The 144,179-nt window shown below is 42.7% G+C and overlaps 2 protein-coding genes across 2 annotated transcripts in view; one reads left to right on the forward strand and one right to left on the reverse strand.

Moving 5' to 3' along the window:
• Positions 1–2,649: 2,649 nt before the first annotated feature.
• Positions 2,650–70,935, forward strand: VPS35 (VPS35 retromer complex component). Its single transcript, XM_069968573.1, has 17 exons — positions 2,650–2,758; positions 19,849–19,947; positions 31,061–31,157; positions 31,926–32,049; positions 32,366–32,548; positions 34,003–34,216; positions 34,314–34,397; positions 39,927–40,036; positions 44,578–44,674; positions 46,457–46,605; positions 50,368–50,575; positions 50,664–50,819; positions 58,932–59,054; positions 59,657–59,836; positions 63,306–63,545; positions 67,798–67,941; positions 69,870–70,935. Exons 1-17 carry the CDS (start codon positions 2,756–2,758, stop codon positions 70,047–70,049), a joined length of 2,391 nt encoding a protein of 796 aa, XP_069824674.1. The 5' UTR covers positions 2,650–2,755; the 3' UTR covers positions 70,050–70,935.
• A 46,648-nt stretch (positions 70,936–117,583) lies between these two features.
• Positions 117,584–144,179, reverse strand: part of LOC138789297 (histamine H3 receptor-like) — a 60,455-nt gene continuing 33,859 nt past the window's right edge. The window contains exons 6-9 of the mRNA XM_069967901.1: positions 134,532–134,795; positions 133,910–134,076; positions 118,162–118,471; positions 117,584–118,104 (exon numbers count right to left, since the gene is read on the reverse strand). Coding sequence (XP_069824002.1) covers positions 117,584–118,104; positions 118,162–118,471; positions 133,910–134,076; positions 134,532–134,795 — 1,262 coding nt within the window. The remainder of the gene's footprint in view (positions 118,105–118,161; positions 118,472–133,909; positions 134,077–134,531; positions 134,796–144,179) is intronic.

Consider the following 144,179-nt stretch of genomic DNA (forward strand, 5'->3'; position numbering starts at 1 on the left):
ATGGTTGTGTTCGGACTGACCTATAGAATAATAGTATCATGTCGCTTTTACCATATAGTGCATTACGTAGACACAGGAACCCCCCAAACGTTACCATATTGAATTCTTTTTTACGATTTCACCTATTTATATCTTCATAAATAATATATTTGGAATTCCGTCATACATGTTATGGTAAAATGAATGACGCCATTACAAAGTACAACTATTCCTGTAACAAATAAGCACTTACATGGCTTGTAGATAGAAAACTGAGAGTGCTAGAGCTCTTAGAAGGGGAGGAGGGAAAAACGAAAACACTAAGATCAAAATTTGCGCGGTCCACTGGGTCATTTTTGGCCTGGTCCTCAAAGGGTTAAACTGTATACATTACCTGTCCAGGCTGCAGGGCTCCTCTTGCGGTCTTCTCGGGTCTCGCACGCTCCATCTTCAGAGCGGCCTGTCTCAGCTGACAGGCCGCTCAGCCAATCACTGGCCATGGTGGTCCCGGACAGTGATTGGCTGAGCGGCCAGTCATGTAATGTAAATCATTAGTCACTGGCTGCGCACTGCTATTCCACATAGCGGTGCGCGGTCAGCGCCCGACAATTATAGGTTCAAACCTATATCAACGATCAGCCGATGATTGTTGTCATTGGCTGATCGTTGTATTTATCGGGCCAGTTATAGCTCTGTGGAATAGGCCCCTGAGGGACACAGAGCATCCCCCTGCCGTCATCCTCTCCAACAACCACAGCCCACACAGCTCTGAGAGTCGGCTTGTAACATGTCAGTTCTTTCAATGGACCATGGAATGGTCCCGGCCATAGAATGGTGTCTATAGCACAGGCGGAGATGCGTTCCGCCACGAGCGATGGAATCCATCGGAACTTATCCGCATGTCAGTTCTTTTGGCGGAATGCAGAATCAGCCGGCCCATAGAATGATGTCTAAGGAGCTGGCGGAATGGCGCGCGTCCATGAGCGCACACAGCCGGCGGAATTCCGCTGAGTTTATCCGTGAGAATTCCTCAATGTGAACCCACCTTTAGTGTGCAGGACACATGGATCATCCATACTCTGAATGCACCTCCTGCGGTTACCCCTGTCTGAGGGTTGCTGGTCCGTGGCCTCCCTCTGAGGGTTGCTGGTCCGTGGCCTCCCTCTGAGGGTTGCTGGTCTGTCCATTGCCTCCCTGAGGGTTGCTGGTCCGTGGCCTCCCTCTGAGGGTTGCTGGTCCGTGGCCTCCCTCTGAGGGTTGCTGGTCCGTGGCCTCCCTCTGAGAGTTGCTGGTCCGTCCGGTCTCTGGTCCGTGGCCTCCCTCTGAGGGTTGCTGGTCCGTGGCCTCCCTCTGAGGGTTGCTGGTCCGTGGCCTCCCTCTGAGGGTTGCTGGTCAGTCCGGTCTCTGGTCTGTGGCCTCCCTCTGAGGGTTGCTGGTCTGTCCATTGCCTCCCTGAGGGTCGCTGGTCCGTGGCCTCCCTCTGAGGGTTGCTGGTCCGTGGCCTCCCTCTGAGGGTTGCTGGTCCGTAGCCTCCCTCTGAGGGTTGCTGGTCCGTGGCCTCCCTCTGAGGGTCGCTGGTCCGTGGCCTCCCTCTGAGGGTTGCTGGTCCGTAGCCTCCCTCTGAGGGTTGCTGGTCCGTGGCCTCCCTCTGAGGGTTGCTGGTCCGTGGCCTCCCTCTGAGGGTTGCTGGTCCGTGGCCTCCCTCTGAGGGTTGCTGGTCTGTCCATTGCCTCCCTGAGGGTCGCTGGTCCGTGGCCTCCCTCTGAGGGTTGCTGGCCCGTGGCCTCCCTCTGAGGGTCGCTGGTCCGTGGCCTCCCTCTGAGGGTTGCTGGCCCGTGGCCTCCCTCTGAGGGTTGCTGGTCTGTCCATTGCCTCCCTGAGGGTTGCTGGTCCGTGGCCTCCCTCTGAGGGTTGCTGGTCCGTGGCCTCCCTCTGAGGGTTGCTGGTCTGTCCATTGCCTCCCTGAGGGTTGCTGGTCCGTGGCCTCCCTCTGAGGGTTGCTCGGCTGAGGCCAGTTATAGGGGGTCAGTGGTATAGGAGAGCTCCCTCCCATGTCCTGGCCCTGTCTCCTCTCCCCCTAAGATCAGGCCTCTGAACCCCCCTCACACCCTCCAGGATCTCAGCCTATAAGAGGAGGACAAAGCACCATGCCACATGTAGTCCCAGGCAGCTCCCAGGTACATGACACTCCCTGATTCCATGGTTATCATGGGTCCCAGATGGCAGCAGAGCCCCCACCAGGGAGGAAGGAGCCGGCATGACAGGACCTACAGCAGCCACCCTGTCCTTGTGGCCTAATATCACTGCAGAATGACTATACGGTGAATGGGATCTATGTAACAGCAGGTGCAATGCTCTGCTAGAGACAGTGGCCATTCAGTGTATGTCCCACAGCTGAGGGTTTGTTACAGCTGCACCCAGTGCTGACAGGCTCCTTCAGCAGCACAAGCCTCTATATCTGTTACACTGTGTGACGAGCTGATGCTCAGTATCTGCCGCATAGTCTTCATTCATAGGCGTCACATAGTGTCCTCCACCTCACACTACACAGCGAAGTACACGACCCGTCACTCTGCTGACAGGACGGCGCCACACTGAAGGGTCAGTCCGAGCTGCTGTTGTGATTGGTTATTCCCTCTGCTAATCAATTACGCCACATCCAATCAACGTAGAGCACTGATCGTTTCGGGACTTGACCAATGGTGAACGCAGTGTCTTAGAGAAGGGCGGGACCGTGTCTGCAGGTCACATGACTGGAAGGAGAAGCTGAGACATCATGGTGAGTTTTGGGGTCTGTGCTCCCCGATGTGAGCAGGCTTCTGGTTGGGGGGGGGGTCACTATAGTAACTGCAGGGCGCTGTGCTCCGGGCTGGAGGGGCTCTTGGTGCAGTTGTAGTGCAGGGAATAGGCTGCAGGGCGGTGCTGGGCCCACGCTGCTCTCTAGGTGGCCTGTGGTGTAATGTATGATCTATGTGTATAACCCCGATACAGGGCAGCAGGGGGTGTAATGTATAACCCTGATACAGGGCAGCAGGGGGTGTAATGTATAACCCTGATACAGGGCAGCAGGGGGTGTAATGTATGATCTATGTGTATAACCCCGATACAGGGCAGCAGGGGGTGTAATGTATAACCCTGATACAGGGCAGCAGGGGGTGTAATGTATAACCCTGATACAGGGCAGCAGGGGGTGTAATGTATGATCTATGTGTATAACCCCGATACAGGGCAGCAGGGGGTGTAATGTATAACCCTGATACAGGGCAGCAGGGGGTGTAATGTATGATCTATGTGTATAACCCCGATACAGGGCAGCAGGGGGTGTAATGTATAACCCTGATACAGGGCAGCAGGGGGTGTAATGTATAACCCTGATACAGGGCAGCAGGGGGTGTAATGTATGATCTATGTGTATAACCCCGATACAGGGCAGCAGGGGGTGTAATGTATAACCCTGATACAGGGCAGCAGGGGGTGTAATGTATGATCTATGTGTATAACCCTGATACGGGGCAGCAGGGGGTGTAATGTATGATCTATGTGTATAACCCCAATACAGGGCAGCAGGGGGTGTAATGTATGATCTATGTGTATAACCCTGATACGGGGCAGCAGGGGGTGTAATGTATAACCCTGATACAGGGCAGCAGGGGGTGTAATGTATGATCTATGTGTATAACCCTGATACGGGGCAGCAGGGGGTGTAATGTATGATCTATGTGTATAACCCCAATACAGGGCAGCAGGGGGTGTAATGTATGATCTATGTGTATAACCCTGATACGGGGCAGCAGGGGGTGTAATGTATAACCCTGATACAGGGCAGCAGGGGGTGTAATGTATAACTCTGATACAGGGCAGCAGGGGGTGTAATGTATGATCTATGTGTATAACCCCAATACAGGGCAGCAGGTGGTGTAATGTATAACCCTGATACAGGGCAGCAGGTGGTGTAATGTATAACCCTGATACAGGGCAGCAGGGGGTGTAATGTATAACCCTGATACAGGGCAGCAGGGGGTGTAATGTATGATCTATGTGTATAACCCTGATACAGGGCAGCAGGGGGTGTAATGTATGATCTATGTGTATAACCCTGATACAGGGCAGCAGGGGGTGTAATGTATGATCTATGTGTATAACCCTGATACAGGGCAGCAGGGGGTGTAATGTATGATCTATGTGTATAACCCTGATACAGGGCAGCAGGGATCCTGTGCATACTGCCTTGCTGGTGTATGTGCAGATATATTGTGTATACACCATACTGTAGGAGGAATGCCCTCCGGTCAGTCACACGCTGCTGTGGGATGTCACTACTATGTTATTGTGTATACATATCGGGGTATCTGTACTCATATGCTGCTGCTACCATAGTCCTCTCCCACAGAGGCTATGAATGTGCCGCCCTGGTGTTGAGCATTGGTTGGGAAACCTGCTGCTTGTTAGTAGACTCCTTGCTGGTTGATCACACATAGCGTTAGAGCGGCCCCATCGCACGTAGCGTTAGTGTTAGACTATGCCATCGCACTTAGCGTTAGACCATGCTTTTGAGTCCTGCACAAAAGCAGTGTACGTCCGGAAAATGAGCAGAATGTAGTCACATAATGACTCCATCCTGCTCATTTAAAGGGGTTATCCAGCGCTACAAAAACATGACCACTTTCCCCCTACTGTTGTCTCCAGTTTGGGTAGGGTTATGAAACTCTGTTCCATTGAAGTAAATGTAGCTTAACTGCAAACTGCACCTGAACTGGAAACAACAATAGGGGGAAAAGTGGCCATGTTTTTGTAGTGCTGGATAACCCCTTTAAGTCAATGTGGCAGTTGTTGCACGCCGGGTTGCATGTCAGCACCCCTTTTTCACTGATTCCTGACGTGTAGTCCGACGTGCGGGCAAAAACGAGATATGAACATACCCTTAGACAAGTTTTATACAGGTATTTATCATATGTGCAGTATCTAAGCTTATGGATGGTGCGGAGAACAGCACATGGTGGGGGGGTTTACAGTATCACTTTAACCTTTAGGGGACACAGCCAGCTTTCATTTTTGTGCTTTCCTTTTTTCCTTTCTCGTAAATATAAGGCCATAGCATGTGCATTTTTCCACCTAGAGACCCAGATGAGCCCTTATTTTTTGCGTCACTAATTGTATTTTGCAATGGCAGAAGTAATTTGTGCCTAAAATATGCTGTGAAAACAGAAAAAAATTATGTGTGGTGAAATTGAAGAGAAAAACAACAACAATTTTTTTATTTGGAAGGGTTTTGTTTTTATACCGTTCGCCCTAGGGTAAAACTGACTTGTTATATATGTTCCTCAAGTCAGTACGATTACGAATATATGTAACTTGTATAACTTTTATTTTATTTGATGGCTTTTAAAAAAATCCCTGGGGGACTTCTAGTATAGCCACATTGATCTCTCATTGAAATCTATGGAGTATATATACTGCATAGATCCATGAGATCAGTGTTCTATTGCTCTCTGCTGCAGCAGCCGAAAGCAATAGAATGCCGAGCCGGGATCAGCATCATTACGGCGCAGACCCCAGCCCGGTACAGATCCCCCCCCCCCCACTAGACAACCAATGATGGGGGACAGCAAAAATTTTGGTGCAGCTGTCAACTTTGACAGCTGCATCTAAATTCCTAATTAGCAGGCACGGCGATCGTACCGTGCCCGATAATAGCCACAGTCCCGAGCTGCATATAGCACCCGGGATTGTGGTGGTTCAGTGCGGGGTCGCCGTGCCACACCCCCTCTGAACTCCCTTAGCGACGCCAGGACGTACAGTAACGTCTGGGTGCGTCTAGGGATTAAAGTTGTACAAGCAAAAACACATGGTCAAATACTACACTGATGAACCATGGCAATTAGCGGTCAAATGCATGTCATTCTACCCACGTGGTACATTAGCTTTACATCTAATACACATGGAAGATTGTCAGCAGAAAGAGTCTGCTCTTATTTTTACTTTAGGATAGATATATGTTTATCTTGGACAGGTTTACTTTTAGTTACTTTGGATTTACTAACCTGCTGAAAGTTTGTTCCAAGCATCTACTACTCTGGTTACTGCTCATCTTTCCCCTAAATACCTCAATTTGTGCCCCCTTTGTTTTTAGATTCCTAATAAAGATGTAAAAATCCAGGGTGGGAACATAATAAAGTTGTTACACTTACCTGTCCACGTTCCCTAATGCAACGCTCTGGTTTTCTCCCAGTTCTTTAGTCATCACGACCCAGCAGGAACTACCCATCAGCCAGTCAGTGACTGCAGAGGTGTCCTGTCTCAGTCACTTCTGAGGAGGGTCATGACGTCACAGGACCAGGAACTAAAGAACACCAGTTAGGCACGGGACTTCTTTATTATGTTTCCACCCTTGCCTGACCTGGATTTTTACGTTTAGCTGAAGTTCTCCTTTAAAAACACTTCCCTCTTTCCTGATATGTTTTATGCCAGTTTCCATGTCATACAGGCAGTCTATGGGAGGGCATGCGCGCCTCTCCGCTCAAAAAACTGACATTGACAAAAGTATGGGAAGACTTGAGATTTAAAAAAAAAAAAAAAGTAAATTACAAATCTATATATCTGAAACCAGTTGATTTGAAAGAAAAAGATTTTCGCTGGATAACCCTGGTCCACTTCACTTTTTGTGATCTTTCAGTTGACTTTTAGTAATTTTACAAATAAGTTGCTTTACTGATTTTTAGTTCTTCTGTGTTTTTTCCACTCATTCAGTGCTGCTTTCTGCTTGTTGTCCTTGGAGACCGACAGCAGTTTAGCTCCGTCCAGCTGTCACACATATGACCACAGCTTTGCCCTGTCTGCCATCTGAGCTCCCACAATCCACTGCCTTCTAATAATAGGAGTTAGGCAAAACTTTAATCAATGAAGTAGAATACATGATGAGATTTTTTGAGCATAGTCAATTTAAAGTGACTGTACCACCAGGCCCAGGCTGAAGCACAGGAGGCGGGCCGACCCACCCTTAGTGGGAAGAAACTCCAGCCCCTCCATGACGTGACTCCATTAGAATCAATAGAACCCTATTATAGAGGGGCTAGGGTTTCCTCCCACTAAGGGGGGATCGGCCCGTCTCCAGTGCTTCAGTCTGGGCCTGGTGGTACAGTCACTTTAAAGTGTGACTGTCATTATAACTTTCAAAATCTAAATCATCACTAGATGTGAAATAAAGCAAGTTTGTCTCATACATTCATTATTTTTTTTTGTTATGCTGTAAAACAAATCTGAACTTACCAGAAATCCAGGTCCAGTCTCCGGGAGGCAGATTTTCGGACTTGTACTGGTTAAAAAAAACACTGTACTGGCTGGAATTCCTGTGTTTAGAGAGTCACGGCTCAATGTTTCCATCAATCACATGACTGCCTTCTCTCTGTGAGCACTTAGATGGCCTGGCATACACAGGACTTCCTGTTTTCTGACTGTTTTGAAAAAAAAAAGTCAGAAAACAGGACGTTCTGTGTTTTTCATAACTAAAAAAAAATAAATTTAAATTGCAAACTTGCTTTATATCACATCTCATGCTGATTTAAATTTTGAAAGTTATAACGACAAGTAAATTAATTGAACCTCAAAAATGTGAAAACAATATTTTATATGGTATTTTTTTTTTTATTGATGACCTATGCTTCATTTAAAGGGGGCAAAATGTGTTTTTAAATATGTTATTACATAAAGAAAGTTATACAAATCCCTAACATACACTAATTATGGTAAATGCACATATTCTGCTATTTCCCTCACTTTAGTAGGTCAGGCAAGCTTACTTCCTCAAAAAAAATGTGACGTCACGTCTCAAGTGTATGCAGCAGCAGGGTTAACCCACAAAGAGACAAAGAGCTGCAAGTCTACGGTCTACCCACACAATCAATAAAGGGTATCAGACCTACGGGGGGTAGCAAACAAATAATATTGTCAACATGACCCAAAAATAAATCAAAGATATCGGCAAAGCAACAAACCAAAATGCCAAACCATAAAAGATATATAGATGTATGGGGCTAAGAAATTTTGTAAAATATATGTCACCCAGCGCTACACAGGCAGAAAATGTATATATTTGGGTTCTTTGCCGGGGGTAGCAGCTCCATGACCCTGTATCCATCCAGGCACCGAAATATATACATTTTCTGCCTGTGTAGCGCTGGGTGACATATATTTTACAAAATTTCTTAGCCCCATACATCTATATATCTTTTATGGTTTGGCATTTTGGTTTGTTGCTTTGCCGATATCTTTGATTTATTTTTGGGTCATGTTGACAATATTATTTGTTTGCTACCCCCCGTAGGTCTGATACCCTTTATTGATTGTGTGGGTAGACCGTAGACTTGCATGTTCCTTATTGGAATTTTTAAATGTTTTTAAGTGTATTGTGTAGTGGTGTTTTTTGTGAGTGTTTTATATGAGTACTTTCAACTAATAAAAATTACATATATATTTTTCTGGACATATATCTTTATGTACTTATTATATGGTGGAGTGCACTTAATATTTGTCTAGCTCTTTGTCTCTTTGTGGGTTAACATTATTGTTATCTAGACATTGAGTGGCACCCCCGTTATTTCACACAGTATTTGGTTGAGCCACCTGTTGTTTCTTATGCTTATATGCAGCAGCAGGGGGCGCATGTAGAAGTATAGAAAGGGAATAGACGTCTATTCTCCATCCGTCCCACCCACCCCTGCCCGGTCCTATTATACTTGCTGCAGTGGCTCACCCCAACTAGCTGCCCCCTCTGAGCCCATCTCTCCCCTGGCCGGTCCCCTGCAGGAGCACTCACCTGCCTCCCCGTTCCGGCGGGGTGAGAGCTCCTGCCCCTCATCTGAGCGCTGTGCCCGGTCCCTAGCACGAGCGCTTACCCGACCGCCCTTCGGGGTGAGCGCTCATGCACCTCCTTCTCAGAGTCTGCTCCCCTCCATCACAGCCCGCCCCGTGGCTCAGAAGCAGTTCACAAAATTTTTTTTATTGCCCCCCTGGTAGCCGCTGGCATGTATGCTCACCACAGCTGATCAGTGCCCCTCGGCGCGGCTTCGTTCCGGTCCTACGGTCCCGTTCAAATCCGGCACACGCTTACCAGCTTCTGTAGTGACTCCTCTTCTCTGCTTTGTAATTGAACGCCGGAAGTCCTGCGCTTCCATAGAGAATACATGGAAGTGTGTGAGATCCGGCGTATCACAGGACAGAGAAGAGGACTCACAGCAGAGGTGATTGTGAGCACGTGCCGGATTTGAACGGCGCCACGAGACACCAATCAGCTGTGGTGAGTATACGTGCCAGCGGCTACCGGGGGGGGGGGGCAGAGGGGAGGAGCAATAACTTTTTTTGTGAGCTTCTTAAACTAATTATAAACATGCTATTATTATTATTGTATGAATAAATAAATAAATAAGACTTTTGTTGTGTGTCCTGTAACACTGATTATTGGATAAAGGGTGAAATCAGGATTTACACTTCTCCATTTTACATATGTACACTGACTCACTGTTTATATTGTCTCCGCCGGAGGCTGTCAGAGAGCTTTATATGGTAGCTCCATCGGGGAGTGACTGGTTCCCTGAAAGAAGTTTCAGCTCTAAAGCCTACAGAATGGTAAATACCCATTTAGAGTATATGCAACTGTATACAGTAGCCCAGATTTTCTATTGCAGATGGGCCAAAACTACTCTTTAATTTGTGCCATAATCTGTAAGGGTACATTCACGTGTACAGTTTTCAGCTCCTTTTGTTATGAATTTAAAGCAAAAGCAAAAAAAACTAAAGACTGCCACAAAAATCTGTGTGTGTCAGATGCAATCCACATTCTAAACTGCAGACACTGTTAGATAGGTGGTAGGTCAAGGAGAGAAATTGTACCTCTCTCTCTTATCCAACTGTTGTTCCAGAATGTAGAAAAATGCTTTTATTCTCCCCCACATACCTTATACCGATAGCTGAACCTGCAGTGGGTGCAGCTGACAGAAGTTTAAGGTGTATGGGGCCCTTTATAGCCCTCAGAAGACCAGGAGCTTGGGCATTTTTCTAGGTTCAGGAAGCACGCATAGATATATGAAAGGTACCATGTGTCTTCTCAACCTCAACAGTTGTCTTAATAGTGTCAGAGGTTTTGTAATGTAAATTGCATAAGAGATTCACTTAAAGGGTGCCTTCACACGTACCGCATCTGCAGCGGATTTCACGCTGCAGGTTTATTCCATATTTTCATTCCACTGCGGATATGCAACCCGGCCCCTTTAACCCCCTGCTTGCTGCGGGGCCTCCTGGCATCTCCCGGTGGTCAGCCAGCCAGTGCGCTGCCCTGCTCTAGCGCACTGATTGGCTGACAGCCGGGAGATGCCAGGAGGTTTCAAAGCAAGCAGGAGACTGGAGCAGGTGATGTATGCTCCAGGGCTGCCCCCGACACAGAGCATACATTACCTGCTCGTCGCCGCAGCTGTGTGCGAGGCTCCCAGGCTGCCGTGCACTGATTGGCTGATGGGGAGCGAGGGCAGCAGGGAGCCTCACACACAGCCGTGGAGCTGAGCAGGTATTGTATGCTGCGGGATGCGGGGCCGGGTCACATACAGGCAGCGGAATGGAAATTCCATTGTGTGTATGTGACCCATTCAGCTTCACACTACCAGGACCCGCAGCTGCAAACTCGCAGCGTGAAATCCGCTGCGGATCTAGTACGTGTGAAGCTACCCTTAGGCTATGTTCCCACTACGTACTGATATGTGCTAACAGCAGAACTAATTATTGTGAACATTACATTCCAGCTGTTAGCGCTTGTCACTATGTAGTAGAAACAGCCTCAGCGTAACTTCAAATATACAATATTGCAGCGGATTACATCCTCTGAGCTTCATAGTGAAATCCGCTGTGATACTCTGTACTGCTATGTCCTATGACTCTGCATTCTCGCAGCAGATTTTAATAGCAGATTTTCATTCTACAGTGAGAATGTAGGTGCTGCCTACCTAACCCCCCACATGCCAGGCTTTAGACAAGTTACTACATTACCTGCTGTGCTCCCCCCGCTTCTCCAGCTCCAGGGTTAATGACATCCCGCTTGGCCAATGAGGCCAGCACAGGGTACAGGGCACTGATTGGCTGAGCAGGATGTCAGTGACCCTGGAGCCAGGGAAGCAGGTGGGACCGTGACAGGTAATGTATTAGCTTGTTTAAAGCTTGGCATCTGAGAGGGTAAAGTGTCACTGTCGTGAAAATCTTTTTTGCAGAAATCAATAGTCCAGGCGATTTTAATAAACTTTGTCATTTGCTTTTATTAGCCTAAAAATGCATTTTTATAATGAAAAAGCAGTTTGAAGCTCTCCCCCCTATCTTCATTGTTCTCCTATGGAGAGAGCTAAATAAAATACCAAAACAGGACAACAAAGAGTTAAACTACAAATACCTCACCCTCTATCTCCTTTGACAGTCACCACTGACCTCTCTGACCTCTGATTACAGCTGTCACCCAGCTCTGTGCCTGTAATCCTCTGTTATCTGCTTTCTGCTGTCGGCTAACTCCCTCCTTCCTCCTCCCCCCTCCCCTCTCTATAGACCAGACTGGGTACGTCTGATGCAAAAAGTCACAATTTTCCGATTTTTTTTTTTTTTTTGCAGTGGATGGAAAAGAGGAGGGAGAGGGGGACATTAAGTGCAGATAATGGCATATTTGGCTAATAAACCCAATTACAAAGTTTCTTAAATTCGCCTGGACTAATGATTTCTGCCAAAAAAAAAAAAAAAAAATTACAGTGACTCTTTAACCCTTAGGCAACCCTGGACGTACCCGTACGTCCAGGGCCGGCTCACCGCGTTCAGAGCGGGGCCGTGCTCTGAACCACCGCGGTCCCGGTGCCGCTTGTAGCCCGGGACCGCAGGTATTAGCGGGCACGGTCCGATCGCCGTGCCCGCTAATACAATAATCGGATGCAGCTGTCAAAGTTGACAGCTGCATCCGATTACCGAATGCAGCCATTCCCGTTCCCATAATGGTGCTGATCCCGGCTCGGCACTCGATTGCTTCCGGCTGCAGCAGCCGGAAGCAATCAATGTACCTATCTCGTGGATCTGTGCTGCATATCTATGCAGCACAGATCTCAATGAGAGATCAGTGCACTTATACTAGAAGTCCCCCAAATCCAGAAAAATTGTAATAAAAAGCGATCAAAAAGTCGCATATGCGCAATCAAGGTACCGATAGAAAGAACATATCATGGTGCAAAAAATGACACCTCACACACTTTGAATTTTTTTCTGGTTTTGCAGTGTACTTTATGAAAAAATTTAGCCTGTCATTGCAAAGTACAATTAGTGACACAAAAAATAAGGGCTCATGTGGGTTTCTAGGTGGAAAAATGCAAGTGCTATGACCTTTTAAGCACGAGGAGGAAAAAATGAAAACGCAAAAATAGAAATTGGCCCGGTCCTCTAAGGGTTAAGTAGGCATTAGCTGTGATGCAGTACGTGTAAAACTAGCCATAGCCTATGTTCCAACAATATCGGCCCTTCCTTGCTGCATTGGCCCTGCCCCCTCGGCGGACATTGTACTGAGCTATCAGTAATTCCTTTATATGTTAATTTTAATCTATTGGTGTACATATGTAAATATTTAGATACATTCTGACCTATATTTGATTGTGATGGGTCACAACCCATACCAGTTCATGGCCACATATTTGCTAGCACACTGCATACTTATACATAACAAGTCCATGTGTACTTATACTTTATTACTTTATTACTTTATTATTTTTACTTTGTGTATATTTCCCCAGCTGATCTGTATACTTACTGCTGTATTTTTTTTCTCCATAGTATGGCTACATTGGCTTGAGGAAGGTCGGATGCTCGACCGAAACGTAGCCTGTAGCATTGCCTTCTTGCATATTTTTCTTGTACTTTGATCTGGTCGGATTGTGACACTTTATTTTTCATTTGAATAAAAAATTCTTTCAAGAGCAGAATTTTTTTTGGAAGTGCCGTGTTTCTGTCTACATATATTACGGGATTGAGGAATCCTTCCACACTGGCACCCAATACTACTTATTAAAAAAAGGGAGTGCAGTCTGTTGTTGTTGTACAATTGTATGGACCGACCTAGAGGGGGTGGGGCCTAGACCTTTAGGCCAGCTCATCGCTGGGAAAAGCTGGATCCAGTGCTGGGAAACTGGGAGACGTTTTCCAGGACTGGTTTCAGCTTTTCCCAGCACCTGGGGAAGATTTTTATGGAGCGGCAGTGAGTTATGGTGCGTTTACACAGGCAGATTTATCTTACAGATTTTTGAAGCCAAAGCCAGGAACAGACTATAAACAGGGAACGGGTCATAAAGGAAAGACTGAGATTTCTCCTTTTTTCAAATCCATTCCTGGTTTTGGCTTCCAAAATCTGTCAGATAAATCTGCCTGTGTAAACGCACCATTAAAAAGTAGCAGGCTGATGAGTGGATTGCAGAGATAAGGAAGTGATTTGCTTTGTTATTACTGCAGCAAATTCGCTCAGCTCTAATTACCACTTATAGGTCCCTGTTTTATAAGTAAGTACCCATCCAGCCAATGACTGGCTGCAGCAGGGATGGGGCACCATTGGAACAGTAGCAGTATGGGATCAGGTAGGTAGGTACAGCTTTTTGCTCTTTCTATCCCAGTCTGGCTACTTCTTAAAACAGAATTTGAATCGTACAATTGTGTTGGTATTTATATTTGGGGAGTCTTTTGACTTCTAAATTTTTTTATTTAAAAACTAGTGGCGAATATTTTTAGTTTTTTGACTGAAGAACTGAAACAATATTTTGTATTGTTCGGGATTGTACTAATGTACTGGAGAATTACTGTTTATGCAACTCCCTCATAAACTGGTAAAGGTTTATCATGAAATCCCTGCTCCCCCTATTCCTTTCCACTCCCTTCTATTCCATAGCTCCTGGCACTCCACTAGCTCTCAGCATGGATTTCAGCCTTTGCTGTTGGCCTCTGCACCATTTGTTTAGTTTAATTATTTTTGTGAAATTTCTTTTTTGCTTTTATTCTCACATCTGGTTTGTCACATGGGTCTGAGGAGCTGTAAAATAATCCTGCAGCAATTTTGCTGTCACAGATGACAAGCTGTGTGATTACCATTACTTCCGTAATGAATAAAGATTCGCAATTACCCAAAACTCTGAAATATTTGGTTGTTTTGCATATTTCTAACATAACAATTTGTTTTTCTTTGAAAGTGTGGTGATCAGCGCCGTGCAGCAGGGTTGGCTATCGGCTGATATAATGATTATTATTCAGCCTGCAAACCTCCCACACTAAAACCCAAATCTATATATAGCGCCATACGCACATCTCAAAGTTTTGAAACTTGTCCTTCTTGCTTTGAACTGGTTGATTGTTGGGCAGAGTGGAGACCTTTACCCAACAGCTGTCATCAGAAGTGTGGACCGATCATATTAAAGGGGACAAGATGAGGATAAAAATATTTGGTCGTGGGGGTCTGACTGCTGGGGACCCAGTTATCCACAGGATATACAGACACTACACTGCCACAGTATACACAGACTTTGTATCTACTGTAGTAGTGCAGTGTCTGTATATATTGTGGTAGTCTCCTCCATTTGGACTTTGCCAGCACCAGGGCGGTGCTGTGTGTGGCCCTGCTGGTCTCTTGTCCCGATGACCGGTTCCCCCGGCCTTCCTGGCCCCGGTGACACCTTTCAGGCCTTTGCTTTTGCTCTGCAGAAGGAACAATTTGGCCAGCAGCACCTCCTCCGGGTTCACACATCCTAAATGGTGGGGAGCAGTCCCTCACCCTGGCCCAGTGCACTCCTCTAAGCCGGTGGGGTTGGGGTCAGGCCTGTGGAGCAGACTCTCTGCTGCTCCTGGCTGTGTGGTCCAAAGCTCAGGCCCCTGATAGCTGTCTCCCCCTGAAGGACAGTATGTAAATGTATTTATTTTTTTGGAAAATCGAATTGGAGATTTTCAAAATAAATCATATTATGAGAACCCTCAATGCCCAATGGTGAATCAAATTAATTTGATTAATAGATTAATCCCCCAGCCCTATGGTGTATTTACACAGAGAGGTTTATCTAACAGACTTTTTTTTTTTTATATCTGGTCAGATTGTTAATAGTCTGTTCCTGGCTTTGTCTTCAAAGATCTGTCAGATAAATCTCTGTGTAAACGCACTATTATGCCCCTATTCCACTGGTCGTCAGAGGAGCAAACGAGCGCTCTCAGCGCTCGTTTGCTCCTCGTTCCCCGCTCGCTGCCGCCGCTATTTATCGCGGCTTCGGCGAGCGGGTGAGTGCGAGAGGGGGCGGTGGGGAGCTGCGGGGGGGGCTGCCCGGGGGATCGCTAGATTGTCCGGGCAGCCCATAGGATATAGCAGCATCTGCTGCTGACGCTCCTATTCAACGGAGCGACGGCAGCAGATCGCTGCTATATCAGTCGCTTGTTTTTAACATGTTGAAAAACAAGCGACTGCAACGATCAGCCGACATGAACGATGTCGGCTGATCGTTGCACTCTATTCCACGGGACGATTATCGTCCGTAGCGGCCGATATCGGCCGAATACGAACGATAATCGTGCCGTGGAATAGGGCCTTTAGTCTATAGAGGCTGCTAAAGATAGCCAAGTATAGTGTCAGTCTGTCTCTACGGTTTCCATAGGGTTCCTGTTCTTGAGATTGGAGAAGACCCTAGTGGTCATACCCATCGCTGTGGGATAGTTATCCTCATTCCACAGGACAGGATAACTTTGCCAGTTGGGAAAACCCCTTAAAAGGGATCGTGTCAGAACATTTTTGCCCGACAAATTGATGTCCGAACCTGTTGTACTCCAGTGGATTCCAAAGGTGTCCACAGCTGCCCAAAGAGGTGTTCCATTGTAATAAAAAAAAAATCTATTCCCTTCTGCTGTATGCTAGTTAAGTAAATGGTCATGGAGGGGGAGACGCTGCCTGTGACAGTCAGTCTGTCTACTCCCATATCCTCCCAGCCAGGCTTGATTGACTTCCCTGTGGCACAGGCTTGTGATGAGATAACCTGTCCTCAGAAATGTCAGTCAAGCCTGGCAGGGCCACTAATAGAGAGCAGAATACAAGGCCCCATCAATTGGGACAAGTCTTCCAGAAACAAAGCAGCCCCAAAACATGACACTAGGACTCTCTTGGTATAATGTTATTAGTGACTAAAGGGGTTGCTTGGACTTTACACAGATATTTGCTAAGGGTGGGGCAAATAAAGAAACAAACCCAACTGATGTTATACAGCTCTAGTTCTCACTTCCGGGTCAAGGGATGTGACGTCACAGAATCGGTCATCCAATCAGTGGCTACAGCAGTGTCGCAACCCTAAACCCCAAAGTACTGCTCAATGGGGACTGGAGCTGCATAATATGAGCACGAGTGAGGAAGTTTTTGTTTTTTTTACTGCAAATATCTAAAAAGTGTGAAGTCCGAGCAACCCCTTTAATGCTGTGTTATGCCCCTTTTACACATTCCAATTATCGGCAAGGAGCATGGGTAGAAACACTTCTTTGGCCAATAATCAGCCCGTGTGTCGGTGATCAGTGGTCAATGTCTGTTTGCATCTTTTGTGCCGGTTGTAAAATGTGTCACTATGGGCTGCATATCTCCCTGTGTAAACAGGAGGTGCCCAGCCAATAGCAGTATATTTCAATGGCCCGGCTCATGCCTTGTAAAGGCACTGCAAACCAGCGCTGATCTCGCAAATTTTTGATGAGCAGCAGTTTACACTATGCAACCTTCCCATGGATGCCATTTTAGGTTTGGCCTGCATGGAGACTTAGGGTATGTTCACACTACAGCGCAGAATTTCAAGTGGAGTTTGTGCTGGGCACTCCGCTTGAAGTTTCGCCTGTCCCATTGACTCAATGATATTTCTCAAGTACAATCCGCGATCCGCACAAAGAATTGACATCCGCAGCACGAACTCTGCTTGAAATTCTGTGCTTAATTCCGTAGTGTGAATATTTTCTAAGGGTGCACAGCATGAAGACTGCAATGCTGCATTGTGATATTGGATCTAATGATAGTTGGTAGGTCCCCATACACATTAGACAGCCGGTCTATACCTCCAAGTTGGCAGGTTTGGCAGACTTTTGAATAATGTGTATGGGGACCTTAAAATGCATTTAGCTGTCACAGGACCCATGTTGCTGTGTAGCCCTAGCCTTAGGGGGCATTCACACGACTGCAATTTTGCGGACGTTATGGACAGGGCCAGGGTGATTCAAAGAGTTTCCCCGCTGCCGGCATGATGTTGACACATCATGCCGAGTGGGGAACAAATCCATTACTCACCTTCCCCCTCCATAACGTCCGCAAAAACGAGTGAATACAGACATGTGAATGCCCCCTTATTGTTAAATTGTGTACATTGACCTGTGTACATTGGTAAAGTAGAAAGCCAGCGGGGGAGTAAAATAAAAAAAGAAGTTAGTCACCTGTTCTGGTGTCTGTGCAGAGCTGTGTCCCGCTCCTGGTCCCCGCTGGCTATCTTCTTCTCCTCGTCTCCCTGTGGCCATGTCATGACCTGGCTTACTGATGCCCTGCACAGCCAGTCAATGACTGGGGCGGGACACTGCTGAAGTCACTGATTGGGTGAGCGGGCTAAATCCCACCTGTCTGTGACGTAGAACTCAGGTCGGGATGTAGATGGGGAGAAGATGACAGCCGGCTGGGTCCAGAAGATCCGTGATGCAGCGTAGAGTGGGCACTGGGAGCGGTAAGCATATCCCCCCCCCCCCCCAGGGTGGGTAAGGTTAGTGAAACTAAACCCAATTGTTACATTTGGTTGTCCCCCCTAATACATAACTCGTTAAAGGTGCTCTTATATATAGTAATACTTTCCTCTGCTGCCCCATGCATTGCAGGTGGTGGGACCTGAACTTGCAGCATTAAACGGTGGCAAGTCCTGAAGCTGCCAGTAGTTATGGTGGATAGCTACTAGTGCTTGTGGTTCACAGATAATTGTGGGTGGCACTTTGTAAGGGTGCGTTAACATGTAACGGATCCGCAGCGGATTTCTCGCTGCGAGATCTGCTGCGGATCCCTGCCCTGTACACTATGGGCAGACAAACTCGCAGCAGGATGCACATCCCGCTGTGAGTTTGTCAGCAGCCCGCCCCGTCAACCTCCTGCCCCTGGAGCGTATACTTCACCTGTCCCCGCTCCGGTGCACGCAGAGACCGCGCCCCCCTGCGTGCTGCCGCACCCCCCGTAACGCCCCCCCTTCCTCCCCACTGGCGAAGGTGGCGTAGATCGGCCCAATGCAAATAAAATATTTGCAAAAAGACCTTTTGCGAATATTTTTCCGCTGATCGGCTCGATCTGTGCTGAAAAAAGGCATTTTCGCCTTTTAATACATGTCCCCCCATGTGTGACAACTGGCTTAAGGCCATGCTCTCAAATACGCAGAAGCACATGCTCATATATTTGTGAAAGTTCGGGGTATGGCCTTCGCCGCAAGTGTTTCTAGGTGTGTGAGAACTTGGCTTAATGTGTCACTGTCGTTATAAATTTCAAATTCTAAATCAACAATAGATGTGATATAAAGCAAGTTTGCAATATACACTCATTTATTTTTTGTTGTTATTATGCTGTAAAACAAAGCTGAACTTAGCAGAAATCCAGGTCCAATCTCCTGAAGGCAGATCTTTAGACTTGTGCTGGTTGAAAAAAAAAAAAAGACTAAACACATGAATTCCGGCCAGTACAGAGAGTCACGGCTCAATGTGTCAATCAGTCACATGACTGCCTTCTCTCTGTGAGAGCTCAGATGGCCTGGGATACACAGGACTTACTGTTTTCTGACTTTCCTGTTTTTTGAGAAAAAAAACTGTCAGAACACAGGAAGTGCCGTGTTCTCCATGATAACTTAAAAAAAAAAATTAGTGTAAATTGCAAACTTGCGTTATATCACATCTACTGTTGATTTAGATTTTGAAAGTTATAACGACAGTGACACTTTAAGGAATCAAACACAGGTGTAGTTTATAATTAGAATAAAAAAGACTTACTCATCTTCCGTTTTTTTTTTTTTATTCATGCCACTCCTGGTTTTTACTTTAAAGCTGGGTTCACACTATGTATATTTGAGGCTGTATTTGGTCCTCATGTCAGGTCCTCATAGCAACCAAAACCAGGAGTGGATTGAAAACACAGAAAGGATCTGTTCACACAATGTTGAAATTGAGTGGATGGCCGCCATATAACAGTAAATAACGGCCATTATTTCAATACCACAGCCGTTGTTTTAAAATAACAGCAAATATTTGCCATTAAATGATGGCCATCCACTCAATTACAACATTATGTGAACAGAGCCTTTCTGTGTTTTCAATCCACTCCTGGTTTTGGTTGCTATACAGCCTCACAAATACAGCCTCAAATATACATAGTGTGAACCCAGCGTTAAACTGTATCTCAAAACCTGAACGTGACAAAGAACCCAAAGTTTTAATTTGAAGAGTTGACGCGCCCTTGTGAAGGTGTTGGATGTGAATGGTACATGACTCTGCATACTTTACCATTGTTGGGATCTAGAAGATAGTATTATGTATGGCATTTTACAGCTCAGGATAAGGAGTCTTCTATGCATTGATAACATAAAAAAATTGCAATGTACAGTTTACTTTGTTCTGTACGTTGGTGCCTTCCTGATAGGACATTTACTTTTTCATACAGCTGATACTAAATTATCTGAGACAGTGACAATTATGCAAAAAAAAAAAAAAGACCTCTCAAAGAGGGCAAATATGTTTTTACAGCACTATGGCTATTGCTAGACCTGTACTATTTCATTTATTCACTTTTATTTTATTTCTTTTTATTTATAGCCGACCACACAGCAGTCCCCTCAGGATGAACAGGAAAAACTTCTGGATGAGGCCGTACAAGCAGTGAAGGTGCAGTCGTTTCAGATGAAGAGATGTCTGGTGAGTAGTGTTGTCATGATACCAGAATTTTGAGTTCGATACCAATACCAACTTTTTTTTTCAATGCTCGATACTAATTCGATACTTAATAAATTAAAGTGTCACTGTCGTGAATTTTTTTTTTGCAGAAATCAATAGTCCAGGCGATTTTAAGAAACTTTGTAATTGGGTTTATTATCCGAAAAATGCATTTTTATCATGAAAAAGCAGTTTGAAGCTCTCCCCCCTGTCTTCATTGTTCTCCTATGGAGAGAGCTAAAGAAAAGACCAAAACAGGACAACAAAGAGTTAATCTACAAATCCCTCGGGATATCTCCTGTGACAGTCACCAGTGACCTGTCTGAGCTCAGATTACAGCTGTCACCCAGCTCCGTGCCTGTAATCCTCTGTTATCTGCTTTCTGCTGCCGGCTAACTCCCTCCTTCCTCCTCCCCCCTCCCTAGAGCAGACAGGGGACGTCTCCTGCAACAAGTCACAATTTTCAGATTTTTCAGAGTGGATGAAAAAGAGGAAGGAGGGGGGGGGGCCTGGGAAAAGGCTTTTTACATGCAGATAATGGCAGATTTGGCTAATAAACCCAATTACAAAGTTTCTTAAAATCGCCTGGACTATTGATTTCTGCAAAAAAAAAAAAAACGACAGTGACTCTTTAAATAAAAATCAAACAAAACAAAAAAATAGAATAGAAATGCAGTAGTCATGTAACACACCAGCTATCAGGGGGGATGATGGGGGCTGTAGTCATGTAACACACCAGCTATCAGGGGGGATGATGGGGGCTGTAGTCATGTAACACACCAGCTATCAGGGGGGATGATGGGGGCTGTAGTCATGTAACACACCAGCTATCGGGGGATGATGGGGGCTGTAGTCATGTAACACACCAGCTATCAGGGGGGATGATGGGGGCTGTAGTCATGTAACACACCAGCTATCAGGGGGGATGATGGGGGCTGTAGTCATGTAACACACCAGCTATCAGGGGGGATGATGGGGGGCTGTAGTCATGTAACACACCAGCTATCAGGGGGGATGATGGGGGCTGTAGTCATGTAACACACCAGCTATCAGGGGGGATGATGGGGGCTGTAGTCATGTAACACACCAGCTATCAGGGGGGATGATGGGGGCTGTAGTCATGTAACACACCAGCTATCAGGGGGGATGATGGGGGCTGTAGTCATGTAACACACACCAGCTATCAGGGGGGATGATGGGGGCTTTAGTCATGTAACACACACCAGCTATCAGGGGGGATGATGGGGGCTGTAGTCATGTAACACACACCAGCTTTCAGGGGGGATGATGGGGGCTGTAGTCATGTAACACACACCAGCTATCAGGGGGGATGATGGGGGCTATTCCTGCTGTCAGGGAATGCAGACCGCTGACCCAGCAGGGTGACCTGGATTTGGGCGGCAGGGTAATCTGCTGGCTACAACCCCCCCTTCCCTGTCAGAATCAGGCCGACTGTTCACCCTCCTGCCCCCACCTCACAGTCCCGTCCAGATCTAGTGGACGCATGTCCTCCTGCCTCCCCCACCTCCAGCCTTCTCCTCCTGCCTCCCCCACCTCCAGCCTTCTCCTCCGGTCTCTCCCACCTCCAGCCTTCTCCTCCGGTCTCCCCCACCTCCAGCCTTCTCCTCCGGTCTCCCCCACCTCCAGCCTTCTCCTCCGGTCTCCCCCACCTCCAGCCTTCTCCTCCGGTCTCCCCCCACCTCCAGCCTCGTACTCCGATCTCATCTCCCGGACTGCAAGCTGCTCTCTTCCCTCTCTGCAGCCGCCGACCCTGCTCTGACCCCTGAGCTATGCAAGGCTATATATTATTGCTATAGCATTGCATAGCATCAGTAAAATCAGGGCTCTGCTAGTAGAATGTGGCTGAGCCAGACTCTATTAGCAGAGACACTGGGAGGGTGAGTGTGGACCTCAGGCTGTGAGGTGACCCATCAGCCCCCCGCACTCACATTGCGGGGGTGCCGATCGGACACTTCACAGCCACCTCAAGGGTTAAATGACTGCCGCCCGCAGTATCTCGGGCCGCAGTCATTAGCAGCCGGGGTCTGCTACACACAGTAGCCGACCCTGCTGCATATGAAGGGGGTTAGGAGAGGGTTAAATGCGGCTGTCAGTTGTGACAGCAGCATCTATACAGTTACATAGCCGGCACAAGCGATCGCTGTGTGCCGGCTATTTGAACTTGGCGCCGCTGAAGCGAAGAGAGGGAGGGCGGGCTGAGGAGAATAACAGTACAGGGGACGCGCAGAAGACATGACAGGCACTCGGCTCGCTGCCCGCCATGTCTCCTGCTGTGTACTCTATGATAAGCCGTGCGGCTTATTATAAAGTATCGAATACCAGGAAATCCTGGTATCGAACCGAAAATATGCCCCTAAAATCGATAGCAGAATCGATTTTTCGGTGCATCGTGCATCCCTACTGGTGAGTAATGTGTGTACACAAAGTTGGTGTCGCCTGTAATGAAGTCTGCTCTTATTTCTTTGCACTGGGCCAAACTGGTTCTATAGATATACATGCTACAGTTTTTTTTTTTTTTAATTTTGTAAAGCATAACACATTAGACATACAGACTGGACAGGGCAGAAAAACAGAATCAACCTAACACACTGAGTGCAACAAAGAGTTGCAGAGCCTAATGTGTGTAGGATAGGCCCTTAGATGGCATTTATTTTGTGAAAAGGATGAAGGAGTTGATCGACTCCTTCCAATCTTCCCATATTGCAGTGCCCTACCGCTATGTAAAAGAAATAAATGAATCAATAAATCCAGAGGGGGGCATGGGTGTAGGTATTTAGCTAAGACCGTTGAATAGATACACTAATCGTGATAAATCTTCCCCATATCTCTATACATCTACATTACAGCAATATATACACCAACCAGACCACCAAAAATATTTAACTGGACAAGCCCTACAAGTTTACTCATGTTGAGAGAAAACCATGTCAGTGCACACAGTGGAGCGAGCGGCTCCGGCTGCTTGCTCCATTGTGTGCTTTGGGGAATTCTGATGCGGGCAGACGCGCACGGATGCGCCCGCATCAGAACTCTGCAGCGCTAAAGATCATCCAGCCAGTACTGCAGTATGTGGTCAACCACGCTTTTGTGTACACTAAAGAGCAAAACAGATCCGCTTTGATCTGTTATTTATTTATTTTTTTTCTTAATAAAGGAAGTTATTGGAAAAAACGGATCCAAACAGATGCACACAAATGCATCCATTTTTTCATCCGTTTTTTTTCCATTAGACAGGCTGCAAAAATGCAGTGTGAACCCAGGCTTAGCTGGTCACATAAGTTAAAGGGGTTGTTCACCAACATTTTTTTTTTTCTTTCATATCAACTGGTGCCAGAGATTTGTAATTTACTTCTATTAAAAATCTCAAGTCTTCCAGTACTTATCAGCAGTTTTTTTCCAGTCTGGAGATTAGGAGGTTTTGTATGGGGATTTGCTACTGCTCTGGACAGTTCCTGACATGGACAGAGGTGGCAGCAGAGATCACTGTGTCAGACTGGAGAGAATACATCACTTCCTGTAGGATATACAGCAGCTAAGTACTGGAAGACTCAAAATTTTTAATAGAAGTAAATACAAATTTCTGGCACCAGTTGATTTGAAAGAAAAAAAAATTAGGTGAACCCTTTAATAACTGATGGATAAACGATTGTCCAGCTGTCAGTTATGTAGTTCCTGCGTTTTCTATGGGGAGGGGTTAGCCGCGGCAAGAGCGCTCTCGCTGAGACCTATCTCTGACTGAATTAAGGGGCTGGCTATGACTTTCCCTCATGGGCGACCCCTGTCACCACCAATATTATCTCTTGGTTGTGTTTCTAGATGGTCTTATACATCCTATATTAACGTCCGTATCCACAGCGACTTTATCAAAGTGTAAAGTGTTCATCATGGCAAAACCCGCTGATCATATCTGTATGGGGGTGTTGTGCAAGTATATAAATGCTGATCAGTGGGATTGGTGCTCGTTTGCATTGCTTTTACAATTTGCAATTAATCGTACAGCTGGGCTGCACAACCAATAGCTTTATTGTTTGTGCGGCCATTTAAATGCATTGTTAACTGCTGTACATCTCCTGTGACAGAGAGATGTGCGGCCAATGATAATGATTTTTTGTCTGCACAAAAGACAGAATCAGCTGATGAGCGGCCAATTGTCTGCTCGTCAGCTGATCACTACTTCTCTTATGGATTTATCTGACAAATTTTTAAAGCCAAAACCAGGAATGGATCTTTTCCTGGCTTTGGCTTCAATAATCTGTCAGATAAATCTCTCTGTGTAAACGTACCATTACACGGTCTGATTATCAGATAAATGAGTGTACCTATGAATGCTTATTGGGATTTATTGGTCTTTGTAAAAAAGCCTTTAAATTTAAGCACGTCTAATGCCTTTCCCTTATTCCCATGGGAGAAAAGCTGCTGTCAGAGCTGTCTGGCAGTGAGTTTCATACTCACTGTTAAGAATGTATATATGCTTAGCTGCACAAATCTTGCTTGTGTATAGGGCACTGACAACTGTCTGTAATGATTTTCCAGCGTTTTAGCCATGCAATGTCAATAGCTGTAAACAGAACATTCACATTTATTCCTGTGGGGTGGGAAGGGGTAATCCACCACCAGACTGCATTGCTGTGGCTTTATCCTTCTGAGAACAATAAGGTCCAGCACTAAAAATCCATTTCACCCCACTCTCCTTTTCACCTAACTCAGTGGAGAACTGGAGGCAGCTAAACACCCTAAGGCTGGGTTCTCACACAGTATTTTTCAGGCAGTATTTGATCCTCATGTCAGGTCCTCATAGCAACCAAAACCAGGAGTGGATTGTAAGCACAGAAAGGCTCTGTTCACATAATGTTGTAATTGAGTGGATGGCCGTCATTTAATGGCAAATATTTGCTGTTATCTTAAAACAACGGCTGTTATATTGAAATAATGGCAGTTATTTACTGTTATATGGCGGCCATCCACTCAATTTCAACATTATGTGGACAGAGCCTTTCTGTATTTTTAATCCACTCCTGGTTTTGGTTGCTATGAGGACCAAATACTGCCTGAAATATACACTCACCGGCCACTTTATTAGGTACACCATGCTAGTAACGGGTTGGACCCCCTTTTGCCTTCAGAACTGCCTCAATTCTTGGTGGCATAGATTCAACAAGGTGCTGGAAGCATTCCTCAGAGATTTTGGTCCATATTGACATGATGGCATCACACAGTTGCCGCAGATTTGTCGGCTGCACATCGATGATGCGAATCTCCCTTTCCACCACATCCCAAAGATGCTCTATTGGATTGAGATCTGGTGACTGTGGAGGCCATTTGAGTACAGTGAACTCATTGTCATGTTCAAGAAACCTGTCTGAGATGATTCCAGCTTTATGACATGGCGCATTGTCCTGCTGAAAGTAGCCATCAGATGTTGGGTACATTGTGGTCATAAAGGGATGGACATGGTCAGCAACAATACTCAGGTAGGCTGTGGCGTTGCAACGATGCTCAATTGGTACCAAGGGGCCCAAAGAGTGCCAAGAAAATATTCCCCACACCATGACACCACCACCACCAGCCTGAACCGTTGATACAAGGCAGGATGGATCCATGCTTTCATGTTGTTGATGCCAAATTCTGACCCTACCATCCGAATGTCGCAGCAGAAATCGAGACTCCTCAGACCAGGCAACGTTTTTCCAATCTTCTACTGTCCAATTTCGATGAGCTTGTGCTAATTGTAGCCTCAGTTTCCTGTTCTTAGCTGAAAGGAGTGGCACCTGGTGTGGTCTTCTGCTGCTGTAGCCCATCTGCCTCAAAGTTGGCCGTACTGTGCGTTCAGAGATGCTCTTCTGCCTACCTTGGTTGTAAAGGTTGGCTATTTGAGTCACTGTTGCTTTTCTATCAGCTCGAACCAGTCTGCCCATTCTCCTCTGACCTCTGGCATCAACAAGGCATTTCCGCCCACAGAACTGCCGCTCACTGGATGTTTTTTCTTTTTCGGACCATTCTGTGTAAACCCTAGAGATGGTTGTGCGTGAAAATCCCAGTAGATCAGCAGTTTCTGAAATACTCAGACCAGCCCTTCTGGCACCAACAACCATGCCACGTTCAAAGCCCCTCAAATCACCTTTCTTCCCCATACTGATGCTCGGTTTGAACTGCAGGAGATTGTCTTGACCATGTCTACATGCCTAAATACACTGAGTTGCCGCCATGTGATTGGCTGATTAGAAATTAAGTGGTAACGTGCAGTTGGACAGGTGTACCTAATAAAGTGGCCGGTGAGTGTACGTAGTGTGAACCCAGCCTCACACAGTTAGTGATGGGTTTGGCTGACGTTAGTGTAGGGTGTATGGACACCATTACAGTCCAGAGCTGTGCTTGCTATTTTGCTCGATGTCATTCTAGACAGTATGCAAGCTTCTCAAAAGACATGTATTGGGACTGTTCTGTTTTGTTCTACATCAGATTACAGTGTCTGGTGTTGAGATGGCGCTTCCTGTAATGCAGATCATTAGAAGATACTGTGCTGATAGCTAGCACATAAAAAACATCTGTTCACCTTGTTTATGGGGTTTCCAGCCCATGGGTATAATATTGGTAGTACCATCTATTCATCTGCCTTATTATACTCGGAGAACTCAGAAAATCCAATATTTCACTCCCGTCTCATCTGAGTTTTCCTGTGCCTGTGACAGAATTGAGGTCTTACCGGTGAACTGTGAGGGAGACCATTTGTTGCAATCTTGCTCTGCCATTATTTTTGATGGTTTTCTGGATGGTTTTTGACCTTTGGGACACTGTGCCTGTCTAGTAAATCTACAAAGGGTTGTTTGTCCAGTCTCAGAAGAGTTACATGTACATGAAATTATCAGAAGTAAATATGCTGCTGATCTTTACTTCCTGTATGAATAGGGATCTGACGAAAGTGAAATAACCTACCTGTTAGTCTTGAAGAGATTGCTCACCACGCCCCCTTTAGTCCGCCAGTCTTATAGCGCTTGTAGAAAACTGTATCTCCCTCTGTAAATTGTCTGGACCTTTTGTAACATGGAGTAAAACACAGTCAAGCCTATTTATTTTAATAGAGCACAATGAATTAAACCACAAAACATGCTGAAATTCATACCTGTCTTATCAATCCTCATCTGCCTAATTTCCCATGGGACAGTGCCACAAATTGCTCTCCTAATCAATGTAAATCACTGTTCGAGAGTCTGGGCTGGAAGGCTCAAATTAACCACGATGAGATGCAGTCGGAGAACAGCCTGCCTGTCACATCCCACTGCCCTATAGTTCCTGATTATTCCAGTACTGCATATTTGTTATCATGTAGTTAAAGGGCAACCACAGTTCTGTATGATACTAAGAATGAAGCAGTAAACATACATACTAAAACATACCTACAATAATAATGCTCCATGTGCACAAGAATATAATTTCTGTAATATTGCTCCTCATGGATAAGCATATAACCACTATACCTAGCTATGTACACAAACATACCTACCATAATACTGCTCGCTATGTACACAAACATACCTACCATAATCTATGGAGGGAGAGACAGATGGCTGGCACTACACCATTAGTATACGGGTCAGGGGATCGGACTGCGGTAAGCTAAATCCCGGTTGCATACAAATCAAAGGTGTGTGGAGGTGCTGCACGCTAAAGTAATCAGTCCAATATAGGCAACAGTAGGAACAATAGAAGCGGGCACTCACCACTGCATCACCGTAGAATGCTTTATTGATCCGGGTGGACACACAGCAGGGAAGGGGAAAGATGGAGGAGCGGGTGCAAGCCAACAAACGTTTTCACGCAGTTACGCGCTTTGCCAGGTAAGGCATACGTCACACCGGTGGAGGTGTGCTTATAACAATTGTGCAATTAATGTGAAAGTGAAGATACACGGGAGTACAAGAGAATATAGAGAGCACATTAAAATCAAACAGTAGCAATACTTAATATAGAAGGGCATTTAAATCATTTCTTTCATTCAGGCCCGATACACCTGTGGCATCGAGCCGAATGATCCATTTGGTTTCACATTTGAGTAAAAGTTTTAACCAATCACTGCCGCTAGAGGGAGGATTAACTCTTTCTAGACTTATGACATTCAGGCATTTTGGGTCATTACCATGGGTATTCCGTACATGATTTATAAGGCGGGGAACTCCCTTCCCTGAACGCAATGAGTAAAGATGTTCTTTAAATCTCACCCATAGTGCCCGTTTAGTTTCTTCCACATAGTATCGGTGGCATGGGCATATGATGGCATATACCACGTGCGTCGTTTTGCACGTGATAAATTGCTTAATGAAGCACTCAACTCCCCCTAAGATGATATAAGATAAACATAACAACTGGGGGCAGTAGTGACACTGGCCGCAGTGCTTATTGCCAGATGGCAGCGAGCGTGACAGCCAGGACTTCTCTTTTTTAGGTAAGTTAGATGTCAATGTGTCGCCTATCGTCAAGCTCTTCTTAAATGTGAATAGCGGCTTACGTGTTGCGACATCTTTAAGATCGTCATCCTGTTCCAAAATGAATCAATATTTTCTAATAATACTCATGAGAGTTTCATTCATTTGGGAATTTTGGAATGAGAATGTAATGAGAATGTGGTTAGTGTTCATATTGTTCTGAATATATCTGTTTCTGTACTTGGGTTTGCGGAGGGAAATGTGGGTCATGTTAGAAGTTCTTTGATAAGCATTGTTGATGACAGTTTGGAGATACCCTCTTGTAGCTAGACTGAGGGATTATCCCAATGATTAGATTGGGTTCTCAGACCCCTGTTGCCTACTTTCTCCACCTATCTTAAGGATACCAATGACTTTCTGCAATCTAGATTTCCTAGATGTAAAAGTAGAGATACAGAATAATTCCATTATCACATCTGTCTTTCGCAAAGAAACGGCTTGTAATGCCCTATTGCATTATTCTAGTTCCCATCCTCCCTCTGTTAAACGGTCCATACCGTACAGTCAGATGGTCAGATTATTCCACACACAAGCTCAGGAATTATGCAGCCGTCTAGCTACAAGAGGGTATCTCCAAACTGTCATCAACAATGCTTATCAAAGAACTTCTAACATGACCCACATTTCCCTCCGCAAACCCAAGTACAGAAACAGATATATTCAGAACAATATGAACACTAACCACATTCTCATTACATTCTCATTCCAAAATTCCCAAATGAATGAAACTCTCATGAGTATTATTAGAAAACATTGGTTCATTTTGGAACAGGATGACGATCTTAAAGATGTCGCAACACGTAAGCCGCTATTCACATTTAAGAAGAGCTTGACGATAGGCGACACATTGACATCTAACGTACCTAAAAAAGAGAAGTCCTGGCTGTCACGCTCGCTGCCATCTGGCAATAAGCGCTGCGGCCAGTGTCACTACTGCCCCCAGTTGTTATGTTTATCTTATATCATCTTAGGGGGCGTTGAGTGCTTCATTATCATTCATTATTATTCATTATCATTATCATTCATTATCATTCATTCATTATTTATCACGTGCAAAACGACGCACGTGGTATATGCCATCATATGCCCATGCCACCGATACTATGTGGGAGAAACTAAACGGGCACTATGGGTGAGATTTAAAGAACATCTCTACTCATTGCTTTCAGGGAAGGGAGTTCCCCGCCTTATAAATCATGTACGGAAAACCCATGGTAATGACCCAAAATGCCTGAATGTAATAGGTCTAGAAAGAGTTAATCCTCCCTCTAGCGGCAGTGATTGGTTAAAACTTTTACTCAAATGTGAAACCAAATGGATCATTCGGCTCGATGCCACAGGTGTATCGGGCCTGAATGAAAGAAATGATTTAAATGCCCTTCTATATTAAGTATTGCTACTGTTTGATTTTAATGTGCTCTCTATATTCTCTTGTACTCACGTGTATCTTCACTTTCACATTAATTGCACAATTGTTATACGCACACCTCCACCGGTGTGACGTATGCCTTACCTGGCGAAGCGCGCAACTGCGTGAAAACATTTGTTGGCTTGCACCCGCTCCTCCATCTTCCCCCTTCCCTGCTGTGTGTCCACCCGGATCAATAAAGCATTCTACGGTGATTCAGTGGTGAGTGCCCGCTTCTATTGTTCCTACTGATACCTACCATAATACTGCTCGCTATGTACAAGAACATACCTACAATAATAATGCTCCATGTGTACAAGAATATAATTTCTGTAATATTGCTCCTCATGGATAAACATATAACCACTATAATACTCCTCGCTATGTACACAAACATACCTACCATAATACTCCTCGCTATGTACACAAACATACCTACCATAATACTGCTCGCTATGTACACAAACATACCTACCATAATACTGCTCGCTATGTACACAAACATACCTACCATAATACTGCTCGCTATGTAAACTAGTAACCTGCTTTTTAGCCACAGATTAATGTCTGTCTCTAAGGGTTAGTCATATATGAGTTATATTCTTGCACACAGGTGGCAGTATTATAGTAGCTGTACTCTACTATACAGTTACTATAATACTGCCACCTGTGTGAAAGGATATAACTCATATATGACTAATGGTGCGTTTACACAGAGAGATTTATCTGACAGATTTTTGAAGCCAAAGACAGGTATGGATTTGAAAAGAGGAGAAATCTCAGTCTTTCCTTTATGACCTGTTCCCTGTTTATAGTCTGTTCCTTACTTTGTGTGGGTTCACATTGAGGAATTCACGCGGATAAACTCCTCGGAATTCCGCCGGCTGTACGCGCTCACGGACGCGCGCCTTTCCGCCGGCTCCATAGACACCATTCTATGAGCCAGCTGATTCCGCATTCCGCCGAAAGAATTGATATGTCAGTTCTTTCAGCGGAATGCGCAATGTGTGAACCCACCCTTTGGCTTCAAAGATCTGTCAGATAAATCTCTCTGTGTAAATGCACCATAACCCTTAGAGACAGACTTTACTCTGTTGCTAAAAAGCAGGTTACTAGTTTACATCTTTTATATAAGAATGGTTCTTGTTTATCATCATGCAGCCATTATTTTTCCTTTTTTTCTCAGGACAAGAACAAGCTGATGGATGCACTGAAGCATGCCTCCAATATGCTGGGAGAACTCCGCACCTCCATGCTGTCTCCGAAGAGTTACTATGAGCTATGTATCCTTTTAGATAAACTCTGGCAAATCTGGGAATTATTTTAAAATTTTCATAGCATTTTCTTGGGGGATGGGGGGCTTGCTTTAAGAGAGTGTCCTATATTCCATCGATCAAACTCGTGTGTCATTTTCTAACATTGCTTGAAAATAACAGAGAGAAGCTGTCGAAAAGTTGCATCATGTTTGTTTTGATTGATGTAATAAAGAACACTTCTACACGCACACAAGTGTATACGGACTTCCAGTGGCCTACACAAGTTACCATTATTTGTTTCTATTTACAGTCAACCTTTGACGGATGGGTAAAATGCATAACCAAAAGGAGAAATTAGTGCTGCTTCTAGTGATCAGCTGGTGTCACATTGGTCATACCCCCAGCAATTAGACATTCGTGTCTATCATAATAGTTTCTTTATTTGTATAGTGCTTACGGATTCTGCAGCAATTTACATAGTTTGTCAATTTTGGTCCCTGTTCCCATTAGGGCTCACAATCTAAACACTCTTATCTGTGTGTTTTTGGGTGTGGGAGAAAACCTGCACAAACATGGGGGAAACTACAAACAGGTGGCCCTTGGTGGCCACAGTGCTAACCCCTGGGCCCGCTCCTTTAAATGTCAGGTTAAAAGTCAAAGATCTTCCAAGATAAAAGGCATATGGGTTTTGTACTATGTATTAAGCAGAGGACAGCATGCAGTAGAGGATTTTGCAAGTGGATGACACTGTACAGACATTTTAGAAGGACATGACCTTAACAGGACCCACCACAGACATGGCCATATCTGATGAGCTCCATTACCTGGAGGTGTATCTAACAGATGAGTTTGCCAAAGGAAGGAAAGTTGCTGATCTGTATGAACTTGTCCAATATGCTGGGAACATCATCCCCAGACTGTAAGTATGACTGCTGACATTGTTCCTCTACTTAAATGTCCTGTTACAACCCTTGTGGTCTTATGATCTGTGTGTGTACCATCTTCATTTCTCTGAAGGTAAATTTGCAATGTTGGTTTATCAGGGTATAGTATTTGCCTAAAACCGTGGCCCAGATTTATCAATCAAAATGTGTCTGTTGTTTGTCTTGGACAGCTTGCTACCAATCACAGCATAGCTTTCTTTTCTCAAAATGAGCTGTGATTGGTTGCCATCTGTCTGAGACAAATCAGCCAGTGTGTCTGTGACCTGACGGACTTTTTACTTTCTCTCTTAGCTATCTGCTGATCACTGTTGGTGTAGTCTACGTGAAATCCTTTTCCCAGTCAAGGAAGGACATCCTAAAGGATATGGTGGAAATGTGCCGTGGAGTACAGCACCCACTCAGAGGACTGTTTTTGCGCAATTATCTTCTGCAGTGCACCCGGAATATCCTGCCGGATGAAGGAGAACAGACCAAGTAATAAGAATTTAATGATGGCTATAGCTTTGTTAGAGTTTCTTCCAAGTCTGTTGAAGAGGTGATGAGCTACAATAAGCCCAACTGGTCCTGCACCTATGCATCCAGCACGCAGCCAGGACAGATTTTCTTTTAAGTATATTATAAATATAATCGGATATGTATCTAGCAAAGATAAATACCTACTACGTGCCTTTAGCGTCTCCTGTGTTGGTTAGCAGAACTATGTGTTTAGATAGTATTGCTGAATGTGTGTATGTCTTGTCCGGTTTACATACCGGAGCTGTATGTGTAGCTGTGCTGTGTATGAAGCAGAGCTTTGTCTCTATTTGTAGCAGAGCTGTGTGTATATAATGTACAATGTAGAGGAGTGTACCCGTGGGTGTACCATTCTGTCATGAAGAGGGTTAAAAAAGAATACAGCACCCAAAACCATTCGGGGTTCACACAACGGATTTACTGCAGGAAATCTGCTGTGAATTTTTTGCTTCCCAGTTATTCCCAATAACTTTCAAGAATAAACCTAAATCATTCCTCTCCAGATGGAATGTATGGTTAGCTCATATAACACATTTAAGTTATTCTCCCCTTTTTTTTCCCTCTTGTTCTTAAAACTTTTATAGCATTGACAGTTTCTCCTTTTACTATTAGAGTATGTTCACTAAAACAAACCATATATCATTACCGGAATATAACCTTTTTATTAACAATTTTGACCAGTCGTCATGGTCTTTTTTTAAATGACAGTAAAAGCGGCTATACACCTTCAATAACTGGCGGATAAGCTATCGTTTGGCTTTCTGTTATATCTCCTGCCTGCTGCCAGTCCTCTCTACACAGCGGAACGTTTGGCACAGCTAAGCGTTCCTGTGATGTGTGTGTGTGTGGGGGTGTTAACCGCAGTGAAATAGCTCTCATTGCGGCTTAGCTCTCTGATTAAAGCAGTCTTCCATGATTTTTCATTACCTGTTGGTGGTTGTTTTGGGTGACCCCATACACCTTAGGTTGGCGGTCTTGTCGGGTTCGGAGGATCAAAGTCTTAAGTTGTATGGGGACCATCAGGCACACTCTCTTTAAAATTACACATAAAACGGACGGCACTGGCACGGGAAAGCCAGGGGCCGCGGACCTTTTGTTGAACCATGGCCCGTTTTCTGCGTACAGCGCCACTCTATTTATAGTTACCGGACCGGCACTGGAGGCGGGCCGGCCCACTTAACCCTAGTGCTTCACCCCCTGCCCGGTAATTATAAATAGAGTGGTGTCGTACGCGAGAACCGTGCTGGCGCCATTCGATTCTTGTGTAATTTTATGTACATCCTCTTAAAGTGTACATAAATATGTCCATAGGAGATGGCGATTTGGTTTTGGATTATTGAATATAACCTGCTTTGACTGTATTGTGTATGGGTATCTAGTAGAATGCAATAACATTGATGTTCTCTGCTTTGCAGTGAGGAAGTTACAGGAGACATCAGTGACTCCATGGATTTTGTACTGCTGAATTTTGCTGAAATGAATAAGCTGTGGGTGCGTATGCAGCACCAGGGCCACAGCAGGGATAAAGAGAAGAGGGAACGTGAGAGGCAGGAGCTTCGTATTCTAGTCGGGACCAACCTAGTCCGACTAAGTCAGCTGGAGGGAGTCAATGTTGAACGGTATAAGCAGGTTAGTAGTAAGTGCTTTATTTCTGCAGACTATTGCTTCCTCTAGGTCTAGATCACTGGTAACAGCCACAATTTCTCCTGTCTGTTTTCTCTTTCAGATTGTGTTACCTGGAATATTGGAACAGGTTGTTAACTGCAGAGACGCACTGGCTCAGGAATACCTCATGGAATGTATCATACAGGTGAGCAAAGAGGTTATAATCCCTAAGATGGAATGTTCTGTCCTTTGCTTGTCTGTAAAGTACTTTTTCAGCCATTCACTGGCCCACGTGCTCTCTACAGCTCATTGTAGAGAGAAGCAGCTCACATTTGGCGGTCAAGGTGCAGAGGAAACCGCGTGGTCCCCGGCAAGTCGTATTAATTAGAATAGGGCTCATGCACAGAACTTGCCGGGTGTCACACTTTTTCCTTTGGCAACGTCATTACAAGGTGTGAACTGAAGTTTTCTATGCCAAACTGTGAAGAGCACATAAAACTCTATAATTGGACTGACACTTTAAAAAGGATCCAGTCACTTAGGATAATAATAATAATAATTTTTTTATTTATATAGCGCCAACAGATTCCGCAGCACTTTACAATTCTGGAGGTACATACATAGACAAAAAATCGACATTACAGAGATACATATAATTATCCATACATGAGGAGTGAGGTCCCTGCTCGCATGCATCAGCTTACATACTATCAGGAGGGGGTGCGAGACAAAATGGCAGAGGGGCAAAGTGCATCGTTGTTCTTATGGTCCAGCCATCTTTATAAATAAGGCAGTGCGGGTAAGGGGGGGGGGGTGAGCCTGTCACCAGCCAATGCCTGCATGCACAGGTCTAAGTGCTTAAATGCTTGGTGTGTGTGTGTGTGTGTGTGTGTGTGTGCGTGTATGTATGTGTCTGTGTGCGTGGTGGAGGTGTGTGTGTGTGTGTGTGTGTGGAGGGGGGGTTGAGGGTTGAGTCAAAATTAGGGAACCTGGTAAGCCTGTTTGAACAGATGTGTTTTGAGGGCACGTTTGAAGCTTTGGGTATTGGTGGTGAGTCTGACAGTCTTGGGTAATGCATTCCATAGAACTGGTGCAGCTCGGGTGAAGTCCTGGAGACGGGAGTGAGAGGTGCGGATCAAGGTGGATGTTAATTGTAAGTCATTAGAGGAGCGTAGGGCACGGGTAGGGCGGTAGACAGAGATGAGGGAGGAGATGTATGGAGGTGCAGCACTGTGGAGAGCCTTGTGGGTGAGCAGGAGGACTTTATATTGTATCCTGTGTTTAACAGGGAGCCAGTGTAGTGACTGGCACAGGGGGGAGGCATCAGTATAACGGCTGGACATGGGGATGAGCCTGGCCGCTGTATTGAGAATGGACTGGAGAGAGGAGAGTTTAGAGGAAGGAAGGCCGATTAGTAAGGAATTGCAGTAGTCAAGACGGGAATGAATCAGAGCGACAATGAGAGTTTTAGCAGATTCGACAGGAAGGAAGGGACGGATTTTAGAGATGTTTTTTAGATGCAGATTACAGGAACGTGAAAGAGATTTAATGTGAGGAGTGAAGGAAAGATCTGAGTCAAACATAACCCCAAGGCAGCGGGCTTGCTGTGTAGGGGCTATGGTCGCACCACAGACAGAGATGGAAATGTCAGGTGGAGGGTGTTTAGCAGAGGGAGGGAAGACAAGAAGCTCAGTCTTAGAAAGGTTTAGTTTTAGGAATAGGGAGGACATAGCGTTGGAGACGGCAGACAGACAGTTACTGGTGTACTGTAGAAGTGCGGGGGTGATATCACGGGAGGAGGTATATAGCTGGGTATCATCAGCATAGAGATGGTACTGAAAACCAAACTTGCTGATGATTTGTCCGATGGGTAAAGTGTAAAGTGAGAAAAGGAGAGGGCCCAGGACTGATCCCTGAGGAACCCCAACTGTAAGGGGGAGAGAAGATGACGTGGAGCCAGAAAGTGATACACTAAAGGAGCGGTCGGAGAGATAGGAGGAGAACCAGGAAAGAGCAGAGTCCTTGAGGCCGATAGAGCGGAGCGTGGAGAGGAGGAGCTGGTGGTCTACTGTGTCAAAAGCTGCAGATAGGTCCAGGAGGATGAGAAGTGAATGGTCACCTTTAGATTTGGCGGAGAGGAGATCGTTAGAGACTTTAGTAAGGGCAGCTTCTGTAGAGTGGTGAGGACGGAAACCGGACTGAAGGGGGTCAAGGAGAGAGTTGTCAGAGAGGTAGCAGGTTAGGCGGGAATAGACCAGACGTTCCAACAGTTTGGAGATAAAAGGAAGATTAGAGACAGGTCGATAGTTGGCAGCACAGGAGGGGTCTAGGGAGTTTTTTTTCAGTAAGGGAGTGATAATGGAGTGTTTGAAAGCCGAGGGGAAGATGCCAGAGGAGAGGGAGAGGTTGAAGATTTTAGTAAGGTAAGTAGTGACAACAGGAGAGAGAGACTGGGCAAGGTGTGAGGGAATAGGGTCACTAGGGCAGGTGGTGGGACGAGATGAGGAGAGGAGTCTGGAGACTTCCTCCTCTGTTACAGGTTCAAATACTGAGAGGGAAGAGGAGGAAATACAAGAGGGAATGGGATCAACACTTCTTTGGGACTGGGAGGTGATCTCCTGACGGATGGTATCTATCTTTTCCTTGAAGTAGGATGCTAGGTCTTCAGCACAGAGGTTAATTACGGGTGTCTGAACTTTGGGTTTGAGGAGGGAGTTGAGGGTATCAAAGAGACGTTTTGGGTTATGGGATAGAGAAGAAATGAGAGCGGTAAAGTAAGATTGTTTAGCAGAATGAAGAGCGGAGTAGTAGCTTCTAAGCACAAATTTGTAATGTAGGAGGTTTGCATCAGTTTTAGACTTCCTCCACGAACGTTCAGCACACCTAGAACACCGTCTAAGAAAACGAGTTGAAGGTGTGTGCCAAGGTTGTGGTCGTCTGCGTTTTGCTGATTAAGGTGTGAGGGGTGCCATTTTGTCAAGGGTTGTTTTGAGGGTGTCGTGATAGCACTTGGCAGCCAGATTGGGACAGGAGAGCGAAGAGATAGGAGGCAGTGATGACTGTACAGAGTCTGTAAGTTGTTGGGTGTTGATGGCACGTAAGTTTCTGTACATGACCAAGGTTGGGGTGTCAGGAGGAGAATGAGTATTAGTGATTGAAAAGGAGAGAAGATTGTGGTCCGAGAGCCCGGTAGGAGTGTTATTAAGGCGAGAAACTGGGCAAAGTCTGGAGAAGACAAGGTCCAGGGTATTCCCACCCTTGTGGGTTGGAGAGTCAGAATGCTGGGAGAGGCCAAGGGAGGAGGTTAGGGAAAGAAACTGAGAGGCCGATGGGGAAAGTGGTTTGTCAATAGGGATATTAAAATCGCCCATGATGAGGGCGGGAATGTCAGAAGATAGAAAGTAAGGAAGCCAGGTAGAAAAATGGTCAAGAAAGCGTAGTTGTGAACCAGGGGGGCGATATATGACTGCGACTCTCAGGGACAAGGGCCGGAAGAGTCTAATGGTGTGCACCTCAAAAGAGGAGAATGAGAGGGAGGGCTCAGGGGGAATGACCTGGTAACTGCAGTCCTGAGAGAGAAGTACACCCACTCCTCCACCATGTCTGTTATCAGGTCTAGGAGTATGGGAAAATTGAAGACCTCCATGGGTCAGAGCAGCAGGTGAGGCTGTGTCTGACTCTTGTAGCCATGTTTCTGTGAGAGCCAGCAGGTTGAGCGATTTATTGAGGAATAAGTCATGGGTTTCAGTGAGTTTGTTGCAGACAGATCTAGAGTTCCATAGAGCACAGTTAATGGAGATGGGGTCTGGCATGCAGGGAATCTTAATCCGGTTAAAAGGGTTTCTGTAGGTGGCCGATGAAGAGAAGCTGTTAGTAAAGGTTGGAGGACCAGGGTTAGGAGAGATGTCTCCAGCAGTAAGCAGGAGCAGAGATAGAGATAGCAGGTGTGAGTAAGAGAGGGAGGGAGGATGTTTGGAGGGAATGGGAAGAAATGGTTTATTGTATGGGAAAAAGACAGCAGGGGGGGTTAGATCAGCAGGTAGAAGGGAAGAAGAGATAAATATACTATTGCTTGATATAGGAGTTGGGGGTTTGGAGCAGAGTTTGAGTATTAGGGAAGCAAAAGTGATAGCAAAGGTGAACATTTTTGGAGAGCAGATGAGTATATGGAATGCAGTTACCTTCAGTTCCAATTCTGGTTCAATTCTGGCTTAATTCATCTAGACACTTTGAGTGATCAGCACTTGAGTGATCAGCACTTGAGTGATCAGCACTTGAGTGATCAGCACTTGAGTGATCAGCTCTTGAGTGATCAGCTCTTGAGTGATCAGCTCTTGAGTGATCAGCTCTTGAGTGATCAGCTCTTGAGTGATCAGCAATGACCATGGTCAGGAATGACCAGAGCAGTTCACTATATAGTTAGATAACTAGCTGAGAAGTACTACCAGGTGTGAAACATGGGGTGGGTGGGGAAGAGATGGAAGAGGGCAGGGGTAACTGATAGAGAGAAGATTGTAAACAAACAATTTGGGTTCACTGCTTAGAAAAGAGGGCAATAAAAGTCAATGCTGAGAAGAGTAGAGCCAGATATCATACCATGAAATTTAAACAATGCAATGGATAATGGGGGTAGGAGTTGATAGTTGGAGCCAATTCATACCATGAAATTTAAACAATGCAATGGATAATGGGGGTAGGAGTTGATAGTTGGAGCCAATTCATACCATGAAATTTAAACAATGCAATGGATAATGGGGGTAGGAGTTGATAGTTGGAGCCAATTCATACCATGAAATTTAAACAATGCAATGGATAATGGGGGTAGGAGTTGATAGTTGGAGCCAATTCATACCATGAAATTTAAACAATGCAATGGATAATGGGGGTAGGAGTTGATAGTTGGAGCCAATTCATACCTGTGAATGGAAGAAGAAGATCAGGTCAGGAGATGGTGATATTCCATAATTAATTAATTCTTAATTAATAAAAGTCAATGCTGAGAAGAGTAGAGCCAGATATCATACCATGAAATTTAAACAATGCAATGGATAATGGGGGTAGGAGTTGATACCTGTGATTCATACCTGTGAATGGAAGAAGAAGATCAGGTCAGGAGATGGTGATATTCCATAATTAATTAATTCTTAATTAATAAAAGTCAATGCTGAGAAGAGTAGAGCCAGATATCATACCATGAAATTTAAACAATGCAATGGATAATGGGGGTAGGAGTTGATAGTTGGAGCCAATTCATACCATGAAATTTAAACAATGCAATGGATAATGGGGGTAGGAGTTGATAGTTGGAGCCAATTCATACCTGTGAATGGAAGAAGAAGATCAGGTCAGGAGATGGTGATATTCCATAATTAATTAATTCTTTCTGGCTTAATTCATCTAGACACTTTGACTGATCAGCACTTAGAGTGATCAGCAATGACCATGGTCAGGATATGCTGCTCTTAGCAAGGACAGCTGTTTTCTGCAACCTATCACCTAAATGTAGCGTAGGTTCAGAGAGCCTAAATTTGAAAGCAGTCAATGTGCAGCCAGAAAGTGTTTGCCACTCAATGATGATTGACAGATTTCTCCCTATGCAGACTGACGGGGAAATCTGTCAGTCATTGTCGGGGCAGTGATGACTCTTCAATGGTGTGCGCTCCCTACTACCCAAAGCAAAACATTGTATAGGGCCTAGATCTTTCCATATATTGACAATATGGTTAAATTTTAGGTTTTCCCGGATGAATTTCATCTTCAAACACTGAACCCATTCCTCCGTGCCTGTGCAGAGCTCCACCAAAATGTGAATGTGAAAAACATCATAATCGCTTTAATTGACAGGTAAGTGTACAGCCTCCGGTAATCTTTGATAAAGCTGTGGCAAACTGGTGAACCATGGCAGTGGACAGTGTGATTGCATTTAAAAAATCACTACAGTGTCCATTACAGCTGTGCAATTATGAGGGCTATGTATTATTATGGAGGTGTGTCTTGAGCTTTATCACTTACATACTTAAAAGAAAAACTAAAAAAATGACAGGCTGAGGTGGTGCGGGAGCATAAAAACAAGGTGTATTTACATGCCCCTATTCCTCCATTGCGCCACTCCTGGGTCTCTCTTATGGCCACCGGCTGTCATTATCGGCCTGCATTTGCATATGTCATTGATTGGCTGGGCAGGCAATCCGTCAAAGGGGTAGTGCAGCGCTAAAAAATTATTCACAGAATAACACACATTACAAAGTTATACAACTTTGTAATGTATGTTATGTCTGTGAATCGCCCCCTTCCCCGTGTCCCACCACCCCCGCCCGTGTACCCGGAAGCGTGTGGTGCATTATACATTACCTGATCCGTGTCGAGCCCGTCCGCCATCTTGTGCCAAACGTCATCTTTGGACGGCCGAATCACTGCCGCCGTCCCCCCTCCGCCGCGTCATAACTGTGCTCAGCCCCGATTGGCTGAGCACAGTTATGCTCAGCCAATCGCGGCTGAGCAGCTGATGACGCGGCCGCGTGGTGGGACACGGGGAAGGGGGCGATTCACAGACATAACATACATTACAAAGTTGTATAACTTTGTAATGTGTGTTATTCTGTGAATAATTTTTTAGCGCCGCACTACCCCTTTAACCAGGTACGTGACATTGCAGCCAAAGGAGCTGCAGGAGGCCAGTGGCTGATGGCCGAACCGGGGAGTGGCGCTATGGGGCAAGGGGATGGCTAAGTATACTTTGTTTATTATGTTCTTGCACCCCCTGCCTTCCTGTAATTTTTTTAGTTTCATGGGACTTCTCCTTTAAATTATAACAGCACAACACAGGACCAAGTGCTATGTGTTGCCAGATAACAATATTATATATGCACCATATTCACATAACTCAGATCCTATTGAAATAAGTGTAATAATTGATAGACACTACAGTGGTGGTTTTTTAATCTATTCCTTGTTGGCTACTACAGGGTATAACATTTTATAAAAATATATTTTTTTTTTTAAAGTTATATTTTATTTTCCCCACCAAGTAGAAATGTATCTGTTTTGGGACTTTACTCTTGTTTTGTTTTTAGACCTCTCAGTTGTACTTTATCCCCTAGACGACCTAGGACGTACCGGTACGTCCTCAGCTATGAAGCGCGCTCCGGAGCGGCACCTCACCGTTAATGACACTCTGCAGAGATTGCGCTGCAGCGTGACATTAACTCCTTAAACTCCGCGCAACCGCAGCGCCTTAAACGCAGCGCAGCCGCAGCGTTTAAGTGTAAGTGACAGGGGGAGTCCCCTGTCACTTACCGATCGGGACCCCCCCGCAGTGTGACTGGCGGGGGTCCCGATCGGTAAAACGGACCGCCGGAGGTCTCTCACCTGCCTCCGTGCGGTCCGACCGGCGCTCTGGTCACTGAGCCTGCACAGGCACTGCCTATGGCATAGCAATGATCAGTGTAGAAAATGAAAGTGATGTATGTACAAGTCCCCCAAAGGGACTTCAAATGTATGGAAAAAAAAAAGAAGTTAAAAACACAAACACGCTACCCCAAAGCCCCTCCCCCAATAAAAGTCTAAATCACACCCATTTCCCATAATATAAATAAAACATATAAAAATAAATAAATAAACATATACCGTAGCGTGCGTAATTGTCCGATCTATTAAAATATAACAAGCGTCGTTGCGAACTGTGAACGGCGTACACGAAAAGAGTGAAAAAAGTGTGCGGATTACCGATTTTCTGTTACATTATATATAAAAAAATTAATAAAAAGTGATCAAAACGTCTGATCTTCACAAATATGGTATTAATAAAAACTAGAGATCATGGCGGAGAAAATGACACCCCATACAGCCCTGTAGGTGAAAAAATAAAACCATTATAAGCGTCACAATAGGCCCTTTTTAATAATATTTAATTGCCAAAAAAAAGGATTTCATTAAAAAAAATATATAACATTAGAGAATCTTTGTAAACCTGCATATGGTTGTGTTCGGACTGATCTATAGAGTAATAGTATCAAGTCGCTTTTACGATATAGTGCATTATGTAGACACAGGAACCCCCCAAACGTTACCATATTGCATTCTTTTTTACGATTTCACCTATTTATATCTTCATAAATAATATATTTGGGATTCCGTCATACATGTTATGGTAGAATGAAATGACGCCATTACACAGTACAACTATTCCTGTAAAAAACAAGCACTTACATGGCCTTGTAGATAGAAAACTGAAAGTGCTAGAGCTCTTAGAAGGGGAGGAGGGAAAAACGAAAGCGCAAAGGGAAAAACGAAAGCGCAAAGATCAAAATTTGCGCGGTCCACTGGGTCATTTTGGGACTGGTCCTCAAAGGGTTAAGGTCACTGTAAATATTGATCGAAGAGATTGTTTACTGATGTATTTGGGCCATCTAATGTAATAACAATAGGTTCCATTCCCATGCCTTAGTAAGAAAACCAATTGAATACTTCTGGACCATAATACATTTCAACAAAATTCAAAATTAATCTTTATTAAATAATATTATTCTTATTTATTTATTGATCTTTATTTATTTATTGATCTTTATTTATTTATTTTATATCTCCCCCCCCCCCCTTCACCCCACATACACAAAGGTTCATGTGAATCATTGATCAATGTGGAGGCCTCTTAATGTTTTCTGATCCATGTGGAGCATCAGAGGTTTCTGAGAGTAGCAGAGTGGAGATTCGGGGGGGTTCCCCTAAGGGTGCCTTTACACCTACCAGATCAACAGCGGATCTCACTTCTGCGGATTCGAAGCGAGAACCGCTGCGGATCCGGTATCAGTTCACCCCTATGACAGCACATATTCGCAGCGGGATTGACATCCCGCTGTGAATATGTGCTTTAACTCCCTGGTGCCCGCATCCCCCCTATCCCGGCCACATCCACCCATCAGCCCGCCGCCGCCCGCATCCCGCCGCCGAGAGCATACATTACCTGATCTGAGCGGGACTGGAGCCGGCAGCCTCACTGCAGCCGCGCCGCCGAGCAGGTACTGTATGCTCTCGGCGGCGGGCTGCGGTGGGCTTTCGGTGGGCTGATGCCGGGATGGGGGGATGCGCCGAGGATGCGGCGGCGGGGCTGCGGGCACCAGGGAGTTAAAGCACATATTCACAGCGGGATGTCAATCCTGCTGCGAATATGTGCTATCATAGGGGTGAATTGATACCGGATCCGCAGCGGTTCTCGCTTCGAATCCGCAGAAGTGAGATCCGCCGTGGATCCGGTAGGTGTGAAGGCACCCTAAATGGTTTATTCAGGCTTTCTTTTTAAGAAACAGCACCACTCCTGTCCTCAGTTTGGGTGTGGTATTGCAGCTCAGTTCCATTAGGGCATCCACTTACCACCTGGGGACATGTATGGTGCAGTTTTTGCAAGAAAGTAGCTGTGTTTTATCTAATCCTGCATAGCCCTGGATTTTAAAGTTTCAGTTTTTTCTGCATAGCCCGAGCCTAATCAGAAGTTGAGCCTTGAAGTGAATAAAGTTGAATTGCAATACCACACACAACCTGAGGATGGATGTGGTGCTGTGTTTTTCTTTTTCTAATCCTGGATACCCTTAACATGTTATGTGCCAATAGTCATACCAGGGCTGTGTAATGGGAACCCCTATAGACTAGGTTATCTTGAAATAAGCTGGAGAACCTCATGTCTTGGTGATCACAACAGATGCCAGCCATTCAGATTGGGGGTACATGTGGCAAATCTCATGCGCCTGGGCCTTTGGAGGAAATCTCTCCAGTCAGGCTTGTCAACCCTGAACAGGCTTACATGCAAGTGCTGGTGGAAACGTTGCCTGTGATCACAACAAGAATACAAAGCCTTTGTCAGTAACATGATAGCATTATCATCCATGAAACAGTGGAAGAGGCACAAGCTCAGAGTCCATTATGACTGAGATTGAGAAGATATTGATTGTATCATAGACAAATCTTTCCATCTTGGTCCTTTATATCAAAAGGGAAGAGAATAATAAAGTGGATGTCCTAAATTGTAATCAACTAAAGCAGAGGAATTGGGTCCTAAACCAAGTAATGAAGACAAATGTGGCTCTATGAGGCAGAAAAACAACTCCCCACAGTTAGTTTTGTGACCTCTCTTTTTCTGTAACCTACTGAAGTTCTGGGAGGCTTCACCTTTTTATTCCCTATTTTCTTAGGAGCAGAATCTTATCCAGCGCCCCGCTTCTAGTTCTGGAAAATCAAATTACCAGTGATAGAATTTATCAGTGTTCACGGGCAGCAAGTAGATATTGAAACACACATTTGTAGAACTTTTCATTTTACAGTGATTATGGTTTAATAGGTTGGCAACCTCCATACCTGTAGATCTCATTCTGTTTTGTATCTTCTGTGTCTAGGTTAGCCCTGTTTGCACATCGAGAAGATGGTCCTGGGATCCCTGCAGACATCAAACTGTTTGACATTTTCTCACAGCAGGTGGCCACTGTTATACAGGTGAGAGAATATAGCAGATGCTATACTTTTTACTATATGTGGAGCCATTATCTATTTGAGGGGTCATTGAAGTGGCTCAATAACATACCAAATTTTTAAGACCCTGTCTATGAGTTATTTGTAGGAAACTAGGGCAGATATGTACCTTCTATATACAAATAAGACATAGGATCTGATGGGTGTCGAATAATAATAATAATAATAATAAAATATTTAAGTGTACCCAAACATGTCAGAAGTTGTGATCAGTGGTCTGGATGCTGGGACCCCCATGATCACTAGAACAAAGGGACAGAAGTGCACAGCTTTTCTCAGAAAACTAAGCACATGGCCTATAGATGCTGTTACTCTCTTTATGTATATCTGTGAGATTGTCAGTGAGTCAAGAAAAACATGAAGAGACAAAGGGCTCAGCTGAGCTGTTCTTTTTCTTCATTCTAGCTGACCCTTCATTCTCAGCACCTAGACTCCCACTGATCACAGCTTCTAAAGTCACTGTGATGTACGAAATTGTATATAAGTTTAGGTACACTTAAAACATTCTACATTATTGGCTGAATAGCATGTCAAGGGGGTGGGGCCCAATGGTGCCGTTGTGGGTGGGGCTGTTGGCGCTAGTGCCATGAGGCCACGCCCACTTAATACAATGTGCAGTTGATAAAAGGACACTTTTTACTTGAACAAGCACCATGACGTATGTTATGAAATAAGGTATGAAAAACGCTAAATTTACCCTTTACACCTGTGTAGAGATGTCAGAATGCACAAAGGGGGTGACAGTGTCACTTTAAGTTTGAGATTCTTTTTCTGCTTAGTCGTCTGATGATATGGATCTCAAGATTATAATACATTTCTTTGCTAGAAGAGAGAGCCAATCAGACTTTCTGGATTATTGGAAGTTTAATCAAAGGAATAGTACAATAAACATGTTAATAGTAAAATTCCTTTTAATCCAACTTCAGATCGTATAGAAAGTCTGCTAATTTAGAAAACTTTTCCAGTAATATATTGTGGAATTTTGAAATGCAAGAGCCAGAAGACTGAGCTGCAAGAGACAATATGTTAGCTGAAATTCTTCTAGCATATTTGTATACCTTTCTGTGATTATGACACCTATCAAGTCTAATTGATGCCAGATTAAATCAGCTTTTCGCTGCCACAGATAGATGGTAAATTTATCTAGTTTTTGCGCCTTGGGGCCGTATTAGATGGCCCAAGGCCTCCTGTAAGCAAGCGCTGATCTGCTAGAAATCGAGCCTATTGTACTGCTCGATAATTGTTTAGCACGTACATCATTAAGCAAAGTATGTGCAGCCCTTGGCCTTATACTGTATACACTACCTCTCAGCAGTCTCTGGTGTTCTTCTGCTCGCTTTCTGGAGTCGTCGCTGTAGCTTCAGAGCGGGTCTCTGAACAGACAGGCTGCTTAGGCAATCACTGGCATTGGCTGAGTGGCCTGTCAGTTCAGAGAACCGCTCTGAAGCTACAGTGGCGGCTCTGAGAAGCGAGAAGAGGAAATAAGCGTGGAGAAGTATGTATAGAGTTTATTATTTTCTTTTACACAGTCATTAGAGGTCACCTACGTGTAATAGTGATGTGCAGTTGTTGGCTGATAATTTAAGGCCAGGTCCAAAAGACATGATCAGCTGATTATTGTTGTCATTGGCTGCTTGTTGTCTCTATTACACAAAGTGATAAGCGGCAGAATTGGCCTTATATGGCCGATTATCTCTCTGTGTAATTGGGCCCTTACTCTCCGGACCTTTCTTTCTTTGTCCACAGTCACGGCAGGATATGCCATCTGAAGATGTTGTCTCTTTGCAAGTGTCTCTTATTAACTTGGCAATGAAGTGCTATCCCGATCGGGTAGATTATGTTGATAAAGTGTTGGAGACAACTGTGGAGATCTTCAACAAGCTCAACCTGGAACAGTGAGTAGATGAGTATAATAGACCATCAGTAAAAGCTTGTTATAGGACTGCAAAAACCAAAAAATATATTCTCATAACTGACATTTCATCCTATTCAGCCATATCATAAGAGCTCTAAGTTGTCTCTTTATAAATGGTGCTAAGTCCCAATAGAACAGTAGAATTATTACATTGACACGATTACAGACTGGTTTACCGGTAATGAAGATGTGATACTGGCACCTAAAGGGGTTATTCAGAGCATAATCCTAGTATAATCAGTTCTGGACTATGTTAGGATATTTAAAGGGGTTGTCTGGCCTAAGTGACTAATGTATTCTGTTGTCGATCTATACTTCCCTGTTCCACTCTGCCGCAAATTCCGGTTCCTGGGTCACCCACTGTCCTCTGCTCCCCGCTGCTGTCATCTTCTTGACAACTTTTGGCGATGTGCCGTTATGAAATTCAGCATAGACAATATAGTGCTGTCTATGCTGAGTGGCCATTTCAGAATGGTACATCACCAGAAGTTGTCAAGAAGATGACAGCAGCGGTTGAAGATGACAGTTCCTTAAAATTTTCAACCTACAGCAATCGGAAAATGCGAGTTGACTCCGTAGGCTTGAAAGGAGATAATTTGGTAGATTGACATTGCCTAGACAGTTGTTTTCTGTCTAGCCAATCCTTTTTGACACACTTTTTTTTTTTGCCTATGTGATGGCCGTTATTTTGAGTGCTCTGTGGCTGTTATTATGAAATAATGGCTGGTGTTTGGCTGTCAAACGGCCAAAAAATGGGTGAACATAGCCTAAATCTGCTAATGTAAAGGTTCAGGTAAAATGTAATTTTCCTGGACCTCAGGGTTTCAAAGTATACAACAATTTAGCACATTACAGGTTGTGTGACAGTTTCTTGATCACAAGTGGTACCAATACCCAGATACCCTCAACAGTATTGGAAGTTACTGACATTTTCCTGGCTGCTAAGCATCACGCATATAGATATCAGTGGACACTTACGTAATGAACACACAGGCTTCATCTGCCAAAGTTTTGCTCTGTCTACTCAAGTCAGAGGGGGGTTGTAAGAGTTGTCTCGATTGGCCAACCCCTTTAACCAGTCCATCTACTGAGAAAGCAAGTCTAGGTCATGAGAGGTTTTCAGCACCTTGCCTTACACAAGAATGTTTCTATTCACTGACAGCAAGCAACATTTCTATAAAAACTGCCTTAGTTTTCATAATAGTTGTTAAGCTATATTCACAAAGCAGCAGATCCGATTTTCCATTACAAAAACTGAACATGTCCTTCCTCTTTATCCCACTGTATAAAGTAAATGAAATCCTTAATGCCTCAGACCATTTAAGATTGTGACCTATTTTATCAGCCCCTCTCTGTGCTGTTTGTGCAGACAACACTGCACATCATGTACGTAGTCTCTGTGCACTTATTAGGTTGACTTTCACCTCCGTCATCTATGTGTCGTATCAAGACTAGCATCGGTTGACCCCTCTTCATGCCACAAACAAGTGCATAAATAGCTGGTACATTTACTGTTGTTTACGGCTGTTAGTGAAGGCCACACTAGTCCAGGGTTATAGTCTCTCTTTTTGTTATCGTTATTTCTTCTCGGTACAGAATTCATTTTCTAATTTTATTTTAATGACCGAAGAGGACAAAAGAAATTGTTGCTTAGGGAACCATTTTGCAACAAGCCCGTCCTCTGTCTCTTCATGTGGTGCCACTCCTCAAAGGGAAAGAAGTCACTGTAGCCTTATACGTAAATAGGACGTCTTACCCTTGCATCATTTGGTTCTCTATCAGTATAAGATTTACTGTGTATAATGGTGTGTATTCATATGTCCATTAATTAAATACGTTTTCTAAGCCCACCGACTACAGGACTGGCTAACTGTTTTATGTGTAAGAGGGTGACATGACGCTCTCTCATAGCAGTTATTGTTAAAGGGGTTGGCCACTTTATAGTAAAGTAGCTCAGTGTACAGTATTAGTAAGCGTACTCACTGTATATACTGACAGCAGCTCCCTGTGTACCTCATAGAGCTAAAATCAGGCTCCCCTGCTCCAGATTGAGCTGCCCTGCTCGTTGGTGTTTCTTTCCATGAGATGATTGACATGGAGGAGCATGTGACCATGCCCCACCCCCCAGTGTCCACCACTGAGCCTGTATATGCCTATGGTGTACACTGGGGGGGGACGGGGCCTGGTCACATGCTACTCCATGTCGGCCATCTTATGGACAGGAACACCACAGAGCAGGGTATTACAGCCTGGATGAGGGGAGTCTGATTTTAGCTCTATGAGGTACACAGGAAGCTGCTGTCAGTATATACAGTGAGTACAGTTACTAATACCGTACACTGACCTATTTTACGATAAAGTGGCCAACCCCTTTAACATACAGTAGTTTTCCCTACAGTTGTAAGTAAAAGCACAGATAAAGTAGTGCTGTGAATGACAAACTTAAACCTGCTACACAAAATAAAGCTTAAGTATATTGAATTCCAGCTTACATAGATGTGTAAAAAGCAGTGCCTAAACTCTGTAGTGACATAATTTTAAGTGGGCAATTTTCCTGGAAAATAGGGGTTTAAATAAGCCTGTGGTCTATATCATCATGATTTAGGGCTAAGATAGAAACTTGAGGCTCTAAAGCCTAGGGGATGTTCCCCTTAACAGTAAAAGCCCAGGCAAGTCTAGCCCATGTCCTCTTATTTTCCATATTTGTACCTGCTTGCATCTGCCTACACTGTTTGACTCACAGCCTCTACATAAAGAGGACATGGGCTGGACTGACTTGTGTGCTGGGGTCCCCTGGGCTTTTGAGCCTTATTTACTTCTTTAAAAAATGGCTTATATCTCGCCAAAGACAAATTTTGGTCAGCTCTCCTACGATATAATTTGCACTAGGCAGGTGCACATGGCTGAAATTGCAGAAACACTAATGGCAAGACATGAACCCAGTACAGCTATGAAAATCACTAAAAGCAACCCCTCCTAACCTCTAAAGAAAATCTCCATAAAAATAATGAGGATCTTTGCATACTATTTGCAAACAATGTGAACCATCCCACCACAGTAAGGTGACCTCATGCCCGGGATGGACCCTACACTATGCTTTTAGCCTCTCCATGGCATATTATAAGCCTATGCTCTGGGCATGCAGTATTCTACTCACACTGGCAAAAATAACAACCTGGGTGAAATGAGTGGAGTGCATGACCAAGTAGAGGCAGCCACTCCCCCCATCTGGATCACAAAGACAAATTTGCTCAGCTCTCCTACAACACCATTTGCACTAGGCAGGAGCACGTTGCTATAGCTAAAATTGCAGACACACAAAAACACAAAAAATGCAACAGCTCACCGCAATGGTAAGACATTGGAAATTATTATGGAGATAAAAATGCTATTATGAGAAACCCTTTCTAGCTATGTGCTTCCCTGATTTCCTGCTGGCAGATCTGCTTTGGGTTGTTATGTTGCTTTAAGTAGTTTGGGCACTGTCTTGTCTGTATCTGTGTGAGTGGGAATTGACATATATATTTAAAGGAAAACCTGCTGATCGGTGCACTGGGGGCTATCAGCCCATTCTAAGGAATATCAGCAGAGCGGGCGGTTAAAGTTCCCTGTTGTATTGTCTTAGATCAGGGAATTATTACTAACCACAAACAATGTAGTGATAGATTAAACACTTAACTCTGTTGCCTTGGAAAGAAGAGGATAGAGAAGGCTCTAACGTGGCTAAAATTGTACCTTTCAGCATTGCCACAAGCAGCGCTGTCTCCAAGGAACTGACCCGACTTCTGAAGATACCAGTAGATACTTACAACAACATCCTTACAGTTCTGAAACTCAAACATTTCTATCCGCTCTTTGAATACTTTGACTATGAGTCCCGAAAGAGTATGAGCTGCTATGTGCTGAGCAGTGCCTTGGAGTACAACACTGAGGTTGGATCTCAAGAGCAGGTAATGTCAGAGCAGTGTCCACTCTCCTGTCACCCAAATGTTTCTACTCTGTGGGCTCATCCTGAATTACTATGGGTTCTATTGGCAGGTGGATGCAATCATGAATTTAGTATCGACACTCATTCAGGATCAGCCAGACCAGCCAGCAGAAGACCCTGATCCTGAAGACTTTGCTGATGAACAGGGGCTTGTAGGCAGGTTCATTCACCTTTTGCGGTCAGATGACCCTGATCAGCAGTACCTGGTAAGGAACATCGCCCAGAAAGCTTGTACTGTGTGTTCTGACATGTCCTTCAGCTGCCCTTGATGTCTAGCTGCACTTCTATGATTTGTCCACTGAGAGTACTGTTCATTGATGTGTAAGAAGGAGACTATTCCTTTTTAGATTGTGGGACACCCTTTTAGCTGATCACAGTGATCTTGCTGGTCAAAACCCACATTTGGGCTGCTTGCTGTGATTTAGCATTAAACGGTTATGTGGTGCTAGCACATTTTTAACATGTTGCTGCCATAAAAGAAAACATAACAAACATGTAATTCTTACCTCTCTGCAAACCCCCGGTGTCCCGATGTGGTTGCTGGTGTCTCCTGGCTGTCTGTAGCCATCATAACTTCTGACATAAGCTTGTCTCTGGAGTGACAGCCCGGTCAAGCCAATACTGGCCGTGGTGCTGTTTCATCTCCATCAGTGACTGGCTGAGCGGGCTGTTACCCCCGAGACAAGCTCGTTCTAGAAGTAATGGCGGTCACAGACAGGAGGGGACAGAGGCAACTGCATCGGGACACTGGGGGATTGTGGAGAGGTAGGCATAAAATATTTGTAACATATTAAAATGTGAGTGCCAGATAACACCTTTAATGCCCCAATTGTTAGAGATGTTCATAGACATTTATTTTTTATCTGCAACTCTGCTTATTTCTTTCACCCCATGAGCTTTTTCTTCACTGGTTTTAGGGAAACACCCCCAATGGGGTGACCAGTGATTGATCACAAAATACTGGGACCCAAGTATGGCAGTACGTGTTTGTTATTCTTGCAATGCTATCATATACATATGTCATTGGTGTTGTGACCAACGCTTTTAGGCTGGGTTCACAATACGTATTTATTCCAGTTAGTATTGTGGTCCTCATATTGCAACCAAAACCAGGAGTGGATTAAAAACACAGAAAGGATCTGTTCACACAATGTTGAAATTGAGTGAATGGCCGCCATTTAATTTTGCTTTTATTTTAAAACAACGGCTGTTATATTGAAATAATGGCAGTTATTTACTGTTATATGGCGGCCATCCACTCAATTTCAAAATTGTGTGGACAGATCCTTTCTGTGTTTTTAATCCACTCCTGGTTTTGGTTGCAATAGGAGGACCACAATACTGACTGAAATATACGTAGTGTGAACCCGGCCCCAATGTGCAGTATCTTATATAATTACTATTGTAACACTCATGGGCATTATCACCCATTTTCTATAGGAAGAGGTGAAGTATTACTGTATAATAAGGCATAATTTGCCCTTAGGACCCTGGGTGAAGGCCCTTGCATCAGTAATTGTGACGTTTTTTGTTAGAAGAGGGCGAATATTTATGGTGGTGATATTGTGACAGGCTCTGCAGTTACCGGAGATTTCCGTCTTACCCAGCAGATGGCTGCAGATCGTTCCAGCTCTATTACATTTCATATGAATAATTGCTTTCATTGTGCACATTTCATAGGGCTATTGTGCTCCAGTTACCTTTCAAGGTATCCAATATTCTAATTCTTCATCCTATCAATCCAGCATTAATATCTTTTTATCATTTTACGGAATTGCAGCAGATGTCGGGGTGTGAGTCACACAGCCTCCTGCCCCAGTGCCATGCTGCTGTAGACATGACTGGATGTTGTAAACCATGGTGTGAGAGAAGGATGTTTACATCTTCCTATGAATCTATCATTTTAGGCAGTCATTGCTCTATAATCGGTCATTTGTCATTGCTCTGTAATCCAATTTGTGACTTCTGCTGTGTATTACTAGGCTATAGCTATTTAGTGCTGTTCCCCATATATTGTAGCTGCTGATAATGATGTATGTATTCACCTCCCCATTAATTCCACTTCTTTTTAAGGGGGCATGCACACATTGCATGTAACACAGGTCCTACAGACGGGTAAGCGGTGTAGGGGAAAGTATCACTGCCGCCCATTGTGTATTCTATATGATGACGGGAGTGGAGAAAGTGTTTAAATGGCTGTGTGATTACAGTGCTGTGAAAATTCAAACACTTTCCCCAGTCTCGGCATCATATTGATTGACTACTTACCCATCTGTATATTTTGTATTTCGTGCCCCCTTAATCTTTCCTCACACAAGTCAGTGTATTCAGTTCTATTTGTAGCATTCTCCTTTTTGGACAGGACCTATAGCTGGGCTCATTCTAATCCTCCTGGTTCACAAAGCAAAATCTAGGATTGCACTAGGTTAAAAGAAAATAGAAGAGCAAGAAGAGCACAGAGATCTAAATATTATTCTGGGTCTGTGTACATCTGACTGATAACCTCTTTAGGCTGAGTGTTTGAGGCAATTACTGGTTGTTACCCACATTCGGTTATTAACCTGCACACCATTTGTTGAGAATTTACAACCTCCAAATTTGCTAGGCCACAAAAACTTGTTACCAAGCATGTGTTTCTATTTTACCTACCAGGGCTTGTAGAGAGTTGTAGTTCTATAATTAGTAAAGGGGCCATAGATTGTAGACACTTCAACTCTCTGTTTGCATGGTGGTAGGGCTTGTTAAGTGTTGTACATGGCTAGAGAGCCGAAAGTTGCAGAAGCTGTAAATCCTAGTGTGTATTAATGTCTTCAGGCTGCCAGGGCTTGTTCCACATTGCACTTTCTAATCTAGCAACCGGCAGTGTTGTCGTTTGGCTGGTCTCCCTGAGATCAGTGATCTGTTTCTCTTATAGCTCTACTAGGCATTGCTCCCACCTAGCCAGAATTCTACTCCACACTGATGAGGGGCAACACCCCGAAACAGCTGTCTGTGGATGGATACCTGGCTTTGTTTTTTTCCCTTGTCATTACATTGACTTATAGGGCCACTTAATATGGTGTTTCTGGTGGTCTCCTTACAGGAGCCGCCCCCTGGCTTTGTCCTTCCCCAAGGGATATCTGGCTAGTCCTGTGTTTCAAGACTCTTAAATGAAGCTCCACTGGCTCTTTTTTGCATAATCTATTAGAAGAACACAGGTTTGCTGGGACTAGTAGTGTTTGCAGTAGTTTTTACATGTATTTATGTCTTCAAGATTTAATGGGTTTTGCAAACTTGTGCTCTCTCAACCACCTGAGATCATTGTTCAAGAGCTTTTTCCTCTTTAGCTCCATGTCTGTTTGAAACTTGTGTTCACTTTCCTGCGCTGTGATATGTATGTTAAATGCAAAGTGAGCAGAGCCGCTTGGAGGAAGAGGGAGCGAGCTGTCTAATGCCCTCCGTAGTGCAAGTGAGGTCACTGTGCGCTGGCACCTCTCTTCTTGCAGCGGGAAGGTACTGATTAAGTCACCGCCTGCCGAGACTTGTTACTTTTCCAGCAGTGGTTTTAGCTGTAGGCTCCGATGCTGCTGACAGTTCCTCATTGTCATGAAAAGAAGCAATTTCCCCAAAGTGTCCTTTGTGTACCGAAGAAATGACAAGATGTAATTCACAGCTCATTTTGTCTAGTCCAGCCTGGAGTTCTGTGAATACAGGGAGGAGAGAGAGTCCGCTACTGGGTGAGAGTCTAAATCAGAACTGCTTATTATAGAATAGAAAAACGGCTCAGCAGCTATTCACCATTGTTACCCACTGTTCACCTGACATATGTCTGATCACGCCTAATATACTAATTTAATACCAATCAGTCAGAATTTCTATAGCCTTAGAGTGTTTTATGGACTATCTTTTTGGGCAGATCATTCAGACTGTATATAATGCATCTGATGGGGCTGTGTCAGAGTGAGATCCCGCTGTGTCCCCTGCAGACCGCACCTTGTAAGCAGCAGCCAGAAACCTATAAACTTACTCACTTGTCACTCATAACACTTTAGTAGTTTATATTGCACATCCAGCCTATTCTAAAGCTGTAATATCTTTTAGCCTTTGGCTGTATACAGATTTTATGTGCTGTATGATCCCAGTGTATATCCATCTGTGCTCATGCAGCTGTTAGTGTGAGAGCGCCAGATTGTCACAACAAACCTAGGAGTTGCTAATAACCTATAAATACCCCCATTACTGCTGGGAGCAAGGCACCCTGAGAAGAGAGTCTTTTATACAAACCTTGTTACCCAGCTTCTTGTTATGTCAACTTCATGCACCTCTTTTATTAACACCCTTGTTGGGTAACATGTGCATGTGGTCTATTGCAGTCATAGCTCCGCAGAAAGCCTTAGGCTGAGAACTGCAGAGGAGAAGCATAAAACCGCATTGCAGAAAGCATTTCATAAATGCATACAGTCTTTAGATTGAGTTTTATGAGCAGTAGATGGCAAAACAAGATTTATCACAGTCTTTCATTATTCTAAACAACCTGCCGCTCTGTTAATACCGATCACATTGCAGAGAACAGACAGACAATATAGGTTCTACTAGGGCTGGACAAATAATAAGTCATTAGATTAATTTGAAAACCGATTTTAATTGTTTTTTTTGGAAATTTGATTTTTCCATTACTATTTCCACTACAGCTACTACTCGGACTACAACTACTCCTTTCACTACTCCCACTACTTCCACTACTGCTGCTACTGTACTACTACAACTATTACTACTACTACTAGTGGTACTCCCAATACTGGACCTCCCCTCATGTACTGCTACTTCCCTCATCTAGTATACCTCTACTGTGACTACACCCCTCATCCACAATACCTCTACTACACCCCTCATCCACAATACCTCTGCTACTACACCCCTCATTCACTATACTTCTACTGCTACACCCCTCATCACAATACCTCTACTACTACACCCCTCATCCACAATACCTCTTCTACTACACCCCTCATCCACAATACCTCTACTACTAAACCCCTCATCCACTATACCTTTACTACTACTACTACTACTACACCCCTCATCCACAATACCTCTACTACTACACCCCTCATCCACTATACCTCTACTACTACACCCCTCATCCACTATACCTCTACTACTACACCCCTCATCCACTATACCTCTACCACTAAACCCCTCATCCACTATACCTTTACTACTGCACCCCTCATCCACTATACCTCTACTACTGCACCCCTCATCCACTATACCTCAACTACTACACCCCTCATCCACTATACCTCTACTACTTCACCCCTCATCCACTATACCTCTACTACTACACCCCTCATCCACTATACCTCTACTACTACACCCCTCATCCACTATACCTCTACTACTATACCCCTCATCCACTATACCTCACTACTACACCCCTCATTATTAGGAAAAAAATAGAGATTTAAATTTAATAATTAAAAAAAAAAAAATAGATTAAATTTTTTATGTCGTATCGCCCAGGCCTAGGTTCTACAAAGAAAAAAAATTTGGGAACATAGCCTTTGCTGAAGGCTTCTAGCTGTTATTAATAGTAGTAATGGTTTACAGGGTATGTTCGCACACGTTTAAGATTCATTGCAATTGCCATCCAGGATGGCTTGACGGCAAATAAATTATTTACTTACTGCAATGAAATAATGCAGCAATGCAATAAAATGCATGTGTGTACACAGGCTAATGGCAGCATCTCCTGTATTTTTTTTTATCAAATGCACTATCCCTTTAAAGAAAACATTGTTTTATGCGAATCCTACTGCTTTAGAGATCAATATTCTAGTATTCAATCTAGCTGGTGTGCAGGAGGGCCTCTTCTGTAAATGCTAACTGATTCATTATCTTATTCATTACCAATGTAATTGATTTGGATTGAGCAACAGCCAAAACCGTGCAACAAGTGGGAATTTCTCCAAAACAACATGGCTTCTAGTCCCAGCTTGGACCGTGCTGTAATAAATTCCTGTATTTTTCTATTTACTTTAAATGATCGTGTGTCCCAGTTTCCTTGATTAATCAAGACCTCAGGGTTGGCTGAAAACAAATGCTTGATACCTGTGAGGAATCAGAATTCCTTATTCTTTTCCAAGTAATCAAACTCACAAATGGGCGGCTTGTGCATTATCGTTACTCTCAGGAGGTTTAATCGAAGCAGAACCTTTTGAAAGCCATACATACATACATGAAGTATCCCCGGGAGCTGCACTCGTCCATTCCTAATAGCTTCATTTAAAGTACTCTTAAGATGTGTGGACGTGGGTTTAATTCCAGAGAAACCTTTAATTTTGTTGTTTCACCATTGGGGGGAGGGGGTGATCTGTATTATTCTTGTATTAACCTCTTAATGCTTGCATTAGTGGAGAATTAGGCTTCTTTTTATATGGAAAATTACAGATCACATAGCACGCTAACAATGTAGGTTCCTGGTACTGTGTATGGCAGATATTAGAGTAAGCCACGTTAGCTGTGTTCTCTGCTAAGCACTACCAGATGGTATGTGATGTTTCAATTATAATAATCTTTATTTATACAGACCCAAAATATTCCACAACACTTATAAGTCAGAAGACACGTATAAAGGCAAAATCAGGTATTCCACCTAAAAATCTTAACAGGGTCAGATCTGAGATCTGTATTCCACTTTTGGTCTTCATCTTTTACATTGGCTTTATGAAGGTGCCGGTAGAGGAAAGAGAGAGTTGCTTCGCTGTGTTTTTGCTGATCTGCTACTGCAGTAAATATACAGAGGGGAAGTGGGCCAAAATAACATAAAAAAAATAGTATCCCCCTTGTTCTACATCTTTAAGTTTCCTGCTCCACTTCTCCTCCAGACTATTGATGTAAAGCAGGGAGCAGTAGCCTGGCTTTATTAGTATTCTGCCCATGCCAGCTCCTGATATATTGGTAATTTTCTATGTTGTGGGGTCAGCAGAGATGCCTAGGTTCCCAGGGGTTATTAGCACTGTGGTCAGTCCAGGTAATTGCCATAGAGAACTGGCCGCATCTTATTCCTCCTTATAGAAGGTTTGGGGCTTAATGAGCAGACATGGATTCTGCGGTCACTTATTAGCTGGTGGCCTGGGAGCAGACTGACACCAGCCTTTGATAAGGACTTGTTCTATAAGGACACAGTGAAATAATGGTTCATTATAACTAAAACTACCTGTGCTAGCAGCTTATGCCTTTTGGTTCATTTTTAGGATAAGCTGTTATGGATGCACCTCGAGTGCTGTCATATTGACTGCCCGTTCCAAATTACAAGTTATGAAGTTTATATTGCGCACTGAGAATCAAACACCCCCGACACATTGATGGTTAAGGTGGATCTCTCCTTTATACAAAGATGGCAGCCAGTTTATATATCCTGGGGGCGTGTATTCTTCTACTAAGGCTTGTGTCAGTACTTCATTCACTGAGGTACGAAGGGAGTTAGTTATGTAGCCCATATTATAATGGCCTCACTTAATATACCAAATATGACATCCTTAACACTACAAATATAACAAAAGTAACAAAGAAATAAAACAATGGAATTCCTTTAGTCTGGTGTTCGATAATCTGGAAAATCTGAAATACCAACTCATTGCTGTATGAAGCTACATTATAATGTCAACAAGAGTTCAGAGAGGACCAATAAAAACATATTGACATGTTTACCACTCTGGCCCCATTAATGATGGATTATGCTGTATATGTGGTATGTACAATTTACTGTCTATCCAGTTTAATCACCAAGTCCTGCTCTCTCAATATATGTATCTTAGCAACTGTGACCAGTATCCATGGTTCATGTTCTCTTGGATTATACAGACATTACCTACATACTGTATATAGATTTTTAAGTAAATGCACTCAATAGGTTCAGTTAGAGTATTCAAGATGACATTTCTGGTGTCCGTCTGTAATATGAATTATTAGACCGACTCTGAGGTGGTTAAGGGAGTTGTCCGGGATATGAAAAAGGGTCTGACTTGCTAGAAATGAGGTTAAGCTGCAATACCAGGCACTGTCCATAGACAAGAGGGGAACTATTTCTGCTAAAAAGCAGGTCTTCCATCCTGTACAGCCCATTGCAGAGCTTCCCTTTCCAGAGGGTCTCACTGGATGGGCTTCATGTCTCTTTTTCTCCTTTCATCTGCATTCTACCGTCCTTTACATAGAACAGAACAATGTTTGGTACAGGCTGCTCACCATACTCACCATACAGGCTGCTCACCATACTCTGTATTAGGTTTTGGGGTCTGTCAGTAGGACTGATTTTTTTTTAATTTGCTTCTTTTAAGATCTTGAACACAGCTCGAAAGCATTTTGGTGCTGGAGGAAACCAACGCATCCGTTATACGTTACCACCCCTGGTTTTTGCAGCGTATCAGCTTGCTTTCCGATATAAAGAAAACGCCAAAGTAGTAAGTTCTTTTCTTGATCCTTTTTGAGAGAATCGTTTCACTAAGGGAAGGTATGGAAGTCAAGACTGTCTGCCGACGTATGCCTGCATGTATAAGACACTTTATATAAGTGGCCTGAATGTAGTCAACTAGTGAATAAGTTTGGATGCTTTATATAGGTGCGTTTTTACTCGGACTCAACAGCAAAAAAGTATATGTTGGCAGCTAATTTTGACAGGTTGCAGATATATATGCACAGCAGAGGGCTATATTGTGATGTGAACAAGCCCCCCTCCCTTTTAAAACTATGATTTATCTGAAACATCTGAGCATTTTACAGTAAATATTCTTTGTGTTACCTTGCTACCCATTTCTCTTTCAAGCTGCCCTGCTGACAGGTTTCCTTTAAGGCTGGCATATAAAATGCCAGTTTTGATGATTAGTGTTTCATCCTTGAATCATTCTCAGACTGCGGAAAACCTGCATGGTTGCCAGCTTTCCCCAGGCCCACTCTGTTTACCAGATTAGGATTTAACTGAGTAATTGCTGAAGAGCATTTGATGCAATTGTTCCTCTATGATGTGCCTTGTAATAATATATTTCTCTCTTTTCACTCTTTGAAGGATGATAAGTGGGATAAGAAGTGTCAAAAGATCTTCTCCTTTGCCCACCAGACGATCAGCGCTTTAATAAAGGCCGAGTTGGCTGAGTTACCCCTCAGACTGTTTCTCCAAGGAGCTTTAGCAGCTGGAGAAATTGGATTTGAAAACCACGAGACGGTGGCCTATGAATTTATGTCTCAGGTAATGACTCTCTGCGTCTATCTTTTTTTTTTTTTTTTTTTAACTTGCTGTCACTCCTCTGATGACCTTGCTGTCTCACATTTCAATTATGGGACCATGTCTGTGGAAATTGCTTTCCTGCTGAACACGGACTCCTCCTTTTCTCTACTCGTGGTTTATGGCAGAAGCTGATCAAGGCCTTTTAAAGATGTGAATGAGAACATAGGATAGAATGTCCTCTACCCTCCATTTTAAGTCCAAATGGGTTATGTGTGTCTTTTGTGTAGACATTTATGCTAGTGGTCCCAGTCTGTATATTTTAAAAAGGGCCCATTGCTGTACACTTTTTACATACATTTCCTGGACGTCTATTCTCCTCCTTCTTTTAGATCTCCCACCTTCTCCTCACTCTTCCTTGACCACTGTAGTTTTTGTCTCTAGGTCTTTCTAGTGCTCTTTCCCAAAGTCTAGTTAGTTCCCTCTTAAGGCTTACATATTCATCTCAGAGTCTGACCAATCCCGTCCTTACCATTTTGGGATTTTAGGGTTCCCTTACACCCCATATATTATGCAGGTCATCAGGGAACCCAGAGGCTAACCCCTCTTGGCATATTTTATAAAACGCCCACTGCTGTACACTCTTACCGGCATAACTCAACCATAGCTAGTAAATTCCACATGGATGTTTTGAACACAATTTTACACTTTTATTTGTATGATTTTTTTTAATTTTATTTTTTAATTTAAAAAAATAAAGGGAAATTCTATCTTTAAGAGGACTGGCCAGGGTTTTCTCATCTGACTTTGTAGGATTTGTAGGATTAATCTACATAAAATGTTGGCCTCTGCTTTCCATAAGTGAATGAACATAGTTATATTAATAAGTCGAACGTCAACTAATCCTAGAGAGATGAGCAGCAGAATCTACCAAGGCAAAAACCAAAGTGATTGAAAAATTCCGCCTGCCTCAGTGTCAAATAGTGTGTCTGTGGAAGGACATGTGCGCCTCCGCTCAAAGAATTCAACTTTCAGTTCTTTGAGCGGAGATCCACGGAGAGTGGAGGTGCATGAGTCCTTCCATAGACACACTGTTTGACACTGAGGCAGGCAGATTTCCGCAGTGGAGAACGCTGCCGTTTTTGCTCAGTGTGAACATACCCTAAAGCATAACCTTTATTGATACAATATAAAATAATCTCCACTGCTTGTGGCTGCTATATGATCAGAGGAAGATAGTGGACAAGAGGGGCCTTGCAATGTCCCTGTGGGGAACAAGGGCCTGTCTACAGTGTGTGGAACTGCCAACCCGATAAGGGCGATTCTGCGCAGGAACCTAACCTGGAAACTATTACTGACCTACATTATTGCTGAATTATCTTGTAGGTGTTTCAGAAAGGGAGCGTCTTAAAAATGTACCCAGCTCAGTTTTTACACAACCATCCACAAATTTTCTCATGCAAATTACCCTTTATAAACTAGTACATAATCCAACAGTCCCATGTGACACACACAATAAATTGTTCTATCCACCTTATCAGAGTGTAGCCTCATATTATTTTCTTTGTACGTATGTAGCGGTGTTTGTGTGTGTGTGTGTGTGTGTGTGTGTGTGTGTGTGTGCGTGTATATGTATGTATGTATGTGTATATATATATATTATACAAAGCAAAATTCCGCAGTACACCAGCTTCAGGTGAAAAAAGGATGGTATTTATTGCAAGTAGCAAAAAATAACAGGGAAGATGCAACGTTTCAGAGTTCTCACAAGCCCATCCCTTTTTCACCTGAAGCTGGTGTGCGGCGGAATTTTGCTTTGTATCTACTGGGATCCCGGGCCAAGGGACTTACTCTGTACAGCACCCGCTACACGTATTTAGAAGTGTGGCTTTCTCCTCTATCTATCTATCTTTTTTTTTTTTTTTGTATTTTTAACCTTAATCTATCTGAATTAATTATATCCAGTTTTTGGCTTATTTCCTGATAAACTGTCTGTTTTTATTCTCACACAGGGAAACGCATTGGGATTTGTTAAGATTTTCAGCTTTCATTAGCCTTTGTTATATGTAATTGGTGTAATGACACCACAGGAATACTTCTCTGTGTCAGTAGTTACAAAATTCTTTTTTTTTTCCTTTGCAATTTTTGCAGCTTCAATAATTTTTTTTTTATTTGATTAGTGTTTCCCACATCTGTATCCAGTTGGATTACGTACCAGCCTGTTTGGGGCAATTGTTTTTGCTTGTGTGAAACGATTTTGCTTACAATTGTGTGAAACCCCAATTAGGGTTCGTTCTAAAGCAACAGGTGTGGAAAGTACTAATTGTGTGCCAACACAGTTCCCTTGCCGCACATCTACCTGGACAAAACTATAAGATAATTCATGAATGGAGAGTAGGGTATCTAGGGTAGGGTGCTGTGCCAGATTGCCCTTATTAGGGTGGGTTTTCCACTCATGGCAAGGCTGAGTTCCCAGATGGGTGTAATAGAGACGTTGATAGATATCTTTTTTTTTTTTTTTTTTTTTTTACCCTTGTTTAAACTTTGTTTGTTGGGATTATTTTATATAGTATCAATAATGTTTATGTTTCAGGGTACGTTTACACGTACCGGATCCGCAGCGGATTTCTCTGTGCAGATCCCTGCCCAGTAAACTGTATGGGCAGACAAACTCGCAGCAGGATGCACATCCCGCTGCGAGTTTGTTCGCAGCCTGCCCTGCGGACAAACTCGCAGGGCAGGAATCCGCAGCGGATCTCGCTACGAATACGCAGCGAGAAATTCACTGTGGATCCGGTACGTGTGAATATACCCTCAAGAGGTATTTTGAACATTTTGGTCCTTTGACTTTTTGATCGGTAATTAAACCATAATTATTTTGCTTTCTTTCTTTGGAAGCCATGATCTACATGTAATCTTGCTCACACAGCCCAAGGTTGGATCCCTACTGCACTGCATAGCAGCTGATCATTTAGTTTTGCCCTGCGAAATGGTGATTAGTCAGCAGCACATTGGCCCATCTAATAATGCCCTTAGCTACAGTTTATCAGTGTGGACAGTACTTTGTGCTTTCTGTTCTGTCATGGATTACAGGCTTGTATCTGTTTTTGTACTGTAAGGGTATGTTCACACTGAGTAATATAGGAGGAATTCCGCCTGTGTCAGTGTCTCTATGGGATGGCTCGCATGCCGCTGCTCTCCTCTCAAAGAATTGACATCTCAACGGAGAAATCAAAGCAGAGGAGCGTGAGCCCTCCCATAAGAGACACTGTGTGACACTGAGGCAGACGTGATTCTGCACGCCTGTTTTACTCAGTGTGAATGGGCCCTAATACAGTACAATGTAATAAGCCAATCAGCTGTGGGAGCAAGGCTTGATAAGGTTTGCAGTCTCTGAATATAACAGTTCACCGACAGTAACGTGGACCTTGTTGATAAAAAAAAATATATATAATATCTTCACGTCTGGTTTTGTGTTATACCTGCTGAATAGGCATTCTCATTATATGAAGATGAGATCAGCGACTCTAAGGCGCAGCTGGCGGCCATCACCCTTATCATTGGAACCTTTGAGAAGATGAAATGTTTCAGTGAAGAAAACCATGAGCCTCTGAGGACACAGAGTGCACTGGCTGCCTCCAAGCTCCTGAAGAAGCCGGATCAGTGCAGGGCGGTGAGCACCTCCGCGCATCTCTTCTGGTCTGGACGCAACACTGATAAGAATGGTGAAGAGGTGAGAACTTGTAGGATGATTCAATGCTTTTATTACTGGGGATTTTCTAATTATTCACTCATCAACAATATTGAAATGTCCATGAATGTCTTGATGTCCTTGATGGAAACACAGCTTATGTATTTATGTAGCATGTGAAAGAAAACCACAATTGTCAACTGTTTTTTTAGGTTCATGAGAACTTGGGGAGCATTGTGAAAAGAAGGGCTTAATGTAAAAAATAAATAATTAATAATTAGAAAACACATTATTCTTTCAATTACCTTGCCTTACACACCACAGAGCTCTGCGTTTGGTCCCTGAATCTGAGTATGTTGTTTTTTGTTTTTTTTTAAATCATCCAGAAATTCCTTTTAGTCATGTGTCTGATATCCCAGCTGCAGTTTAATTTATAACTGCTGTAAATAAATAAATGTTACTTTGATTCTGGGTTGGGTTCAAAGGGTCTGTTCCCAAATGAGTGAGATTTTTTTTTTTTATTGTTGTTTGATAATCCAGCACTTATCTGGTCCCATAAATGACAGATTTAAAAGAATATTACGATATATTACTCTCTCATTTCAGTTTAACGATGAACCGCACATTAATGTCTGCACATTTCTGAGAAATAACTTATAGTGTATGAGATTCTTGTTTTACTTTGTCCTTGAATTGTAGTCATTGCCTCCAGAGTCTTTCATAGTATAACAACAGAGAAAAGTGTCTCTTTGGTGGGTACGGGGGAGTGAATTGTTGAAGTCCCTCATCTTGACACGATTCACCTTCCCCCTCTCCCTTTACACAGTAACCTTGTATGTCATGGCCCTCGCATCACTGCTTCATCCACAATGAAAATGTCTTTTTTCATAGAACAGTCTTCAGACCCTTAAAAACTGCACCTAGAAAAGTAATTTTTAGTAGAACTTTCAGCAGTCTTGCCCAGTGTTTTTCAGCCTTGGTTATGTAAAAGATTTGTCTCTAGTTGTGGATTAGGTGTAGCATAGGTAGAATATTTGTTTCTACAGACTAGGTAGGACCTTAGACATGTGGCTTTGAAATCACACAGGTCCCACCAAGTGTGCAGTGCACTATGGAGGAAGAGAGGATGAGCCACACTTTACCTTGTCTGCTATGTCAGACACAGCCGCTATTCAATGAATAAAGCTTTGGGGGCATACAAGTTTAGGACCATGGGTGCAAAATGTCATAGATTGATCCTTATGCATGAAATGTTAGGGAGATGCCTAGTATACAGGGTTCTTCCCAGGACACATCCCTTTGGGATTCTCCCTGGCTTACTAACATCATTTTCCTTAATGGGTTCTGGTATTGGCCACAAGTGGGCATTCATAGAGGGTCCCATTTTGTAGTGGTGGGTGTGTTTTATCTTCTTTAAACAGCCATTTGACCATCCACCTTCTGGTTTTCCTTTTATTTTTCCCCCCTGTTAAGCTGATTTAGGGACAACAGGGACAGAAATCACCACAAATAGAATTTTCGCTCAGATAGACGTAATCTTATGTTCTGCTGGGATGTTCTCTTTTTTTTTAATTTTTTAATTTTTTATGTGGCTTCCTGCTGGATATTATCTTACAGAAGTCTCCGTCTCCTTCTGGTAAAGTTAAAGGAGATATAATAGCCATACAGAGGGCAGCTATTGGGAAGACTAAACTCTCCTTTAGTGAGTTCAGTGATATTGGTGCTTGTTTGCAGAGCAGCTGGGCCACATGAATGAAAATCTGCCTATTGCAATCGGCCGCACTTGCCTGTTTACGCTGTGATTTTATGGGCTGATCATAGTAACATAGTAAATAAGGTTGAAAGAAGACAAGAGTCCATCAGGTTCAACCTAGGAAAATCCTACTGTGTTGATCCAGGAAGGCGAAAAACCCCTATGGGGCAGAAGACAAATGCCCCACCACAGGGAGAAACTCCCCCCCCCCCCCCTTCCCCCCTCCCCCGACTGCAATGGCAACCAGAACAATCCCCGGATCAACGTATCACCAGAAATCTAATGCCCATAACTTGTAATATTATATTTTTCAAGAAAAGCATCCAGGCCTCCCTTGAACTTATTTACTGAATCAGCCATGACAACATCATGTGGCAGAGAGTTCCACAGTCTTACCGCTCGTACAGTAAAGAACCCGCGTCGATGCTGATGATGAAATTTTCTTTCCTCTAGACGTAGAGGATGCCCCCTTGTCATTGTTACAGACCTAGGAGTAAAAAGACCACTACAAAAATCTCTGTACTGTCCATTCATATATTTGTATATTGTGATCAGATCGCCCCTAAGACGTCTTTTTTCTAGCGTAAATAACCCCAAGCGTGATAACCTGTCCTGGTACTGTAACCCACCCATTCCCTTAATGACCTTTGTTGCCCTCCTCTGCACCCGCTGTAGGTCAGCTGTGTCCTTCTTATATACCGGTGCCCAAAACTGTACACAGTATTCCATGTGTGGTCTGACCAGTGATTTATAAAGAGGCAAAACTATGTTCTCATCTTTAGCATCTATACCTCTTTTGATGCACCCCATTATTTTATTAGCCTTGGCAGCTGCTGCCTGGCACTGATCACTAAAGTTGAGTTTACTGTCCACCAATACCCCCAGGTCCTTTTCGGAAGTAGTTTTACCCAGTGTTTTATTATTTAGCACATAACTGTACTTATTATTGCTATGGCCCAAATGCATAACCTTACATTTATCCACATTAAACTTCATTTGCCATTTCTCCGCCCAAGCCTCTAGCTTCTCCAAATCCCTCTGTAATATGATATTATCCTCCTCTGTACTGATTACTTTACCCAGTTTAGTATCATCTGCAAAAATGGAGATTCTACTCTGTAGCCCCTCTACAAGATCATTAATAAAAATATTAAAAAGAAGTGGACCCAACACTGACCCCTGTGGTACCCCACTAGTAACTAAAACCCAATCTGGATATGTTCCATCAATGACCACCCTCTGTTTTCTATCACACAACCAGTTACTTACCCATTTGCATACGTTTTCCCCGAGTCCCAGCATCCTCATTTTGTAGACCAACCTTTCATGGGGCACAGTATCAAATGCCTTTGAAAAGTCCAGATACACAACATCCACAGCCTCCCCCAGGTCCAGTCTATAACTTACCTCTTCATAGAAGCCGATCAGATTAGTCTGACAGGACCGATCCCTCATAAATCCATGCTGGTGCTGTGTCATAAGATTATTTTCATTAAGATACTCCAGTATAGCATCTCTTACAATCCCCTCAAATACTTTACCTACTATAGATGTTAGACTTACGGGCCTGTAGTTTCCAGGATCACTCCTTGACCCCTTCTTGAATATTGGTACCACATTAGCTATGCGCCAGTCCTGTGGAAGAATCCCTGTCGTAATAGAATCTTTAAATAATAGGAATAACGGTCTGTCTAACACAGTATTTAATTATTGCAAAACTCTAGGATGGATACCTTCTGGGCCCGGTGACTTATGGATTTTAATATTTTTAAGGCGTTTCCCCACTTCTTGTTGTGTTAGGCAGGTGAGATTTATGGGAGGATTAACATTATCCCTAGTCATATCGTCTGTTATGGGATTCTCCTCTGTGAATACAATAGAGAAGAATGTATTTAGTAGATTGGCCTTTTCCTCTTCCCCCTCCACCATTACACCCAGATTATTTTTGAGGGGACCAACATTTTCGGTTTTAAGTCTTTTGTTATTTATATAGGTGAAGAACATTTTGGGATTTGTTTTACTTTCTGTGGCTATCCTTCTTTCTGTTGCTATTTTTGCTTCTTTTATTTGTGTTTTACACATTCTATTCTTCTGTCTATAGTTGCTCAATGCTTCCCCATTACCTTCTTGTTTTAGTTGTCTGAATGCTTGTTTCTTATCATTTATTGCACCCCTTACAGCTGTAGTTAACCACATTGGATTTCTCTTATTTCTAAGAGAATGAGTGGTTTCTTGTTTGTCAGCTGATTACTTGCCCTTTTACATGGCCAATTATGTGCAGAAAACGTTTCTGCCTGAGGATAATGTGCCAGTGTGAAGGAACCTCAGGATTACCCTTTCTGCCTCCTGTGCATGGCATGCATTCTTAGCCTCACTGTAAGTATTCTAAGCAGACTTGAGGAATCAACCTTGCGCTACACGCATGTTAAATGGTCTCAAACTGGTCCCATAAAAATATCTGTCTTGAATTCCTTGTTTATTGGAAGATTCTTGTCAACAAGAAAACATTTACCTTTTGTTCCTGGTCTTGCCTTATTTTAGATTCACAGTGGCAAGCGAGTGATGGAGTGTTTGAAAAAGGCTCTGAAGATCGCTAATCAGTGCATGGATCCATCCCTTCAAGTGCAACTCTTCATAGAAATTCTTAACAGATACATCTACTTCTACGAGAAAGAAAATGATGCGGTACGTGAATACTTCTCATCAGGTCTTCTCTCCACCACCCCCATCCCTTACCCCAGTCATTATCCTACAGCAGGTTTTGAGTATGTTTTTGAAGATGCATTTTACTTGGGATCAAATGCTGGTGATTAGCTGGGATGTAGAATACAGATGCAAAGTGTCATCAACTCTGCAAAGAAATTCTTTAATTATTGCTCTGTCATCTTGAGGACAGGTTTATTTAATGTTTTATAGATTAGTATTGAGGTGATGTCCCTGTCATCCAGTGATGTCTTTCGTCAGGAAAGATGAGATATTTCGGACCCTGTGAAGGTTTAATGAGACGAGCAATGACAGGGCAGTGTGTGTCTGTGTGGGGGGGGGGGGGGTGCGGTGCCCGCATTAACCTCTTCTTCTACAGATTCAGGGATCTGTGATCTTTACTGCTGCATTGATAATTACTCGCCACTTTTAAGCAAATTACGTTTCTCCAACCATGCATTGTTCTAAAGCTGCAGCTCATTCTCCTAAAAACACTTAGAATCTGCCCATTTTGCCAGCATTTATATTTTTATTGCTGGCATTAACCCGATTTTTGCATTTTAGTTTTTTCCTCCTTGTGCTGAAAAGGCCATAGCTCTTGCATTTTTTCACCCAGAAACCCACATGAGCCTTTATTTTTTGTGCCACTAATTGTACTTTGCAAGGACAGGCTGTATTTTTTTTTTATAAAGTACACTGCGAAACCAGAAAAAAATAAATGTGTGGTAAAATTGAAAAAAAAAAAACACCTTTTTTTTAATTTGGGGGGGATTTGTTTTTACGCCGGTCGCCCTGGGGTAAAACTGACTTGTTATATATGTTCCTCAAGTCGTTATGATTACAACGATATGTTACATGTATAACTTTAATTTAATTTGACGGCTTCTAAAAATTTCAAACCATTAACAAATATATGTTCCTTAAAATCACTCTATTCCCAGGCTTATAGCGCTTTTATCTTTTAGTCTATGGGGCTGTCTGAGGTGTCATTTTTTGCGCCATGATGTGTACTTTCTATCGGTACCTTGATTGCGCATGTGCAACTTTTTTGATCGCCTTTTTATATGCAACTTTTTGATCACTTTTTATTACAATTTTTCTGGATTTGATGTGACCAAAAATCATCAATTTAGCGCTTTAGCGGGTTTTTACGCTTATGCCGTATACCGTGCGAGATCAGGAATGTGATAATTTAAATATTTCAGGCGATTACGCACGTGGCGATACCAAATATGTTTGTTCATTTATTTATTTTTACTTAAAAAATATGAAAAAGGGGGGTGATTCAAACTTTTATTAGAGGAGGGGATTTCTTATTGATGAAAAACCTTTTATTTTTAATTTTTTTTTTACTTTTAGTCCCCCTGGGGGACTTTTATTATTACTGCAGTGATCTCTCATAGAGATCACTGCAGTGTCCTTGCAATACACTGATTAATGAGATCAGTGTTAGATTGCTTAGGGCTGCTGCAGCCAGAAGCAATATATTGCCGAGCCTGGATCAGCGTTATACAGACGCTGAGGCCCGGCCTCAGTAAGAAGAAGAGATCGCAAGGGGGCGATCTTGCCACAAGACACCAGGGATGGGGCTGTAACGTTAGTTAGATACAGCTGTCAGCCTTGACATCTAATTAGCCTGCCGCGGCGGCTAATGCGCACAGTCCCTGGCTGTACATAACAGCCGGGTGCTGCGCGCTGCAGAGAGGGACGGCGCCGGGAGCCCTCTCAGCATCCCCTTACGGCAACATGACGGGTATACCCGTCATGTATTGTTAAGGGGTTAAATGTATAAGTTCATCTGGTAGGAGGTCCGGAAACTTGAGAAATAAATATGACTCAAGATTCTATCTGTCCCTTCATATATGTTAGGTTGAACACCAGCTCCTAAATAGATGGTATTGTCTTTTCAGGTTACTGTTCAGGTATTGAACCAACTCATCCAGAAGATCCGTGAAGACCTTCCCAACCTAGAGGCCAGCGAGGAGACAGAACAGATAAACAAACACTTTCACAACACTCTGGAACATTTACGTCTACGAAAGGAGTCTCCAGAGGCTGAAGGTCCTGTATATGAGGGTCTTGTTCTGTGAAGCGACCCCCATTTGCTTAGTTCATTGTCCCTTGCTATGACTTCATCTTCTTTTGTTCTGCTCTGATTGTGTTTTTTTTTTTTTTAATTTCATAAATTCTAATATATTTTCCCTTCAGTGATAGATTGTGCCTTTTGGAAATGCCAAGTATTATAACTATCAATTTCTAGATCATTTCTGAAAAGTACCATAAAGGTGTCATATGCAGCTTACCTAGAAATTAGAACATTCTAGTCCTGTTGACCCCCATTCTTTTTTAGCCTTTTTGGAAATGAATTTTCACACAAAAAAGTGTAAGTAAGCTTATAGTGAGTGTTCACCTTTTAAGACCATGAGTTTTGCTAATCCTGAACCTTCAAATTCTCTGCATAGACATAGTCAAATGATTGCATTCTCGCTGCCTGTAGCCACCACTACTGCACATGGCTTACTGCATACTGTTTTATCTTTTTCTGCAAATATGTAACATTCAGCAAATAAACGTGTTAAAAAGTAGAAAGCTTTAAAATTAGTCTGTCTACACTAAAATTAGTCTGTTTACACTACTTTCCCACCTCCGTATAGTGCAGTCAGAGGTTTTGGTGACACATATTTGGTGACAGATTCCCTTTAAAGGGACTAGGGGAATGATAGAATACTGGCATCTAAATAAATAATGAATTTATTGTTACTAACATCAAAATCTCAAATCGGCTACCATGTATGCAGTATTACATGTTATGTCCTATACAGCCCAATGTGACAAAACGCATGTAAATTAATAGCCACTACTCTAACGGTAATTTGATTAAAAGCTATACAATTATTCACAGACAGTATGAATCCAATGGCAATAGGCTGGGTTCACACTACGTATATTTCAGTCAGTATTGTGGTCCTCATATTGCAACCAAAACCAGGAGTGGATTAAAAACACAGAAAGGATCTGTTCACAAAATGTTGAAATTGAGTGGATGGCCGCCATTTAATGGCAAATATTTGCTGTTATTTTAAAACAACGGCTGTGGTATTGAAATAATGGCCGTTATTTACTGTTATATGGCGGCCATCCACTCAATTTCAACATTGTGTGGACAGATCCTTTCTGTGTTTTTAATCCACTCCTGGTTTTGGTTGCAATATGAGGACCACAATACTGACTGAAATATACGTATTGTGAACCCAGCCTTAGGCTGGGTTCACACTATGTATATTTGAGGCTGTATTTGTGAGGCTGTATAGCAACCAAAACCAGGAGTGGATTGAAAACACAGAAAGGCTCTGTTCACATAATGTTGTAATTGAGTGGATGGCCATCATTTAATGGCAAATATTTGCTGTTATTTTAAAACAACGGCTGTGGTATTGAAATAATGGCCGTTATTTACTGTTATATGGCGGCCATCCACTCAATTTCAACATTGTGTGAACAGATCCTTTCTGTGTTTTCAATCCCTTCCTGGTTTTGGTTGCTATGAGGACCTGACATGAGGACCAAATACTGCCTGAAATATACATAGTGTGAACCCAGCCTAAAACTGCATGTATAGAACGAGGCACACTGTAAAAGCCTTACTATAAGCCCAGTGATAATGAAGTACGGCTCCTTTGCTCTATCTAGCCAAGTTTGTCATACCTTTTTTATTTTTTTTTTAAATGAATGAATTTAAATAGTTACATGTTATTAATTCACCTAGAAGATGTATTCTTTGAGAAATCTGAGTTTTCCATGTAGCTGAATGTATCTATACTAGGATGTCTCAGTAAAACTTCCAGAATGTTCATGTACTGATGTACTATTAATAAGATCAGGGTATAAATGTATGCAATAAGTAGCTGCATTGCTATTTCATTTGGTCATTTTGTCTGTGCAGGGGATTTGCCTCTATAAGGGTCTTTAAAAATTGAATTGGGACCAAACTATAATGATGTTTCATGGTGGACGCTCACTATAGCGAGCATTTTCTCAAGAAATGAAAAATAAAATCAAACTTTTTAATAAATTCCAGGCCCTGGCTGACCACATGTTAATGAATTGTTTTACTATTAAGCTGGTATATTGGTTATATCTAGATCAGAGAATTCTGGGTGACAACTACTATGGCTACTCCAGTTCCTATCTTGGTCGGTATCACATTTTACAAACTGCTACGGGGAAGCTTCACATGTACCGTATCGCAGCAGATTTTCTGGTGCAGATCCGCAGCTAAGTTGACTAAATAAATGAACACAGCATCAAATCTGCTGTGGATCCGCAGCATATTTGACAGTGCGCATTTAATGCTCTGTCCATTCTTTTAGTCAAATCTGCTGCGGATCCGCAGCAGAAAATCTGCCGCGATGCGGTACGTGTGAAGCTACCTTAATATGTGATGTTTGCTCTTAAGATTTCAGAAAACAGAAACCTTTTCTGCAGTTGATAACGTTTGTCATCCAGCTTTCATAGAAATAGAGATAACCATGAGCGGCTGAAATAAAGCCTTTTATAATTTGAAGTCAACTTTTTTTTTATGTAGCAATGGAGATTGATATTATTGCCAAGATGAGGTGTTTTTCTAAAAGAGCTTTTCTGGAATTTAGTAAATATGGCTATGCACATATACTGTGGTAAAAGTGAGGCCAAACACTGTCATCCCTAATACCTCCTATGTAGATTTGCTTTGGCTGAACAAGCATATGTATTTTCAGAGATGAGAGGGTAAGTGGGTGCAGTTGCATCTGTTCGCTCTGTGGATATCTGCGATATGAGCCATATTTCCTTAATCCCAGAGGCCTTCTTCATTCTGTATTATTTTAACTGTAAAGCTTGTTCCACAGATATGTCACCCTAAAGAGCTTGTGGGGTGACTGTGTGATAGCTTCAGTCATGCACCCCCTTCCCTTTATCTTTTTCTTTTAAAGCAGCAAGCAGCCCTGCCCCCTCTAATTCTAGTTTGTTTTGGAGCATGCCTAGGGGACATCCAGAACTGACGTTCTATTTTATTGACCAGGGTTCTGTGTTGTCCATTGAGGGCCAGTACTGTGTGCAGAGCTCCTTTATCATCAGCGTTCATGTTCGACATAGTATAAGAAGAAATCTTAAGAACATTTGTGATGATCTATATAGTGTATGTATAACCATTCTTGTAAATTTAGATATAAATGCGGTATGCACATTTATTCAGTCTTATGATTTGCACCCGTGGTATAATAAAATGACTATTAACAGTTCAGAACTGTGTCTCTTCTGTTGGATGATGACCTTGATGTCTTAAGGTGTGGATGAATATGACTTAAAGGGATTATCTGGCAACCAAAAATCTATTTTGTTCGAATGATTGCAGTGGCTAACGTTTTTTTCCTTACAGTGTAGGTTGCTACTTAAAGTGAATGCATAATCAGAAAATTATCTATTATTTAAATAGATTTTTCATGTCTGTAACATATATATTACGACTTTCTAGTTTTTTCTAAAGAATTACAGCGATAGATGACACCAGTAGAAAGTGAAGACAATAGTAGTTCGGCCTCCTCACCCCTGTAGAATGACCTCTGCACAGGTCACAGAGCAAAATACGGTCTGGAAATGTGAATTGTGACTATCTTTGGGCTTGCTGTAAAGAATGTAATTAACCTTTAGCCGCACCGAGACATACAGCAATATTTCAGTGCAGCACTGCGGGTATAATTGAAGATTGGGATATACTGGGTGGTCCTCTGTTACTATATGTAGCAGAGGGCTGCCATTTCATGTCTGCACGGCCTGATCCCTGTGTCAGCATAAATTAACCCCTTAGATTATATTTTAAAATCTTTAAATGCGTCACCTAGCGAGTCTTGGTGCCTGATCCTCATCTCATGCCGCCGTCCCCCCTCCGCCGCGGATTCGTCCTTCCGAAGATGACGTTTGGCACAAAATGGCGGACGGCCCTCGACACGGATCAGGTAATGTATAATGCACCACACACTTCCGGGTACACGGGCGGGAGTGGTGGGACTCGTGAAGGGGGCGATTAACAGACATAACATACATTACAAAGTTGTATAACTTTGTAATGTGTGTTATTCTGTGAATAATTTTTTAGCGCCGCACTACCCCTTTAAATGCTGTTTAAAAATGCTCAGGCAAGATGGCTGCCCCTAAAATAATGTACTAAAAATACAATAAAAAAAAAAAAAATTGTCAAATGAAACAGATTACAAAAAAGAATGTATGGATCTGACCAGAAAAGAAAACCCCAAAACTCATGCACATTCAGTTACCAAATTAATTTTATTGGTTGTAAATGTGAAATAAAGCAACTTACTAACATACTGTTATTTTCAAACCTGAATGGATCACCCATTACAGCTACCTCCATTGGCTTGTAAGCTCTGAGGTGTCGACACAGCCTCTAGTAGCAGCACACTTCTACCCAGTCCCTGTGTATCAGCACGGGACCAGTGATGTGAAAGAGGGGGCTGTGTGGATTGTACTAAAACTATTATTCAGTAGGGCTGTTGGGAGTGTCTGCTGTCATTGGGAAGAAGAGTGTCAAAACCCATGACAATAGGCAAACTTCCACGTCCTTTTTTGAATAATCGCAACCAGTATAGGAATTCTATAAGGAGATATATAGGCTGTATCCATGTTTTCCAGGACTCCCTAGGGCTGCATCCAACTTCTTCAGCCACAGGTATTTAGATGCCAAACAATCGCACTCCAGCATGCTTGAGTTGCATTTTCTGTGTTTATTTTATACATCACCCAACTAATAAAGAAGTCATCCAAACATCTCAGAAGTGATCAGAACATTTTACAAGCTCTGGTTGTGATTTGTTGCTATAGACAAAACCAGCCAGTTTTGTTTTTACTGTTTTTATTTATTCGCCTTGTTCATATTGGAGACAGAACAACAGGATATGTTTCATTAAACTTTCCCTTTAACCTTTGTCCGGCTGACTAGGTACAATTGTACCATAACAAGCTGCATAGGTACAAATGTACCTTCATATATTTTGAATGAAATAATGCAAGGAAAAAATATTTTTTTTATGATCATGCTGTTTTATTATTATAAACAAGTAAAAAAAACTGTTCATTTACATTATAAAAGAAAATGTAAGAAACTTTTTTTATTGATTTTCTTCGCAAGTAATGCATGTTGTCTTTGCTGCCGAGTGTTCATCGCAAATGGGTTTCACACAAACCACACAAGACTTTCTAGTCTTGCGTTGTTTTCGCCTCAGGTCTCGGCAGACATAGCAACTACCAACAACAGGGGAGGGTCCACGACTACCATGAGGTATTTGAGGGCCAGCTGCTGCTTGCGATGCTACCACAATGCATCGTCCAAGCACCATTTCTACTGCACCTCGAAGGAAATGGTTTCTTATTATCATTCGTTTTGTTCTATGATCTTCAATTGCAGGCATACACAGATGATTTGCGAGATCTTTCTTCGTTGATCTTTTGTCCTAAGGCTTGGATTGTGTTCTCTGTAGACAATGTAGGATGCTAACCCAGTGACATAAATCATATTGTAGAAAAATGCCAGAGGCCAACGTAATGTTTGTCGTTTCACAGTGTACTTTCCCAACATTTTATCCATAACATCAACTCCGCCTTTTGTTTTGTTGTAGTATTTTATTATCTCTGGCTTGGCTGCTAGTGTCTCTTCAACTTCTCCCGTCATGTGCATAGATGATTGAAGCACGACTGATTTGTTCTTCTTTAGTACATATGAACAGACTGTTGCATTATGATTGTAGGCAAAATTTGTCGAGTTTACAGGCCTTTCTTTGGCAGGCTGCGTGTTGCTAGGTAGGAACCTTTTGTTTTTTCTCACTGTACCAACTAGTGTCATGTTCCAGGAGTTCAATACCTTAGCTAGTTCCATGGTTGTAAAGAAGTTATTAGTGGTGACATTTCTTCCAGAGCCTTTATACGAGCTCACTAGGTCCAATACTGTTCGTTCACCAATGTTTACTTGTCGAGGACCATCAGTTGGTTTCCCAGTGTAGAGCTGACCTTGCAATGGGTAGGCGTTTGACGAGTCACAAGCCCAGAAAAGCTTTATGCCATATTTAGCTGGTTCTGAAGGTATATACTAAGTAAAATATGCACATGAACAAAATAATATTTATTTCTCGGAAGAACAGCATATTTGGAGCTGAATGAACTTTAGTTTCTGAAACCAAGTAAAGGAGAAACACACAGTGGATTTATACGAAGGTACAATCGTACCGCTGCAGCCTGTTAACGTTGTAAAATTATGCAGCCTGACAAAGGTTAAAGGTGGTTTCATACATGTGTTTTTTTTTTTTGTTTTGTTTTTTTAAATGACGCATGATTTTTTTGATGCAAAACTAGAAATGGATTAAACAAAATGGGAAATACATTAAATCGGTTCTCTATCTTTTCCCCACAATTTATGTTGTTTTTGAACATTTCAAATCCACACAGCTTTATTATACCTTCTGTTTGGATAATAATATAGATTTACTAGGTAAAATAAATGCTGAATCATCCCCCTGTCTCCTTTCCCCCAGTTCTGAGCCTGCTACTTTGTACTGAAGACACAGAAAACTGTATAAGAGCTGTTCTCTCTCTCTCCCCCCCACCTCTTTTCAGAGACTTCTTAAGTAAACAGTGTTCCTGCCAAGGTAATTATGAAATATGTAATGCGGAAGAGTGAATCTAAGGTCAAGTTACTTGTGACCTGAATTTACCCTTTACGGCCTCCCAGAGAGCAGAGAAAGCCAGCCAGGGACCCTGTTTACATGAGCCATCTGGGTAGGGAGAGGAAAGAAGGGGATAGACAGAGACGCTCTTACACAATTTTCTGTGTCTTCAGCACAAAGCAGCAAGCTAAGAACTGGGGAAAGGAGACACAAAAGGTAATGACATGAATGGCATTAATTGTTTGTCTCCAGGAGGGGGGATGATTCAACATGTACTTTACCTAAGTGGAATACCCCTTTAACAAACCAAGAATCTGTAAGTAATAAATAAAATGTCCCAAAAATATATGGGAAGATTTATCGAGTTGACTTATAGTAAAATTCTTATTGTTGCCATAGCAACCAATCAGGCTTGATAAATCTCCCCTACAGAACCAATGACCATACAAAACAGAAGAGTTGGCTGAGGAAAATTAGAAGGCAAAAGAGCGCTGGTAAAGATAATAGAATTGCAGCAATGGGGACTAAGTGTGTGCCTCGCTGGTGAGTATCACATGTGGGGCTGGTCACATGAGTATATGAGATGAAAAGCTACTTGGATAGAATGAGTCATTTGACCCTGGGCTCTGGTCATGTGCTTGTATATATTATAAGTGAAGTAAAGTACACACAAGGAAACCAAGTAATGACAGCAGAGGTCAGGTGTTTTATATAAATAATGGGGCTAACAACATACAATACTGAATGCAGACATAAGAGATGTAGCGCAAAAAAATAGAAGGAACATTATGTACACACGAGAATAGTATAGTTGTACGGATAAACGTATAATAGGGAGGAAAATAAACTGTATTAAAGGAGAAGTTCGGCATTTTCTAAAAGCCGGCAGCCTGCAGGGGGAGGGGGGAAATTTATGACAAGTAGACTTTTACCTCTCCTAACAACTGCAGGACCCCGCTGGGCTCCAGGATCTCCAGGTTGTCCACGTCACAACCTGGCTGATGGACTGGCTGCTTAGCCAGTCAGTGTCTGGGACAAGACACCGCTCCGGTTACTGATTAGCTGAGTGGCCAGTCCATCAGCCAGGACAGGCATTTTCCCCTGAGTCCTGATGACATCAAAATTTGGTGGGAAATGACTTCCGCAGGACGGCCACTCACCACAGGCAATTTCCCCCCTCCCCCTGCAGGCTGCCGGAACTTTAGAAAATGCCGGACTTTTCCTTTAATGTCATTTCAAGTAGTATGATGGATGAATGAATTAGTCATAAACAACCAAACAGGATGATTCTGTAAAGATTTTAACCACTTAGTGGAAGTCACTGCATATGCTTCATCTTATAGCCGACAATCGCCTGCAACTCAATTACCAAAAAACTGGAACAAAGCTTTCCTCACACATATACTTTGAATGGTGGGGAAAAGGTGAGGAGGGAAATCATGATGGATAAGAGTCATCATGGTAGTCTGGGGCAGATAGAGAATAAACATGAACGTCAAGGACTCCACTCAGGCAACAGAAGACACCAACTTTTTAATTACTGGATTTAAACACTTATATAGACTGGTCTGTAGTGTTGATAGCGTTTATGGTGAAGAGGTATTACTCAAACATTATATAGTTATACCATTGGTAGTTTTTAACCCTTCTTGGTAAACTGCATAAACAGATGTATATGGTAGCCATAGTTAGGGTTTTGTTGGATTAGAAAAGCATAGATGCTTTGTACCAGAAACAGCACTACTCTTGTCCTTAGTGTCTGTGTGAGGGTATGTGCTCACTGAGGAATCTGCAAGGAATTTGAAGTGGAATCCACAGATTCTTCTGAAATTCCGCCCATAAAATATGAACAGAGCAATGTCCCATTGTGTTCAATGGGAGTTCTGCCCTGTTGTTCACACGGCAGAATTTTCCTCTGCAGACTCCGCTAGAGAAATCCTATCGAAGTCAATGGGGCTTAAATTCTGCTCTAATTCTGCCAGAGCTGAATAGGTGAGGAATTACTTAGCCCTCTCTGGCTTTGGCTTGGAAACTACAGTGGAGTTTTCCTAAACATGTTTCGTAAGAAACCACCATTTTAAAAAATGGCCCCTTGGTAAAAAAAAAAAAAAGGGAAAGTTTCACCTATATGCTGAGATCTTACCACTTGCAGGCCCAAAGCTTGAGGCTGCACTTCTTGTAAATTTCAATGATAACATTTCCCCTTGAGGTACAATTTTGTCTTAAAAACCTTATGTGGATCTAGTTGACCAAATGCATCTATTCTGTTTAAAACAGGATATTCTAGGTCTCCCTGTAGCGTGGCCTTAAGCATTGGGCCTGTAACTTTGAGTAGTCATATTTCAGCAAAATATAAAAAAATGGTTTGCACATTTACTGTATGCTAAAGATGCCATTTTAAGATCCAACTTCTCCTAAGTACAAGATTGAAAAATTCTCACATTGCTAAGAAGGGATTGTCACAAACTTGGGTTCAGTCAAGGTCTTAAGCACTTTAAGAACAAAGTTAAGGAGTTATTGCCTCACCCCTGTTGTTTATACTCAGGAATCAGACCCTTTTTATGTCTAATCTGCCCGTCGCACACAAGCGTAAGAGACTACCGCCATCTCTCCTCAGAAATCTGACATTTTCAGTACATCCTTCAGGACATTTTACCTTAACGATTGAGCGGAGGCAAAGAGAGTGCCTAAGTCTCCGCTCACTACTACCTCCTAAATCAATTTGTTTCATCTGTATTACTTCAAAGAGGAATAATAAAGTATTAGATTTCACGCTGGTCTACGCCAGGGCTGACTTCAGGTCAGACGCAGGAAATTGAATCTGCGCCACGTCTCCTATCTCATCTCAGCGTTTATTACTTGGAGACGTAATTTGCACTGAGCAAGTCTGCTGCAAGGATATTAAGACTTTGCTATGGTTCTTTCGTAGCTGATTCTTTAGCTCTTGGCTAGAAAGGGGAGCTGCAGCTTCATTCATAGAAATGGATTTCATGTACTTTACTGTAATTTTCTCTGATAATAGAGGGGTTGTCCGATAATATTTTTTCCTTTAAAAAAAGGAGTAAGGCTGGATTTAAAAAAAAATTATATATACATCTATGACTGACTGACTGCTGCTGCTGATCTTATACACATTGGATTCCTACAGATATTTACTACATTGCCCTGTGTTGATACACATGTGATGGCTTGGAATGCCCTCACAGCCAAGCACTGGTTTATTGGACATCTCCTATGGGCCAAGATAAGAACAGGAAGGAAGGGATCAGCAGGTACCCTGTGAGTATTGAAACGGTGGCAGTCAGGAACGAACTGGCAAGGTGAATAATGCCTTTTTAATGCCTTAACCCTTTTGTGAAAAATCCCACTGGCCAATCCCTATAATGATGTCACAGGATTGGTTTGCATTGTCCCCCTCCCTCTTCTACTCTCTATAGGCTAATAGGAGGAGACAGAGGGAAACATGACTGCAGTATCAAACTACTAAATGTTTGTAGTCTGGTCTATGGACACATAGATCTGCATAAGAGCTGGTTGTTTACTGATATTTTTAGATCTAAACAGTCTGTTTGTACTGTGTAAAATGAAAATCGATCACTTGAACAATGATCAAACAATCAAAAAAGCAAGAATTTGCTACAAATTATCTGCTCACTTAATGACGATTGCTGGAAAAATAAAATCTTGCTTCAAAGTTGTTAAATGATTGTTTGAGCTATTTATTGCTCTGTCTAAAAGGACCATAACTTTACATTTATCCACATCAAACTGAATTTGCCATTTCTCTGCCCAAGCCTCCAGTTTCTCTAAATCCTTCTATAATATTATATTATTCTCCTTTGTGGTGATCGCTTTACCCAGTTTACTATCATCTGCGAAATTCTAGTCTGTTGCCCCTCTACAAGAACTTTAATAAATAAAAAGAAGTGGACCCAGTACAGACCCCTGTGGTACCCTACTAGTAACTGTGACCAAATCTGAGTATGTTCCATCAATGACTACTCTGTTTCCTATCACTCAGACAGTTACTTAACCATTTACATATATTTCCCCCTAGTCCAAGCATAACAGACTGAGGCTGCTGAGCTGCTGCTTGTGACTTTCTGGCCTCACAATTCTCTTTTTAAAAGCTAAAATGCTGAAAATCTGATCTGTGTTACCAAGGAGACGGCGGAGCCTCAAGTGCATATTTGGGGCGTCTGATCTTGAAATTTTTTCTCTTATGAAGTAAACGTTTGTGTTGAATAGCAATAATTACTTTCCAGCTAGCAGTGGCTCAGAGCATGGATAGAGATCAGCTCCAGAGCACATATTACACAGCTGTATTATGAGGTTTGCTATGGGGCCTGATGACTTCTGACTGGGGGGGGGTCTCCATGCAACTCTGGATGGCAAATCTTCCTTATTTTGCACATTACCTACTTCACATCACTGCATAAGTAACTAGACAGATTTGATAGGTGTCACCCAGCTTCTCCATATTCTATGTGCGGTGTGTAATTGTTGCCATATATATTGTCACCCAGCTTTCCTACAATCAGGTCTAAATAGAAAAAGGTTGAATAGAATTCCTAATACCGGCATGGTAGATGACAACTTTTTACTGGTCAATTAATTCACAGAGTTGGAGTTGTCACACCAGAACAGAGTGAGATACAAGTTTTTAACCTTGCCTTCCTGTCATTACAGTGAATTAAGGCCCAACAGTTCAGTCCAGAATTGTAATAATTCATATAGTACATTTGCCTTCATCAGGTTATGAAATCAGTGTGTCAAACAGGTATGCTGGACCACCACGGGTCCTGTAAGTGGGAGAAGAGGTAGGAGAAGTGAGTGCCTTCCGCTTGTGGAAGCAAGACCTTGGTGGACCTCAATTCTTTCAGAATGGCTACCTGAAAGGAGCAGGAGCATTGTCCTGGCAGCCCGGGTCTCTGACAGTATCTGACATGTACCTGGCTATGATCACACTGTTCGTGCTTAACTTTTTCACTGAATTAAGTACCATTATCCTCTGGTCCATATGGGGCAGTATTAGGCCATGTTTACACACAGTAATTTTTCTCAGTATTCTTCAAGCAAAACCAGAAGTCGATTGAAAACACATGGTTGAAATTTAGTAGATCGCCATCATTTAATGGCAAATAATGACCATTATTTGCCATTAAATAATGGCCATCCACTAAATTTCAACAGTGTATGAACATAGCCTTTCTGTGTTTTCAAACCACTCCTGGTTTTGGATCAGGAATGAGGTAATTTAATAGTTTGGGCGATTACGCACACGGCAATACCAAATGTTAGTTTATTTATTTTTATTTATAAAATGGAAAAAACGGGCTGATTTAAACTTTTATTAGGGGAGGGGACTTCTATATGCATAGCACTGATCTCCCATTGAGATAAATGCTGTGTATATAATAGAGCATTGATCCACTTCTGGTTTTGCTTGAAAAATACTGACCAAAAATACTACGGTAGTATTCCTAGTAGATATGTATGTGAGGAGCAGTACTATAGTACTTATATTCTTGTGCATGTGGCAGTATAATTGTCACTGAAATTGCAAACCTAAAACATAACTTTTATGTAATCCGACTAAATCCAACTTGCTGGTTGCCGCTCACCAGCATACTGTCACTCCCAACCACGAGTTCAGCTAGGATTCTTGTGGCTCCATAGCAAGATGTTTTGCCGATCGGGGCCCTGACTCCCCTGCCCCACGGGCCCCATAGCAGTAGCATGGTCTCCCTCCATGGTAGCTATGCCATTTCTGAGTCTCGGTCTGGGTCCCACTTGCTCCTGGCTATATAGCCCAGGCTCCATCCTCCAATCCTCTTCCTGCTTCCTCCATTAACTCTTTAAGGATGGAGCCAGTTTTCATTTTTGTGCTTTGTTTTTTCCTCCTCGTGTTTAAAAGGCCACTGCACTTGCATATTTTCCTCTACAGACCCACATGACCCCTTATTTTTTTGTGACACCAATTATACTTTGCAAATACAGACTTAATTTTTCTATAACATATACTGCAAAACCAGAAAAAAATGTGTACAGTGAAATTGAAAAAAAAGTTGCAATTCCTTTTATTTTTAGGGGTTTTGTGTTTACACTGTTCGCCCCATGGTAAAACTGACATGTTCTCTATGTGACATGTTCTCTTCAAGTCAGTACGATTACAACAATATGTAACTTGTATGACTTTTATTTTATTTGATGGCTTTTAAAAAATTAAAACCTTTAAAAAAAACTAACAAAATGTGTTTAAAATTGCCCTTTTCTATCCTTATAACGCTTTTATTGTTTGGTCTATGGGGCTGTGTGAGGTGTAATTTTTTGCGCCACGATCTGTTGTTTCTTTTGGTACATTGTTTGTTTGCGTATATGCGACTTTTTGGTCACTTTTACACTTTGGTGGGTTTTTGCGCTTACGCTGTTTACCGTACGAGATGATGAATGAGATAATCTAATAGTTTGGGCGATTGTGCATGCGGCAATACCAAATATGTTTATTTATTTTTATATATAAAATGGGAAAAGGGGGGTGATTTAAACTTTTATTAGGGGAGGGGATTTTTTTACTAATAAAAACACTTTATAATTTTTTTGACATACAGCAATTAGAAGCCCCCTGGGGAACTTCTATATGGATAGCACTGATCTCCCATTGAGATCAATGCTGTGTATATAATAGAGCACTGATCCATCAGATTACTATTACTCTTGTCTGCAGCAGGCCAGATATGCTGATTGCCGAGCCAGGATCAGCGTCATTTTGACCCCCCACTAGACACCAGGGACAGGGGGACAAGGACTATTTAAATGCAGCTGTCAGCTTTGACAGCTGCATTTAAATAGTTAATCAGCCGAAAGCGGCCATCGGGCGCGCCGGCAAATACCCCCTGTCCTCGGCTGCACATAGCAATCGGGGACCGCGGGCTGCAGAGAGGGCTCACGCGGGGAGCCTTCACTGGTTACCCTAAACGGCCGCATGACGAGTATACTCACCATGCATCGATAAGGGGTTAAATGTTAAAAACCGCTCAGGCAAAATGGCAGCCTCCATAACAATGTACAGAATCTAGATCTAAATAGTAAAACAAAATGTAGGTGATACCCCACCTTATAATAGGCCTGCCATGTTCTAACAAAATGCTCATTCAGCAATGGTATGGACAGACAATGAAAAGATATAATAAAATATTTATGAAAATGATGTACTCACTTTTCAGAGATCCTATAGGAGGCAGTATTGTAGAAGTTATATTCTTGCACATGCGAGACAGTAGAACTAGTAGTAATAATCTATAATATATTAATATATAATAGCTTTATTCTTGTACATTATTGTGATAGTTATATAACTGTACTTAGAAATGTCATATTAATCCTCTGGTGTTATACAGACTTTTTAAAATGTTTGTGTTTTTCCACAACACAATAATAGTTTTATAATTGGGTAAACCGCACCCTAGTTATGTAAACTCCAGTAGGTCACATAGAAACAATAATGTCATCTGCCTCACTGCATTGATAAATGAAAATGCCGCTGTGTAATTATGCCTGCAGCATCTATTCATTGCTAGACCTTTACCTGTGATTCATCCACTGCTACAAATACAAGTTTCCTCCCTATGGCTGATAAAGTGGAGATGGGGGAGGAGGGGTCCAAACCATAGAATAAAATAGCATATTGTTCACTGTGCAGTGAGGAACCCTGGATTGTATTTCATCTTCATGAATGCAAACAAATACAACAAGCACCATTACATTCACTGCGGCTTTGGAGCCACAGATTCATTTCCCAGCACAGGATTTCGTTCTGTTACTTTTTTGTGAGCAGTTTCATGTCCTGATTTCTCTTGTGTTGAGGCATTGACTAGAAATAGGACCCAGATTATGTATAAAAGCTTTCCTAAAGCAATACAGATTGTGACATGCATTTAGATTAGCTGCAATAACAGACCTTTTTCTCCTACTTGTTCTAATCCATATAATTATTTATAACATCAGTGTTAAAGAATATATATATATATATATATATATATATATATATATATATATATATATATATTAGAGATGAGCGAACCAGGTTCGGGTTCGAGTCGATCCGAACCCGAACGTTCGGCATTTGATTAGCTGGGGCTGCTGAACTTGGATAAAGCTCTAAGATTGTCCGGAAAACATGGATACAGCCAATGACTATATCCATGTTTTCCACATAGCCTTAGGGCTTTATCCGACTTCAGCAGCCACCGCTAATCAAATGCCGAAAGTTCGGGTTCGGATCGACTCGAGCATGCTCGAGGTTCGCTCATCTCTAATATATATGTATATATATTTCTCTAGCAGCAACAATTTAATTGCAACATAACATTCCTTTTCAGCACTGCCAAATTCCACAGTGCAGCACAATATACGCTGCTCAAAAAAATAAAGGGAACACTCAAATAACACATCCTAGATCTGAATGAATGAAATATTCTCATTAAATACTTTGTTCTGTATAAAGTTGAATGTGCTGACAACAAAATCACACAAAAACCATCAATGCGCTCCGTCAGATTCAGGTCTGGAGACGGGCAGGCCAGTCCATAGCTTCAATACCTTCATCTTACAGGAACTGCTGACACACTCCAGCCACATGAGGTCTAGCATTGTCCTGCATTAGGAGGAACCCAGGGCCAACTGCACCAGCATATGGTCTCACAAGGGGTCTGAGGATCTCATCTTGGTACCTAATAGCAGTCAGGCTACCTCTTTTGAGCACATGGAGGGCTGTGCGGCCCTCCAAAGAAATGCCACCCCACACCATTACCGATCCACTGCCAAACCGGTCATGCTGAAGGGTGTTGCAGGCAGCAGATTGCTCCCCACGGCGTCTCCAGACTCTGTCATGTCTGTCACGTGCTCAGTGTGCACCTGCCTGTATCTGTGAAGAGCACAGGGTGCCAAATTTGCCAACCCTGGTGTTCTCTGGCAAATCCGAAGCACTCTGCACGGTGTTGGGCTGTGAGCACAACCCCCATCTGTGGACTTCGGGCCATCATCATGGAGTCGGTTTCTAACAGTTTGTTCGGACACATATTTATGGCTGCTGAAGGTAATTTTGCAGGGCTCTGGCAGTGTTTCTCCTTGCACAAAGGTGGAGGTAGCGGTCCTACTGCTGGGTTATTGCCCTCCTATGGTCTCCTCAACATCTGGTGTACTGGTGTACTCCTCACCATCTCCTGGTAGCACCTCCAGCCTCTGGACACTACGCTGACAGACACAGCAAACCTTCTTGCACAGCTCACATTGATGTGCCATCCTGGATGAGCTGCACTACCTGAGCCACTTGTGTGGGTTGTAGAGTTTGTCTTATGCTACCACGAGTTTCAAAGCACCACCAACATTCAAAAGTGACCAAAACATCAGAGAAAAAGCATAGCTACTGAGAAGTAGCCTGTGGTCCCCACTGCAGAACCATTCCTTTATTGAGTGTATCTTGCTAATTGCCAATAATTTCCACCTGTAGTCTATTCTATTTGCCCAACAGCATGTGAAACTGATTGTCAATCAGTGTTGCTTCCTAAGTGGGACAGTTTGAACACACAGAAGTTTGATTTACGAGTTATATTTTGTTGTTTAACCCCTGGGCGTACCGGTACATCCCTTGCTATGAAGCGTGCTCCGGAGTGGGGGCCGGCTGCAGTGAGCAGCCCGGCCCTCACCGTTAATGACAGGCTGCGTCGATCGCGCTGCAGCATGTAATTAACCCCTTAAGCGTGGTGTTTAAGTGTAAGTGACAGGGGCAGTCCCCTGTCACTTACCGATCAGGACCCCCGCAGTGTGACTGCGGGAATCTCGGTCGCTGTATCGGACCGCTGGAGGTCTCTTACCTGCCTCCTTGTGATCAAACTGGCTTTCTGCTCATTGAGCCTATAACACCTATAACACTGATCAATGCTATGCTTATGACATAGCATTGTACAGTGTATGCAATCTGAGGATTGCATGTAAAAGTCCCCCAGTAGCACTTAAAATGTGTGAAAAAAGTACCTGAAAGACCCTCCCCCAATAAAAGTTAAAATCATCCCCCTTTCCCATTATATAAATAAAATATTTAAAAATAAATAAATAAACATATTATATACCGTAGCGTGTGTAATTGTCTGATCTATTAAAATATAACAAGCGTGATCGCGAAAAGCGTAAACGAAAAGAGGGAAAATAGCGCCAGGATTACTGATTTTTTTGTTACATTATATATTTAAAAAATGTATTAAAAAGTGATCAAAACGTCCTACACAAATATGGTAATAATAAAAGTAGAGATCATGGCGCAAAAATTACACCCCATACAGCCCCGTAGGTGAAAATTAGAACGAAAAGGATTTAATAAGAATAAATATATAACGTTAGAGAATCTGTGTAACCTGCATGTGGTTGTGTTCTGACTGACCTATAGAATAATTGTATCACGTCGCTGTTACCATATAGTGCATTACCTAGACACAGGAACCCCCCAAACGTTACCATATTGCATTCTTATTTACGATTTCACCTATTTATATCTTCATAAATAATATATTTGGAGTTCCATCATACATGTTATGGTAAAATGAATGACGCCATTACAAAGTACAACTATTCCTGTAAAAAACAAGCACTTACATGGCTTGTAGATAGAAAACTGAAAGTGCTAGAGCTCTTAGAAGGGGAGGAGGAAAAAACAAAAACACAAAAATGGAAATTTGCGCGGTCCGCTGGGTCATTTTGGGCTTGGTCCTCAAGGGGTTAAGTGTTCCCCTCATTTATTTTTTTGAGCAGTGTACCTCTCTAGCAGTGCCAAACAAATATCACAGCGCAGCACAAGATGCCTTTCCACCAGAGCTTACAAATTCTGCAGTGTATCAATGAAAAGGTATGCAGCAGCACCAAGTTAGCATCATTGGGAGCAGTACTATACCCTTTCCCCCCCCCCCCCCGCCCCTCAACTGGCAGCTTCGTCCCTTTCCTACTTTTAGTAGCACCCTATAACCGCCTATAATTTAAAGGGCTTTTCCAGAACACCTTTTTGTGCTGGATGAGTAAAATAAAAACCTACACTTACCTCACTGGCTGCCGGCCGTACTCCACTGCTCCTGTCCCCGTTGTGCTTAATATTCATAGCAGTTGCATTTTTTCACCTAGAGACCCTCAAATTGAAAAAAAAGAAATTTGTTTTGATTTCGGGGAGTTTTGCATTTACGCGGTTCGCCCTATGGTAAAACTTCAGTACGTTTACAACGATATGTAACATGTATAACTTTTATATTATCTGATGGCTTTTTAAAAAATTCAAACCATTGTTAACAAATATATGTTCCTTAAAATCGCTGCATTCCCAGGCTTACAGCGCTTTTATCCTTTGGTCTATGGGGCTGTGTGAGGTGTCATTTTTTGTGCCATGATGTGTACTTTCAATTGGTTACTTGATTACGCATATACGACTTTTTGATCATTTTTTATTACATTTTTTCTTGATTTGATGCGACCAAAAATTCGCAATTTTGCACTTTGGAATTTTTTCGGCGCTGACGCCGTTTACCGTGCGAGATCAGGCAATACCAAACATGTTTATTTGTTTATTTATTTATATTCATAAAATGGGAAAAGGGGGGTGGTTTGGTCTTTTAATAGGGGAGGGGATTTTTTATTAATAAAAACACTTTTTTACTTCTTTTTTTACATTAACTATAAGTCCCCCTAGGGGACTTGTATATACAAAGCACTGATCTCTCATAGAGACCAATGCTGTGTATATACACAGCAAAGATCCTTTTGATCGGTGATAGATTGCTTTGGCCTGCTGCAGGCCACAGCAATCTATTGCCTACCTGGGATCAGCGTCACTGCGGCGCTGAGGCCCGGCACGGGCAAAAGAACGGATCTCCCCGCCAGGATCACATCGCGGGGGGGGAGATCCATCCCACTAGACACCAGGGACGTTCGTAACAAAGCATTTCAATGCAGCTGTCAGGTTTGACAGCTGTATTGAAATGCTTAAAGGGGTTGGCCACTTTATAGTAAAATAGGTCAGTACAAAGCATTAGTAAGTGTGCTCAATGTATATACTGACAGCAGCGCCCTGCTTCAGATAGCAGCCGGGAGCAGCGCCATTCAGAGCGGGGTCCTGGCGGGACCCCTCTCTGAACTCCCCCTGCGCCACCATGATGTACCAGGTACGTCGTGGGACGCTAAGGGGTTAAAGTAGCTCTATTCCCATATATAGGGGGGCGGGAGTAGTTAGAATCTTGTGCAAAGGGTACAGTGTTTTAGTAGTTGTATAATTTTATAGTAGTTAAGTTATTGTACATAGGGGAAGTATTATAATAGTTATATCCTAGTACATAGGTGTTAGTGTTATAATAGTTATATTTCTAGACACAGTAGCTGTATGAGACATCTTGTATACACAGATGTAGGTCAGCTAGATTGGATAAATAGTGCAGATATTAGTATATATATGTACACTATTTGATCTAATGACAGCAAAGACTATTTGCCTCTGTTTTGTGCTGAATGTGATTAAGCTGTTCCGTTGTGGAGCATTTAATTTGAGGCAGTAATATAATTTCACTGGGTAAATGCAGACACAGTTCTGATGCAGACGGCTCCTAACCATCAATTTATTTTTGTGGCTACTTTTAATACCAATCTGCCATAAACTCCTTCTGGAGAGAACACTAATTAGGAGAAACAATAAAGTGCTCCACTCACTAACACTGGACGTCATTTTCCCTATTTTATTGAAAACAAACATTGAGTTATAATTGCATTGTGTACAGAGAAACAATAGTTATGTTATAGATCTCTGTTGTTCAATCATAATTTACTGGATAGCAATTCTGGCATAATATAATAGCATAAGGAAGCAATGAGTCCAGGGCCTGCCACCTACTAGCCTATATATTTATATAAAAGATTATATATATATATATATGTATGTGTGTGTGTATATATATGTGTGTGTGTATATATATATATATATATATATATATATATATATATATAAATATATAAAAGATACTGGCCATTATTGAAAACAGACAGAGTGATCTCTCATTTAATCCCGCAATATCCACAAATTACATATAGAAGGGGCAAAAATTTGAGAAACAGACTTGCTATTTGCCTTTAAATGTGGACACTGCAGGATGTGCGAGAACATCACACAAAGTAAAACATTTTCATGCATCAGTACGGGTGAGGGCTCGTTCACACAGAGCAAAAGCAGCTGAATTTCTGCGCTGAATCAGCGCTGAAATTTCAGCCGTTAAAATAGGTGCAGAGCTAATTTCCATTGTGTTGAATGGAAATTCTGCTCTGCAGTTCACACTGTGGAATTTCAGCACTGAACGTTCCGCGGCTAATCCGCTCTTGGCCAGAAGAATGAACATGTTCATTCTTCCGCTAGCGGAAGCCTATACTAATCAATGGGGCTCTGATTTTCTGTTTCAGCGTGGAATACGCGTGGGAAAAAGGGTGGGGAAATCCCAAGACAACCCAAAGGAGGTGATACCAGGGGCCCACAAGAAAGAAATGACAATGTCAGCATGCACACAGCATATGACCACAGCAAAAATTTCCCCCCCAAAAAAACATATATACATACATACATACATGCCTCTGAAATTAGTGCATCTCCATCAATTGCAAAGCGGTGATGTTTTGCCATTTCTGGTCAGCTTCTGTCTGCTCAGCTCAGCTCCTTTTCCTCTGCCAGCTCTGAGGTGATCTGTTCTAGAAAATTCAGGTACCATATAGTCTCTAAAGTCAGCAAAATTGTTGTTGGCACCTCCCTCTATTATTTCTCACCGAATACTCGCTGAATGCATGCAGAATCAGCACGGATTCCTCGAGTATTCCGTGCTGAATTTGTTACTAGCTGAACACTTTCCTAACGGAATATGCAGGGATTCTGCTCGGAATTCAGTGTCAGTTGATTTCAGACGGAAATATTTCCTCGCGTAATCCGCTCCTTTTGCTCTGTGTGAACGTAGCCTGAGACATGTGAGATGCGAAAATTTGCAAACTGTTCAACTACAGGAATCCTTTACTTGCTTACATGTCCATGCCCAAAAGGATATGTGGGCAAAACATTCAGAACACTGCAGAAAAGATTGAGTGAACACGTTGGCGATATAAAAAACAAAAGAGAAACACCAGTTACATTACACTTCACCAATGCTCACGAAGGTAAAAGTGATGGACTCAAATGTCAGGTACTAGAGGTGATTGAGCGATCAAAGTGCTATGGAGACTACGACGGGATGCTATTGCAAAAGCAGGCTCAATGGACGTTTAGGCTCAACACTATGAGACCAGAAGGACTTAATGATGATATTTCCTATATGTGTTTAAAATAACAGTGTTAGCATACAGTATCTGGAATGAGACTCACCTTCTTTTCTTTTAGTTCTATTGACTTCTTGTGAATAAATCCCAAACAAGATAGAGTAGGAGTCGGAAGCGAGGCTTGGAATGCAAGTGCGTTCCAAAGCAGTAAGTAACATGATATTTCTGAGTCACGTGACCGCAATCCCAGACGAAAAGGTGTAACACCTCCCAGTATTACTAGGTATTTGTTGAGTGGAGGAAATGCACGTCAATTATAGGGTAGGCAATGTCATGGGCTGTATATAAAGGAGCCAAGCAATAGGCATTAGTGTGATGCCATCATCAGTGCTGTCCACACGGATACCCTGCATTGAACTAAGGATAACACCACAAGCTAAACAACAAGCCCCTGAGGATTTATCGCACAAGAAATGCGTTGGGATGGAATGTACAGTATATGTCTGAATAGACACCCAAGGAAAAAGGGAAGTGACTTTTATATTATTTTTTTTAACTGAGAAGTAAATGCACGTAAAAAAAAAGTTATGTGTGATTACAGCCAGGGACTATTGAAAAGTACTCCCAATAAATAAGGGACACTGACGTAATAAGAAGTTATGTGCAATAATGGTAAAAAATACTAAACTGGTGCAATAATTATATGGATGCAATAAAAAGTTTTTGTGCAATAATGGTGAAAAATACTAAAACAGTGCAATAACTACAATCTATAATTACGTCAGAGTGAAATAAAATAAGAAAATAATAACTACATGCAGGATTATGTAAATATGAAAAATAAAGCATTGTGGACAACTAGATTATTGCTGTGAAGAGTTAAGCACATGTTATACAGGACTGTGGTTGGCTTCTATTATTATTATTTAGTTTTTTTTGTGTTGTTTTCTTTTCATTTGATTTTTAAGTGATTAAATAAAAGGTAAATTTTAAATTTCCTAATCAGTCAGTGATCATATGATGTTAAAAAAGAAATAAAACTATATTCTGCACGTTGTCAGAACAAATATATATTTATCCAGCATAAATACCTAAAGCCACGTTTATATATGTCAGATACTGTTGTATGGCTTTAACCCCTTACTGCCACAGCCCTATTTTATAGCCTGACATGTTACTATCTAGGGATTTACTCATTTAATTGATAATGAAATAGCTTTTTTAAATTCCTTTAAGACTGGAAAAGTTTAAATTTTAGCCTTTTCATCCCCCCCCCCACACGCACAATCTAAGTGCCCTAGAACATTAGGGTTTGTTTTTTCGTGGTACCAACTGTACTTTGTAATGACACCCTAAATTGTACTATAAAATATGCTGAAAAAACATTTGTGAAGTAAAATTAAAAAAAAAACTCTGCAAATTATTTATGCTGTTTACTGTGTGGTAAAACTGACATGTTATCAGTATTCCTTAGGTTAAGGATGATTACAATGATTCCCAATGTGTAAAGTTTTAGTTATGTTTTACTACTTTAATAATTGCTTTGTATGTCCACATTCTGACACCTATAATTCATTTTTGCACCATAATGTGTAGTTTTTATTATAACAATTTTGGTAGAGATGGGAACTTTTTGATTTTGTTTTTTTTTTAATTCATATTTATGAGATGTAAGATGTGTTGGGACTAGTGATGAGCGAGTACTAAAATGCTTGGGTGCTCGTTACTCGAGACAAATATCTCCCGATCCCGATACTCGAGTGCTCGTTTCGAGTAACAAACCCCATTGAAGTCAATGGGAAACTTGAGTATTTTTGCAGGGGACCCAAGTTTGGAAGAGGGAAGGTCTTGTTAAAACCTGTCAACCTCAAAAAATGATGGAAACACCACGGAAATGGACAGGAAACAACAGGGGCAGCATGTAAGCATGTATAAATGCCTCTGAGGCTGCCTAATTGCACCATTATGCAAAATTCTGGGCAACAGCCTGTTAAAACAGAGGTGGGCATATGAACCACCCAAAAACTCAGCCTGACACAGCAGACAGTGAGAACACAGAGAACCATTAAAACAGAGGTAGCATATGATGAACCACCCAAAAACTTTGCCTGACACAACATGGCGGTGAGGATACAGAGAACCATAAAAACAAAAGTAGCATATGAACCACCCCAAAATTTAGCCTGAGACAGCATGGCGGTGAGGACACGGAAAAACCATTCAAACACACACGTAGCATATGAACCACCCAAAAACTTAGTCTGACACCACTGACCCAGACCAAGATGGACAATACAATCATCCAATAAAAATAGCCAGATTATGGCTAGATTTAGCCTCACACCCTCATGCAGTTGTGCGTGAGAGGCATATCTTTGGAGGTAGGGACGAAGAAGAACAATACAGTCTTCTTAAAAGGCCCTGGAATTTGATTTGATAGAATGAATACACTTTCAATCCTTTAAAGTGTCCCTAAGAGAGGACAAGTGCGGTAGTCTGTCTATTAAATAGACCTGGTCAATCTTGCCTTGAAAAAGGCTACAACATCCAAGGAAGGTATACGGTACTGGTGAAAGGCATGGTCAATCCTGCCTTCAAAAAGGCTATTACAACATCCAAGGAAGGATAGAGGGTACTGGTGAAAGGCCTGGTCAATCCTGCCTTCAAAAAGGCTAATCCAACATCCAAGGAAGGATAGAAGCTACTGGTGAAAGGTCTGGTCAATCCTGCCTTCAAAATGGCTAATACAACATCCAAGGAAGGATAGAAGCTACTGTTAAAAGGCGTGGTCAATCCTGCCTTCAAAAAGGCTACAACAACATCCAAGGACGGATAGAAGCTACTGGTGAAAGGCCTGGTCAATCCTGCCTTCAAAACGGCTACAACATCGAAGATGGCAGAGGACACCCGTAAGATAACATCCACAGATAATATGGTTCGAAATGGACAAGACAAGGATGCTAAATTGAATTTGATGATGAATTTGACTGTAGCAGTTGGGGTAACATTCTCTGCATAATGTGGCTCCCCACTTCTCCCCCCACCGCTGTTTTGAGTTTGAATTTGACTTTGAATATGTCTGTAGCAGTTGGGGTAACTTTCCCTGGTTGACTTGCAGAAATGCGCACAGATGCAGTGCACCTTGGTGAGCAAGTCAGCCAAATTGAGGTAGGTTTTAAAGAACGGCAGCAACTTTAGGTTGAAGACGTGGGCCAGGCATGGTACATGTGTGAGGCTGCCGAGTTGCAGAGCCGCCACCAGGTTCCGCCCCTTGTCACACGCAACCAAGCTCGCTTCTAATTACACAGGGTAATTAGCAATGAGCTTGGATAGGGCTTTAATAAGACATAAATAAATAAAAAAATTAATAAACGTCAGCATGTCAGCGCTGTCAGTTGACAGGCGGGTGCGCTTATTAGTGACTGATGATGCCACCAGCTGCACTGAAGACTGCTCTGACAACACGCTAGGCACAGGGCAGCCCAGCACCTCCAAGTCAAACTCCAAATCCAATCAGCGTTGGGGAGAAGTGATGAGTCACATCCAAGCTCACTGCTAATTGCCCTGTGAAAGATGGTGGTGGCATATACTATATACTATATAGTGGCAGTTACTCACAGATTGTATACAACAACCTCCAAAAACTAGTGTGGCCTGTATATTTTCTTATTTCTTCATTTATGACTGCTGTCACATCAAAGCTCATTGCTAATTGCCCTGTGAAAGATGGTGGTATATACTTTATAATAGTAGTAATAATATAATAGTACTTAGGACTTCTTAGGGGTCTGTATGCAACACCTGCTGTCCCCTTTCTGCCAGCAGCCGATTACCACAGTGTGCTGCTTAAATCTTGGTAGCTGCACTGCATGTCCCGGCCAGCAGTCTGGAGTCTGACTTTGAGCATAGTGAAGGTGAAGGGGTGGGTGTAGGGCGGGAGGCGCTCATGCTTGGGGCCTGGGCGGGGGACTAACAGCCAGCATGTGACACAGGGAAAGGAGCACTAACTAAGTGAATGGCCTTGGTTCCACTGAGTGGGGTGTTTAGCACTCATATGCCTATGCATGCTGTTAATGGTTAGCCTGGTAGTGGTGGCTCCCCTGCTGATCCTGGCGTGGCACAGGTCGCACACTACAGTAGGTCGGTCATCCGCAGTTTCTTTAAAGAACCTCCAGACTTGCAAACATCTAGGCCTGCCCACAGGAGTTTGACTCCGTGAAACAGTTGCTGATCTACTTGCTCTGGCCCTGCTTCTCCCTCTGCCCACCCCTCTTCCTCTTCCAACCTGTCCTGTGGCTAAACTTGACTCACCCTCGGAAGCATTGTCACTAGGCTTATCCACCCAGCTAGGGTCAGTCACCTCGTTCCTCATCCACACCAGTCCTTCCTCCAATTCTGAATCCCTCCCTGGAGGGGCCAGGTTGTCGGGAACGAGGCTTAGCTTTTAGAGCAAGGGTTCCACTCCCTTGGCTAGTGTGGGTGGACTGCGTGGAAGACTGGGTGGTGGATAGGTTACTGGACACATTATCCACTATCCACGTCAGCACCTGTTTACGCTGTTGCGGTTTAAAAAATGGTCTACCCTGAGATCCCGAAAGTTGCGAGAAGAAGCTAGGGCTTGAATGTCTGCAGTGTGCCACAGCTACCTGCTGCTGTGTCACCCTGCCCAGAATAACGGCCTCTGCCCACTGCATCGCTTGGAATCTCACGTCCTCGACCCTTACCCCTGGGCTTCACCATTTTATGGACACTGCACAGTCAAGACTGAGATAGCTGCACTACAGATCACAGCAAGCCAAGAAAATGTATTACTCAGACTACTTTTGGAGATAGTCGTATTGGGTCTGTGTGTAAGTGCTGCTATATGGTGTATAGCAGCACTTACAAAGGGCAATTAGCAGTCAGCTTGGATATGCCCACACTAAGAAATACAGAAATAATAAAATTTACTGGTGGTCAGGTCCCACTAGTTTTTGGGAGGCTGTGGTATACAATCTGTTGGTGGCTGCACCTATACACACTCTGTGACACCCCCTTTAGGCTATGTTCACACAACATATAAGACCGGCCGTTCCGTGACCCCGGCCGGGCCATTTCATTATTTTTTCTTTTTTTAGACCTTTACTGGCCAGCCACACTGTTGAGTATTTGGAGCATTGTCCTGCATGAAAATCATGTTTTTCTTCTTCCTGTACCAATGCTTGAAGAAGGTGTCTTACAGAAACTGCCAGTAGGTCTGGGAGTTGAGTTTCACTCCATCCTTAACCCGAAAAGGTCCCACAAGTTCATCTTTGATGATACCAGCCCATACCAGTACCCCACGTCCACCTTACTGGTGTCTGAGTCGCAGTGGAGCTCTCTGCCCTTTCCTGATCCAGCCTTGGCCCATTAATCAGGCTAGAGTCACTCCCATTTCATCAGTCCATAAAACCTAAGAAAAATAAGGTTTAAGATATTTCTTGGTCTTGACATTTTATCTTATCTTCTTGTTTTTCAGCCTTTCTTACCTTGGCCATGTCCCTGAGTATTTTACACCTTGTGGTGAATGTGGCGAAACTGGTGGCTAATAGCATCTTAGCAACTTCATGCTTGATTTTCCTCAATTTATGGGCAGTTATTTTGCACCTTTTTTTTTTCAACCCGCTTCCTACGACCCTGTTGGCTATTTGCCATAAAAAACGCTCGATTGTTCGGTGATCACACTTCAAAAGTTTGACAATTTCAGGACCGCTGCATCCCTCTGCAAGACATCTCACAATTTTTGACTTTTCAGAGTCCATCAAATCTCTCTTCTGACCCATTTTGCCAAAGGAAAGAAAGTTGCCTAATAATTAAGCACACCTTATGTAGGGTATTGATGTCATTACACCACCCCCCTTCTCATTACAGAGAGGCACATCACCTGATTTACTTCATTGGTAGTTGGCTTTCAAGCCTATAAGCTTGGAGTAGGACAACATGTATGAAAAGGATGATGTGATAAAAAAAAACTCATTTGCCTAATAATTCCTCCTAATTAATAGGATGATCTTTTGTGTCAAGTGTATCTGTCATTATAACTTTCAAAATCTAAACAGTAGGGAACTTCCTGCACTTAGTCCCCCTTTTTTTTTAAAGAGCCTAAACACAGGAAGTCCTGTATTTCTTATGATAACTAAAAAAAATAATGAATATAAATTGCAGACATGCTTTATATCACATCTACTGTTGATTTAGATTTTGAAAGTTATAATAATAGTGACACTTTAAATAAAAAAATAAATATTTTTACACTTGTTAAGTCCCCCTAGGGAACTTTCATAAGCAATCGTTAGAATGCTACTACTGATCTATAGACCTCCTTGCTGAGTAACTGATCGGCACCCTACAGTTACACTGTAGGGGTGCTGATCAGACATCCGTCAGGTGCAGGACCTGTCATATGGACTTTTGAATGTGGCAACTGACATAAGCATTTCAACAAAATAACTCTCTGGTTTTAAGTCCTTCCCGCATCAGGGCATAACTGTACTTCCTGATGCGGGAGCGGGTGTTCAGAGGGGGGCACTGATCCGCTGCAATCCCGGGTGCCATGTGTAGCCCGGGACTACGGCTTTTAGCGGGCGCGGTTCGATCACCATGCCTGCTAATTATACTTTTAAATGCAGCTGTCAAAAGTGACAGCTGCATTTAAAACTACTACTGGCCCCTTTTCCTGGTGTTTAGTGGGGGATCTCCCCCCCGTGATGCCGGGACTCAGCTTCGCTCCTCTGGTCTGCTGCAGACCAGAGTAATACAGCAATGATCTAATTATCACATTCCTGATCTCGCGTGGAAAACTGCGTAAGTGTAAAAACCCGCCAAAGTGCAAATTTGCGCAATTTTTTTGTCACATCAAATCCAGAAAAAATGTAATAAAAAGTGATCAAAAAGTCGCGCATACGCAAGGAAGGTACCGATAGAAAGAACAGATCATGGTGCAAAAAATGACCCCTCACACAGCCCCATAGACCAAAGGATAAAAGTGTTATAATGCTATTTTCACACTATGTAAAAGTACGGACGTTGTTGCCATCGTTTGTGCGAGTGGACTAGCCTCATGTTCCTCTATGGGATCCCGTCCGGAGCGTATACACATCGTATATGCTCTGGCCGGGATCCCTTGCGGTGCCCCAAAGAACTGACATGTCAGTCTTCTTCAGCCGCTTGCTTCATTGTGTTCAATGAGGAGTTCTCATGCGGGCACGCGCTGATGCGCCCGTATCGGAACACTGCGGCCGGAAAGATCATTTAAGTACCGGCCGGCATGATCTTTGCAGAGACCGGCCGGGTCACGGAGCGGCCGATCCCTTACGCCGTGTGAACATAGCCTGAGGCTGGGAATAGAGCAATTTTAAACACATTTAGTTTTTCTAAAAAAAGTTTAAATTTTTTTAAAAGCTGTCAGATAAAATAAAAGTCATACAAGTTACATATCGTTGTAATCATACTGACTTAAGGAACATGTATAACATGTCAGTTTTACAATAGGGCAAATGGCGTAAACACAAAACCTCCCAAAATGAAAACAAATTCCTTTTTTTTTTCAATTTCACTGCACTGATAATTTTTTTCTGATTTCACAGAATATTGTATGGCAAAATTAAGTCTGCCAATGAAAAGTACAATTAGTGGTGCAAAAATTAAGGGCTCATGTGGGTCTGTAGGTGAAAAAATGCAAGTGCTATGGCCTTTAAAACACAAGGAGGAAAAAACAAAAACGCAAATTTGTCTGGTCCTGAAGGGGTTAATATATTATGCTGCGTTGCTTTTTCCCTCCTTGCTAAAATATAGGAGGTTAAAAATATAGAAGATTTAGTTTTTACGTTTGCTTCAACAAATTTAACAAAAGTTAATAAAATAAAAAAAGCACCAAGAAGATTTCCATGAATGCTGATTTCTGATTTCCCACACTAGTGGAACAAAATGAATTTTTGTGTGGCACTAAATTAGATGCCAAAGTTTTATTCGCAAGAGAAGTATTTTAATTTTCTTTTGGACACAGACTAAATGTTTATTGCCTTTATGAACATTTGCTAGACACAGAATCTTTGTGTGGCACTAAATTAATTGCAAAACACAGAATATGCCACTTTGCCTACCTCAGAACAACATGGATTTTCAGTTGACAGAAGAGCTCAATTTTCATTTGCACAGACTGAATTGTAACAGTGCTGTATAAACATTTACTTACAGCAGAAACATTTTTGTGGAAGCAAAACAATGGAGTACAAATAATGTTATCTGCAACAAGATTTATATCCTTGGAACATATACATTTTCTGATATGCATCAGGGGCAGACTCAGTGGAATGGGTGATTCAGCAGAGACTGGGACAAGTTATGGTCAGCATTGTAGTCATCATCGTTGCGTCTGACAATGAGCGCCAGCTTTGTCCACTAGCTATGGCTGTGAAAAATCAATGTCCCTCTCCACCAACTGCTCCTTATCCTCAAGTCCTACTATTTCATCTTCCTCCACTTCCTCCTGTATGCAAGGACAGCAGGCAATACATTGAAGCTGCTTTTCTTCCTATATCCTTTGTGCTTTCTAAAATATAACTAGCTTTAAGAATTTCATATACAATTATGAGTGCATGTTTCTATTGGCAACATGTTTTATATTCTCACTTGATGACTGTAGTATGACATAGAAAAGAATGAATTTACTTTGCTTTTGACAGCAGGGTTTACATTGTCACTTAAGAGTTACTGACAGTTACATTTGCCCTTGGACACAGCTTGACATATAACAGCAAAGTACGGAACAAATGCTTCCTTCACTCATTTACTTGCTATATGCCTCATCAATATATTACCGGAAAAGTCTGATGATTAGAAATAAGCAAACTTCTCAAAAGTTTAGTTCAAACTTTGAGGCAAAGTTCAGATTCATCCGAATTTTAAACGAACTGCACTAAAACGGCTAAACGATTGCAGGCATTAAACTGTTTTAGTGTGGTATAGAAAGTTTACTCATCTCTACTCACCTGTTTGTGCTCCATCGGTGTCCCCCGCAGCCACATTTACTCTGTTCAGCCAATCACTGACTGATCGGGTCAGCACTGTGGCCAGTAAATGGCTGAGCAGGCTGTCACTCTTGTCTCAGTCAATGATTGGCTGAGCAGGCTGGATGGAGCTGGAGACACCAGAGACCCGAAGGAGGACAACTGAGGAATGCAGACAGATGAGCACACCCTTTTGCTTTTCTATGTGTATTTTACTGTGCAGGCATCATCTTTCATTATTTAATTGCAATCATTTACAGTAAATGAATGGCTGTGCATTGTCCCACTCTGAACTCTGCAGGGCCACCTTACATACATGGTGGACCGGAGACCAGAGCACAGGTGCTGAGCTTGCTTCATAAACAGCAGGTGTGGGCTGCAATAAGAAGTGACAGTTAAAAAACATAGAAAATTGTCAGAAGAAAAGACCACCTGCTTTCTTTATTTTTTATCTTAGGATAGATATATATTTATCCCAAACAGGCTTACATTCACTTATTGTAGATTTACCAACCACATCTGCTGGAAGTTTGATTCAAACATTTACTACTCTTTAAGTAAAGCAATATTTTCTCATTGCTTTAGATCTTTCCCTCAACTAACCTTGTGTTCACTTGTTCTTGTACTCAGTTTCTTATTAAAAACACTTCCCTTTACAGCTTTTCATCCTTAAAGGGGAACTTTACAAAAGGAAAACTTGCTTTCTATTAACCCCTTAAGGACCGGGCTAACTTTCATTTTTGCGTTTTCGTTTTTTCCTCCTTGTGTATAAAAGGCTATAGCACTTGCATTTTTACACCTACAGACCCACATGAGCCCTTATTTTTTGCGTCACTAATTGTACTTCGCAATGACAGGCTGAATTTTTCCATAAACTATGCTGCGAAACCAGAAAAAAATTATATGCGCAGTGAAATTGAAAAAAAACACAATTATTTTTCTTTGGGGGGGCTTTATTTTTACGCCGTGTGTCCTATGGAAAAACATACTTGTTATATATGTTCCTCAAGTCGTTATGATTACAACGATATGTAACATGTATAACTTTTCTTTTATGTGATGGCCTGTAAAAAATTCAAACCATTGTTAACAAATATATGTTCCTTAAAATCGCTCCATTCCCAGGCTTATGGCGCTTTTATCCTTTGGTCTATGGGGCTGTGTCAGGTGTCATTTTTTGCACCATGATGCGTTCTTTCTATCAGTACCTTGATTGCGCATATGCGACTTTTTGATCGCTTTTTATTACAATTTTTCTGGATTTGATGCGAGCAAAAATGCGCAATTTTGCACTTTGGGATTTTTTTGCGCTTACCATGCGAGAACAGGAATGTGATCGGGCGATTACGCACACGGTGATAGCAAACATGTTTATTTATTTTTATTTGTAAAATGGGAAAAGGGGGGTGATTCAAACTTTTATTAGGGGAGGGGATTTTTTATTAATAAAAACATTCTTTTTTACTTTCACTTACAGTAATATGAAGCCCCCTGGGGGGACTTCTATATACACAGCACTGATCTCCCATTGAGATCAATCCTGTGTATACAATAGAGCAATGATCCATCAGATCATGGCTCTATTATAATGGTCTGCTGCAGACCATCTGAATAGATTGCTGAGCCAGGAACAGCGTCGGAGAGACGATGAGCCCCGGCCGGCTCAGTACATGTGATCTCCCCTCCGCGATCGCATCACGGAGGGGAGATCCCCTACTAGACACCAGGGAGAGGGGGCACAGCTGCTATTCAAATGCAGCTGTCAGCTTTGACAGCTGCATTTGAATAGTTAATTAGCCGTCCGCGGCGATCAGCCGCGTCGGCTAATACCCGAGGTCCCTGGCTGCACATAGCAACCGGGGACCGCGGGCTGCAGAGAGGGCTCATGCCGGGAGCCCTCTCTGTTTACACTTAACGACCGCATTTCGGGTATACCCGTAATGCGTCGTTAAGAGCTTAAAAGTACATTAAAAGTTATATAGATGTTTCTATAAAATGTATTACCATATCTGTGCGGTTCTGCCACACTGGTAGCTGATCCACTGGTAGAAATCCAGGAAGTGAAGAAAAAAGGCCCCTGTGCCAATTCACATTGTCTCCTGCTCCCACTGCTCTCCCACCTTAGGAGACAAATATTCCTGTGTGTTTGCTGAGCACAGAATGATAATGCAGACACAGTGCAGTGTTGTCACAGGAGGCTTGGCTGGATCCCCCAATCCCCTGAGTGATTCACCATCACTAAACAGCCAGAAGCAGGTGCTGCAACTTCACTGATTGTGCAAAACTCTGCAGTGAAATTCAGGCTATGTTCACACATGTTGGAGTTTCATTGCAGTACTGCAGCGTATTCACAAAAATGATGCAGTAACACAAGTAAATGATGCTAAACAGTACAAAGGACCAGAGCTGGCACTGCCAATCCTACCTGCACAAAAAACAAGACATAAACAGTATATCCCATGTAAGATAATATCGGATAAAGTCTTTATTGTGGGCTCAATCTCAAAGATAAATGATGCTTGATCATATTATGTGCGTAGAGATGAAAAGTGAAAAAAAAATTTAATTAAAAAAGTTCTGTGCTTTATTCCAATACCAGTGTTACAGGTAGAGCATACAGCATACAGTGTGCTGTGTGGGTGAGAACACAATGAAATGATAAAGTACTGCAAATAATTCAGTAACACAATGAAACTGCAATGTGTGAACACAGCCTATATGTTTTGCAACATCTTTGGGTGGGGAATGGGCAGGGTGGAGGACTGTGATGAACAGCTGAGGGAAAGCAATGTATTATGGAACCTGTAGTACTGTGTACACCTGCTTAACAAGGAAGTACAGAAACACAAAACAGAACAACCCCCCCCCCAAAAAAAAACAAATGGATTTTTGGTAGCTTCAAAACTGGGATAGATAGGTAAGTAATGCTTTATGCTTCTGCAAATGTTTCACACTGCCCATCATTTTTGGAGCCCGTCCTTGGAACCATTTTATTTTATGTATCTTTTTTTAGGTGAGGTCTCCAGGACTGGACACAGTATTCCAGATGGGGTCTCACTAGAGCTCTATACAGCAGGATCATAATCTCCCTCTTCCTACTGGTTATACCTCTAGCTATACAGCCCAGCATACAATTTGCTTTACCTACCGCCTGGTTACACTGGTGAATAATGTTAAAGGGGTTATCCAGCCATAATCTTTTTCTTTCAAATCAACTGGTGTCAAAGTTATATAGATTTGTAATTAACTTCTATTAAACAATCAAATCTTCCTATACTTATTAGCTGCTTAGCTGCTGCAGTCTGACACAGTGCTCTCTGCTGACATCTCTGGCCGAGACAGGAAGTGTGCAGAGTAGGAGAGGTTTTCTATGGGGTTCATAGAAAACCGAGACAGTGTTCCTGTCTCGGCCAGAGATGTCAGCAGAGAGCACTGTGTCAGACTGAAAATAAAACAACATTTCCTGCATGACATACAGCAACTGATAAGTATGGAAAGACTTGAGATTTTTTAATACAAGTAATTTACAAATCTATATAACTTTTTGATATCATTTGATTTAAAACAAAGATTTTCGCTGGACAACATCTTTAACCTCTTAGGGACATATGACGTACCCGTACATCATATGTCCGCAAGAGGCGCAAAAAGCAAAATGGCGCTGATCCCGGCTCGGCACTCAGATGCTTTCGGCTGCAGCAGTACTATAACTATACAGCAAAGATCTCAATAAGAGATCAGTATACTTATACTAGAAGTCCCCCAGGGGGGCTTCTAGTATAAGTGTAAAAAAAAAAAAAAAGTGTTGTTATTAGTAAAAAGCCCCCTTCCCTAATAAAAGTCTGAATCACCCCCCTTTTCCCATGTTTTAAATTAAAGTAAATAAATAAATAAACATGTTTGCTATCGCCGTGTGCGTAATCGCCCGAACTATTAATTAATCACATTCCTGATCTCGCACGGTAAACGGCGTAAGCGCAAAAAATCCCAAAGTGCAAAATTGCGCATTTTTGGTCGCATCAAATCCAGAAAAAATTTAATAAAAAGCGATCAAAAAGTCGTATATGCGTAATCAAGGTACCGATAGAAAGAACACATCATGGCGCAAAAAATGACACCTGACACAGCCCCATAGACCAAAAGATAAAAGCGTTATAAGCATGGGAATGGAGCGATTTTAAGGAACATATATTTGTTAACAATGGTTTGAATTTTTTACAGGCCATCAGATACAATAAAAGTTATACATGTTACATATCGTTGTAATAATAACGACTTGAGTAACATGCATAACAAGTCAGTTTTACCCCAGGGCGAATGGCGTAAAAACGAAAAACCCCTAAATTAAAAAAAAAATGCATTTTTTTGTTCAATTTCACCACACATTGAATTTTTTGCTGGTTTTGCAGTGTACTTTATGCAAAAATTCAGCCTGTCCTTGCAAAGTACAATTAGTGACGCAAAAAATAAGGGCTCATGTGGGTTTCTAGGTGGAAAAATGCAAGTGCTATGGCTTTTTAAACACAAGGAGGAAAAAATGAAAACGCAAAAACGAAAATTGGCTCCATCCTTAAGGGGTTAAGGCTGTCAGAAATCACTACCCCTAAATCATTCTCTTCTAAAGTCTTTACCAACACAGAACTGCCGATATGATAAAATGAGGTTTCCTTCTCCCCAAGTGCATTATTTATATTATTTGGAAACATTGAACTGCAGCTTCCATTGTTTGGAGCACATATCTAATAAAGCTAAATTATTTTCCATATTACTGACACCTCCAGGGATATCCACCCTATTGCAGACTTTTGAGTCATCAGCAAACAGACAAACCTTACCTAACAAACCTTCTGCTATGTCACTTACATATATATTAAAAAGAACAGGATCCAGAACAGGCCCTTGTGGCCCACACACTAATATGCACCATTAAAAATGACACTCTGATATCTTTACTTCAGCCAACAACAAATCCACTGAACTTTTTAGGGATTGAGTCCAATGTTCTCTAACTTTTCTATCAGCTCTTTACAGAGAACTGTATGAAAGACTTTGCTGAAGTCCAAATTGGCGAAATTCACGGCACCATCTTCATTCAGCACTTTGGTGACATAATCAAAGAAATCAATGAGATTAGTCTGACATGATCTGCCTGCAGTAAAGCCATGCTGGTTAAGATCCATCAAGTTGTTGATGTTTAGGTGATCTATTATCTTTTTTTTTTTAAGAAGTTTTTCCATTATTTTTACTACTACAGAGTTTAAAGGGGTTGTCCGGCGATAAAAATTTATTCACAGAATAACACACATTACAAAGTTATACAACTTTGTAATGTATGTTATGTCTGTGAATGGCCCCCTTCCCCGTGTTTCCCCCCACCCACGCTAGACCCGGAAGTGTGGTGCATTATACTCACCGCATCTCGTGTCGTCCACGGTCTCCGATCGTCAGCAGTGACGTCTTCTTCGGGAGGCCGGCGGATCTTCCCGAGTGCCGGCCACCCTCTGCAGCGTCATCCGAAACTCAGCCGCGATTGGCTGAGCATAACTTTGCTCAGCCAATCGCGGCTGAGCGGCTGATGACGCGGCCACGTCATCAGCTGCTCAGCCGCGATTGGCTGAGCACAGTTATGCTCAGCCAATCGCGGCTGAGCTTCGGATGACGCTGCAGAGGGCGGCCGGCACTCGGGAAGATCCGCTGGCCTCCCGAAGAAGACGTCACTGCTGAGGATCGGAGACCGTGGTCGGCACGTGACAGGTAATGTATAGCGCACCACACTTCCGGGTACACGGGTGGGGGTGGTGGGACACGGGGAAGGGGGCCATTCACAGACATAACATACATTACAAAGTTGTATAACTTTTTAATGTGTGTTATTCTGTGAATAATTTTTTATCGCCGGACAACCCCTTTAAGATATCTGGCTTGTAGTTACTGGGCTCTTCTTTACTCTACTCTACAGTGTGTATATATACTGTATAATATATATAAATAAGTATAACATTGTTAAATATACAACAACCAGACCACTGCTTTCAAGTAGATTGGTGGTCGGTAACTTAGACAATGAGCTGTCAACAAGAGGAGGAAAGAGCAGCATACAAGGAGGAGGTATGCTAAATGAATGTATTTTGAAAAAATATGTAACTTAACAAGCCCTACAAATATAACCATGTTTGTTGAGATGGAAATGGCTTTGTAATTAATGGCGACAAATAGACAAATAGCCCTGCATCAGGGAAGGAACTGACGGTGTCATTGTGCCCATTGTTGTTAATACAGAGACTAAAATAGTTTTTTCTGTTACTGCCAGTGCATGTTAATGTTGAGCAAAGTGTTACCGATCTGACATGCTGCTAGGAGCTCCTGTGAATGCTAAGTGCTGCCGTGGGCTGCTGAGAGATGTATAATGCTATAAAGGCTTTACTATTCCAGGGAGTGGATAGAGGGGAGCCAGGGATATATTTTTTTTACAAATAAAAGTTCCTTGGTCAGGCTAAATAAATAGAAAAACCTGTACTCACCTGCTGACCCCTATTCCACACACTGCTGCTCCCTGCTGCTTGCCAGTTTAGTGCTGGTGGTAGATCATGACTAGAGATGAGCAAACCAGTTCGCCCAGTATGGGATCCGGTTCTGATTTTCCCAAAAGTCCGATCAGATTCGGATTTTTGGAAATCCGCTCCGATTTTTTTATTTTTTTTTGCTTTCTAAAATGGCAGCCGCCATTCTAGAAATCAGGAAGTGTTCCGGGCAGGAAAAGCGCTTTCCAATGATGCACGGAATACATGCAATCAGCAGGAATCTTGTACTAGTCCACCCCCTGTGTGACGTCGGTATTGCTTTAAAAGGAGCGGTCACATGACTGCACCACGCAGTGTGTAGAGGGAGAGAGAGAGAGAGGAAGCAAGCTGCTGTGTACTACAGACTACTGAGAAGATATTGTGGGAAAGGAAAGGAAAGATTAGGAAAGCGGAGAGGAGAAACATCTAGTGATTGAGAGAGAAATATAGAGAGGGCGAAAGATAGATAGATTAGGCATAGGACAGAAAAGGGTGCACAGAACCAAAACGTGCAGTACAGATATACAAGTCCTATACTTCTGGTGTGTATATCACGTCTGTCTTATCCTGAGAGACTAAAATACCTGGTTCAGGTGTATAGCATTGTATCTTAAAAAAAGTGCTCTATATATATATATATATATATATATATGTATATATATATATATATATATATATATATATATATATATATATATATACACACACTCACCGGCCACTTTATTAGGTACACCTGTCCAACTGCACGTTACCACTTAATTTCTAATCAGCCAATCACATGGCGGCAACTCAGTGTATTTAGGCATGTAGAAATGGTCAAGACAATCTCCTGCAGTTTAAACCGAGCATCAGTATGGGGAAGAAAGGTGATTTGAGTGCCTTTGAACGTGGCATGGTTGTTGGTGCCAGAAGGGCTGGTCTGAGTATTTCAGAAACTGTGGATCTACTGGGATTTTCACGCACAACCATCTCTAGGGTTTACAGAGAATGGTCCGAAAAAGAAAAAACATCCAGTGAGCGGCAGTTCTGTGGGCGGAAATGCCTTGTTGATGCCAGAGGTCAGAGGAGAATAGGCAGACTGGTTCGAGCTGATAGAAAGGCAACAGTGATTCAAATAGCCAACCGTTACAACCAAGGTAGGCAGAAGAGCATCTCTGAACGCACAGTATGTCAAACTTTGAGGCAGATGGGCTACAGCAGCAGAAGACCACACCGGGTGCCACTCCTTTCAGCTAAGAACAGGAAACTGAGGCTACAATTTGCACAAGCTCGAAATTGCACAAGCTCGAAATTGGACAGTAGTAGATTGGAAAAACGTTGCCTGGTCTGATGAGTCTCGATTTCTGCTGTGACATTCGGATGGTAGGGTCAGAATTTGGCGTCAACAACATGAAAGCATGGATCCATCCTGCCTTGTATCAACGGTTCAGGCTGGTGGTGGTGGTGTCATGGTGTGGGGAATATTTTCTTGGCACTCTTTGGGCCCCTTGGTACCAATTGAGCATTGTTGCAACGCCACAGCCTACCTGAGTATTGTTGCTGACCATGTCCATCCCTTTATGACCACAATGTACCCAACATCTGATGGCTACTTTCAGCAGGATAATGCGCCATGTCATAAAGCTAGAATCATCTCAGACTGGTTTCTTGAACATGACAATGAGTTCACTGTACTCAAATGGCCTCCACAGTCACCAGATCTCAATCCAATAGAGCATCATTGGGATGTGGTGGAACGGGAGATTCGCATCATGGATGTGCAGCTGACAAATCTGCGGCAACTGTGTGATGCCATCATGTCAATATGGACCAAAATCTCTGAGGAAGCTTCCAGCACCTTGTTGAATCTATGCCACGAAGAATTGAGGCAGTTCTGAAGGCAAAAGGGGGTCCAACCCGTTACTAGCATGGTGTACCTAATAAAGTGGCCGGTGAGTGTATATGTGTATATATATATATATATATATATATATATATATATATATATATATATATATACAATTTCCATACTTGGACCCTTCTGATTGAAAGTGTGTATATCACATCTCTCTTATCCTGAGAGACTAAAATACCTGGTTCAGGTGTATAGCATTGTATCTTAAAAAAAAGTGCTATATACCCAATTTCTATACTTGGACCCTTCTAATTGAAAGTGTGTATATCACATCCGTCTTATCCTGAGAGACTAAAATACCTGGTTCGGGTGTATAGCATATATATATATATATATATATATATATATATATATATATATATATAGACAATTTGTATAGTAGTCCTATATATTACAAGTCCTATGTATATATATATATGTACAAGTCCTATATATTACAGAAAATACTGTTCTACCAAGTGTAGAAATCATAATTTGAATATAAAGTCATGGCACAGCGGCAGCAGGAAACCTCACAAAGCGTTTCAGGCAGAGGGCAGGGCAGAGAGTCTGGCTCAAGGGGCATAAGAGGAAGAAGCGCAGGAAGAGGGTCCAGTGGCAGGCCTGAGCTTCCTTTGTCACACCCTGACTTGGCACGGGCACGCAGCAAATCCCCATGTCCTCCATCTGACATCCTCAGCAACATCCCGCTAACTTTTGACACGCCGCCTGCAAGGAAACTGTTGGCGTCTATGAGCAGTGAACTGCTCTTTGATGACGATGAGCACGTGGGGGAAGAGACAGGGGACAATCAAGTGCAGGGCATAGCTGTGTCAGAGGCGATATCAGAGCAGGCCCATGTTAGGCCTGGCAGGAGAGCCGTAGGCAGTAGACGAGAGAGGGCTGGGCAGGAGCCTGATGAGGATGATAGCATCATTCTGGAACAGGATGATGCTACATCGGATGTTACATGGGATCCACGGCAGGATTTGACTTATTTGACGGATTTGTCAACCGGGAATCTGTCCGCCAGCAGGCCCGCCACAACTAAAAGCAGACAGGCAGCAGTAGTCAACTAACAAGTCGGAAGCGTAGCCGGGACAAGCAGATGACCACTGGGGAAACCTCCTCCACTGCAGGTCCTAGTATCGGCAGCGCCCGCCCATCCTCACAGCCTGTCGGTACTAGATTCTACACCTCGCCTGTGTGGCAGTTTTTTAAAAAGTGCCCGGAGGATACCTATGTGGTCATCTGTCGCCTGTGCGACAGGCACATTAGAAGAGGCAAGAGTTGCCATCCTGGCACCAACGCCATGGCTGCCCATATGAAGCGCCACCACCTTTCCGCCTGGGAGAAACGGGGTGATAGTGGTTCACAGCAGGCAGGCAGGCAGAGCCGCGGCGGTCAACAGCAGCAGGAAGCAGCAGTAGTCAGGGGGGGCTTTTACAGAGTCAGACCTCCTCTGTGGAAGGGAGTGTGGCTTCACTCCCTTCTTCGGCTGGTGGCCCCTGTGTTGCTAGCAGTAGGCAGCCTGGCATCATGGAGTCCCTATACCGGAGGCAGACATATGCACCCAGCAATCCCGCAGCAGTCAAGCTGAACACCCACCTGGCCAAGTTGCTGGTGCTCCAGGCTCTGCCGTTTAAAGTTGTCGACTCGGCACTCGGTGGAAGGTGCCAAGTTGACACTACTTTTCCAACACAGCTATCCCGGCCATGTATAGCTATGTTCGCGAAAAAGTTACTGACTCGCTGAGCCATTCAGTGAGCAGACATGTACATTTAACCACAGACATCTGGAGCTGTAATTACGGGCAAGGGCAGTATATGTCCATTACTGCTCAGTGGGTAAATGTAATATGGCCGGCGGACCCCCAGCAACTTGGCCAGGGAAGGGCGATGACACCGCCCCGTTGTCACAGCAGGGTTCCTGTGTGGCGGTCCTCCTCCACCTCCTCCAGTAGGTCCAAAACCTCCTCAACCGCCAGTGTTCCTCCCTTGTACCACTTGGGTGTAGCACGGAGGTGTCACGCTCTGCTGCATCTAGCCTGCCTGGGTGAAAGGAGACACATAGGGGAAGAGCTGCACCGCCTGCTGGAGACGGAAATCCTCTCGTGGCTGACTTCACGCCATCTTAAAGTTGGTACAGTGGTGAGTGACAATGGGAGCAACATTCTCTCCGCGGTACGTCGAGGAGGTATGGCACATGTTTTAAACCTAATATTTACACACTTCCTAAAGTCTTCATCCCATTTACAGACTGTGCTGTCAATGGCGCGAAAGCTGTGCAACCATTTCAGCCATTCAAGTAGCTCTCACCACATCCTCCTCGACCTGCAGTGAAGGAATGGTCTTCCCAACCATCGTCTCATTTGCGATGTAGCCACGCTGTGGAACTCCACCCTCCACATGCTGGACCGGCTCTGTGAGCAGAGGAAGGCCTTGACTGATTTCCTCTTGATGCAGGCGGACACGGCGACTCCCCTGTGTAACCTGGAGCTCGGCCAGTGGCAGCTCATGCGTGACACCTGCCGCTTGCTATGACCCTTTGAGGAGGCCACCTTTCTGGTCAGTGGGCAAGACACAGAACTAAGTGCCACCATACCCATGCTTTCATGTACTGGAGCTGATGCTGATGCGACTCAGTGGCGAGGGGGAAGAGATCTTGCCACTGTCACAGCCTGGGTCGCTGGAGGAAGGCTTGGCGGAAGAGGAGGGAGAGGAAGTTGAGGAGGAGGAGGAGGACCTGAACGCACAGGAACTCTCAGGGGAGACAAGTGGAGGAGAAGGAGATGCTAGACCAGAGGGAGGCCAGAGGAGGATATGCAGGGCTATGAGGAGGATGAGGAGGATGGAGGCAGTACCCATGGGCAGTATGCTGTGGAGTCGGAGGTGGGGACTCTTTCCCACTGCCTGGTGGAAATGGCTAAGCGCATGTTGATATGCTTTCGGGCCGACCCACGCTTGCAAAGGATTCGTCAACGGGACGAGTTCTGGCTGGCCACACTACTGGACCACGGTATCGCAACAAGCTGTGTGAATTCATTCACCCTTCCCAACGAGAGGAAAAAATGAATTATTATAGAGAGGAGCTGGGTGCACAGTTAGTGGCAGCCTTTGGAACACAACGCTCTCATTCACGCCATTCCCACCAGGGCCACACCAGCAGCACTGCCTCCTCCACATCCTCCTCTAGCAGCTTGGGTGGCATGAGCAGCGGCACCAGTTTTAGCCTGATGTCCATGATGCATGCTTTCATGCAGCCACAGGCCGGGGTAACAGGGGCACCCGCACAGCAGGACATGGCGGCACACCTGAAACAGCAAGTCCAGGTGTTTTTGGACTCTACATAGCCACCAAACGTCCCCGAACCCCTGGACTACTGGGTGGGAAAATTAGATGTCTGGCCACAACTTGCTGAATTTGCTTTAGACATACTCTCCTGTCCGGCCAGCAGTGTGTCATCCGAGCGAATTTTCAGCGCAGCAGGTCATATTGTCAGTCCCAGGAGAACCAGATTGTCCTGTGATAGTGTGGAGCGTCTGACTTTCATCAAAATGAACGCCACATGGATAGATAAGGACTTTATGACACCTGCTCCTGATACCACAGAGTAGGATTTGGTTGTGTTGTCACCAAGATGTAGGACCTTTTCTGCTTCTATTATGGCATATATGTGAACTAGACCGTACTGGTCATTCCACCATTCCTGCTGCTGCCGCCGCCCTGCTACCTCTCGCCTGTCCATGGACCTTATTATTCTGCCTTAACTGCTCATGTCACCCCATTACAACTGCTACTCCTGCCCTGGCCTCCATGTTGGCTACTTCCGCTCCTGCCCTGGCCTCCATATAGGCTACTGCTGGGCCTTCACTGGCCTCCATGTTGACTACTTCTGCTTCTGCCCTGGCCTACATGTTGGCTACTGCCGCTCCTGCCTGGCCTCCATGTTGGCTATTGTTGCTCCTGCCTGGCCTCCATGTTGGCTACTGCTGCTCCTGCCCTGGCCTCCCTGTTCGCTACTGTTGCTCCTGCCTGGCCTCCATGTTGGATACTGCTGCTCCTGTACTGGCCTCCTTGTTGGCTACTGCTGCTCCTGCCTGGCCTCCATGTTGGCTACTGTTGCTCCTGCCCTTGGCTCCATGTTGGCTCCTGCTGGGCCTTAACTGGCATCTAGGTTGACTACTGCTGTGCCTGACGTTGCCTCAATTTTGGCTACTGCTGGGCCTTGACTGGCATCTAGGTTGACTACTGCTGTGCCTGCCCTTGCCTCAATGTTGGCTACTGCTGGGCCTTGACTGGCATCTAGGTTGACTACTGCTGTGCCTGCTTTTGCCTCAATGTTGGCTACTGCTGGGCCTTGACTGGCATCTAGGTTGACTACTGCTGTGCCTGCCCTTGCCTCAATGTTGGCTACTGCTAGGCCTTGACTGGCATCTAGGTTGACTACTGCTGTGCCTGCCCTTGCCTTAATGTTGTTCACTGCTGGGCCTTGACTGGCATTTAGGTTGACTACTGCTGTGCCTGCCCATGCCTCAATGTTGGCTACTGCTGGGCCTTAACTGGCATCTAGGTTGACTACTGATGTGCCTGCCCTTGCCTCCTTGCTGGCTACTGCTGCTCCTGCCTGGCCTCCATGTTGGCTACTGCTTCTCCTGCCTGGCCTCCATGTTGGCTACTGTTGCTCCTGCCTTGCCTCCATGTTGGCTACTGCTGCTCCTGCCTGTCCTCCATGTTGGCTACTGCTGCTCCTGCCTGGCCTCCATGTTGGCTACTGCTGCTCCTGCCTGGCCTCCATGTTGGCTACTGCTGATCCTGCCTGGCCTCCATGTTGGCTCCTGCTGCTCCTGCCTGGCCTTCATGTTGACTACTGCTGCTCCTGTACTGGCCTCAAATGACTATTGCTGGACCTCCACTGGCCTCCAATGACTACTGCTGCTCCTTCACTGCATTTGTGACCTTTTTCCTGCATAGACCCTTTAATGGTGAATTTCCTGCATAGACCCTGTAATGGTGAGTTTCCTGCATAGACCCTGTAATGGTGAATATTGAAGTAAAAAGAAAAAAAAATTGACTTCGAGATATCGAAAAGATAACGATGTTACTGACATGTAGAGCACTAAATTCAACCAAATACACTACCCCTGTATCCTATAGATGCTTTAAACTATGAAATCCGAATACATCAGAAATTCGGTCGGACCGAACTTTCCGAAAATCCGAAAGTCCGGTCGGACCGAACTTTTGAAAAGTTTGCTCATCTCTAATCATGACAGATAAAAACAGTTCTTTGTTGTTTTTTTTAGCCTTACCGTGTTCACTTTTGACAGTAAAAATATATCACAAGAGAACAACCCCTTTGAGACTGAGACACTGAGACCACCCAGGAATGCCCCCAAAATTAAAGCTTTGGGACACCCTACCATTATATATCCCATTCTAGAATGTCCTTTAATAGTCCCTTTATGCTGTTGCCCCTAATTATGTGTCTTCTATGCAGTCCAGTTACCCTAAATACTGTGCTTCACGTATGGCAATCCCTCACATTACATGCCCTATGCAGATATACCTATAGTAAATAGTGCCATAGTATAGACCTTCAGGGGGAGATATATTAACTAGAGATGAGCGAACTTTTCAAAAGTTCGTTCCGACCGGACTTCCGGTTTCTTTTGAAGAGTTTGGTTCGACCGAATTTCAGAATTTTTCGGATTTCATAGTTTAAAGCCTCTATATGATACGGGGGTAGTGTATTTGGCTGAATTTATGGCTCTACATGTCAGTAACATCATTATCTTTTTAATATCTCAAAGTCAATTTTTTTTTTTTAGACTTCAATATTCACCATTACAGGGTCTATGCAGGAAATTCACCATTAAAAGGTTTTATTCTACACACATGCACGAGATATATATTTGTGCCTCAGGAAAACACCTATGTCATATACACTCTTGCAAGGGTGACAGTATAGTACTTGGATATCTGTATAGCACGTTTTTGTTCTGTGCACCCTTTGCTCTCCTATGCCTAATCTATCTACCTATCTATCTTTCGCCCTCTCTATTTTTTCTCTCAATCACTATATGTTTCTCCTCTCCGCTTTCCTAATAATCTTTTTGTCTTTGCTTTTGTACAATATCCTCTCAGTACAGCAGCGTGCAGCAGCAGCAGCGTTTTGTCACTGACGAGCTGTGTGCACTGCTAACAGTCCCCTTCCTCTCTCTCTGCAGACTGCGTCGTGCGGTCATGTAACCACTCCACTTAAAGCAATACCGACGTCACACAGGGGGTGGGCTAGTGCCACATCCCTGCTGATTGGATGTTTTCCTGGCATCATGGAAAAGCGCTTTTCCTGCCCAGAACACTTCCTGCTTTCTAAAATTGCAGCTGCCATTTTAGAAAGCAAGAAAGAAAGAAAATTTGGAGCGGACTTCCAAAAATCAGAATCCAACCAGACTTGGACTTTTGGAAAAATCCGAACAGGATCCCATACCAACCGAACCGGTTCGCTCATCTCTAGTATCAACGTGAAAATGTGTATTTTTTTTGTCAGAAATGGGCCTGATGCGAATAAATTTATTTGCAAATGGCCGTTTTGCAAATAAATTATTCGCATTGGGCCCATTTCCGACCGGTATGCCAGGGGGGAGGGGGGCGCGGACTCAAGGTCCAATTCATTCATCATTCTTTTGGCGTAAAAATAAGCAGGAAACCTACTCCAGCTCTGAGCTGGCGTAGGTTTCCTGCCACGCGCACTGGCGCACACGGGATTTATGTAGAGGCAGTCCGCCTCTACATAAATCTCCGTACCGTCGGAGCTGCGGGGACATTTTTAAGTACGGACTTAATAAATGTTCTCCTCAGTGTTTATTGCTAATTAAGGCCATATACAAGTCATCATTGTTTGATTGTTGGGAATTTGATATTTGGGGTCTGTACAATAAAAGGGTCATATTGCTCCCAGTGGATAAGATGCAGAACATGGCATAGCCGCTCTTACAGGGAATCTGGTGCACCTATGTAAACAATTAAAGGGGTATTATAAGAGAAAACAAGAAGCACTGGAATGCAGCTTCGACAGAGATTTACTGCACTGATTTGGGTTTCTTAAAATCAGACCTGTACCATTGTTGGTTTTTCTGCAGTTCTGGACAGACCCCATCAGTTAATATCAAGACAAGGCCAGCATGTTGCATTATATATTTCTAATTATTGGGATGTTTGGAAAAATGGTTTTGAGCTTAGTACTGTTGCCCTATCAACTGCATTACGTAGTGGCGGCCACATCTTTCTGCTGTAACCACAAACACTGAATATCCAGTGACCATGCAGAAAACATGAAATGATAGAAACTCCATAAAAAATCTGGGGGCTGACCTAGAGTAGTGCAGTTGCAAAGAGTGGGTCATATTTATTCTCACCCGCATAGATGTATGTCAAAGGACAACAGTGCTATACAAAAATGCTAAATAACATAAATCTGGAAATATTCAGTCTATAAAGCTAAATATATAAAAACACACAGTGCCCCTCCCGCTATATCTGGCAGTGACTGAATTTTAATATTAGTGAGCCTCATAAAAAACTTAGACCCAATGGGATACAGCATGTTGCCTCTTGTCACCATAGATAATAAACAGATCCCCATGTATGTGCTAAAGACAACAGTAATCCTGGAAATAACTCTGGAAACGCTGGAAAAATATTATGGAGCGTACCATCGTTTCCAGGAACTCCTTGAACAGAGACTACTCTAAGCACAATGCTGGAACCTGGGTGGCCCGCTATGTGTAACACCTGCTCCCCGCATCCTTGCTTTGTGCAGTCATAGGAGAACAGCAGCTGTTTTTAGCGGCTGTGCTGATTTGTGGAGCAGCAGATGAAGACCCTGCGGATTGCTGCTTCACCAGGTAAGGCTTCCCTACAGTTGTTCACTGCCTTAGCTGCTTTGTAAAAAGAGGTGGTGTGTTTAAGGCAGCAATATGTTTGTTTGCTTCCCCTACTCATCTGGAAGTATCACTACATCACTGAATCTCAATATTTGCTTCATTATCATTGTATATGTTGTTCTATAAAAAAATGTAGCTCTCTTTGTTCACTCTTTGACCAACTAAATGCAGATACATGACAATATGTGGCTGTTTGCTATACTCTATAGCTTGTTGTTTGTACATAACCAACCACAGAATTGTATGGTACTGTAGGGAATAGTAGACATGATTATGCTATTACATTGATAAAGCGATGGACCCAATACCTCCATCAGTAGTTACTATTTCATATACAAGGTTAGGTCCCATGGTCTACTTTCCACCTACCCAGTGCATAGACATGTCCAACATGTTGTTACTGGTCATAATACTATTAAGAACTATGTCACGGGTTGCTGACTTTCATGGGCTTTATGGTGTCTACCATTGCCACTATGCTAGGACCTCTGGCAAATGGGGATTTTCTTGTTAGACCAATCAACCTTATCATATACTAGGCTTTGGGTTTGGTGGAAAGAAACCAGAATCATCAACTCTACACTTCACTATGTTCCACATATATGGTGTTACACATGAATAAAGTATTCAATTCAATTGGATGGGTTGAATTAATAATTACTAACAGATTCTAAAAATGTTAATTTATTAGACTTGAATATATAATGCCCTTAAAGGAAAATTTGAGGTCATTCCATCATTCCATCATCTAGGATTTAACTTTTGTGTCCAGGAATACAGCCTTGAGCACAAAGTCTGAGAGAAAGAACTCTGTTTTCACATACCCAATGCAACTCTATTTTTATATGACTACTATCCGCATGGCAACAAACATTAACTGGATATCATCAATTCCTCATTCTCTTCCCATCCTCAATCCCTACTTTAGATTTTCTCTGTAACAACAATGCACATGCTTTATAGTATGTATGATGCACAAAAGGCCATGATTCCACTGTGCTACCAAAAAGCCCTATAGGTCTAGAAATGTCTCCTTAAAATGTATCATTTTGTGTGCATTTCTAAGAGAGGTCATGTGGTCTGGTGATGACTACTTTGCTGATGGCTTTGTCTATGCCAAACTGAATGAAATCTGAATCATGGATCCTACAATCTAGATATCTTTAAGGATATTTCTATGTTTCTCTAATTTACATAAAAATATGAGGATGTATTTTGACTTTTCCAGGACAAAGCAGCTTCATAAAAGCTTTCCTGAAACTCATATGGCAGAGGGGGTAAAGTATCGGGTTAATGGCAGAATTTAACCATAGGAGCCAAAAAGAGATCTCATAGAGATAATGCTGAACACAACGTCCATGGCAAGCTGCCCTGATGATCATTAACAGTGTGTAGGGTGCCCAGCAAAGGCCAAAGACACACACAATAATGGCCAAGGACTTGGCTACTCTCTTGTCTCTTGAAAGCCTAAATCTATTGGCAATACTGCTAGCCATGTCTGTCCTGACATTACTGCAAGCATTTTCTACTGTTTTGTAAAAGCAGTCTTGGTGTTTCTTGGTCTGAACCTCTACTTGTAAAGGTGGAAGATCTTGGCTTATGTTGAGGTCCAACATTTGGCCCCTAAATCTTTGGGTCCTCTGTCCTGCAGGACAGGTTTCAGTGGACAAACAGGTGGTCTGTTTCTTAACATCAATGTGAGGCCTTTCAGCTGGTTTTACAAAAAATATTAAGTGTTCTTTCTTCTTTCTCTGGAAACTCATCTCACAATGTTCCTGGCCTTGGGCCAATTCTTCATTCCTCATCATGGTCCTCTTTTTGATATTGATGTAGATGCTCAAGTTGAAATAAGTAACACTGATGAATGGTGTGAAGAACTCTATGGTGGAGGCGATCATCAGGAAATACCAGTTGTAGTAAAATTCCACATAACATTCTCCTTCGGGTAAGATGGTGGCTCTCGCTATGTACTCCCAGCTGATGATGGCTGGACCATAGAGAAGGAAGGCGGCTACCCAAACAGTCAGCATTTTTAAGACTGCATTTCTAGTCATTCCCTTTTGGGCTCGGTAGGATACCTAATGCAAGTAAACACAGAAATAACAAATGTAAAATATCCTGGAGATAAAATGTAATATATAGAGATCACTAAACAGTTCTATAGCTATATAAAAGTGTCTGTAAATTGTTTATACAGTGACTGACCATGGATATAAAAAAAATACAGAGATCTAAAATCATAAAAAACAAATCTAAGCAACTACCAGTCCTGATATTCTATCAGCATTTGTACAATTCTATACTGACCTATATAGCACGAGACTAACTCGCTCCCTGGTGGAAATATCTGACTACCTAACGACAATAGAGCTACCTACTCTTTCACCCGATTTCTGTTCCCTCCTGGAGGCCCCGATCACCCTAGATGAACTTAGGGACGCTGTGTCCTCCCTAGAAAAGGGCAGGGCTTCCGGCCCTGATGGGTTCCCCATAGAACTTTACACCTAATACCAGGATTTATTACTTCCCCCCCTTCTACACATCTTTCATTCCTCTTTCGAGCAAGGTATACTACCCACTTCATTCTATGATGCTAACATTATCCTTCTTTTAAAACCAGACAAGGATCCGCTTGATTGCGGCTCATATAGACCCATTTCATTATTAAATTCGGATTACAAAATTCTTGCCAAATTATTAGCCAACAGATTAAATATAGTCATTCCCTCGCTAATCCACATTGACCAATCTGGTTTTGTCCCCAAGCGCAGCACCTCGGACAACCTGCACAGAGTGCAGCTGATTGCTCAACGGGGGATCCAGGAGAACAGGGATTGGGCATTGGCCTCACTTGATGCGGCCAAGGCCTTTGACTCAGTCGAAGTTCCATTTCTTATTGGGGTGCTGGAGCACATAGGCTTTGGCCCCAACTTTGTTAAATGGATCACTTTACTATACAAAGAGCCCCGGGCTGCTATAGCAATGAATGGTATGGTTTCTCCCTCCTTTTCCTTGTCACGTGGAACCCGTCAGGGCTGCCCCCTTTCCCCTCTTCTCTTTATACTATATATTGAACCCCTAGCCTCTCTCCTGCGTCGGGACACACTCCTGTCTGGTATACCCCACTCCACCGGGGAGGACAGGGTGGGTCTCTATGCAGATGACCTAATCCTGTTCCTGTCCAACCCAGAAGAATCCCTGGCGAGAGCTATTGCCATCATAGATGACTTCGGTGTGTATTCCGGCCTGTCCATTAATTCGAGCACCACATGCGCATAATGCTCTGAGAAACATTATTCATAGCGCGCAAATCTATAGCGTTGCGCTGGATGGACCCTCGTCCCCCTACCATCCTGATGTGGAAAAAGCAAGTCAATAAAATCACTGCATATGAGAATGTCATATTTAAACACAGAAAATGCCCCAAAAAATGTCATAAGGTCTGGGACCCTTGGTGCCAGTCTCCACTGACAGTGGCCCCGGAGGCGGCCGACCCCACCTGAGAGTAACCTGGCTACCAATTAGCGCTGGTGTACACAGCGGAGAGTGTGTGTGACCTGTACAGATATCCTTCACTTTGCATCATAACTGCTGTTTTCTGACTCACTTTTGCCGTGGTTATCAATCAGTTGAGACGCTGGTTGCGTCTACAGCAGCTGTACGTTGTTGTTGTTGGTTTGTATGTACCAATGTTCTTTAATTGTATGTTGAATACTGTATGTACTAGATTTTATCATCGTTGTACACCCTTAATAAAACTGAGTTTAAAAAAAAAACAAAAACAAATCTAAGCAATATATTCTCTTTAAAGAGGTACTCCAGGATTAAAAAAACATAGCTGCTCTCTTCCACAAAAAGCGCTACACCTGTTATCAGCTTGATTGCGGTATTACAGCTCAGTTCCACTGAAGGGAATGGAGCTGTGTTGTAATACCACACACAACCTGAGAACAGATGTGGTGCTGCTTTTGGAAAAAAATAGGATACAGAGAAACCTCCCTAGCAGACCACTTCTTTGAGAAGACCACCCCCCTTCCACACTGCTTTTTTGTGACCAATTTTTTAACTATGGGGCTATGCGGTTTTTGTTTTAATATACCACGATTAATCCCAGTGTCTATATATACATATATTAGTAGTGATCAGGGAATAGTTTGCAGCTACCTGACTCACTTTATCCCTACTAGGGGACGTATCTACTATATACTAACAAGTGGGACAGTTGTGTGTGTGTGTTTTAACGAGCAGTTATATATAGTTACTATTTTAATAGAAGCCAATTAAAAGTTACATTTTAGATTTAGGCACCATGTAGGTGTGTCTGTTTGGGCTTTTGACCCTATTTTGGGTGTGTTGTATCATATCCACCTAGTGTAATCCCTATAGGCACTCAATTTTTTGTTTTGTTGATTCAATTAGACACTCAATTCAGCATTTTCTATACTTTTTTCTTTGACAAGACCACCCCCCTATAAGATTTTTTGTGCAAAATTGGGTGGTCAAGTCATAGAGGTTTCAATGTATATCTTTCTAATCCCAGATAAACCTTTTAACCTTGCCATTGGTCTAGCTTGTACTGTTGGATTCCAGGAGACAGAGGATCCAGCACCACTACAGGCATGTACTGGTCATGTTTAGTAGAGCATGGATTAGTCAATCAATCAATCAATCCACTGTCATTTCTTTACAGTCTCTATGAGTTAATATGATTGTATTGTCTAGATATCCACAAAATAATCTCATTGCTATTTTGTTTTTCAGATTTTGCAGAGTATAGCCTATACCAGCGTTATACCCCTGAATTCCCGCTGTGTCAGCATTACTAATATAAATGTACGCTTGTGCTGCCAGTCTCTTTGTAGCATTTGTTCTGCCGCTATAATTTACTTTAAATATAGACCCCCATGGATGCCGCTGGCAATAGTAAAACACTTTTAATTACAACGTTTCCTTCCCTAGAGCTATTTAGTTCTTAATGTAACTGATTGTAACAGGCTGGTTTACATGGTCCTTGTACTCAAAGAGCACAAATTGCTCATTGGCTGCATCTCAGCCAGTTACTGTAATTACAGGTTTGGATATATTTATAAAGGGAAGTACAACAGGTACATTTTCCATAAAAAGACAGAAAAAAAGTCTTGTAATGTAATCCATTATAATGTAGCAATGTAATTCATTGTAACCTAAGAAGACGACTTGACACAAAGCTTAATGCCCTGTTTGTAAATACTCTGTCCAATGAAATCATATGCTGCAATTGTACTCAATAATAAAATGAGCCTTAATAATAGCCGGATGACTCATTCCTCTACAAATCTGGGAAATGTATGCACCTGAATCCATAATGAATGCAAATGTTGTTAAAAGGGCTGTCATTTCCAAATATCTCTTAAGTGCATATTGAGGTGTGCGTGTGTGTGTGTGTGTGGGTGGGGGGATTAATCCAGACCAGCTATATACTTTCTGTATTACGTATTCTGTGGTGATAAATCTTGGCATAACCACGACCACTTTATCATCTTGACTTTCATTGTGATTCGGTAACACTTCCTATTATTCTGTACTGATGTTCTTTTATATTGTAGGGCAAACTACACAGAGCATGTGGTCTTTTTCTGTTGTCAATCTTCAATAGAGAATTTTCTCTAGTTAGATCAATCTTTACTTTTCCAGGAATAAGAAGAATCTCTAGCTTGACACCTGAGAGTACAAAAACTTTTGCTGAAAATTTTGCATTTATATTTAGTTTTTGTCTGAATGGAAAACCATTGGATCTGGGAAATAATGGGAAATTAAATCGGCACTGTCATTATAACTTGCGAAGTCTTAGGACTCATTCACACGTCCACAATTACGGAAAAATTTTAAACCAATTGGTTTCTATGTGCCTATTCATACATCCACAATTTTTGCAGTTCCATGTATAGGCAGTAATGTGTGCCACAAAAAAATAGGACATGTTTTCGTGCGGAACCGCAATTGGGGCATGGGTCACTGTCTAGAATGTAGTGGTCCATGAATTGCTGTCCACAATTGGATCTATGATTGCAGACATGTGAACATAGCCTAAATCAACAGGAATGTTAAATAAAGCATATTTGAAATTCACATCATGTAACAACAGTGAGCGTGGACCCGCTGTGCTAGTCAACTCGTTTGGCTTTGGATCACACCAGCAAAAGAAGTCTAACTGCACTCTAGGTCCTCACCTCACTAGAGGGCACTAGGTCGCTCCACAAGTGGGGTTCTGGTGTGAGCAAAAGCTGGTTACTAAGAGTCGGAGCTAGGCATGTGGGAACAGGCCAACAGCAAGTCGGGTCGTTAGCAGTAGGGTAAACGCAGTACCAGATATGAGACAGGTATTGTAGTCAGACAGGTGAGGGATCAGAGTAGGCGGCTTCAGAGGCAGGTCAGACAATCCGAGTCGGCAACAGGACAGGAACATGGTACAGACATTGGTTTGGCATTAAGCCTTATAAGAAGAACAAGCACAGGTCTGTAGAGAGACAGCAGAATAGCAAAAAGACACCTTTGCCTGGAACGCAAGAGTCCAATAACTCCAATAAGCAAGGGAGTGGCTGCTGCGGCTGAATAGAATAGGTGCAGGTGGCTCTGGATTGGCAGACGTCAGTAGCGGCTGGAGACAAGCTGTCTCTATAAATCTAGAGCAGATGGCTGCCTGTGAACCCTAGTGGCCAGAAGTGTCACTGCAGCAAAAGGTGGAAAACATGCTTTATTTCATATCCCCTGTTAATTTAGATTTAAAAAATTATAATGACAGTGCCCAATGAACTAACTAACTAAACATGGTAGTCTAGGTGTGGTTGGGGGAGGGGCTGAAGATCTTTTGATGTAAACAAGCTGTGTCCCCCTCATGTTGCAGAAATCATTAAAAAATATATTGCATCCCATAGTCCAGGGCTTTCAGTTTACTGCGAAGGTTCGCATTTACCTGGGCTCCCAGTTCTTTTATCAGGATAGACTATGGGGTAAGGGAATAAGAGGGTTTGGCAGCTGAGTGCAGCCCACATAATTCCTCTTCTGTCCTGTACTGTCTAAAAGTTAAATGGCTTTTGATGCTTAACTTATTGATTAGGCACCTAACATTATGTCACCACTTCAAGTGTGATGAAATTATCTTTATCAAAATAAGCTTGTTGTAATGAGCAGCAGATGTGGACTTGACTTTGGGATTCAGACACAGGCCAGACAGTCCGAGTCGGCAATCCGGGAGAGGCAAACAGTATAAAAAATATCAGCAAGGCAAGAGTAATCCAAAGAACAGACAGAGGTCTGCATACATAGGATAGCAACAGAAAAGGAAGCAAAGGAAAACCTTCCCTAGGAACACAAGAACCCAACATCGCTCAGGCAAGGAAAAATCAAGCATCTTCTGTTTTGTACTAGTTCCTTATGTGCTGTGCAGAGTTCTCCTGAACACTGGATGCTTCTTAGCCTGTGGAGTTTGGCTTCCACACTGGGAATCAAGAGATGCACTTCCTGTCTATGTGCCATGTTTGTGTAAACCTTTTACGGGAATGCTCACCTCAGATGATGCCCTTCTGGCTTAGCGCTATTTTGATGGTAGTGTCTTTCCAGACTTTGTTCTTTTTTTACTATTATTTTCACAGTCTTTTCCTTTATCTTCTATGTGGTTTCTCTTAAATCCTTTCATAGGAGATGGGAAAGATCCCCTTCTAGATCTAACCTTCTGTTCAAGAGGCTCCAATACCTCTAGGAAGGCACCATCAAACCCACATATCAGGAATTCTGGCGCTGAAGATTTCATGATCAGTGGTTGTCCAACGTACTTTCTTCAAAATTGGCTTTCTCTTAGAAAGGATCTGTGGGTGCTAGATGTTGTTAAAAGGGGGTATGCCTTATCCTTTTTTTTTTACCCTGCTGAAAAATGTGTCCTCTATTCTGTTACCTACTCAACATCAAATTCTTGAGAAGTCAATTTTAGAACTGTTAACTTTGTTAGCCTTGGAATTTGTGGCAGTCAGAGAGAGGATTAGGAGTCTACTGTCTAGTCTTCTTTGGACCAAAACCTTCAGGTAAATGAAGATTTATTATAGATCTTCGCTACTTGAAACCGTTCATATTAAAGGAGAAGTTCTCTCTGGAGACTATAGAGTCAGTCAGGACTTTTCCAAAGAAGATCACATAGCACTATTAGATTAATTCCCATGTTCCCATCTTTCCTGCTCACAGGAAATTACTCCTGCTGTTTACATAAACAACATCTACTATTTCCAGTTCCAAAGTTCTCAATTTTGGCATCAGTATCAGTTTTGGCTTTTAGTCTTCACAGAGTTAGTGTAAGGGTGGTATTACACGAAGCGATTATCGGTCGAATAATCGTTCAATCGGTCGTATTTGAACGATTATCTTTAAGTGTAATAGTAGACAACGATTAAACGACGAACGATTGGTCGTTGGTCGTTTAATAGGTTTTGAATCTATTTTTATCGTTTGTCTTTTACACATCGTTCGCACATCGTTCGTTTGAATAAGATGTCGTTAGCCGTTCCCTGTTCATTCGCAAATTGAAAGGGGAGTGTTCTTGAATTTTGTTGCTCCAATATAACCGATAATCTTTCCGTGTAGTAAAACGAACGATTATTAGGCAACCGCTATTGCGATCGTTGGAGATCGTTTATCGTTAATCGTTAATTGAAAAAAATCGCTTCGTGTAATACCACCCTAACAGTCTTGAGAGTTCAGGGAATAACCATTATTCCCTATCTCGACAAATGGCTGATAACTGCCAAATCTCCAAATCTTGTTCAGCATGTCAACGTTCGCTCTAATTTCTAGGCTACCTGAGTTGGATAATAAATGAGGAAAAAGTAATATCTTTTGTCCATCCACTAAAATGATATACTTAGGGTCTTATTAGATTAAGTGATTTTTTGTTTCCACCAATTATTATTATTATTATTATTATTATTATTTATTCATAAAGCACCCTTAATTTCAGAGTGCTATTAACAATAAATTATTGCAAACGAGCGCTTTTGGAAACTACCTAAAATTTTTCACTATAATACATGGAACTAAAGTTATAATAGTTCATTTACTCTATGAACGTTCCCAATTATGAATGAACAATGTGTATATACACTGAAAGATATGCGAACAATTGGCAAACAATTAACAATTATTATATGGTCAGCTCGAAAGATGGGATCAACAACATATGAACAAATTTTCATTAGACGTTGATCGCTGCCTGCATAGGATTTTAAAGGGGTTATCCAGCGCTACAAAAACATGGCCACTTTCTTCCAGAAAATCAGAATGAACACTTTGGCCTGTGCATACTTTTTAAAAAGAAACAGATAAACAAGTTCAGAAGCACTTCTGAGAGATGTCAAAAATATCATGGCGTGGGAGTCAAGGTTAACTGGTTTATCAGCAACCCACTTAACTCCTTAACAATATATAATGTACAGTTATAGCAAGGGTGCAGTTATCCAAAGGCTAACCAAACCATGATGGAAATGTGTGACCCCCATTCTGATCCAATGGAGGTCACCCATATCTTCCACAGTGTGGTTTGTAGCCATGGATACCCAAACTTCCCAAAGGAATTTGCCAGCAGTACCAGTGCTGACAGGTACATTTTAAGTGTCAGTGACAGAAGCAGTTCTTGTCACTGTCGGCAGTATGACTGTGGGGATCCCAATCAGTTTCCCTGACAGAGGTCTAATACTTATCTCCATGCGGTTCGATCTGCATCTAGAGTCTGCCTCAGTGATGCACATACAAAGGAACTATAAACTAGGCTACATTTTCCTGCCAACTTCAATGGTGCAGTGGGAATTGATGAAGGTCAGATGGGATCCCCATATGATCATTTTGGCCCAAGGAATCATGATTCTCCCATGTCAGTCAGTGGAAGGAGATATTAGAGGCTTCCCCCTTGCAGAACTTGATATCTCAGGACATGCAGCTCTGCCAGTCTGAGGTCTTTCAACCTAACTGCTTGGAAGTTAACCAGTCCCAACTAAAAGCCAAGGGCTTTTCAGACAGGGTGTTGGATATGCTAGCTCACTAGCTCACTGAAGTAGTAAGGAAACCAACAGGTCCTATGCAAGATGCAACAGTCAGAAGAATCTTCCAGTAATGGTGCTGGTGCTCTGAAAGAGACAATAATATCTTCACATTAACAATTCAACAAATTCAGAAATTTTTGCAGGAGGATTTTAACAAGTGACTGTTCCATCTCACTTTTAGGGCTCATCATGTTATATATTTAAGACATTTAGCAAACTTGCCTCCTCCTGATATGCCTGTTCTTTACCCACCATTGTAGACCGTTTGTTGTCTAGGTTACCGACCACCAACTTCATTTCATACAAATGGAATTATATTAAAACAGGCCCCCAACTGCCCATCCCTTAACCCCTTATCACGAGAGAGAGAGAGAGAGAGAGAAAGAGAGAGAGAGAGAGAGAGAGCTGTTACAGTTCATGCTCTTTTTATCTACCCCAGATACTTTTCATTATCCTATTTCTGCTCTGCTTCCAAGCATACATTTTTTTTGGGGTTTGTTTAATAATTCTTTTTACATTGTATAACCAATGGCGGGTTAGGGGTAATCCAGCAGCCATCAAACTATTCGGCGCTCTTTCTTTACAATCTTGTTACATCCCAAAATTATATAAATTGTGTTACAGGCTATAATGCCAGTTTTTTCCCTCATTCTCTCCACTACTTGTCACCAAAATTTCTAAATCAGGGGACATCCCATAACATATCTTTGTAACCTGCATTGAGACAATTATCCATTTCTCTAACTCCCATCTTAGGGTATATTCACACGGGCGGGCTCGCAGCGAGATTCTCGCTGCGAGCCTGGCAGTTCCTGGCAGTTCCCATACACTACATACTTGCTGCGGTCTAAACGACCGCAGCGAGTATGTAATTATACCGCCCTTAACCCCTTCTGCTCCCCCGCTGTAAGCATACTTTACCTGTCCTTGCTGCACGGGTCCGGCGTCCTGCTCTCCTGTCCGGCCAATCAGTGTGTTGCCCAGCCGCAGCCACTGATTGGCCGGGCGGGAGAGCCTGCCGGGCGGGAGGACCTGCCGAGTCCGTGTGAATATACCCTTACAGAGTCTTACCGGAATATAATGTAATTTATTCAGTATTTTAAATTGGACCAAACAGGGTTTCTTGTTTATAGACGAGTACTTTTCATTAGACAGGGCATTGTCCCATTCATCACAGGTTATGGGGCTCTACTTCTTTCTTCCAATCCTCCTTCTTATACCTACAAATTCCCTCTGGTGCTGTGTTCAGAATATTTCTATACAGTGCACCCATCTCCCCCCTTTTACTTCCCCTTCATCTAAAAGCTGTGGTCAGATTGATATATATATAGATACTGATATATACAAGGTGGATCTGTGAAACTGGCTCAGTTGCCCCTTCAACCAATCAGATTCCACCTTTCATTTTCCAAAGAGTCTGTGAGGAATTAAAAGTGGAATCTGATTGGTTGCTAGGGGCAACTGAGCCAGTTTCACTTTACACCATGTTTGATAAATCTCTCCCTTCATAACCCTATTACACATACTGTCCACCTACTTTTGGGCCACCCTGTATATATAAATATATAGGGCCGCCATTCTAGAAAGCAGGAAGTGTTCCGGGCAGGAAAAGCGCTTTGCCATGATGCCCGGAACACATCCAATCAGCAGGGATCTTGCACTAGCCCACCCCCTGTGTGACGTTGGTATTGCTTTAAGAGGAGCGGTCACATGACTGCACCACGCAGTCTGCAAAGAGAAAGGAAGGAGGTTGTTACTGGCTGCAGTGCACACAGCTCGTGATTATCAAAACGCTGCTGCTGTTGTGTACTTCAGACTACTGAGAAGCTATTGTAGGAAAGGAAAAGAAAGATTAGGAAAGTGGAGAGGAGAAACATCTAGTGATTGAGAGAGAAATATAGAGAGGGCAAAAGATAGATAGATAGATTAGGCATAGGACAGCAAAGGGTGCACGGAACAAAAACGTGCTCTACAGATATACAAGTCCTATACTTCTGATAGTGTGTATATCACATCCGTCTTATCCTGACAGACAAAAATACCTGGGGCAGGTGTATAGCATAAAAGTCTTTAAAAAATTGCTATACATATAGACAATTTCTATACTTGGACCCTTCTGATAGTGTGTATATCACATCCATCTTATCCTGACAGACAAAAATACCTGGTGCAGGGCCTTAACTGGCATCCAGGTTGACTACTGGTGTGCCTACCCTTGCCTCCATGTTGACTACTGCTGCTTCTGTACTGGCCTCCGTGTTGGCTACTGCTGCTCCTGCCTGGCCTCCATGTTGACTACTGCTGCTCCTGCCTGGCCTCCATGTTGGCTACTGCTGATCCTGCCTGGCCTCCATGTTGACTACTGCTGCTCCTGTACTGGCCTCCGTGTTGGCTACTGCGGCTCCTGCCTGGCCTCCATGTTGACTATTGCTGCTCCTGCCTGGCCTCCATGTTGGCTACTGCTGCTCCTGCCTGACCTCTACGTTGACTACTGTTGCTCCTGCCTGGCCTCCATGTTGGCTACTGCTGTTCCTGCCTGGCCTCCATGTTGGCTACTGCTGCTTCTGCCTGGCCTACATGTTGACTACTGTTGCTGATGCCTGTCCTCCATGTTGGCTACTGCTGATCATGCCTGGCCTCCATGTTGACTACTGTTGCTGATGCCTGTCCTCCATTTTGACTACTGCTGCTCCGGTACTGCCCTCAAATGACTATTGCTGGACCTCCACTGGCCTCCAATGACTACTGCTGCTTCTTCACTGCATTTGTGACCTTTTTCCTGCATAGACCCAGTAATGGTGAGTTTCCTGCATAGACCCAGTAATGGTGAGTTTCCTGCATAGACCCTGTGATGGTGAATATTGAAGTCTAAAAAAAAAATTTGACTTTGAGATATCAAAAAGATAATGATGTTACTGACACGTAGAGCCCTAAATTCAACCAAATACACTACCCCCGTATCATATAGATGCTTTAAACTATGAAATCCGAAATTCGGTCGAACCGAACTTTCCGAAAAAATCCGGAAGTCCGGTCGGAACGAACTTTTGAAAAGTTCGCTCATCTCTAGTAGCGACCACACTTGCAGCGGTTGCCGAAGCGACTGGGCTGCTACCAAGGGCCGGCCATCACTCGGGGCGGCCGCCTGAGGTTTGCCTCAGGCGGCAGAGACCCCAGAATCGGCCCTGGACTGCATGAGGGCTAGGCTTTATTTAAGACCTTTGTATGAGTATGCGGGTATTAATAAACGCATGTCATGCAAGTTTGTCATGCTAAATTTTTTTAACATGATGTGTCTTACAAATCTATGTTTAGTTTGGATGAGAATACCCCTTTAACAAAGAACTACCATCATTACTGATGAAACAAATTGGTTGCCTGGCAGGTCATTGTTGGTGTTCTCCAGTGGTCATAAGACTACTACTACCACCTTGTTGGATATACAAGGATCCTCAATAACTGGGGATGACATAAAATGATTACCAGATGCAGCCCATGGACAAGAACGGTGCTGCTGTTTCTGAAATACAATACTTCCCTTTCTTTCTCAACATGAACAACCCGCTTTGAATTTCCTTTTCTATATGCCTGCAGCTACTAAAAAGAGCTAACTGCATACTCTTTTATTACTGGATTCAATGCATAAACAGTATGCAGCAAGCTCTCTTTGGTGGAATATACCGGGAAATAGAATTTAACTCTATGTCTAGGCAGGGAATTTAGAGCTCTATATGAGAAATGAATGCCACTCCTAACCGCTATAAAGACATGTAAGAAATTAATCAGCCCTAAAAATGGGAATAGTTACTGCCTAATCCTCAGACTTTGTATGCTTAGGTGCTATTACATGGAGCCTTGTAATAGAGACAACAATCAGCCAATGACAATGATCATCAGCTGATCCTGTCTTTAGGTCTTGACCTAAAATCATCGCTGTTCACTGCATATTGGTACGTGTAATAGTGATCTAGCGATCACCTGAGCAGCCCCCCCCCCCCCCCCCCCCCCCGCACCATCCATTTTAATATTACCCTTTTTTTTTGTCTGTGGTACAGGTCACATGATCTGGTGTTTTTTCCTGGGTCTCTTTCTCTTCTGAACATGCTCAGTTTCAAAAACGGAATGTGATAGACAGATGTAACAGATGCAGACGCAACATTGATCCATTTATATCTGTCACTATAGGCTTCACTTTGGTATCAGTTTTATTGAACAGAAATCAAATTTGTGCATGCCACAGTTTTTGCTCCTTTAAAAAAAAACGTAAAACAAACAGAATGGATGGAAATGAATGCAAATACATTCCCACTCAAAAAATTAGTATTCAAATGAATCAGTTTATTTCTGTTTCCCTTGCAAAATGGATCGAAGAAGCGGCAAACAGGTGGAGGAGTAAAGAAAATGTAAACCCAGCCTTATGATTATCGCTTAAATGCGATCGTTATTGAGAAAATTCGATAATCGTTCCGTGTAAATGCAGCATTAGACTAAGTTTATCTACTGGATCAAAAAGGCGATTCCTTTTTGAGAGTGTTATTCACATATTTTAATCTATTCTATTAACCCCTTGCTGCAAAATGACGTTCCAGGAACTTAATGTAAAGCAGGTAGTTCCTGCAACATGACGTTCCAGGAACATCATGCTTTACCTGCCTCTCCCTGCTGTCCCTAGCGGCGATCGGGCAGCAGGAGGAGGCTGTCTCACGCAGCATCCTCCTGCTGCCCCTGCCAGAAGGGGAGCAGCGCTCCCCCCGGGTAGTTAACCCGATAGGCGCTGCGGTCTATGGGGAATCTGGAGAGGGATCCGCTCCCTCCGACCATCACCCCCCCCCCCCGAGCAACCCAGACGCTGCTTAATGCGTCAGGGCTGCTATGGTTAGAACGATCAGGCCCCTGCACTGAGGCAGGGGTCTGATCGTTTGAATGAGCTGTAAGTGTACTAATCATGTGCTGTAATGTATTATAGATGCACCTGCAACATTTTAAAGTGAAGCACGCACACACACACACACACACACACACACACACACACACATACACATACATACATAAATATTTAAGTTACATAAATAAATAAAATAAAAATAAATAAATAATAAATATACAAATTCCCTACCCCCCTTTAAAAATGATCCCCTGAGGATAAAATACACATATTTGGTATCGCCACGTCTGTAATGCCCCCATCTATTAACCTGCTACATTAATTATCCAGCCCGATTAAGGTCGTAAAAAAAATAAAAAACTACCCCCTAAAAAGTATAGAAAAATGCAATCAAAACGTCACATGTACCCAAAAGGTGTACCACTAAAAACGTCAGCTTATGCTGCAAAAAAAAAAAAAAGCCCTCACATAACTCCATTGGTGAAAAAATAAAAATATTACAGCTCTTACAATATGCAAAACACACAGTATTTATAGTATAAATGCCAAAAACTAAAACAAAAGCTATATAAAATGGATATCACTGTAATTGTACCGACCTGACGAATAACAATAACATGTCATATGTGATATATAGTAAAGGGCGTACAAAAAAATTATAAAAAACAGCTGCTAAATTGTGTTTTTTATTCATACCACCTCATATAAAAGTAAATAAAAAATTATCGGGGTGTCACGTGTCCCTCATAATGGTACCGATGGAAACGTCAACTTGTCTTACACAAATATTTTGGCACCACAAGGCCTCTGTGACAAGATAAAATGGCTAAAAGAAAACTGAAATAAAAAAAGGCCCCAAAATTCCCCAGGTCTCTGTCATGTCTGCGGCCTGTGGTTGAGTCAGGTGACGTACTGCGGCCACATATGGGGTATTTTTAGAAACATTGGAATATGGGGAATACATATTGAGTTCAATTTCTCAGTTTGTATTTGCTGTGTTAGAGAAAAAATGGATTAAAATGGAATATCTGCCAAAAAAAAATGAAAATTTTAAATTTCTGCTCCAACCTGCTTACATTTCTATAAAAACACCTAAAGGGTTAATGAACTTATGAAATGTTACTTTGAATACTTTGAGGGGTGCAGTTTTTACAGTGGAGAGATTTATGGGGGTAACTAACATTCAGGCCCCACAAATCCACTTCAGAACTGAACTGGTCCCTAATAAAATCAGAATTTTAAATTTTCCTGAAATTATGAAAAATTGCTGCAAAATTTCGAAGCCCTCTACCATCCTAACAAGTAAAAGGACGTTCACCAAATGACGTCACCATAAAGTAGACATGTAGTAGTTGCAGTAATAATTAGTTTATGTGGCATGACTATTTTTCTTAGAACAAGAGAATTTTGAATATAAAGAAACATAAATTTTGTCCAGTTTTTGCGCAAATATTGTTTTTTTTTTTTTTTTTTTACAAACAACTGAATGTATCAACCAAAGTATACCACAAACATAAAGAGGAATATGTCACTAAAAAACAATCTCAGAATAACCGCGATAATTAAAGGCACCGCAGAGTTATCACTACATAAAGAGAGACAGGTCAGATTTGAAAAATAAGGGCCTATTTTCCAAATCTGACCTGTCTCTCTTTATGTAGTGATAACTCTGCAATGCTTTTAATTATTGCGGTTATTCTGAGATTGTTTTTTCGTGACATATTCCTCTTTATGTTAGTTGTCATTAAGGCCAAAACAGGCTGCAGAGGCAAGGTGGTTAAACGCTAAGTTTTAACATTGTAAATAGTACACAGGTTTTTCACAGTGATTTTCAAGCCTTAGTTGACACTTCTTATTTACTGGCATAATTTGCACCAGAATTTTCTGTCAACAATTTGGTGCCCATTTTTGTATCTCAAGTAGGGATGGTCCGAACCTACCGAGGTTCGGGTTCGTATGAACCCGAACGCTCAGCACCAGATTCCCGCTGTCTGCCTGCTCCGTGGAGCGGGCGGATCCAGCGGGAGTAACTCCCTGAAAACTGGGATACAGCCTATGGCTATGGCTGTATCCCAGTTTTCCAGGCGGTCCTTCCGCTGGATCCGCACGCTCCACGGAGCGGGCAGACAGCGGGAATCATTACCAAGGGTTCGGGTTCATACGAACCCGAACCGAACTCTGTTTGGACCATCCCTAATCTCAAGCCATACCCCATTTTCCCTAAGCCACAACCCTTTTCTCTCAGGTTACTCATAGTGAATATATTTGTGGCTCTGCCCCTTTAGTAAATGGTAGACGTTCACTTTCAACTACTTGACATTTGTATAGTAGAGGGGATGCAACCTAACATTACAAATATAAACTTTGTGGGTCCAGCCTATGTTTTTGGGAAGAAAGATCATATCAGAATGGCACCAACATCCTTTATAACAATGATTAAAAACGTTGCCTGTGCTGTATAACCAGTCTTTGTGCTGTGTATGGGATACATCGAGGTACTCTCAGCTTGTAATATCATAACAGAGACTTTTACATGGCTGCAGTATAGTAAAGTCAAGAAGCTCTATTACCGCCTTAGTGACTGAGATGAATCTGTCATAGCTGATGAGGACAATGTTGAAGACAGAAGCAGTGCAGAGCAGATAGTCCATGACCAGCCACAACTTGCACAGTCCTTTCCCAAATTTCCATTGTCCTGTCAGGACATAGGGGATGTAGAGAGGGATACAGAACCCACCTGAGGAGCAGACAAGCAGAACAGTGAGAGAGCATGGCAATGACAATATTAGTCACAATGTTTATTTGCTGTCAATGACAATAAAAAGTTACATGCAATATATTACATATGTACATGACAGCTCTTCACATTATTTCCTGTCATTGCAAATATATACAGCAGTAGCCACCAAAGCAACTCTCCAGCTGTTGCTAAACAACAACTCCCAGCATGCCTCTTATTGTCAGTGCTTGTTGAAAGTTGTAGTTTTTGGAGGCCATCAAGGTAAAGGAATAAGTGGGAGAATATAAGAGTCAGACAGACCCCCTTGGGTCCTCAAACCACATCTCCCAGCAAGCTCCGACAGCCTTAGATCCCACGTTAACTCTTTTAGTTAACGTTCCCCTAATCATTCCTTTACCCTGGCAATCCAACTAATGTTCAGAACTAGTCATTGCAAAGCATAAACTACTTACCCACTAAGAAATCAGCAATTGCTAGGTTTAGGAAGAAGAAATTTCCTTGAGTTCTTAACCCTTTATCAACCACAAAAGCCAGAATGACCAAAGCATTGCCCAACACAGTTGCTAGCACCATGAGGATCATAAGGACAGCTAGTAATATAGAGACACTCGGAGTGAACTGTCCATAGTGCTGAAATTGCTCCTCGTTGTTGACCAAGCATTTATTCCCCAGCTGGTTGTCCACTGTTGAGCTGTTGACTCCTGACATAGCTGCTGCTAGAAGTCAGAGAAAGGGGGCTGTAAAAAAAACTGAAAACCCAGTGCAAAGAGTCACATCATTCAAGAGCAGAACCTACTATCCAGACAGAAAGCATATGGCTGAGAGGAGTTTGCTTCATCTGTGTACTAAAAATCCCAACTCCAAGCCTTCTGGTTCCCGCAAATGTAATGCAATGTAATGGCCCAATAAATAGCATTATATACATGAAACAGGTTGAATACTGAGCAGTGAACAGCCCTATAGCACCACCTCTAGGACAAAAGTTGTATAACGGGCAAAGATGATCAATGTGTAAGCGACAATCTGTTGGCTTAAGAAGATAGGGCATATATTAACCATTACAATGCCCTTGAGAAAAAGAGGCAGCCAATAGTACTAGACGATGTCTCTATTAAATGAAGTGTAAGTGTCTTTAGTAGGCGTTAAGCATGCATAATGACTGCACCTTGTCCTAAGTCATTCATATGGCAGAAGCTGCAGTGGTTTAGCATATTGTTTTTCACAGTTGCCACTGCAGATGGAAGTTCTGTGATGTCAGGGTTAAACTAACTGTACTAACCTGCCAGGGAAGCTGGAAACAATCAAGATGGGTATCATCCATTGAATAGGGCAGTGGTCTGCAATCTGTGGCTGCCCAGAGGTTGTGAAAATGTTACTTTCATCAGGGTATGTCATCTACCAGTCATTATAATAGTTGTAGCTTCAAAACACCTGGAGAGCGAAAGGTTAAAGACCACTGCTGTAAATACACTGAACATAGTAAATATAGATATGTAAGTATATAAACCAGTAAGCTTTTAGTGGTGGCTGCAGGTAGCCAGAATTTCATCATTGTTTCCTGTTACATACAGATCACTGCCATTAAGGAATACCATTATCATGCTGTCCTTTTCACTAACAATGCTGAGGTAGGTGTATATGTCAAAGTAACATCAAGCTTTCCCAGCAGAACATTGCCTGTGTAATCACGCTGTCTTCATGAGTTTGTCTTCTTTCTTTATTGCTCTCTAGTGTCATCCACATAATCAATGCACATGTACCCAGCTGCCTACATGATACAGGAAAAGAAGACATCATTTATCAGAACATACCTCCTTCTAGTGCTCCATTGTAATGGACAATGGTCAGCATGGGATTACTGACTGATCTGTAACTATCCAGTTGCATACATAGCAAGCTGCAATACACTGAGTGTTGTGGCAACTTTGACAACAGTAAATCTTTAGTAAATGAGCCACTTCACTGGTTGTGCATTTATGGACCGCGTTTGCTTGGTACTAATGACTGCACTCAGGTCCATACACTTGCTGCTTTTTCTGCTTCTAAAGCTGCTCTGAGACGTTGACAACAGTCAAATTGTGGGAGTCCAGGTGTCAGCTGCAGTTATCTGGAAATATGGAGTGTTATTGGCTAATGGTGCATTTACACAGAGAGATTGATCTTACAGATTTTGAAAGTGAAAGCCAGAAATTGATTTGAGAAGAGAAGAAATCTCAGTCTTTCCTTAAAGGGGTAGTGCGGCGGTAAAAAATTATTCACAGAATAACACACATTACAAAGTTATACAACTTTGTAATGTATGTTATGTCTGTGAATGGCCCCCTTCCCCGTGTCCCACCACCCCCACCCGTGTACCCGGAAGTGTAGTGCATTATACATACCTGATCCGTGCCGACACGCGTCCGCCATCTTGTGCCAAACGTCATCTTCGGCCGGCCGGCCTGAACACCTCCGATTTTACCGAGTGCCGGCCGCATCATCAGCTGCTCAGCCGCGATTGGCTGAGCATAACTGTGCTTGGCCAATCGCGGCTCAGTGGCTGATGAGAAGCTGTACTTAGTGCATTTCTTATCCAGCTCTGTGTCACATGATAAGACGGCCTCATAATGAAAGTGTATAATGCTGCGTTTACACGTAACGATTATCATGCGAATTTGTGCGATAACGATCGAATTCGAACGATAATCGTACGTGTAAACGCAGCAAACGATCAAACGACAAGCGAGAAATCGTTCATTTTCATCTTTGAACATGTTCTCAAATCGTTGTTGATCGTTCCCAAAAAATTTGCAGATCGTTCCGTGTTGCCGATTTAACCAAAATGAGATCGCAACGATCACAAAACAAATTTTCCGTACGATATATCGTACCGTCTAAAGGCTGATCGTTATGAAAAAAAATTGTTACGCCGACATCGTTAATTGTACGATCGGGCAAATTCTCGTTTCGTGTAAACGCAGCATTAAACACGTCTTTTCTCACTGACACAGAGCAAGGAGGGGGCTGCTCATTCCATTTATCTGTCTAAACACTCAGACCCAGACCGATAAAAACTTTTGACATGTCACTCTAACATAAAAAACACCAAAGTGCAACAGCAACCTACAGGTGCAAGTCCTTACCTTACATACTCCCCAGGTGTACACATGATAAAAACCTGCTCCATAGATATTACATTTTTTAAAATATCTATAGAGCAGGTTTTTATCGTTTGTACACTGGGGGGAGTATGTATGGTGAGCACTTGCACCTGTTTGTTGCAGTTGTATTTTCAGTTTTTTTTTTTTTTTTTTTTTTTTTTGTGTGTCTGTATGTAAAAGATGCAGCGTGCAACCTACAGGGTAAACAGAGGTATAGAGGTGTGGCCAGTTTTTGCTTTTTCCTTTCTCTCTGACATGTTAAAAGTTTTTTTTTGTGATGAAAGTGTCACGTTAATAGTGTCTGTTAAGCCATAATAAAATCTGTTAACAGCAGTTAGCCTACTTGTCGACAGATTTTAGTTAGGAGCTTTCATTGATTTCACTACTACAAGAAATAAAAACATAAATCAGTGAAAAGAGCAAAATTGTACATTGTACATTCTTTGGATAAAGCCACTGTCCTTTAAGGGGGAAGTATTATTTAAATGCTTTATGCCTTGGCATGAGTCTACAATATGACATTGATGATCGGACATCAGAACATTGCTGCCCACCTACAGTTAAACCTATATTAAGCTCTGAAATGCTAATTCCCAAAGCATGTGACATTTGTTCTTCATGAAGACATGTTCTTCACAATGATTAGTGACAAGCTTTATTATACAACATGAAAAATAGCAGGACAACAATGACGCATAGAGTAAAACATTATTTATTACACAATGGATGAAACACACTCCACATGATAACAGTGCCTTTAAAATTTGTTATGCATATTGAAGTAATAATTTTACATGATGATGTTCAAACATGGAACCATATTATCTTGTTAATAGAAAAAAGCACTACAGAGCCAAGGGTGTGCACGGTGCACGGTCGTTGAGAATAATCCTTGTTCAGGGTTCCAGAAAATGGTATAAATGTTAGAATCAGACATAGAGTGTTTACTGGTTACATTAACCTGTTAAAGGTCGAAACATTTTCATTTTCATATCTTTTACTTTTCCCCTCCTAAGGGTATGTTGACACAATGGGGGACATTTATGAAGTCTGGCGTTTTTTACGCTGGGCTTACAAATGTCCCCGCAGCTCAGGGGATTTATGTAGAGGCGCATTGCCTGTACATAAATCCCGATCGCACAGAGCCAGTCTGTGCAAAAATTTTGAAACCTACTCCAGCTCAGAGCTGGCGTAGGTTTCGGTATAATTTTTTCACAAAAGAAAATTATAAATGCACCCCTGTAACACCCTCTCTCAGCCCCACTGGTGAAGGTGGCGCAGATGCGAAAAAAATGTTCGCAAAAGTACAGTTTGCAAATATTTTTACACCGATTTGCCCCATCTGTGCCTAAAAAAGGCATTAATGGTTTTTCATACATGTCCCCCAATGTTCCTTGATCATTATCATTATTAACCGCCAAAATGATCAAATATGGCCGTATTTTCACCTCCAAAAACATTGTGTGAACATACACCGCAGCAATACTTCAGTTTTTTACTCAAACTGTTAGCTAAAATAAGCACAAAAATTGTGCAAGATTTATCAAGGCTCATGCTCCTAATGATAAATTTTGTGCATGGACTGGAGATTTCTGAGCAGCACGTGAAGGGTGCGCAGGTGCAAACTTTCTTACACAAATGATACATATGCCCCTCAATCTTTCACTTTACTGCAAAACCTGCAATTTTGTGCAGTATAACAACCGATCATTTTTTTCTGCGGGTCACTATACATCAATACAAAATTTTTACAGCTTTGCATTGCCATTTTTTTGCAAACATGACTTTGGGGTGGGAAAAAGTCACTTTAATGGTGCGTTCACACCTACAGGATCTGCAGCTGATTTTCTGCAGCAGATTTCATTTAAATAACTGAACACCGCATCAAATCTGCTGCAGATCCTGTAGGTGTGAACGCACCCTAAAGCTGAATAACTGCTTTGCAGTTGGAGCTACAGGAATCTATGAGTCTTATCACATAGTTCTCCCTTTCTTCCATTCTCTACTCATTGTTCACACATAAGCTATACATTAAATAATAAATCAGCAGTTCCAGCAGGTGTGGAAGGATCACACACGATGTGGAGAATTCTGGAAGGTTCAGCATGCTTGGTATTTCATCTATTCATGTGCAATGACTTTTCATGAATTTAATGACTTGGAGTGTGGAAACATATAAAATACTCTATTTGATTACAGGATCACTGGGGCTTTTACACCCAAAGGAATTCAATGGTAATCTTAATCCAACATTAAAATTACCATTGGATTCTCCACTGTCTTTTTGAATCACACACAATGTTTACCAGGCATACACACAGTAATGGCCTTTTTTGAGATGACTAAAACATTCTCATTGAAGCCTATGGAAGAAAAATGCCACAGTTAGCAAAAAAAAAAAAAAAGCTACACCCTCAGCATGCTGCATGTTGGAAAAACTTCCACAGAGCCTCAAAACCGTTAGAGAGGAAAAAAATGCCACCCCCAAAAAACACCATGGGGGAGATTTATCAAAGGGTGTAAAATATAGACTGGTGTAAACTACCCCTAGCAACCAATCACAGCTCAGCTTTCAGCATTGGTAAAATGAAAAAGGAGATGTGATTGGTTGCTGTGGGCAATTATTGTGTATATTTTACAACATTTGATAAATGTGGGCTCATGTGTATACATAAGATTATAAACTTCCATTAACTTCCAGGTAACATCTGTCCGCTGGTGTTTTTGCAAAAAAACAAACAAACAGCATTTTCCTAAAGTATAGGACAATGTGCCATTAGGGCTGTTAGGTTATACCTGTTAGATTATAATGGAGAGATTCAGGTAACAATCCTTGTACCTGGGGCTATTCAGGGAACTCATATTGTTGTGCACATTTATTATTATTATTATTATTATTATTTATTTATAAAGCGCCCTTAATTTCAGAGCGCTATACAATAGAAAGGCAACAGGCAGGAACAATACAAGATCAGAAAACATTACGTGACGGCAAAAGACTGGTACATGGGGGAAGAGGACCCTGCCCGCGAGGGCATCCAATCTATAGGGTATAGGGAGAGAAACAGGAGGTAAAGTGCAGCCATTCAAGTGTGATGCAGAGTTATTGTATGTTGTAGCCTAGTTTGAAAAGATGGGTTTTCAGGTTACTTTTGAAGGACATGATGGTGGATGAGAGACGGATGAGTCGGGGTAGCGAGTTCCAGAGTATGGGGGAGGCTCGGGCAAAGTCTTGGAGGCGGTTGTGCGAGGTACGAACAAGGGGGGAGCGCAGACGGAGGTCACTGGAGGATCAAAGGTTGCGTGAGGGATGGTAGCGGGATATCAGGTCAGAGATGTACGGAGGGGACAGGTTGTGGATGGCCTTGTATGTCATGGTCAACAGTTTAAAGTGAATACGTTGGGCAATGGGGAGCCAGTGGAGGGATTGGCAGAGGGGAGAGGCTGAGGCAAAGCGAGGGGAAAGGTGGATTAGTCGGGCAGCAGTGTTAAGGATAGACTGGAGGGGATCAAGGGAGTTAGCTGGAAGGCCAGAGAGGAGGATGTTATAGTAGTCCAAGCGGGAGATAATGAGAGCATGTACCAATAGTTTGGTGGAGTCAGGGGTGAGGAAAGAGCGGATTCTGGAAATGTTTTTGAGGTGAAGGCGGCAGGAGGTGGTCAGGGCCTGAATATGTGGTTTAAAGGACAGGGCAGAGTCAAAGGTGACCCCAAGGCAGCGGACTTGGGGGACAGGGGACAGAGTGCAGCCATTGATAGTGTTTGACAGATTAGACGGCAGAGTGGAGCGAGATGGGGGAAAGATGATTAGTTCTGTTTTGTCCATGTTGAGCTTTAGAAAGCGGGAGGAGAAGAAGGAGGATATGGCCAAAAGACACTCTGGAATCCTGGATAGCAAAGAGGTGACATCCGGACCAGAGAGGTAGATCTGAGTGTCATCGGCGTAGAGGTGGTAGCTGAAGCCGTGGGACTCTATGATATGTCCCAGGCCAGAGGTGTAGATGGAGAAGAGAAGAGGCCCAAGTACAGAGCCTTGGGGAACACCAACAGTAAGGGGACGAGGAGGTGGTGTGAGAATGGGAGACACTAAAAGTGCAGTTGGAGAGGTAAGAGGAGATCCAGGAGAGGGCTAGGCTAGTGATACCAAGGGATGAGAGGATTTGTAAGAGGAGAAAATGGTCAACTGTGTCGAAGGCAGAAGATAGGTCAAGGAGAAGGATCACAGAATATTGGCGCGAGGTTTTGGCAGTCAGCAGGTCATTAGCCACTTTGGTGAGGGCGGTTTCTGTGGAGTGGTGGGGGCGGAAGCCAGATTGCAGGGAGTCAAAAAGCGAGTTGGATGAAAAATGGGAGGAAAGTTCATGGTAGACATTGTTGTTCCAGGAGTTTTGAGGCAAAGGGGAGAAGAGAGATGGGGCGGTAGCTGGATAAGGAGGTAGGATCAAGGGATGGCTTTTTGAGGATGGGTGTGGTGTGATGGTTGCATGTTTGTATAGAGATGGGAAGACACCAGAAGTTAGTGATAGATTGAAGAGATGGGTTAGTGCTGGGAAAAGTGCTGAGGAGAGGTTGGGGATAAGGTGGGATGGAATTGGGTCAAGTGCGCAGGTGGTGAGATATGATGTGGAGAGTAGTTTGGAGAGATGTTCTTGTGTGATGGTGGAAAGGTGAGTTAGTGGGGACGGGCAGTAGACAGGCATGAGGGGGGGCTGAGGGGATTGTGAGGTGAAGCTTACCCTGATGTCATCGATTTTCTGCTTGAAGAATGTGGCGAAGTCCTCAGAAGAGATGAGGGATGTGGGGGGTGGCAGTGGGGGGGCGGAGAAGAGAGTTGAAGGTGTTAAACAGTTACCTAGGGTTGTGAGATAAGGAAGATATGAGGGAAGAAAAGTAGTCCTGTTTAGCAGAGGTGAGGGCAGATTTGAACTCCTGTATGTTTGGAAGTGTTCCTCAGAGTTGGTCTTCTTCCAGCGCCGCTCAGCAGCTCTGGACACTCTCCTTAGTTGTTTGGTTAGGTCGGTGTGCCAAGGCTGTCTGTTCGTGCTTCGTGTTCTCTTTTTCGTGAGAGGGGCAACAGAGTCGAGGGCTGGGGTTATTGTGGAGTTGTAGAAGGTTGCGGCTGTGTCAGTGTCGTTCAGAGAGTGTATGGTGGAGAGAGGCAGAAGAGAGTCAGAGAGTGTTTGAATGTTGAGGTTTCTGAGGTTCCTGCGAGGGTGGGCAAGTTTCTGGACTGGGGAGGCAGATGAAGAGAGGAGAAACGAGAAAGTTAGGAGGTTGTGGTCAGAGATGTGGAGAGATGTGCTGGTGAGGTCAAGTATGAGGCAGAGGCGGGAGAAGATGAGGTCCAGTGTGTGGCCCTTTTTGTGAGTGGCCATAGAGGACCACTGTGTAAGGCCAAAGGAGGAGGCTAGTGATAGGAGTTTAGAGGCGGGTGATTTGGTCGTGTCGATGGGGATGTTGAAGTCGCCCATGATGATGGTGGGAATATCTGTTGAAAGGAAATGCAACAGCCAAGTGTTGAACTGGTCAAGGAAGGTGGTTGCGGATCCTGGTGGTCGGTAGATGACAGCCACTTGGAGGTTAGAGGGGGAATAGATACAGATAGAGTGTACTTCAAAGGAGGTGAGGGTGAGAGCAGGGAGAGGAGGGCTTGGGGTAAAGGAGCAGTTGTCCATTAGCAGCAGGCCAAGTCTTTGTGTCATTTTTCTGGCTAATTTGGTAGTTTTTAGCTCAGAGGGGTTGTGGTTTAAGTTAGCTACTTTTTTTAGCCAGATATATCATGTGTGATTTTTCATTTTGGGGTAAAAAAATTGCACAAAAATTGCCCTAGCTAGTTTTTTTTTAGCCAAGTTGTTAGCAAAGAAAAGCACAAAAATGGTGCAAGATTTTTCAAGGCGTTTGTGTCTAATGCGAGTTTTGGCGCATGGGTCAGAGATTTTTGGCAAGTGCAAAAATTATTGCGCAAATGATAAATGTTCTCCTATATGATCTATGCTCCATGGACCATAAATGTTTTGCAGTGGTATTTTATGAAGGCAACTTCTACAAATGTTTTGGTATTCTGCATACTGTACATACCAATGCCTGTGAGACTGATCATTTGATCACTTGAATCTTGTTTATTGACACCTCATTACATTGGATTAGGTTGGATGGAGAAATACATATTTATTTTTTTCTACTCCATCTATGTTTGTTACTTTGGGTGCAGATCCCCTTTAAACAATCATATAATCAGATTTTTTTAATCTTACATTCTGACACTTGACATCTGATGTTACTCATTTTATCCTCTCGGTGGGTGCTTTCATTATATCCTTATTTATAAGTCCTTAAATTGCAGCCTCTTATAATAGCGCTAATGGGGGTATTCAGGATGGGGTCTTTTGCAAAAGATCAAAAGATGCTTTTTGTAGCCTTTTTAATGGAACTTTCCTTGAAAATTTTATTCATGAAAAGCAGTTTTTAATGTGAAAGGAAAAACGAAACAATGATCTTTTTGTGCAACGAAGCATAAGTCGTTCTAAAATAGAAATAATTTTATCTTGTTACTTTTATCTCTTGAATGTTGAATGCTGACAGTCATTGGTTTAATGAGTTATAATAAGCTGGTACACAATGAAGAAATGGGCAAAAAAAATATTAGTAACAGAATTTACAATATTAAAAAAAAGTATTATTCTACAAATTTAAATGGTTTGTCTTATTAGGATCAAATATATACAGTGGTGCCTTGGATTCTGAGCATAATTCGTTCCGGGACCGTGCTTGTAATCCAAATCCGCTCTTAAACCAAAGCAAAATTTCCCATAAGAAATCATAGAAATGCAGACAATTGGTTCCACACCCCAAAAATAATGATTTATTATTCTGAATAACAGGTAAATCTAATGAAACAAACATTCAGAAACAGCAGAATATGTGATATTATGTTACTGTACAGTAATGGAGAGTATGGGA

The sequence above is a fragment of the Dendropsophus ebraccatus genome, chromosome 4 (genome assembly GCF_027789765.1).
Source record: "Dendropsophus ebraccatus isolate aDenEbr1 chromosome 4, aDenEbr1.pat, whole genome shotgun sequence".
Taxonomy (NCBI): Eukaryota; Metazoa; Chordata; class Amphibia; order Anura; family Hylidae; genus Dendropsophus; species Dendropsophus ebraccatus.

Excerpts from the sequence above, each read along its gene's own strand:
- VPS35 (XM_069968573.1), top strand. Across the intron at positions 50,576-50,663 it reads AGGTTGGATCTCAAGAGCAG|GTGGATGCAATCATGAATTT; the intron begins GTAATGTCAGAG and ends TTCTATTGGCAG. Across the intron at positions 50,820-58,931 it reads ACCCTGATCAGCAGTACCTG|ATCTTGAACACAGCTCGAAA; the intron begins GTAAGGAACATC and ends GCTTCTTTTAAG.